The following is a 144,179-nucleotide window of genomic DNA, read 5'->3' as shown; positions in this document are numbered from 1 at the left end:
AACAAAACAGGAGAGTTTAGAAACATGGCTTAATGGCGATTGGGAAGAGTTACAGTGAAATATGCCACAAATGGTTGGAACAAAATGATTGCTAAAAATCTCTTCCAACTTAGTTATTCTGTGATCCCCATGACTACACCAACTGTTGGGAATATGAAAATATAGGGCCCACAGCTGATGCTCCATGAGAGAGATCTTGGATAAATGACACTTCAAGCCCAGTAGGTTTCAGTAGAATGCATGCTGCTTTCAACTCTGGTAAGCTATTTTGCAAGGTCCAAAATCTTCTGATGAATTAGGTACAATTAAAAAGTCAGTAATAAAATGGCACCCCTGGGTTTTCGGTACTAAACTAAAAATTGTATGAATGGGACACATAATAAAAGGTGAAGATGGAATTCATTTTGATTGCTGCAAAACTAATGAAAACTGGTTTCAGGAAAGAAATGAAGCCATCATATTTGTTGGTACTTGCCAATTCCTAGCAGAAAAATTTAAGAGACAGAGGGAGCGATAAAATCATGCCACAATAAAAAGGTAGCATGATCAAACCTGAAATTTTGCTTAATTCTTGAGAAAACCAAAAATAAATGTTAGAATTAAAAGATGAGATTTCTACACCTGTGACACTAACAGACTGGTTGTTTTCAATGTATACTCGTCCCCCCTTCTCCACATTTTCACTTTCTATGCTTTCAGCTACCGGCAGTCAACTGCAGTACAGAAGCAGATGATCCTCCTTGTGACAAACGGCCAGAAGGTGAGTAGTAGCCTAACGTTATGTCATCGACCTCACTTCTCCTCATCATGTAGGCCCTTTATCCTCTCACAACATCACAAGAAGGAGAAAGATGAGTACAGTACCGTGCACTAAGATATTTCGAGGAAGAGAGAGAGACCACATTCAGCTAACTCTTATTACAGTATATTTTTATAATTGTTCTATTTTATTATTAGCTATTGTTGATCTCTTACTGTACCTATCTTATAACTTAGACTTTATCATGGGCATATATGTATAGGAAAAAAACATAGCATAAATACGGTTTGGTATTATCTGCAGTTTCAGGCATCCATTGGGGGCTTGGAATGGATGCCCTGTGGACAAGGGGGAACTACTGCAGCTCTCAAAAGTGCTTTCATGGGAGCCAAAGTGTTTTTTGGCCTGTGTGCCTAAGTGATAAATTGCTCGGCCAGCATGTTCTTCCTCTCCAAGCTCGTGGAAGCTTTTCACTACACTTTCAGGGACAGTGGTTAACAAATCTAGATAATGAAACTAAAAACTACTCTTATTAAAAGCTTAGAGTTTATTGAAAGTGTTGAAACTAACTTGAATAGTGTTCTTTGTAGTGAAATAACGTTGTTAACCACAAAATATAACTATGGGTCTAAGAGCTACAAAGATTTTTTTTTTTAATTAGAGAGAAGCATGATGATTAAAGATGCAATCTCAAGAGAATTGACTAAAATTTTACTTAGCTGTCTTTCAAATATTGTAAAAGAAGTGATAATTTTTTGCAACTGTGAGTAAATAATACTCTTGAAAATGTTAGTTAAATTGACTTACCTATTTTTCATAATTTAGGTATATATAGAATCTTATTTATTGCCTCTACTTTACATTTTTATTGATTCATGTATAGAAAGGACAGCATATTAAGTTATTCTTGTTAAAGCATTATTATTGGTAAAGAAGTCACTAGTAAATGTTCATTATTATCCATTGACACGCATGGATATGTAGCCTAACATACCAGCAGAGTAGAATTAAATACCAAACTAGAAGCATAAAAAGTAAAAATAGAATGAAATGATTTAATACCGAAATACCATATTCCAAGAACTCCTTTTCTGCCTAATTCTGTATCATTAGTCAGAAAAGAATTGCCAGCTAAGGAACAGTATGTAATTTATTACAAAAAAGTTTGTGGTCACATAGTCTTAAATACGTGATGTACCACATTACATCACCCACATATAATGTAATATGTAGTATGACTAGTTTCACTACAGGCACTTCTTAACCATTCACCAGATTCTCCTCTATAGTATCTCTATTTGGTAGTAAAATTAATTCTGATCAATTTTTTTTTTAGAAGTCAGTTCTGTTTGGCAGTGTCTAATTCAGAAAGAGAACGACTCCATGCACTGGTTCTTAATGAGCACACACCTATGAGTTACCCACCTGGATTTGGAGATAAGAGCCAGAGAGGAAGGAAATGATGAGCAGAATGGTAGGAAGTAGTTGTATCCACAATTTGGTTGAAGGAAGGTCTTTGTCACAAGTGCATGAAGGAGTGAGCAGGGTAATTTTTTAATTTGTGCCTCTCTCTATGTCAGAAAATAAAAGATCTTCGAAGGATAATTAACAGTACGGGCTTCTAAACCAGATTACATACAACATAAGGATATATACTGCTGACATGATAAAGTATATTAAAAATATGATAAATTATTAAAATTTTAGTTATATTCCACCAAATCCGTAAGTTGTACATAACAGCAGCAAGGATTTTGTTGAACTAAATAAATGAGAAAATCCATGTAAAGTGAACTGTGTTCAACCATAGTAAATGTCCAAGAATGGAAATTATAGTGACAAAGGAGAGAAATGCATATAAAAGTCTTTAAGTATGTGAGGAGTAGAGACCCCTGGGTGGCTTAGTCAGTTGAGTATCCAACTCTTGATGTTGCCTCAGGTCACGATTCCAGGGTCATGGGATCAATCCCCACCCACATAGGTGGTGAGGAGCCTTGATCAATCTTCAGTAGGCTCCATGTTTAACGTTGAGCTTAAGAAAGATTAAGAAAGATTGTCTCCCTCTGCCCCTCTCCCCCACTCACATGCTCTCTCTCAAAAAAAAAAAAAAAAGTATGTTGGGAGTAAGTTTCATACTTTGACCCAGCAATATCCACCTTGAGAAGTTTTTCCTAAGGAAATAATTGGATATATATATGCAATGATTTTTATAGAAGGCAATTTGAACAAAAATATTGTTAGCAACCTAAGTACTAAAAGGGGAATGGTTAAATTAATCATGATTCATTATGAATCATGAAACACTATGAAACCATTTTAAATGATGTTGAAAAATAATATTGGACAACAGGGTACATTTTTAATGGTATATTGTTAAATGGTAAAATTTGTATACCTGGGATGATGTAACTATGTTTTGGTTATGCATAAATAATGATATTCATATTTTAAAATTTACATACAAATTATACACACACTCACAATGAAAAACATGTACCTAAAATGAGCAACTATATCTGTGTGGTAGTTTCTTGTGTCTTTTATTCGTTTTTCTGTTTTTTTTTTCTGTGTAGTTCCAATTTTCCATTTAACTATGTGTTATTTTTCTAATGTTAATAACAATTGAATGATCTTCTAAAGGACTTTTTTATAGACACTGATAAGACTAGGAAAAATTATTTAATGAGTACATTGATTTGATTTGAAAATTTAGATTCTAAAGGATACTAGAATCATAAATCAAGAGTTATGGCCAATGCTGGAATGAATACTGGAATGAATGACTGAGAATCTATAGGGTCAACTTTAAGTATTTTCGTAAGCCACAATCAAAGAATGACCCACAGAGCGTTCAAGTAGTTTAGGACACCAGTACACTAAATCAAGTAGGCACTTCCTTAACAAGTTCATTATGAGGTGATCTCAATGAATGCTAACGCCTTAACATCATTTAGAAAATGTGACCCTCCCTTGACATCCTGAAAAACGGAGGGAAAAAGCTAGCATAAAGAGGTCGGCAAATGGGTATGAGAATCCAAGTAGCAGATGGCTCTGGTGGTCTTCAGCAGGTGCTCATTTACATATTATGGCCATAACCCCTCTTGCTTTTCCCCCAGCATGGCACTATGCTCTGGCTTGAATACACATTTAAACCAAAAGCTGTGTGATCTAGTGAAAAAATGTACTGAATACAGAGTCTTAGGTTTGATTTATGATCCTGGCTCTTATGCTAAGTGCATGGCACAGTCTTAAACATGTCTCTTAAACTTTGTGAATGCCCCTTATCTCAACCAGATTTCTTGGTTGTATTTTTCATGCAGAGATTAAAAGGAACTAATGGAAAATTGTGCTTGGAAAGGCTTAGAGTCTTCATAAGTCATGGCTATGTTAAAAGCTCAAAATTTGGGCAGAAGCAGAATGTTGTAGTGGGCAAAAATCACACAAATTGGAGGTCAGATATTTTGGTTCTTTCACTGTCACTAATTATAGCATGGCCTTCAATATATATATGTAATATCATTCATTTTCAATATCCATGCATGAAATAAGGATAAAAGAAATGGAAAAGAGATGATAGGGGTTAAGCTATATTGTCTTTAAGATTTTATTAAAGTATAAGATAATTTTTTTCTATGAAGTGATTAATCTGGTAATTTTTCCCTTGAGAAAAGTAAATTTATCCTGAAATTTTAAATGACTTATACATTAATGGGTATACATAATATGATATTGAAATAAAGGGTATGTATAACAGAACATCATTGAAACAAAATGATATATAAGTAGACATAATATTGAATAATATTTTCCCAATACATTTTATCTATGAATAGATACCAATTGATATATCCCCTAGATGTATGTTACTTTTTTTCTTTTAATACTAGCTCAATATAAGGGTTCCTTCTTACATAATATTTTTCTGTATTATTAGGATCATAAACTTTTGTCATTATGATCCTTCCAGATAGCAGAAATATTGCCTAATTTAGTCTTTAGAGTACCAATAAAAGTTTTGAAATAGTAGACTAAATAAATATTAAAATTTTAGGGAAATTATTTAGACAAGTTTAAAACATATTTTGTGGAAAGTTTTTTTATTCATTGCTATTTATTTAATATCCTAATATTCATAATCTGTGTGTCATAAAATCAAATTAATTATGAAAAAAATGTCCTTGACAAAGTAATAAAATCATCTGGACATAGTAAAATGATGTAGTAAAATATGTTACTATTGCATTAAATAAAGTAAAAAAAAATCAAATGCAAGTTTTATTTGAAGTTCATTTCATTTATTGAAGAAGATTTAATCAAATGTGTAATGTGTATGCAGCATTGGTGTAAGCATTAAAGTCTTCAAATAATAATAGGTAAATATTTGAGAGGAAAATCATCATAATCTCAGTTTCTCTCTATTGTTCTTTGGTCTTTATGAAATGATAATCTTTCTACTTGTACTAGCATCTTCTTTTCCCTGAGAACTCTCAGTTATTTGGAACTTTAGACAAATGTAAGCATAGAGAAATTTTATATGTAAAGACCAGCTGAAATGAATAGCATTAGAGATCACAGAGAATCCCAACAATAAAATTATTTTCATCCTAGGATGCAGAAAAATAAGCAGGTTTCAAATAAAATAGAGGTGAATCATTTTGAGTATGAATTATGTCATCACCTAAAAGAATAGTATCTCCCATGTTGAATTTTCATAGATTTTGGTGAGAAAATGACAGTGAATCATACTCAAAGGTAACAAACCTTATTGCCATAGAATTTTTTACTTGCTGAGAGAAATGCATTTCCATCCCTGAAAGAAAATAATGATAAGATCCTGAAATCTGAACAACTTATCAAGTTTTCAAGTAAGTATAATACAATATAATAAAATACAGAAAAAGCAATGCTCAAAATCTTGTGAACAATCCATTTATTTTACAATAGTTGCTTCAAATAAAAAAAAATCAAGAGATTCCCTGTTACTGAGACTTAAATATTTTCTGAAGAACTCACTGTCTAAACTTTTCAGAAATCTACTCTCCAGATACCAATTGTATTTAGATTTTAAAACAGACATTGAGGGGCACCTGGGTGGCTCAGTTAAACATCTGACTCGATTTCAGCTCAGGTCATGATCTCACAGTTTAAGAGATAGAGCCCCGCGTTGGGATCTGTGCTGACTGCGTGGAGCCTGGGATTTTCTCTTCCTCTCTCTCTGCCCTTCTCCTACTCACGTGCTTGCTCTCTCTATCTCAAAATAAATAATAAATAAACTTAAAAAATAAAATAAAATGGACATTGAGAGAGGTCAAATCAATTGAAGTGATAGTATTTTTCAATAGTGATATAAAAGTCAATTGTATTCTAGAATTGTTACAATTTTTTACAGAGCTAGAACAAACAATCCTAAATTTGTATGAAACCACAAAAGACTCTGAATAGTCAAAGCAATCTTGAAAAAGAAAGCAAAGCTAGAGGCATCATAATTCCAGACTTCAAGTTATATTACAAAGTTGTAATCATCAAGACAGTATGGTACTGGAACAAAAACGGAGACATAGATCAATGGAACAGAATAGAACCCAAAATGGATCCACAACTGTACGGTCAACTAATCTTCAACAAAGCAGGAAAGAATATCCAATGGAAAAAAATACAGTTTCTTCCACAAATGGTATTGGGAAAACTGGAGAGCAACATGCAGAAGAATGAAACTGGACCACTTTCTTACACCATTCACAAAAATTATTTTAAAATGAATGAAAGACCTAAATGTGAGATAGGAAACCTCAAAATCCTAGAGGAGAACACAGGCAACAACCTCTACCTCGGCCATAACAACTTCTTACTAGACACATTGTCAGAAGCAAGGGAAACAAAATAAAAAATGACTTGGGACTAATCAAGATAAAAGCCTCTGTACAAGTGAAGGAAACAGTCAACAAAACTAAAAGGCAACCAACAGAATGGGAGAAGATATTTGCAAATGACATATCTGATAAAGGGTTAGCATCCAAAATCTATAAAGAACTTATCAAACTCAACAGCCAAAAAACAAAGAATGCAGTTAAGAAATGGGTAGAAGACACGAACAGACATTTTTCCAAGGAAGACATACAAATGGCTAACAGACATGAAAAGATGCTCAACATCACTCATAATCAGGGAAATATAAATCAAAACCACGATGAGATACCACCTCATACCTGTCAGAATAGCTGAAATCAACAACACAGGAAACAAGAGATGTTGGCAAGGAGAAAGGGAAACCCTCTTGTACTGTTGGTTGGAATGCAAACTGGTGCAGCCACTCTGAAAAATAGTGTGGAGGTTCCTCAAAAAGTTATAAAAATATAACTAACTACCCTATGACCCAGCAATTGCATTACTATGTATTTATCCAAAGGACACAAAAATACTGATTCAAAGGGTCACATGTACCCCGATGTTTATAGCAGCACTATCAACCATAGCCAAAGTATGGAAAGATCCCAAACGTCCATAAACTGACGAATGTATAAAGAATACACACACACACACACACACACACACACACATATATATATGCACACTGGAATATTACTCAGCCATAAAAAAGAATGAACCTTGGAGCATCTGGGTGGCTCTGTTGATTAAGTGTCTGACTCTTGATTTTAGCTCAGGTCATGATCTCACAGTTTGTGAGTTTGAGCCCCAGGTCAGGCTCAGTGCTAACAGCACAGAGTCTGCTTGGGATTCTCTCTTTCTCCCTTTGCCTTCTCCACCCCCCCCCCCAATAAGTAAATAAACATTTAAAAAAGGATGAAATCTTGTCATTTACAATGAGGTGGATGGAGCTAGAGTGTATTGTTAAGTGAAATAAATCAGGCAGAGAAAGATAATTACCATATGATTTCACTCATATGTGGAATTTAAGAAACAACAGATGAACATAGTGGAAGGGAAGGAAACCTAAGATAAAAACAGAAAGGGAGGCAAACCATAAGAGACTATTAACTACAGAGAACAAACTGAGGGTTGCCGGGGGGGGGGGGGATGGGCTAAATGAGTGATGGACATTAAGAGGGGCACTTGTTGGGATGAGCATTGGGTGTTAGATGTAAACCAAGATTATATGAAACCAATATTACACTGTTAAGTAACTAGAATTTAAATAAAAAATTGAAACAAAACAAAATCAGTTGGATTACCTTAGGTATAAATGGACTCAATATGCTTATGACTAAGTGCAATGAAAGAAAGAATTTGATTATCACATAAATATAAAGTGTTTGCCATTAGTTTTCTTAAAAGGCCAGGATAGAATTGATGCATAATTACATCAAAAGTTGCGAAGCAATTTCCAGTGGTCACCCACCATTCAGTTAAGAGGACTAGGAGGCTACTTTTGGCCATCTTTCCAATGGTTGCCATTTCATGTTTTCTTATTTATTTTTCTTCCTGGTTTTAAAATGAATCCTGACAAATTGACTAATTAGTTAATTAATTAAATCCTGACAGCTAGTTTTAAAACTTCTTTCTCTCATTGGAAAACTTGCAAACAGAATCATTTAAAATAATAGTTAATAATAAAAGCATGCCTGGCATCATGTACTTGAAAAATAATTTTAGGGGCGCCTGGGTGGCGCAGTCGGTTAAGCGTCCGACTTCAGCCAGGTCAGGATCTCGCGGTCCGTGAGTTCGAGCCCCGCGTCAGGCTCTGGGCTGATGGCTCGGAGCCTGGAGCCTGTTTCCGATTCTGTGTCTCCCTCTCTCTCTGCCCCTCCCCCGTTCATGCTCTGTCTCTCTCTGTCCCAAAAATAAATAAAAAAAAAGAAAAAGAAAAAAAGAAAAATAATTTTACACTGAACATTTTACTTTTCAGATATCCTTTTAAAGTCCTTATTGATACATCATACACGATTTTGTTTCTTAAAGATTGGTTGAGATGCGTGTAGAACTTAATGAAGTTGTTTTCATTATAGTAAGGGTTAAGTTGTATTCAAATTCATTGGTGTCTCCTCTACTTTTCACACATATTCAAAGTAAAATTGAACTCCAAAATAAGTTTATCAACACAAAATTTAATATTAAAAAATACATAAGCCCCCAAATTGGGTAGGGGCAATTCATGAAAATATACATTTTTAAGATCATTCTCAAGAATGAAAGAGACAGAGAATCAGAGAAAGAAAGAGAGAGAGAAGGAGAGGAAGAGACAGAGAGAGACAGAGTGCACAAGCATCCAGGGGAGCTAATTTTTTTCCTTTAGAAATTGCTTACATTTCATTTTTGTCCCAAAGGAACAGAAGTGTCATATGGAAAGTTTCACTTTGACAGAACCAACATCTTAAAACCAAAGGCAAAATGTGACAAAAATGTTAACAAGAGTGATTGAGAACTCTTTTTAATTTGGAGCCGCATAATGAATCAGGATGCAAGAACTTACAACTGGAGGAGAGAACAGAAGAGTGTTTTCTCAATAAATATCTTCCCAAGAGCTTTTAGAAATAATGCTCTCCTCTATAGATTATATGTTGTACATTAGCATCATCTTCCTAATGACAGGTGGCAAATACCACAGAGGAAGTTTAGGAGCTGGACAAGAGAATATAGAAAGAAGTGAAGTAAAATCCTCTGAAGTATATGGCAAATATTTATTTAAAAATAAATAAATAAATAAATAAATAAATAAATAAATAAATAAAAGTAAGAACCGACTAGAAATAGATGCCCAAACTAAATTTTCTCTTTATTGCTCAATCCATTCGACTATGTTATCTCTAGGGTGTATCGAATTGAGCAATTCTTATTCACAATGCTAGAAACAAATGGGGAAACACTGATTCTGTTTTAAGCCTGAATGGGTGTGAACCGACAGGTAGTTTGATGAAGGTAGTCATATGATGACTCTTTGTAAGAAAATGTTTGACAAGCTGTCAAAACTCTTTTGGAGAAAAAAATAGTGGATAGAATTGCTCTAAGGAATACATGTCAAATCAGTTATCTTATTTCTACATCATATTTTGATGCTAGATGAGTAATCTCTGTGGATCTCATGCTAAAAATCAGGTTAAAGTGAGTCAGATTGATTTTGAAGCATTTAGCTAATGTTATCAGAATATTCATGCCAAAATTTTATCACAGAGTAAGCTTGGTTTTACTAAGATTCAAAACAAATATTGATAATATACAAATACAATCTTATGGCTTGATCAAGTAATTCAACACAAACCCTGTTGTTCAGAGTTTTATGTATCAAATGTCAAAAGTTAGAATCTGAAGAGAAAAACTGTCAGGGAATAGGGATGAAGGGTAATTCTCTGAAACAGACAAAAACCTGCAATCTGTCATCTGGGTAATGAGAACAAGAAAGAGTTGTATAGTTGACATCTTAAGTGGAATATGATTAAAAAAACAACTCTATCACTCACTAAAATTTTTTTTAATGTTTTATTTTACTTTTGAGAGAGACAGAGACAGAATGCAAGTAGGTTAGGGGCAGAGAGAGAGGGAGACACAGAATCTGAAGCAGGCTCCAAGCCACCAGCACAGAGACTGATGCGGGGCTCGAACTCAGAGCTGTGAGATCATGACCTGAGCCAAAGTCAGATGCTCAACCAACTGAGCCACCCAGGCGCCCCTCACTAAAATATTTTTAAGACTTGCCATTTCTCAAGGAATATCATGCAACTACTTTAACTTTGGCATTCTAGGCCCTCTGTGATCTCAATGCCATGTGTGTGTCCTCATTCCCAACATTCCAGCAGACACACTAGACCTCTTACCTGATGTCTACATTTACTGTCTAAAGCCTTCACCGCTAGTCTCTTTGCCTGAATTCCTCTTTCTCTCTGATTGCTGAGACCTTACCTAACTTTTAAAGCTGAGTTCACATACTCAAATCTCATATCTTCAACACTTCTGATTTCTTAGTGAGAATTATGCTCTCATTGTACACACAGATGTTGACTCTGTACTTGACTCATCACATTTTGCCATAAATTATGGTTAATTTTATATATCTGTCCCTTTCCTATATCTAGTCCTAGAGCATAGGAACTGTATTAATCACTTTGTATCTCATTTATATTTGAAAGGTTTGTGGAATTTGACTAGCACTGACCCTTGAACAACATGGGTTTATACTGCATGCGTCCACTTATAGGTGATTTAGGGTTTCTTTTTAATAAATACAATACAATACAATACTGTAAGTGTATTTTCTCTCCCTTATAATTTTCTCAATAACATTTCTTTTCTCTAGCTTTTTTTCTTGTAAGAATACAGTATATAATACATATAATATTTAAAAATGTGTTAACCATTTATGTTATTAGTAAGGCTTCCAGTCAATAGTAGGCTATTAAAAGTTTTGGGAGAATCAAGTTATATGGGATTTTTGAATGCGTGAAGGGGTCACTGCCACTAATCCCCATGTTGTTCAAGGGTCAGCTGTAAATGAATTAATTAGCAGATTAGCAAACCACAGATGATGTTTCATTAAAATATCCGGTATAAAACAAAAACAAAAACCTCAAAAGGGCTTTGCAGACCTTGATTTCCCATTTTACATAAAGGGGGAAACATCCCCTGGGGTCTTTGGCCCCACGTCTTCTTTGCCACTTGAACACCCAAGTATTATTCTAGAGAAATAATGTATCTTTGAAAAATTCTCAGACTTGCCTTATTTATCTCCTGGATCTTGACTATAGCATCACATATTCATTTCTCATTTAGCACCACATATTCCTTCTCATTTGGGGTAACAATGGTCTCCAGGCAAAACACACAGACTATACTTTGAAGGCTGAAAATTAAAGTTGGAGGCATGAGATATTGACAATAATTTTTATATACTTTTATATCTATGTATGGTTTCAGACACTAGACTAAAATGAGGAGTATTTCTTTACCTTGCCATAACTGCAGGGTGTTTTGCAATAACATTCTGAAGTTTCCTCTGTAGTGAAGGGGAAATGTATCTTTGGGTTTACTGATTTAAAAAAAAAAAAAAAAAAAGACTATGTTGGAGTTATAGTCCAACATAAACTCAGACCTCACCAGAGCTCTCAGCAGTTAACATCTTCTAACTAAGCCTTGTAATGTTAATATTTTATGAAAAGACTGGCTTAAATGATCAATATAAGAATTATGTCCGCCAGAAAATTGGCGGATTGCTCTGGCAATCTCGCAGTACTCAGTTATTTGTTTTTAGATTCTAATACCTCTATAGGCATCCAGACAAGAGTTACTTAGGCCTGAAACATCTTTCGTGAGACAAGAATAAAGAAAGTTGAGATTTGGGGAAACAAACAACCTCGGCTTCAGAAGTATTCCTTTTCTTTCTCATTTCTCTGGCTGTGTCTCCGCTCGTGAGTTACATCGCCCTTGTTCCTTCAATTGATGAAGATGTCTGATCCATCAGAGTCGTAACCAACCCATCTCCTACTGCTGCTTCAGTTTCTTCAGATCTCCCTGATCCTGATTAATACATGAAACTTACACCTCCTGCTCTGCTTTGTCTCTTATTCTACTTACCTGGGCACAGGATATTTCCCTTGCCTGGACATGGCATGTTTGTCTGTGTTTGGCTTCCCTCATTACACTTCTTCAAGGAGCTTCTCTATCCACTGCTTGAAGAGGCAATCACAAATAGTAGTTTTCACTTTCTCATCTTTTCTCAAATACCAATTGGCCATCAGCTTATTAAAAGCATTGATAAAAATGTTCACTGTAAGGAGAGGATAAGGGAGAAGAATGACATATTAGTTTTCCAGGATGGCATTAAAAAATTACCCCAAACTGAAGGACCTCAAAAAACCAATTTTTTCTCCCCAAGTTCTGGACGCCAGAAGTCCAAAACCAAGGTATCGACAAACCCTGATGGAGATAATCTTTTCTGTGCTTCTCTCTCAGGTTCTGGTGGTCCCTGGCAATCCTCAGTGAGCCTCGTTTGTAGATGCACTCACTCCATTCTCTGCTTTTAACATTTCATGGTGTTCTCTCTGTGTGTCTTTGTCTCTATGTCTCCTCTTTTCTTCTTTTTTTTTTTTTAATTTTTTTTTAAACATTTATTTATTTTTGAGACAGAGAGAGAGAGAGCATGAACAGGGGAGGGTCAGAGAAAGAGGGAGACACAGAATCTGAAACAGGCTCCAGGCTCCGAGCCGTCAGCACAGAGCCCGACGCAGGGCTTAAACCCACGGACCACGAGATCATGACCTGAGCGGAAGTCGGACGCTTAACCGACTGAGCCACCCAGGCGCCCCTCTCCTATTTTCTTCGTATAATGACACTATTTATATTGGATTAAGAGCCCACCTGACTCCAGTATGACTCCATCTTAATTAATTACATCTGCAACAACTCTACATTCAAATCAAGTTGCATTCTGAAATAGTTGAGGTTAAAATTTCAACATATCTTTTTGGAAAACACAATTAAATTCATAACAAATGGTTATAGGCTGACTGGTCATATTTGTTAGCAGAAATTTAGGACTGTTCAAAAGTATTAGAATTTCTGACCTCAGATAAATATACCCCTGCTTCTATAGGTACGGGTTCTCTGCCTCAAATACAGTTCTGTTTTTTGTTTTTTGTTTTTTTCTTTTTGAGAAGAGAACTTCTCAAAGTCTTTGTCTTAGGTATATTAGCGGGATTCAGGGTGTTTTGTTGTTGTTTATTTTGTTGGCTGTAACTGCAAATACTTTCACATTTGTACTATAAGCAGGCATATACTTTATTCAACAAATATTTACATCTCTATTTATCATAAAATACTATTTTAGGAGAACAGAGGTGTACAAAAATATATAAGGGCAACTCATTCCTTCAGGGATGTTTTAATTTAGAAGACCACCTAAATTTTAATTCAGAAGACTATCTAAATTCAAAGGTATTTACTAAACTTCTAAAAATTGTACAAACAAAGCATTATAGATTCCAATAGAGGTGAAAATGACATCAGTTGAGGAAACGAAAAAAGCTTCCCATGACTACAGTTGTAAGTTTAGGTGTTAAAGAATACGTTAGGAGAAGAGCAATGATTACTGGAGTAAGTGCAAGTGTGTATATCTTGCCCCGAAATTCTGAACTTCTTTGATTCCACCATCTTACAAATATGAACATTGATAACGGGCAACATTCCAGGCAGAAGAAAACCAAATTGTGAATCACTGAAGGACGGCAAGGAGAGTACATCTCAGTGTGGTTGGATTAGAGCTAAGGGAACTAATTGGAGATGAGACTGGAAAGGTGGGCTGTGTATGACCCAAGCTAGTTGCTAACAGCAACAGCTGAAACTTCTGCTTTCAGGACCAATCTCGATCAGAAATAAGAGAGTTACAAACATTTCCCAGCTAAAAATCTTAAGTCTCAAATCACCTTTGCTGCAAGTTCTGCCTGCTTCCTAAGCCCAGTCATGTCATTTTTTTCTCAGTTTGCAAAAACCTAAAAGAGCACTCTGGGGAACGCATAGTCCCTATGTATTACTAGTGAAAAGTTAAATTGTTAAATGTTTGCAGAGCAATCTTACAACATCTGTTAGAAATGAAAATATACAAATTCCTCTATCTCTTTAGCATTAAACAGCTAGTAGATAAAAATCTAACAGAAGGATACATGGTAGCATTGTTAATAATGAAGAAAAGATTAAAAACAATGTGAAAAAATAACCATTAACAGAGGAATGATTGAATGGAACAAAATTTATTAATGACTTAATTTTGCAGGTATTAGGCTGTTATTTGATCTATTCAAGTTGATCTGATTTCACCATTCTGTTTGGAAAGGATTACTCTATTACTATTATTAATAGTGTTCTTATCTTGATTAAAATCATGAAGACAGTTCTTTTTCTGCTTTAAATACCCTTTATAGAAGAAACATGTATTATAGAAAATAGAAAATGATATAAGCAAAATTAGGAAAAACTTTACTTATTGATAAAGATTATAACCCTTTCAGTGTATAATGTCCCAGGAATTTTTTTCCTCTGAAAAATATTTTTTCACTAAAATAAGATCATACAAAATGAGATGTTGGGTGATAAATTAGTTTCCTATTGCTGTTGTAACAAATTATCACAAATTTAGAGGCTTAAAACAAGACAAATGGACGATATCACATTCCTGGAAGCCAGAAATCTTAAATGGGTTTTGCTGAGCTGAAATCAAGTTGTCTGCAGAGCCACGTTCCTTCTAAGGATCCTTAAGAAGAATCTACTTCCTCACCTTTTTCCGCTTCTAGAGGCTGCCTGGTTTCCTTGGCTCATGGCTCCTTTCTTTATTTTCAAAGCCAGCAAACTAGCATCTTAGAACCTCTCTCTGAGTCTGACCCATTTTTTTAAATCATATCTCCTCTTCTGAATCTGATATTCCTTTCTTCCCATTGGTAAAGACTCTTGTGTTTAAACTGGGCCCACCAAATAATCTCTACCCATTGTAAAATCTTAAACTTTCTCATACCTACAAAGTCCCCTTTGCCATGTAAGTAAACATATTCATAAGATGCTGGGATTACAACATGGATATCTCTGGGGGGGGGAGTTGTACCACAGATGAGTTCTCCAGAAGCAGATGCTGAGATGGAGTTTTGGATGGAAGATGTTTTTCAGAATTTCACCTGTGAAAGGGAAGGGAAAAACAGGCTTGGGTGGAGGAAGAAATTAAGCTTTGTCAGGTCTGAAAAACCTCAGCCAACCCAAGGAGGACTTCTAGAGCAAATCTTACCTTTCAGGGTGGTTTATGTGAGGTCCAAATTGTCAAGTCCCTATACCCCAACCTGCATCAATCACTGGGTGTGGGCTGCCCCAGGAAGGGAGTGAGGTGAGGCTCTCCAAAGCTGAGCTTGACCCCAAAGGAATGGACAGCTGGAGGCTGTCTACCAACCACATTTCCTGTGACTGAGCAGGAAATCTATCCTTGAAGAAGGGAACTGCATGGCATGTCCCCATGTCATCTACATAATGTATTCAAGACATTATCTATGGATTACTCTTTCATAAATTACTTTTTTTTTCATTTAATATATTTTAAACATTTCCCAAAGGACTGCATAATTCTTAACGTCTAATACTCATGGTATCTATAACAGGTATCTCATAGTTGAACATTTGTGTTATTTTCTTTTTTTTCACTCCTATGAATAATTCTGCCATGAACTATGAACGTTAGAAATGTTTAATAATATTCACCTTATACTTGCTCTTTCCTACCTGCCTAAAATACTAATCACACCTTTTTTCCATCTCTCATAACAATGAGACATTGGAATGAGACATGGCAAATCATTCAAAGCCTAACCTTGGCAATTTATCTTTCAAAAGTTGTATTTTAGGACAGGATGGTGTATTTTTGGCGGCATTAAGATCTGGAGTGTTCCTTATGAATATACTTTTACCCTAAAGAATACTAAGACAGGAAATCTTGTCAAAACTTGTAAAAGCTAAACATTAATTCTAAAAATAAAAATCTGTAGCAAATCTGACCTTCCTTATTTATAGTCAACCTGCCTCTCTAGTTTAGGTATTCCAGGTGCCCTCACTGCCCATTGACTCTGTCTTGTCAATCCCATTGTCATGGAGTTTGTCTTTATTCCCAGGGAGACACAAAACACTGTTCTCCCAGTTCTTGAAAGTTAAGCCTAGACCTGAGATAATACCTTAAAATCATGCAGACTAGGGATATTTATACATTCCCTTTACATTAAGCCTATCCCGAGTGCATGTTTATATTAACCGAGGAGAGCAAGAATGCTCCAAACACAGAGAAAAAAGTGGTTGGGAGATTAACAAACCTCATCTCTCTCTGGACCAAAAGTTAGTCATTTTAGGAATTATGTCTGCTTATCTTCCTGGCTAATGTCTTGATCCAGATGCACTGAGAAAATTAGAACACATTTGGGAACGAATTTGTACCAAACAGGGAAAAATTTGATAATGTTTTCAAATACGAATCTCCTTCTACATAGACAGTTACAGAAATAATTCTGCCAGCATTTGGAAGTAAAATTGCATTCATAAAAATAACTTTTTACATCCTTAAAAACATCCTACTCATAATTGCTCAGTACAGAATGTTTATTTTGTGCCTGTTTCTTTCACTTTTAAAAGAACACTAACTTTCAAAATTTAATTGGCTACTAAACTGTCATGTCACAGATTATATGGCCACATGTAATTTTTAAGAATACTATAAAGAAATATTCAGGGCAAATATTTATAATGTTAAATGCTTAGTGAACATGTATTAAAAATAGTTTTAAGTTTGTATTTTAAAAATGTCATGTGCCTATACTGTCCTTCACTTAGAAAATTAAAGTGAAATATTTCTGAAGACACATAAAAAGTTCTATAAAAATATTCTTATGTATGAGATAATTCATTAGCAAAGTAAGTGCAATTATTTTTTGCTAGAATTTACATGTCTGTGTCTGTGTACACAATTTTTTATATTCCAAAGTAAGGAATATTACACCTGAATATAGAGCAGTCGCTATGACAGATTATTGATGAAAACAAACAATAAACTATTGCTTACTTTTATGGAAAAGCATTGGGTGGAAATGAAACTAATTGCAGTAAATACGATCTGACAGTAGGATGATAGTTTTGAACTAATTAGTGTAACACTAAATGAAAAGAAGGCATAATCGGGTGCCAAAAAAAGATATCTCATTTTAAACAAGTGCTTCTGCATTCTTTTAAAGTATGTAAAGGAAATGACAATCTCCAAATGAATCTCTCACCTACCTTATAAGTTAAGACACTAACGGTGAAAATGGGAAAAAAAAAAAAAAAGGATCACAAGCATCGGTGAGATTGTGGATCACTTAGCACTTCTATTTAAGTTGCTATGTTTTTTTTTTTCTCATTGTAAAGCCATTTTTTAATAACCGGTAAGACAGTAATACCTTGAAACATAATAATTGTGTAATTATTGTTATAACCTGCTAAAGTTTTCCATCAAAGCAACTGTTATCAATGGAATTTATTCAATATATGGCCATGGTAGACCCGAGCAGTATACAGGTGAAAGATGATCATTCTCTTCAGATCCTGGTTCTAAAGGAGATATTTATGGTAGGAGGAATATAAGCCCTCGTATACAAGCACTCTAATTCCCCATTTCTAGTTGTTGGAACAGGTTATAAATGTCTTGAGGGACCTCATAGAGGACTGGTTGGCAAGGAAAGACAGACTTATGTTGATAGAGCATTTCTAGTGATAAATGTTGCTTTGGCTCATTGTTCCCACAATTCATTATAGAACCGGGAATTGGTCAAGTTCGTAATGGTATTGGTTGGTGCCAAAAGTTTGGCAGTTTCGTAAAGCCCTGGACCTTCATCTGAGGCTGACTCACTCCTATATTTGTATCTAATGCGGTAGAATTTTAGTTATTTCATCCCTGTTAATGGCAAAATGTCTGGACCTTCTTTTCTTGCTCTTTTTTCTTTTTTCCCCTTGAGATCTATTCTTGATTTTATTTGGCTCTTCCTGCTCCTACGTGTGTTGCCCTGGAAGTTACTGAAGACAATGGCTTTGATATTCACCCCTTGTTCTTGGACTCCCTTTACCTCTGGCCGTGCCAGAGAAAGAATGAGAATCAGAATCAAGGAAAGTTTGCAAGCAAGAAAATGGTGTTAAATAACAGTCGGGCAAGGCAATAAAGACAGAAAAAAGATGTGAGGTCAAAATAGTGAAAGATTAGAGACAAATTAGAATGTGGTGGATGTAATATTAGGATTTAGTCTTTATGAAAGTTACCAAGAAAAATACAAGGATGCTGCTGACCACTTATGTGAAATGCCAACTGCATGTCACAGAAAGGAGCCAGACAGCGTGTCCCTTGGAATGTATTTGTTTACCCCCACCTCATCTGCCTGAACAACTATACATTCCTCAGCTTCCTCCAGTGGTCGGTCTCTTTCAATTATCTTCTTATTTCTTTGATAGGCTTTGCCACCATTTGAAATTAATGTATTTTATTTATTTGTGATATGTGTTTATTATCTCTCTTTCCTAACAGAGTGTATGCTACATGATGTTAGGAGCCTCTTTCTTGTTTACAGCTATAGCCAGCAGTAATGAACAGTGCCTGGCACAAAACTGATGTTTAATAATTTTGATAAATGCATGCATGCATGCACAAATGGATGAATGAATGAATTCAAGATCTAGTTCAAGCATTATATCCTTTGTGAATTTTTTGCTATATAGCTTAGTAATTTCTTTCTTGTTACAATGATGGCACCTTCTATATACAATGGTATTCTGCTTTAATAAACTCATTTGTTTACTTCTTATCTCTAATAAAATGAGTCCCTTAAAGATTAGGTCCTGTATAATTCTTGTTAGAACTCCCAACCATTTAGTATATAGTTTCGTGAGTGAATGAATACTTTTGAGAAAATATTATTAGGTTTCCAGAGCCATATTGACCACATGAAAAAACTTAAATTTTGTAAGTTATCAGATGTGGAAAATACAATTTTTTACAATCCAGATAGCAGAGAGGTTTATATTATTTGCTTATGGAAATGTATCATAATTTAACTACACGTTTTCTCCTTACCTAAATTCTATAGTCAATTTTATCCACTTCTTTGACCAAAAAAAAAATAGCTGTTCAATATAGGCAAATGCAAGGTTAAGAAGCATTTCTGATGTATTCTTTCTAAGAATTGGGTACTAGTCTTAGAATTTCTTTACCTTCTTCAACTTATCAGATGCTGTGATGTTTGAAAATAATTGTTTCTCTAACATACTTAATAAAAGTTCCAGGAATACCAGAGACTTCCTGACAACAGATGTTAGTTTAAAGCAAAAGTCATTTTCCACTGCTTTGCAAAATTTTCACTTAATAGAATAGATACCCTACATTTAAACAAATTAGAAAGAGGGTACAAAATATGAACATTTTTTAAACAATAGAAATAGAGAGCTCAGAGTAAGGAAAACTTTATATTTTTCTCCATTATGGATATTAACTTCTTGTCTTTTTGCCTAAACATTTACTTAAGTGAATTTTCAATCAAAAGTGTAAAATGTATATGCTTTGGCTTTCTTATAAGAAACATGATATTATTGAGCAACCACGAATCCCCGGTGCCTGAAGAGTTTCTTGGGATACAGGACTTTGAGTGCTAAAATCAGGCAAACCAAGATGGTTGTTCACCCTAGACTGATAGAACAATTTTTTTCTTTTTTAACTTGAATAATATACTTGAAAGAGTTTTTAGAATTTTACAAGAATACATCTCTAAGGTATAGTTAAAAAGAGAAAGGTAACTCATTTTTGTTTGAAAGGTTGACACTTTTATGTTTCATTTTTATCCCAAGATGATGATGATTATTTATTTATAATAGTTGTAAGGGTACATGGCACTTACAAACACATAAAAGACAAAGCTCCTGTGAGATTTCCCATCTAACTCGATATACAATATGCCATGTAAGAGCAAAAGGGGAGACAGAAAAAGGTTGGAAAAAAATCAATACTGGAAAGCTTAGTGAAAGAAATGTGTTCTAAGCTTTCAAGGAGAGATGTCAAGGAATAAAAGGAAGTTTATTCAAGTAGGACTAATCTAGTTTTAAACCTTTTGAGAATTATACATGCATAAGTAATAAGAAAATGGATTTCTAGATCTTTTTTCTTATTATATTGTCTTAGTGAAGTATTTTTTTTTAATTTATAATTTTACAATGACTCTCTTTAACCTTACTAATGTTTTCTGCCTTAAACTATTTTCCCTGGGAGTTGTATAGCTACACCAGCTTCTTATGGTTAATACTTTTCAGATATATAATTTTTATTCCTCTTACTTTCAAATTTACCGTGTTACTATGTTTTAGATGTGCCTTTTAAAATAGCGTACAGCTAGAAATTTGGAATCCAGTCATCAAATTTTCACCTCTTAATTGTCAAGTTTATTGCATTTTCCTTTACTGTGTTTCTTAGTATTTTATTTCTGCCAACTTACTTCGTATTTTTATGTTCTTTGTTCCTTTACTGTCTCCAGTTGCACTGACCAACGAACTGTCTTTATTCCATTTTTTTCCTCTAAACTATTGGAAGTTACACATTATTTTTCTGTTATTTAGCAATTCCCCTTAAGTTTCTAATATTTGTAACCTATGTTAACAAAGTCTGATATTAATATTCTTATACTCCTCACCCATAATATAAGTAACTTCTAATCCCTCCCCTGTAATTCATGTCTAATGTTTTAGTTGTCTTATTTTTAAACCATATGCAATTAGTTATTTTTATAGTAATTTTAATTTAGATTGCCTCATATTTTTCAATATCCATTCTTACTATCCATTTTAAATCCTGCTACTACCTTCTGGGTATAATTTTCTTCTTCCTACAGTAAATTGCTGAGTGGTAATTTAAGTGATGGAAGGTCTCTGGTGAATAAAAAAAAAAAAAATCCAGCAAACAAAAAGTCCTCTCTATCTGGAAATATCTCCACCCACAACTCTTGAAGAATTATTTAGTGAGGTATAGAACTCTAAACTGGTAGTTATTTTCTTGAAGCACTGTGAGACTATAATTTATGCTTTATTTTTTGAGCTTTTTTATTATTTTTGACATACCTGCTGTGGTCCAAATGTTATTACTGTGTAGTTAATCTCTTCCTCTCTCACCTTTTCTCTCCTGGTAACCTTCTTTCTCCTGATTGTCTTTATTTTCTCATTGCCTCTAGGGTCCAGCCATTTCTACTAGACATTATTGGTAAAACTTTATTTTTATTTAGCCTGGTGAGAAATCATTTTGCTTCTGGACTGTAAGAATTCTTATTTTTCTTCAACTGGGAAAAACTTTTAGCCATTATCATTTCAAATATTGCCCCTCTCCTACTTCTTTAACTTATATGAATATATATGTTGGATCTTCTCTTCTGTCCTCTATGTGTCTTAATCTCTCTTCCATTTGTTTAATCTTTGCATCTCTATGGGCTACATCCTGAGAAATTTCACCAGTCATCCAATTCAACATTTTCTCTTTGGCTTTATTTCATCTACTATTTGGCCTGCTCATTGCTCGTTTTCATTTCAAGGATCCGTAAACTTTTTTAATTTTTAGGAGTTTTAAGTGGTGATTTTTCAAATCAGTCTGCATTTTTTTTCCTCGTGTCTAATTCTTTTCTTATGGTTTCTGTTCATAGATGGGTTTAACTGTATTAAATAAACTCATTTTATTTTCTGTCTCAAACTGTTTTATTATTCTTTTATACATTTCAAATATATCTGCTCGGTCTCAGGTAGATCATTTCCTTGTGATTTTTTAAAATATTTGATTGTGATCTTAAGTTGCAAACCAACTACTCCATAGGCATTTTGTGCAGCGTAGATTATAGAAATATCTCTTGGAAGTAGTTTTACATTTATTTTTTCCAAGTGTGTCAGGAGAAACGCTGACCCACAAATAATTTTTTAAGCATCTTTACTGAGGTACAGTTCACGTACTATAAAATTCATGAGTTTAAAGCGTATCATCACAAAAAGAAAGACTGTACACATTAGAAGTTACTTCCCATCCTTTCCCCTTCCCCAAGCAACCACGAATACACTCTCTGTCTCTAAGGATTTTTTTTATATATAAATGGAATCATGCAGTATGTGGTCTTTTGACTTCTTTGGTTGATCATGTTTTCAAAATCCATCCATGTATCAACACTTTATTCCTTTTTATCACCAAACAATATCCTGCAGCATAGATATACTGCATGTTGTTATTCTTTTTTAGGTGATGGACATTTGGGTGGTTTTTACCTTTTGACTATTATGAATAATGCACTTATGATTATTCATGTGTAAGTTTTAGCGCAGATGTATGTTTTCATTTCTCTTTGAGTATATACCCAGGAATGAAATTACTATACCATATGGTAACTCTATGTTTAGCATGTTAAGGAATTACCAAACTGTTTTGTACAATGTTCACAGCATTTTATGTGCCCATCAGCAGTGTTTGAGGATTCTGATTTCTCCACCTCCTCATCATTTGTTATGATATATTGTTTTTATTATGAGCCATCTAGTGAGTGTGAAGTGGTATCTAATTACAATTTTGATTTGCATTTCCCTAGTGGCTAATGATGTTGAGCATCTTTTTATTGGCCTAGTGGAATTTTGTATATCTTTTCTGGAGAAATGTCTATTCAGATGATCATCCCATTTTTTGATTGTGTTATTTGTCTTTTTATTATTGAGCTATAAGTGTTTATATATTCTGGATACTAGTCCCTTATCAAATAAATGATTTACAAATGTTTTCTCCCATTCATTGGGTTGTCCTTTCACCTTCTTGATGGTATTACTTTCAGAAAAAGCAATTTAATTTTGATGTAGTCCAATTTACCTATTTTTTCCTTTCGTCTATGTTGCTTTTGGTGTCAAATCTAATAAACCATTGTCTTATCCAAGTTCATGAAAATTTATGTCTTTACTCTTATGTTTTCTTCTAGGAATTTTACAGTTCTAACTCTTACTTTTAAGTCTATGATCCACTTTGATTTTATTTTTGTATATGGTTGAAGGAAGGGGCTCAATTTCACTTTTTTGCCTGTGGATATTTGTTTTTTTCAGCACCATTTGGTGAAAAGGCAATCTTTGCTTTTGACTTGACTTAGTATCTATGATGAATTTTATGTGTCCACTCAGCTAGACCATGGTAACCAGATATTTTGTCAAACATTGTTTTGGATTTTTCTTTGGAGGAGTTTTTATATGAGATTATTATTTAAACAGGTAGTTTTTGAGTAAAGCAAATTACTCTTCACAATGCCCATTAACTACAGCCAATCAGTTGAAGGCCTTGATAGAACAAAGACTAATTCCCACCCACCCACCCCATCCACCCCCTCAGCAAGAAGGAATTACTCTAGCAGATTGCCTTTGGACTCAAGCTGCAACTTTTCCCTGGGTTTCCAGTCTGCAGGCCTACCTGAAAGATTTTGGACTTGTCAAGCCTCTACAATTGTGTAAGTGAATTCTTTAAAATCTATCTATGTATCTGTGTATCTATGTATCTATGTATCTATCTATCTATCCATCCGTACACACACACACACACACACACACTCACACACTCACACACACACACACACACACACACACACACACACACACATCTATATTACTGGTCCTCTTTCTCTGGAGAACCCTGAGAACCCTGACTAATAGAGTACCATTGTCAAAAATTAACTGACCTTAATTGTAATGGTTTATTTCTGGAATTTCAATTCTCTTCCTTCTATCCCATATATCTATATGTCTGTCCTTATAACCCAAACTACCAATTTTAATATTTATGCTTCTATTTCATGATGCACGCGTATAGGATTCATGCATATAAACATTAATTTAGGATCAGTCTTCAAACTCATGCATGGCACACACTTGGCTTTGAATTCTTGTGAGATATTTCTGTTTTCTATTCAGAGAACTAAACATACACATGATAACTCGATTCATTAGGTCACTGGAAACATTTTGTAATCCCTTTATCACCAAAGGTAAAAAATCAAAGGACCCCAGATACGTGCAGGTGCCTTCATTCCAATTTCATGTCTTAATTGCTCCCAAAGTCTCACCTCTGTCTCTGCGTGGCTGTTAAACTCAAGACTTTGGGCATTGTAACTCATCTCTGAATTTGATAATCACCTCCTAGATGTACAGCAACTTGTGTTCTTAATTGATCTTTATTTTTAACACTTCAAGATCTGTATTTATTCATTGCAAACACACTTATAGATATGTTTTTATATTTATATCTGTATCTATCACTTTGAGTTGCAATTTATTATGTCTTCTAAGTATTTAAGGGAGTAGAGACATTTTGGTCAAAATCTTTGCTGGAAGCAGAATTCAAATATACTGATTATTTTTCTTTGACAACTTCAAAGGTCCACATTGAAAATTCAAACACAGATGAAAATGTTCAAATATGGATTATATTCTCCTATGAAGACAAAAAATAAGTACTCTAAATTCTATTAACATGAATACTCTGAATTATTTATATATTGAATATGCAAAGCTATTATCAGGATTAAATGAGATAGTCTGAGCCGGTGTATTAGTAATTAGCATAAGTTAGTTGCCACTCAGTAAATGGAATTATTATATTAAGTTTGTTATTAGTATTTAGTTATACATTGAATTACCTGTGTGTCTGATTTACTTTAGGAGTTACTTAATATTATATTTCTTTCTTGATAGGAAAAAAATGCATTCTGAATAAAATAACTAATTTACAAATGGATTTTGAAATAAAAAAAATTGCTGTCTGTCATTCTATATTATATATAAGGCTCTATTTACTTGAAGTTGAGGCCATTTAGTGAAATATAAAGGCAGGTTATAGTGTAGTGAAGCGTACAATTTCTAAATGTTGTTTCTCCCTCATTGCAATGAAACATTCATAGAGATGCATGATTTAAATAATTGATTTTTAAGGTCTCAGAACAAAGGTTCCAGAGAGAATTTTAACTATTTTACTGAAAAAAATAATTAGTTATGGAAAACTTTCCAACTTCAATTATTAGTGCACTGAAGTGATGCAACAAACCACACTAATCTTGAGAACATTTATCTTTAATTTTTAAGATGGACTATCCATCTTTCATTTCTAATGAAGGGACAAAAAATAAATACTTATTTCTAATATTTCTAATATTTTTAAAACTCTAATTTTACTTATATTGATGACATTATTCTAAAAGTTCATCTATGAAATATATTTTTAAACGTTAAAAAAATTCTTTAACATTTATTTATTTTTGAGAGACAGAGAGACAGAGCATGGGGGGTGAAGGGGCAGAGAGACAGGGAGACACAGAATCTGAAGCAGGCTTCAGGCTCCCAACTGTCAGCACAGAGCCTGATACGCGGGGCTGGAACCCACAAACTGCGAGATCATGACCTAAGCCAAAGTTGGACGCTCAACCGACTGAGCCACCCAGGTGCCCCATACTAAATATATTTTTAAAATAAAATTTTAAACATTTAAATTTTTTCTTGTCAAATGTCTTCATTTCTGGAAAGCCATTCCTTTGTTGTATGCTGTCAAATACATTTTGAAAATAAATAAATCAGCATTTTAACACCAACATTTATTTTTTCCTAATAAATATTCTAATAACACATTAACTACAAATCAGAGGTTTTCTTACAAAGCACAAGCGCCCAAGAATATTTTCTAGCCATGCAACAACTTTGACTACTACCATCTTACTTGGTTAGAGAGCTAGCAAGTTTGGTATCTGTATTAGAGTTCTATGGGTTTATTCAGGAAAGACAAGCAAAACCAAAGATACAAAATGCACTTACTATGTATCGATTTATCAACATGGCTTACTCCATCAATTAGAACAATTGCTAAGCTATACATCTCATAAGTGTATGTACTATATTGCATAACCAGAATTTTTCTTAGCTTCAACACAAAGATTTTACAGGAGCAGATGGCTATGTCTATGAAATGTAAACCTGTCTTATTTTATATAAAATGCTGAAATTATTTCATGCATTTTTGAACTTGCGGTTTGGACGAAAATTGATCTCATTTAAGCACACTTCCAGTTTATTAAAATAGATATTTGGCTTTCCAGAATTCTATATGTTTGATGTAGAATGAAGCTTTAAACACGCTTTCTCAACATGATTAACAGCTGACATAGTCTGCCTTAGCTGTGTGAACTTATTTCATGAAGAATTGTTTTGCTCTGTTGCATTTCCCAATAGATGTCATTCTCATTTTCTCATAATTTAATCTTTCAAAATCTTTAGAAGTGCCATTTTTACTATGTTAATTAATTTCTAAAGAACATTCCCACCCCCCCCCCCCCCGTGGAAATATTATCTACTCATTTTCACATTTAGGTGAAAGTGTAAGATTTTTATTTTTAGGAAATCTGTTTTTGTAGCATATTTGCTTTTTTATCATTCATCATTTGAAAGTTTCCTTTGAGTTGTTTGATGTCAAATAACAATGGTGCCATAAAATAAATATAAAGGGCTTTTTGTTAAATATATATAAGATCTAATAGTCTATCAGTTATTGATAAATAAAAACTACATTCTCCCCAAAATGCCAGGAAGAAAACCCTCACTATATATATATCCTGGAACTTTTTTCTGTTAAGATAAAGGGAAAAGATATGACTGCCTGCATTACCCATATTTAATAGGTGAAAATTCACAGTGAAAAGTTAAATATCTGGCCCATCCCAACAGAGATTTTGAAAATGATGACTTCATTTTCTAGACATTAAAAATTAGGCCTAAAATAATTCTTAAATATGTTGAATTAGCAGAACTGCAAGAATAATGTCAAGTACAAATACAACATATGAGTTTTTGTCACTTGTTATATTTACATTTTTTGTAGCGATTCTCATTGGTGTTATAGCTTACCTAGCAGTATTCCTGATACATGTGTTGACAGAAAGATTTTGAAGGTTGGTAAGAGATAATGGCTAACCATTAGAAGTGAGAGTATGACTCTGTTTTCGTCTTAAAATAGCTTCATTTTTCAGATGATTTACTTTAAGTTTCACATGAGCTCTGAGTATGAACAACAGATTGTGCAGGCATGCTCTTCTCTGTATAGATTTTGCTGTATTTTCACAGTCTAACATTCCAGTTACCAAATAGTAAAATGGCGAGCCTCTCTGGCCGCAGAGATGGGCTTTGTGTATCAATCAATGCACTCGCTTCTTGTAAACTGCTATGAAGCCAGACAGCCTGGAACAATTTAATACTGAGAGAGAGGTGTGAATTTCTTCTACTTATCTTAATAAAGTGTTAACTTCAGAATAGTTAAGTGCTTGCAGTTATATTCCAAAATAAAAATGCTCAGATTCAGTTGTGGAAACTTAATGAAATAACTTCTCATTTCTTAGTTCTTCCTTAGGTTCTGCTATTTAACTACTACTCTTTTGGGGGCTCCTGGGTGGCTCAGTTGGTTAAGCATCTGGCTTCGGCTGAGGTCATGGTCTTGTGGTTCGTGAGTTTGAGCCCCGGGTCAGGCTCTGTGCTGACAAAGCCTGGAGCCTGCTTCAGATTCTGTGTCTCCTCTCTCTCTGCCCCTCCCTTGCTCATGCTCTGTCTCTTTCTATCTCTCAAGAGTAAATAAACTTAAAAAAAAAAAAAATTAACTACTACTATTTTTGAAAGGGTTCTTAAAATTAAAGTAATTGGTAAAATAGATTTCTGAGCATAAACACACAAAAAAGCATTTTGCAATACTGCCAAAGGTTTTATGAGTAATAAAAATGAATAATAATTCATCTATCATGTAATAAAACTGCAATGTTACTATAGAATAATGCATTGGCATAGAACAGGAATTTAGCTTGATTTTAAAGTGATGAGTCTGGAGTGAGATTTTCTGGTTTGAGATCTTGGCTCTAATATTTACTATCTAAGGCTTTTTTTGGGTAAATTATATAACCACTTTGTACCTCAATTTAGTCATCTGTAAATGGAATGATAACGGTACTACCTCATTGAGCTGTGATAAAGGTTAACTGGTCTCATATTTCTATTTGGAACAGTGCCTGGCATATATAAATATTATATACGAGTTCAAGATGTACTTGATCTAATAATTTATTATTATATCATGCGTTGAATAACGTACATTTCCAAGTCTGTGTTTTCTATCATCTTTCTGGATATTGGATTATTCTAGAGAATAACTAGTCCCAGTCAATCTCTTATTTAGAAACAAAATAAAAGATAAACTTATCAAATCTGTTACTAACCCAGAACTGAAATCACAGCTCACACTTTGGAGAACACACTGACATTCAGAAAGAACTGCTAGGAAAAAAACGAGCTGATTATAACTAGCTAAAATTGAATCAAAAAAAAAAATGTGGTTCTATGTTCAGGTTTTTAAAACAAAATGCCAAGTCTAGAATGGAGGAATTTTGTTTACCAAGAAAGAGAACTTGACAGCACTATTTGTCACCATACATAGTTCATTCTAAATTTACCTGGTAATTGATGTGACCATCTGTGTTAGTTAACTGGCTGTATCCAAAGGAAAAACATACTTCTTATATATTTATGATAGGAGGTAGTCTTGCAACTTGGAGGGAGGCAGCCACCTAAGTGAAGCTACAGAAATGGGGAGAAATAATGGTGCTATATCCCTTGATAATTATATTTCAGACATGGCTCTCAGGTCCTTGAGAGAGACAAGTTGTGCCATAAAGCTGATAGGGGGGTCTATTTTTCATCTAAAAGATGTATATACATTTCAAAGAGACAGAGAAAGGACTTACAAGTTTTCTCAGTAAGTTCTCTAAGAAAATGGTGAGGCAGTCTCTTATTTTCAACATGGAGAATTAATTCTGTTATTTTTAATTTATATTTGCCCTTGCAGTAGAAGAGAGAAATCGGAAATGAAAAGGAAAAGCAAAGACAGAGTCCCTGCTATATATCATCAGACTTAAGATGCAGAAAATACAACTGGCTAAAGAGAGAAATCAAGAATATTTATTTTTAACTGCTTATAAATGAGTGATATCAAGGCAGATGGCTTTCATTAAGAAAGGAAATGTGTACCATAATGTAATTTAACATTATTTGAAATATATACCATTTATATCTAAGGTAAGTTCAGCCCAATAAAATTATGCTTATAAATGTGGGGGGGGGGGGGGGGACGGGGAGAAAACTTTCTTTATTTGTGTCCAGGCTCCATTATTTATTTTCCCAGGAAGGTAACTGACAGGCTAAAAAGAATTGCATTGGGAAGATTTGTACGTATTACCACAAACCCACATCTGAAACACCTTTTCAGAAATGTGCTCTGGGAAAAGAAGAATGCATAGAAATAGAAGAGAGCAAGTAGGAGAAACACTTTTACCTTCCTGTGTTGAAGGTTCACAAGGCATATTTCCATATTAAAAGCTTCTATGAAGCTTTTAAGAAGTCCTTTTAAATGTTGTAGAAAAAAGATAGGCTTATTTTTTTCAGAGCTAGCTATACTAAGGGAGTCAGCCACTATCATTTGTCTGCTGCCTTTACAGATAAACAAGAATTTAGAATAATACAAAATATTTAGTCACACTTCCTCTACTTGAGGATTTTCGAGAATTGTTTTACTTTGCTCTCACGCTGAAAAATGCTGTAGAGAAGGTTAAAACCAATCTTATGAGTGCCTCAAGTTGAGTTGATCTTTTATTTTACTTAGTTTTGGTTTCTTGTGTGCCATAGAAATCTTTCTTTAGTTTTAAGTCCAGGAAATTTATGTGAAAATGTCACAGTGTTAATAAGTCTGAGTCAATTTTAATTAGTCCACCTTCAATTTATTGAGTCAAGTGTCTTTTTAATTTCAGGAATTTTTTCTTGATTTATATTTTCAAGTCTACTTTCTGTCCTAATTGTTGTTTTCTTTTTTATGTGGACCCTGGGTGCGTGTATAATGGATCTATTGTGGGCAAGTTTTCACATCTTTTTCTTCCTAATTATTTAAATGCTTTTTTTTTCTATTACATAATTTAAGGTACTAAAATTTGTCCTTCATTTGGGTAGATTTTTATTTTCAATGGTGTGGATGCTTCAACTGTTGCATCACTTATATCATTTTATCTTTGTTCCCACTTTTTTTGTTGTATTATTATTTCTTCTCTGAGTTCCTGTATTTTCTGTCTTGACATCTTCATGCATGGGGAACTCTTTTTTTTTTTTTTTTTAACAAAGCTATTTGATTCCATAGGAAAATACTTCACCAAGGTTTTTATTTACTCTGTGTTAAAATATTTTGTTGGCCATCTTTGTTTATAGCTTTTCGTGGTTTTTTTCTTAATGACTTTTTGCCTTGTATGTTCCTTTTATTTATTTATTTATTTATTTATTTATTTGTATGTTCCTTTTATAATGCTGCACACCTGTGAACGTGAGACATTCTTTCTGGCCCCAGTTATTTACAGAATTTGAAGTGGGAAGAGACCATATGAGTACTTTGGGCTAACATGAAGAAGAGTGTGGTAAACAGCTTTGTTGCAAAAATGGAACATATGTAGGTTTTTTTCCCTTCGGCTCTAACTCCCTTGCCGCTCCATGAGAACAAAGGATTGGGAAAGCTTCTTCAGCCCACACATTTGAGCCTGATTTCTAACACGAGAGTTAATTTCCCACTGGCTGGCACCAACCACTTTGGAAACCTGATGCTCTAACAGGTTTGCTCGTGATCTGAAGTGGTCTGTGATCTCTCAGCCTTCTATCTCAAAATGGTCCCTTGTTCAATGCACATTGTAACCTTTATTAAAATATTTTAAAGTTTGGGATTATCTGTGCTAAATGTCATCTAACTTGCTATTTGTCATTTTCTTTGTTAGAAGTTGGCAGAGATTTTGTTTCTCCTCCAGCTTAAAAGTGAAATGTCTTCATTGTGGTTTTTTTTTTTTAATATTTATTTATTTTTGAGAGACAGAGTGAGACAAAGTGAGACTGGGGGAGGGGGAGAGAGAGAGGGAGACACAGGATTGGAAACTGGCTCCAGGATCTGAGCTGTCAGCACAGAGCCTGACGCAGGGCTCGAACCCACAGACTGTGAGATCATGACCTGAGCCGAAGTCGGACGCTCAACCGACTAAGCCACCCAGGCGCCCCATTCATTGTGTATTTTTTAAGAGTAGTTCTTTTATTCTCTTTTCCATTTTATTTATAATGGCTCATTAATTCAGTTTCTTTCACTCTAGAGCCCATTTGAGCAATTTATATTTCCCCCCAAAATTATCCATTTAAGTTAGCCTTTAAATTTTATTGGTGTAAATATTAACACCAATTAATGTTGTTTATTTGAGCTTTTCTTTAATTTGTAATTTTTATTATTTTTTTTAAATGTTTATTTATTTTTGAGAGAGACAGAGACAGCACGAGCGGGGGAGTCCAGGCTCTGAGCTGTCAGCACAGAGCCCTATGCAGGGCTCAAACTCACAAACCGCAAGATCATTACCTGAGCCAAAGCTGGACACTTAACCGACTCATCCACTCAGGTGCCCCTAAACTTTTTTCTTAATACAAACGTTATAGCATAAATTCCACTCTAACACCTGCTTTGGCTGCATTCCATAGGTTTTGGAATATTATGACTTTTTCTTTTGCTTTGAGACATACCTTTTTTTTTTTTTTTTGAGACATATTTTGATTTGCCATTTGATTTCTTATTTGGTCCATTGCTTGTGTAGCAACGTGTTGTTTAATATTTACATATTAAATATTTTATATTTATAAGTAATTTTTACACCAAGTGTTTTATACTCATTTAATATTCTACATCTATAATAGGTCCCTTTTTTCTGATATTTTTATAACATCTAGACTTACTTTGAAGATGTTAATTACATTCCTTTTAAAGTCTACTGTTCTCTAAAATCTGGAGATTAATTTCTTGTCAAATTGGGTTTGGTGACTTATGTTAAAACATGTTTTCCTCAAAATGTTGGTGTTTTTTTTCACTGGCTCCTCATATTTTTGTTTGATGATTTGTTTTTGCCTGGCTGTGGATGTACATTCTGACATAAGAGCTGGCCTCAGGAGATCGTGGGAGCAAAGTGCTGGTAGACTATGCCAGAAATTTCTGTCTGATTATGTCTGGCTTCAATGATGCAGGCGCTCACCCTTGACACTTTGCTCCAAGGGCAAATGTAGCTGATGCCCAGGGAAGGAGAAGACTCTGTCCAGCTATTCCACATTCAGTCACCCAAATAATCCCTTCTCTGGGGGCCTCCCCAACTGTTTGAATGTGTTGCTCTGGGCTTGAAGCAACCTTTGGTACCATTTCACATCTGCTGCTCAATCCCCTTCTGTAAGCCTTTTGGGTTGTGGCTTACATGAGCCTCTTTTCTCTGCTTTCTCTATTTAATGGATTCCTCAAATGACAAGACTAATTGATAAAAGATATTCTAGTTTTCCATCACCATTTTAGATTTATTATTGTAATATCTTTGGGCACTTAAAGGTGATTTGGGGGCATCTGGGTGGCTCAGTAGGTTAAGTATCCTACTCTTGGTTTTGATTCAGGTCATGATCTCACAGTTTTGTGAGTTCAAGGCCCACATCGAGCTCCGCACTGGCATCACAGAGGCTGCTTGGGGTTGTCTGTCTCTCCTCTCTCTGCCTCTACCCCACTCATACAATCTCTGTTTCTCTCAAAATAAATAAATAAATAAACTTAAAAAAAATTAAGGTGATTTGGTTTGGAGAGAGTTCTTAGGTTTTGTCAGCCATCTTCATCCAATGTCCTTGTTCAGCACTTCTGTGACTACGGATTTGAACCTGTTTTATTTTTCTGTGGCCTGGATTAAACGTTTCTAAGAAGGTAATGTAGTGTCTGTATAGATTTATCTTTTCTAGGAATCTGGAGGTTTGTTTTAGTGGCATTTTTTTGGAAGGGAATTTGTCACTGGCAGAATGTTTTTCCATATCTGTTTAAAGACAAGGCAGCTCATAAAGGCCATAATGGTAGAAGACTGACCTGATTTTACCTTATGTATAATTCATGGTGCAAAGATCTGACAAATGTTGTTAGATATTTTATTATCTAACAGTCCTAATTGAAAGGGCCTTTTGTAAATTTTTAAAAAATTATTTATTTTTTAAAACTTAATTTTTTTTAAATTTTTTAAGTTTATTTATTTATTTTTGAGGTGGGGGGGGGGGAGCTCAAGCAGGGGAGAGACAGAGAGTGAGAGGGAGACACAGCATCGAAAGTAGGCTCCAGGCTCTGAGCTATCAGCACAGAACCCGACACGGGGCTTGAACCCACAAACAGCAAGATCATGACCTGAGCTGAAGTCATATGCTTAACCGACTGAGCCACCCAGGGACCCTGAAAGGAACCTTTTTAAACTTTTGATTTAGGTTACTTGGGGCTTTTACATATTTAGTGGTGCCCATGTTTTTCATCTCTGTGGTAGTCATCACCACAGAATGCAAATATTAGGGTTCCGACATAGTACAGAAGATGCTATGAAAAATGTGGCTGTTTGCACTCCAACTTAAATGGCTGTTGTTTTTGTTTGTGTTGAGAAGGAAAAACTTTCTTCTACCATTGAAGATTCTTTTGTTTAATCTAAGAATCAAATTGACAAGAGACGGATTAACAGGAGAAAATAAAATTTAATTGTACATATACAGGGAATCCATAAACATGAGAGACTCTAAAGACAGCAAGGCAAAGTGAAGTATATATATATATTTTTTTTCTAAACTAAGGACAAGGGGGTAAGGAGTCTGGGACTTCAAAGGGAAGGAAAGCAATTCACAGGAAAATAAACAAGAATGATCAAATGTTTGCAGATTTGGTAATCAAATTGTTGCTGGGCCATTCTGAAACAAATGACATACAGAGAAATTTTAATAGATTTTGCTGAATGCCTTTCTGTCTATCATACTCAGCTCATATTATACTGTAGTTATTTATGGTAATAGCTCACTTTCTGGAATATGTCCTCTATCTGAATTCTTTTAGGCAGTTGGGGAGAAGGTGAAAAGTTCATCCTGAGCCTTCTGTTTCTTAAAAATAATTGGCCTAAAATAATCCACACGCCAAAGAGACATATTTTGGGGTGGCAAATTTTGCTCCCACACATTTTCTTGCATTAAAAAATGGGGGATATGCCAAAGATAACTTGGAAAATCATATTAAATCTTGGAGCTATCTGAATATAATCAAACTATGCAATTATAATTAGAATATACTTAAACTATCAATCTACAAATGTGACTCTAGCTGTACTGTGTATTTTACTATTTGGTTCTGAAGAAAGCTAGAAAATTGTAAAGTTTATATAGGCTTATAGAAATTATCCCATGTAAAATTTCTGGGAAGTCTTAGAATTTTAATATTTCACCCTTACATTAATTTTTAAACAGGCTTTCCAGGATTTATAATTGTACTAAAATACTATGATAAATAATTGTATTTACTAAAGGGTCCTATGAAACTGGAATTAGATTAACAACTCATCACAAATCCCAGTTATGTCCTGAAAAGTGTCTTTGTTCCTGTTTTCTCCCAGATTGCTTATTTACCCTCAAAAACAACCAGTTTGAGTTAGGTTTGCTTTGCCTTGAGGTACTCACTGTCTGGACTTGTTCTTTTTTATTCAGTAATCCCTAAAGGGTAAATACTTTACCTCCTAATTCATATCCTAAAAATAGTTTTAAAGTAGTCTTCAAAAAGTGGAAGAAAGATTCCTCGAAAGACATGCCATATATTCTCCATGTGTCTTTCCACACCTTCTTGCCATTCTGTTTTGACCTGCTGTCAGGTTCCTGAGAAGGCTGACAGGTACAGACCACATTACGGCTATCCCATATCCTCTGGCTTCTGGATGGCTTCAGCCAATGGTAGCCCTGGTAGTAGATCTTAAGGACTATGGATCTGTGGGGTGGCCTGAAGTCAGCCACCTTACTACATTCAAGTCCTATCTGTGCTCTAGGCAGCCTCCATTTAGCAGACAGATTGAGGGGGTTATTTGAATACAAAGGTGAAGAGGTGGTGGGAGGCTAGATTCATTCTTTCTGGGTTGATAAATTTTTTTAAAAAATATTGCATAGAGGAGTGTCATTTTCTAATTATATTATAATTCATTTATTTAATGTTTATTTATCTTGAGAGAGAGAGAGAGAGAGAGAGAGAGCGCACGCACAAGTGGGGTAGGGGCAGGGAGAGAGAGGCCCTTCACTGTCAGCACAGACTGCAATAAGGGCTGGATCCCACCAACTATGAGATCATGACCTGAGCCAAAATCAAGAGTCTGATGCTAAACTGACTGAGCCACCCAGGTACCCCTAATTACTTTTTAAAAGACTCACTCTGGGTCCTATGCGGAGCATCAAATGTAAGAGAATAAGGATAGAAGTTTGGAAAGCATCCTGGATCCAGGATGGATATGTTCTGAAGACAGAGACAACTGGACTTGCTTACAGATTGCTTATGGGCTTTTATAAGAATTAAGTGTATCTTCAAGGCGGCTTGGACTAAAGTGATTAGTTGCATGAAGGTGGTGTAGTTTGTTGAGTTAGGGAAGCACAGTATTAAAGAGGAGCAATTTATTTATTTATAAAATAGAATCGAGTGTTCTTTTTTAGGCTTGGTATTGTTTGAAAGTTGGAAATATCTTCTAGACATCTGAATGGAGATCTCTAGTATGCGGTTGAAAATATAAGTCTGGAATTCATAGCAAATATGAATTTTGGAAATATGTCTAGCATAGAGGACATATATTGGGAAGTCATGAGCATGTACCTGCTTTGAGTGGGAAGGGAGGGATTCAAAAATAGAATGTCAAGGTGTTGTAGGATGGTGGATGGACAAGAAGTTAAAATCAGAATTCTCAGAGGCTATTTTTTTTTTATTCTCTCATTTAGTATTGGATTTTGCTAAGGGAAGATTTCTAGTGATGTTAGATGTCTTGTATCTATGAATTCAGGTGCTCACCTGATTTGACAGCCAACAACAAAAACCTGAAAACTCAAAATGATTTAAACAGTAAGGAAATTTCCTAGCTCATAGACCTAGGAATTCAGAGAAATGTCAGGTTTCAGAGTTAGTTGATTCAAGGGCTTAATACTATCATCAAGTTCGCATAATTAAAAAACAAAATCCGACATTCTGCAGAGTCACCATAGACTGGCTTCGTCTTAAATTTGGCTCCTTTTTAGTCATGGAATGGGTGTCAGGGGTCACTGGTCTATGGGTTTCCTCACTTAGTACCAGGAAGAAGGGAGGTTGATATGTCATGTTATCTCTACAGAGAGACCAAAAAAAAAAAAAAAAAAAAAAAAAGCCTCAGCCAGTAGTATCTCTTCATCTCTTTTTGGATTGCATTGGGTCACATGCTCCTTCCTGAATCTGTAACTGTAGCAAAAGAGATAGGATTTTTTAAATGGAGGAATAGGTAATTTAATATAAAGAAAATCATGCAGAAATGGGAGGTGGGGAAGAGGCACTTCTAATATAAGGGAAAATTAGGGAGGAGGTTGATCAAGCTTAGTATCATTAGCACTTGGAAGTATAAAAAGAATAGAATTAGCAGATTACTTGGAGTACATAAAAAACTTAATGGTCAGATATAAATGACAAAACAAAAAAGAATATATTTCGTTTTTATCTTTTTTTTAAAACTCTAATACACTTACGAGACTGTTAAACAAACATGCCTCTAGACCTTGGACCTGTTTACACCATCTTAATATGAAAATAAGTAGGAATGGCAGAGTATTTGTTTTTATCCATCTGTTCTATTTCTTTGGCTGTGCCAGACTCTGACACTGCACTCTGGGTTGAATGTACCCTAATTAAACAGAAGTTTTTTTTTCAAATGTGATTATATAGTAATCATTTCTATTCTGCTCTAATTATAGGAAAGATGTCTTGGACTAATTTTTTACTATTGAGAACTAGATAAAAGTAGGGCCAACACAAATGATATTTTATCCTCTAATTAATACAGTAGCTACAACTTTATCATCCTAACAACATATAATCTTTGATGGGCAAGTTGTGGGAAGAAAAGATACCCTGTCACTTAGCCATAAAAAAGTCTCACTGTTATTGTACACAAGTGAAAAATGAATAAAATACCCTCAATGCTCATCAAGGGAACTCTGTGATGTTAACTTTTCCATTTCCTGAAAAAAGGTGTGAATATAATGAATAAATGCAGATCCTATTTAAACTAATAGAAGATCTGACAGAGTTACAAAATGTCTTTCTGTGTTAAAAATGCATTTTGAACCTAAAGCAAATGGTTCTCAATTATTCCAAATAACTGTGATGAGTTTAAAAAATATGCAACTTCCTAATCAATTTTCCATTACTTACAACCTTTCGTTATCAAGGGTTTTAAAAGTGCCTATTTTGGGTCACCCAAAAAAGAAGGGAAAAAAGAGAAAAATATCAGGCTAACAAAGAGCTACCTGCTATGGTGCTCTTCAACTTCTAGACCGTTGACTTTCCAAAACAAACATCAATGCAATTATTTATCCTAAGATTGCCTAGAAATAAGGTTCTAAATGTGAGTGTTATTGTATGATTTTTCAGGACACACCCTCATGGTATAAAATATAGGGCATGTAGAAAAGAGGTACTCCAAACGCTAGACATAAACCTTTACTTTTACAGTGTTAAGGAGTTGAAAGATCCTCTAATCTATCCTACATGTCTGTTAATTTCCAGCAGGTCTTTTCCTCTTATTTTTCTTCATCTGCCTTTTGTGTATGCTGCCTCAATTATAACTGGATCAATCGGAACATAAACCAAGTTCTTCACTTCCTTACTATGAGCTGGATAACTTTAGTAAAGATTATTTTTTCTTTTCAGAATGGGTGAATGGAGGACAAGACAAGCATCAGAGGGTATACACCTTCTAGTTTTCTTATGGTTCCTCCTCAATTTCTCTCTTCCCCACCTCCACAGAGAAACCTGAAGAATCAACCATATTCTTAGGCAACATGGTTCTTCTCACACATAGACACCTGTGAGTCTCATTTTTTTTTTCTATAAGCCAGCTTGTCAGAGAATCTTTTTTCTGAATTAATACTCATGTTAATGTTTGTGAATGCAGGTTTGTTTTTTTTTTTCTCATCTCAACATGTATCATTGGTGTAACTCAACAGAAGGCTCTCTTTGTTGAATCAGCCTGCCTCAAACTTCTTATATACTATGAGCCACTAAGTGCCACATGGCATGGTCCAAAACAGGAGAATGACCCCTTCCTCTTCATGTGAAAATTTTGGCCCTTCTTGCTCGGTCCGGGCCTTGATTTACACACTCGGATTCCATATTATGCTACCTTGGTGTTTAGTCATTTATTTTCTGTTTTCACTGATTCACTTTTCCCTTAGTATATGGCTTGTCCCTTAGCATTCCTCTCAGACAGGGCTTTTTGCCAAATTTGACTGGAAGGAAAATGGAAGTTATGCATGTAAAATTTCAAAACTTTGGCGCTAAAATACATAAGTTTTGGGGTGATCTCTTCAATAGACACTGATGTTTTTCTCAGCTTATGGTACTCAATATTATGATTTTAAAAAATCTTTATCTTCTTAATACACCCTGATTACAGACTTCATTTAATTATAAATTAAACTTATAACTTACACATAAATTTGCTATAAATTTGTTTGAATTATCTTGTTTCAAACATAGAACAATATAAAAAGCTGATACTTCAAATAGGATTTTATACATTGATCTAAATGTTCAATAGGATTGGACAAAAACGCCATTAGGTCACCAGGAAATGAACTCCAACTGATGTAGACTAGCTGGGAAATCTGCTAGGAAATCTCAGAAAACAGTAGCAAGTGATATTGTCATGTTGTAGGGATGCAACATGACAACAATGGCTTGCAGAGAGATAGTAAATCACAATGGGAATGGGTTAGTGATGCAGCAATTATTGCAAAGAAAATAAATATAAAGTGTTGGGTGATTAGAACATGTAATTCCAAGTCTCAGGTTACAAAGTAAATAGTAAAGAGCATTTTGAAAATGCTAAAGAGGGAAGAAGTATATCAGGGAGACACTTAGCATGTCTGACTCCAAATCGCTTCTATTTCTTTTGCTGCTGTGACCTATGGCTTAGAAACTTCTGCTTAACTCTGCACATAGGCATGTTACAGCTAAGATTTGTAAAAACTGCTTTTTACCCAAAATCTACCTCATCCAAGGAGATAAGGAAATACATACAGAAGTGATTATGCTATGTTTAAGATTTACAGAAATGGCATGACCAGATTTCTGTATGCAAAGATCAACTGACCAAGGACAAAGAAGTTACACAACCTTTACTTGGATGTCTACAGATGTCAGTCACCTTTTGACTTGAACTTCCTCCTACTTTCCTCTTTTGCTAACATCAAAGATGCTGGAATTTCATGCCAGGGGAGATTATAGTTTGGGACAATACTCCACCATCTCCTCAGTTTGCTGGCTTTCCAAATAAAGTTGCTTTCCTTACCCCAACATCTTGCCTCTTGACTTACTGGCTTATTGTGTGGTGAAAGAAGGAGCTTGGACTCAGTTACAGAAGTACCAGACATTTGCAGATTAATTCCTTTAATCTCTGCTCAATTACTTATAAACAGCACCATATCTTTATATTTATGCTTTTATTAATAAAAATACCCACCCACTTTTAATGCTTATTATTTATTCGTGAGAATCTCATTTTAACTTTTTAAAAATTAAACATTTCACATTGTAGTTTGAAAACTTGACATGACCACAGCCATTTTGAAATAGAGCTCGAGTGGCCACAGCAGAGAAAGTGCTTATGCTGTCTTTGTTTGAACTGGGCCAAACTTTTGCACTGAACAAAAAACAGAAATTGTTCTAAGCAATTGCTTGAGAACAGACATCCTGATTACCAACTGATTGTTTGAACTTTCTGAAGATACAATTAGTAGCCAATGTAAAACCTAGAATTACTTGTTAACACCCACTGATAACTTTTTTTCCCTCTTCAACACTTGTAATTGGCTCCCTTTCTTTCCCTCATAAAAACTCTTATAATCCACAAAACTAAAACTCAACTGACAGAATGGGAGAAGATATTTGCAAATGACATATGGGATAAAGGGTTAGTATAAAAAAAATCTATAAAGAACTTATCAAACTCAACACCCAAAAAACAAATAATGCAGTGAGGAAATAGGCAAAAGACAAGAACAGATACTTTGCCAAAGAAGACATCCAGATGATTAATAGGCACATGAAAAGCTGCTCAACATCACTCATCATCAGGGAAATACAAATCAAAACCACAGTGATATACCACCTCACACCTGGCAGAATGTCTAAAATGAACAACTCAGGCAACAACAGATGTTGGTGAGGATACGGAGAGAGGGGAACCATTCTGCACTGTTGGTGGGAATACAAACTGGTGCAGCCACTCTGGAAAACAGTATGGAGGTTTTCAAAAAATTAAAAATAGAACTACCCTATGACTCAGCAATTACACTTCTAGGTATTTATCCAAAGAATACAGGAGTGCTGATTTGAAGGGGCACATGCACCCCAATGTTTATAGCAGCACTATTGACAATAGCCAAAGTATGGAAAGAACCCAAATGTCCCTTGACTGATGAATGGATAAAAAAGATGTGGTATATGTATATATATATATATACATATACCATATGTATATATACACAAGGGAATATTACTCGGAATAAAATTCTACATATGAGTAAAATCACGATATTTGTCTCTCTGACTGACTTATTTTGCTTAGCATAATGGATTGCTTTAACATTTGATCTCAGTGCCTTATCTAGTTGGTCCACTCTTGTGTTTCTCTCATTATCTTAAGTTGTATTGTATACCCATATTTAATGTTCAATTTTCTTCACTTGTAGAACAAACTAATTGCTAATGTGAGGGAAAGCCATATAGGCTCTGGAGTCATATGTATACCCCGGCTCTACCACTAACTGGGAGATAGTAAAGAAGAAACAAGACTGGAAGTTACCTGGATGTGTATGAAGTGTTTAGGTCCTAGAGAAAGAGAGAGCAATCACAACCAAAAAACCAGTTATAGATATTGTCCTCAGGGAAGAATATGGACATTTATAGGCTAACTGGAGGAAGAGAGAAAAACTTTAAAAGATTCAGTTGATATAGGATGAGGTAAACTAAACATGTCAACAAAATGAAAATGTTTAGAAAGATAAAGACTAAAGCATGTAAAGAGTGCCCTTTGGCTTAGCAACAAGGAGGTCTTCAGTGAACTTGGCAAAGGCAGATTCAGTGTAATGGGTGTGGAGGTAGGGCCAAGATGGAGAGGAGGAAGCCCGAGGTGAGGAAAGAGAACACTTTTTTCTGAGCATTTGTTCATTCAACAAATATTCAGCCCCTACAGTGTGCGAAATACTGAATAGGCTCTAAGCATATAATAGTAAACAATTCTCCCTGCCGGTAATAAGCTTAGGCCGTGGAAGAATATGTTTAAATGCCAATGGGAAAGAACAAGACGTTGAAAATATGTTGAGAGAAGATACATAACTGATGGTAGGAGGTGAAACAAAAGCGGCCAGAATCCAGAGCCAAGGTGAAGGCCTTCACTTAGGGAGAAAAAACAGTATTTCTAAGCTGGGTGAGGCTAGGGTACGAACAAGGAGAGGATCTAAGCCTCAGTCTAGTTTTCTACAAATGGACAGCTCAGCTTGCGAGTTCAGACTCCTGTCACCGCGGGTTTATGCATGATACGAGAATACAGGGGGGTGAGGGGAAGGTGCGCTAACGGAATGCTTCCTCCTAAGAAAATAGTTACTTTAAGCAGCGATTTCCTCCTGCAAATAAGTATCTGCAGCAGATATTTTAGTCCAAATTAGCCTTGGAAATATTTATGTCATTATTACATCAGGTCTTTGCACTGAGGTGGTTTCACTTTCATCAAATGATCGGGAAATACAAATCAGAAATTAGCAAAGAAATCACATTTAATAATACGTCTTACTAATTATACACCCAAACCAAGCCCTATAGATCAATGAAGAAGTTAATCCAATCTACCTAAAAATAGCATTACTCACTGATGGAATTATTTCTTTGCAAAACCTGCCTTTGGTTAATTGCTTCTGAGATAGAAAACCTGCAGTTAAAGGAAGTGCCCTGCCCACGGGGGCTTCTAATTTCAAATCCCGCCGGGGTTTTGGGAAGACTTTTTATTGGTTGCGGGATTTATGAATCGCGCTGCGGACCGCCCCCGCTTCCCTGGCCGGCGCCTACAGCCCGACCCCAGGCGGAGCTAAAAGGGAACCGGACAATTCCGAAAGGATACTGTGCCAGCCCCCCACGCTACCCCGGGCGCGGCGCCGTCTACTTATTCCGTGAAACTTCCAGGACACTTTATGCCTGGGAACCATCATGCAGTGTGTCCTCCGCAGGCGTAGGAGCAGTAAGCGTAGCCCTGCAGACCGTGTACGCATGCGTGAGACCTGGGCCGTCGGCGTGCGTGTGGCGTCACGCGCGCGCCCTTCTAAACTTCCTTGTTTTTCTCTAGAGTGGGTGAGTGAAATTCTAAGTCGGTTTGCAGCTCATTGTCTGAGTGCAGGGTGGTTCGGGTTGTGAACGGGTATTCCCAAAGAGGCTGATTTAGTTTAGATCAAAAGGTGGTGTAGTTATTGCAGAAAGACCCTTCATACTTATCTATAGCGTGAGCCTGCTGTGGTTAGTAACTTGCTTGGCATTTTGTGAGCAGCTGACTGGTCAAGTCCCCGCCCTCGCGGAACTCAACTGGCTTGGGGAAGGTTGGTGCGCACACATTAAAATTAATATTGACACTGGTGGATGTCCCAGTCAAGAGGTATGACAAATAAGATTGAACCTAGGAAGCACGATTTAATATCAGTTCAGTAGTTCTTTCGATTATGTATAGGAGCTGGAGAGAGGAGGCAACCGGTATGTTTTGGAGTAATAAGCTTTTGGTGCCCAGTTTGCCTACACAATATTACCATGGCCAAGGGGATTAAAAAACAAAAATTCAATTCCCCTCCCTTTCCCAATAGTTTGTACATTTTAAAGCACAATTTTGGTAAGAGACATTGTTAGTGTGGTTTTCGCAGATCCTAAAACTGGCTTTTAGAGGTAAGTCTTTAAATAGAAAACTAAATAGAAAAGGCTGGAGTCTCCATTGTCCTAGGGGAATGGGTGTATTGATCTTTGTAATAAAATTATAGACTAATCCACCCCACCGCCAACAGTGATTACTAACTTAGAGGAAAGCAAAAGCAAAACTAAGTCAAAGAAGCTTAAAACAATTTTTGACTGCTTTTTGGGTAAAACGTTGGTCTTTGTTTTCAGCCGCAAGCTGTCAAATTCCCTAGTTGAATTTGCTCTGGACAGCATTTTGAAGCAGATCTGATATGCCCCTTGAATTAATAAAAGAAGTGAATGGAGTGCCCGAAGTTGAGCTGCTAAGTGAATTAAACAAAGTAGATTTCAGATCTCTACAGCCAGGTTGTGATTATAGCAAGAAATACATCCAGGTAAGAATTTTCATAACTCAGAATGCTTTTTGTCTTCAAAAAGGGAATGCTAATTTTTATGTTGAGCTTATAATAGTTGTTTTAGAAATGGTTTTGTGTGTGTCATAACGTGACTATTTTGATGCTGTTATTCTTACTTAGCAAACATTTATTGAATTGTTTTGTGATACACTGGAATACATTTTGAGGGTACAGAGGTGAGTGAATATGGTCCTTGAACTAAAGGGGACTGAATTTTTGTGGGTTTGGACAGGTAACCTAATCTCTAATTATATTAAGTTGGTGTTAGAACTATGGGATGTGAACATTTAGGAGGGAACTTTTGGTTCTGACAAGTTAGGTCTGGAAACTAGAGCTGGAACTTAAAGGGTGACTGAGACTATACCTTTTATTTTGGGTGTAATAGTCCTAATGTGCATTTTGAAGAATTTAGATGTTACCCTAAAAACTATGGGAGACCCTTAATAGATTTTAAGCAGGACAGGGACATGATTCATGTTGAGTTTAAATTACTCTGCCTTCTGGGTGAAGAGTATATCAGAGAGGGCAAGATTAGAGGAAGGATAATTAGTTAAGAGGTAGTTGCCATAATCTAGTTTAGAGTTGATGCTGGTCTGAAGCAGGAACAGAGGAGATGATAGGAAGGAGACAGACAATATCATAATAAAATTATAATAACAAAAATTAACATTGAGCTCTTTCTAGGAGTTAGGTGGTATTTTAAGTGTTTTGCATATATCAATTCATTTAATCATCACAAAACCCTGTGAGTTAGGTCCTATTATTCTTCATCTGTAAGTGAGGATACTGCATTTCCAAAAGGTTAAGGTTAATGATTGGCCTGAGATACAGCTCATAAGTAGTGGAGTTGGAGTTACAATCTAGACCTTCTGCTTTGGAACTGACAGAATAAAGAGGTAGAATCAACAGATCTTGGAGAGCAATTAGATGAGAGAGGTCAAGAGTTCAGGAAATTTCCATGTATTTAAGTCCTGTCAGCCTTGGGAAGATAATAGGAGTCACGCGTTTAGGAAGAAAGAGGAGTTAGTTCAGTTTTGGATGTCTTCATAGGTTTTTGGAGGTATCCAAGTGGTGATGTCCTATAGGCAAATGGATTTGGGATTCTGGAGCTTAAAGGGTTTCCTTCTCTGGGAGATTTGGTCCAAAGAATAGAATGAGGAGAGTGTTGAAGGATTTCAGGGAAAGAAGGTAGCATGAATAAGAGTCTGAGTTGATCCAGAGGTGTAGGAGAAAAACTAGGAAAGAATGGTATCTTGGATATTTAGTAAGTTTCAAGGAATGAGTAATATTAGTAACTTTTACATAAATTGCCATATTGTAAGCACTCTTCTAAGTGCTTTACATGTATTCCCACTTGTAATCCTTGAAAGAATCCTATAAATAGACGTTATTATTCCCATTTTATAGTTGGGAAAATGGATACAGTTTAAGTAATTCATTCAAGGTTAGATCCAAGGTTAGCTAGTAAGTGGCTGAGTGTGATTTGAATTTTCATTGTCTTTGCTAGTAACCAAAGCATTATGTTGCTGCTAGATACTCAGTCTAGTCTGAAAAGAATGTTTGATTTAATAACCAAGAAAGTATAGATCATTTGGAAAGACTAGTGTTGTTGGGTTGGCTTTTTAGTGGTTTGAGAATTGAATGTGGGGTGAGAAAGTGACAGCAGGAAATGTCTTTTGAGGAATATGTGCTGGTATTTTGATATTTTAATTATGGTAAATCATAGTCCTGAAATGGGAGTGGAAGACTTTAATTTTAGCCAAGTCAATTTTGCAGTTGGTTAACAGTGACTGGCTTTTGCGCCACCTAAAATCAACTTCATAACTAACTACTGCACTAAAGTGAAATAAATTCAATTTTTAAAAATTTATCCGCATTTCCTTTTCTGTTCTCCCCTCGTCCCATCCCTCTTCCACCAACACACTTCCAAACTCAAACTCACAGGCTCTGGTCACAAACTTACTCCTATAATAGTTGAGTATTCTAAAAAGGAGTGGAGGTCCTGAAGATATGCTGACTGGATTTAAGCACAGATCCACCATTTACTAGCTATGTAATTGGAAGTGATTTTACCTGTTGATACCTTATTTTTTTCATTTGTAAACTAGGAATTATAATAGAACCTACTTCATAGAAATGCATTGAAGATTAAATGTAACTTGCTTACTTAGTAAATTCAAAGCATTTGGTAAATGCTGGTAAAGATAATGATATCATCAACAACATGCCTTCGGGCAAGGAATTTACCTGGTATCGGTTTTCAGTGAAAATAATGTACCATAATCCCATTGACCAGTGACAAAATTATTTTGCAGTTAGTGAAGTTGAAGCTTCAAAGACTCTACTTGAACAAGCCCTTCTAAGCCCATGTTAGGTGTCTTAGAAATGAATTTACATTTTCACATATTTGTAAAATTTACACAAATGGGATGTTTTAACCTAGAGTGGTTAAGATTGGTGTCTCTTTCCATTTTGACTTCCCCTCCATCACATTTTCTGTCTTATCGAGTGGCCTTTGGAGTGGCTGAGAACATTTTTGGAAGGTAGTTAAGGGGAAGTTGCCTTATGGAATAATTTTAGTGAGATATATTTGTGTGGTTTGCAGTTACTTCTGCTTATAGGTAGCATATACCAGCTCTTCTGGTGTAGGAGTGTTTTCCAGGAACATTCCAACTCACTGGGTAGTGTAGGAGAAAAGTATGGGGACCAAAGTTGTACCAGGGTATGAATATATACTGTCACACCTAGCATCGGGTGTGTGTAGTTGGTGGACAAAAATAAGTACTGAAACTATGGAATCTGAAGCTACTTTGAGGACAATTGTTACAAATCTTACAGCTTACATAGGAAAGAAACTCAATAGAAATTTTTTTTCAAACTTGACAACAGTCCTAAAAATTTACACGAGGTTACTAATAATGAGTGGTGAAATTAAATACAATTGTTGTAAACTGTCAATAACAAAAATAAAATTTTAATCAACTATGCTATAGGAAAAACAGAATTTCGTTATATTTTATGTAGAAACCATACAGGGCTTAATTGCACGAACTGTGAGATCGTGACCTGAACTGAAATCAAAAGTCAGATGCTCAACTGACTGAGCCACCCAGAGGCCCCCTATTTTTCAATGTTAGCCCTTTATTACAATAATTCCTTTTAGACATAAGTGAACATGTTAGTATTCAGTAGGGTTAAACCAAGGAAACACCTTTTACTCATTTCTCATGATTATCACATTTTCATGAACAATGCTCATTTTTAAAAGTTAAGTCAAAGTATATAATCTCTTCTTTCATCTGTCAGAATGAATCTCTTATTTTTCATATCTCAGTTTGAATCCTTAACCCTTTTTTAAATTTAAAAATACTTTATAAAAAAGTTTATTCTTGAGAGAGAGAGAGCACTCCTGCGAGCATGGGGGAGGGACAGAGAGAGAGGGAAAGAGAGACTACCAAGCAGGCTCTATGTCAGCACAGAGCCCGACACGGGACTCCATCCCATGACTGAGATTATGAGCTGAGCCAAAATCAAGAGTCCGATGTTAAACCTACTGAGCCACCCAGGCGTCCCACATAACCTTTTTTAGCCTGCAAATATCTCTTACTTATGTTTTTTGAGTTTTATTAAATGCATTTTACCGCTAAATTCACTTTTCAGTATACAGTTCTGCAAGTTTTGACAGATGTATAAAAACATATAACCACAAACATAATTAAGCTGCATAACAGTCCATCACCCCCCAAAATTTTATAGTCAGGTGCTACTCCCAATTCCAACCCCTGGCAACCACTTTTTACCAATTTTCTGACAGTATACTTTTACCTTTCAAGAATGCCATGTAGATGGAATCCTGCACTAAGTAGCCTTTTGAGGCTGGCTTCTTTCACTTAGCATGATGCATTCAAGATTCTTCCAGGTTGCTGTTTATTAGTACTTTTCCTTTTTATTGGTGACTAGAATTCCATCACAGTCCATTTCTTCGTTCCTCAGTGTAGCAGTATTTGGATTCTTTCCAGTTTTTTATAATAATGAATGAAGCAGCTATAAATGCTCATACAAATTTTTACATAAACGTAGGTATTCATTTCATTTGGGGTAAATGTCAAGTGGTCAAATAGTTCTTAAGCAACAGTGTATAATCCACCTTTTGAGTTGGTGTGCAGATTTGGTTGGTCAGGAGACAGGGAGCCAAATAGATCAGGTTCCTACTGTGCACAAAAGCATTTGTATCCCTTTTGAGAGGCACTGACCTTAGGAAAACCCCACTCTTATAATGATGGGATGATACATTTTTAATATCTAATACTAATTGACTTTTATCCTGGAAGCTAGCAGATTTCTGGAGTATAAGCCAGCTATTATTTTTACTCTCAGCAGTGACTGCATCAGTTTCCTATCCCCACCTTCCTCATTCAAGACAGTATAGTGAGGATCAAAAGTCTTCCTGTGTGTATAAAGGGGATTTCTTGTGCTGTAGAAAAGGAACCTTGAAATTATGAATCTGGGAGTTTATATAGGATGGCTATCCAGCTTTACCTTCCCCTCCTGAGAGACAGAGAGAAACCTAATCTCCCTAATGTACATACATCGTTTGCAACGTAGAGAAATGTCTCTAGGTTTCAACCACCTCTTATTGAAATGAAATGTAAACAACTGGGGACATAAATCCCCCCTGCAAGTCTCTCATTATACAGTCATCCTTAAACTTCAAAGCTTAATCTTTAGTTCAGCCTCCATTTTTCTCTGCTCACTTCAGCTGAAGACAGGAACAAATTTTGTATTATCGTTCTAATGGAATAACTCTTACTGTGAATAAAACTGCCTACTTTGTATATAACTGAGGGCCACATAATCAACTGAGGGTGTTTTCTTAAACTTTTGAATATTTTTTATAACTATCCCTAGGAGCAAATCATACTGTTTGTTTTTAGTTAATTTCTGGTTTTCACACAGGAAGCACGATATTAAGGGCATACATGCTACCCTTGGAAACAAAGAGTTTGAAGTTGTTAGGGGTCCTCAAGAAAGGATGTGGATCAATCAGGCAACATAAGTTAACAGGTCCTCTGTGTGGTCTGCCAGCTGGGAAGCCCTAAGGCCCCCAGTTTATTCCTAGTACTTCAGTTTAGTCCTTGTGTTCAGAGAGACTGCTTGAGGGCAGTCACTTAAATCTGGCCTACTTGTCCAGTTCATTTGCCCTGTAAGTTGTGGAATCATTTGAAAGTATCTTCTATTGAAGGTACAGGAGCTGGGCCATGCCCCTCAGGTGGGGATGCAGTTACTTTTCAGAGTTTCCTATAGTTTGTGAGAGCAGCTCCAGGACCTTTCCTTTGTGGTGACGGGACGGCTTCTGGAATAGTTATGAAAGACAAAGATTAAAATTCCTTCTTTCCCCTTTACCTCCTGATGTTTAAGGAGTTCCTTTTCCAGGTTTGGGGGGGGCTTCTCCCCAGGTGCTGGACATCTCTCCCTAGTTGCTTGAATTTTTTGCTCTCCATTATTACAGACCTGTGTATCCCATTCCAGAAAGCATAACATCACATTTTTTTCAGTCATTCTGGACTCTCCCTTAGAGCGTACATCCGGTGGGATCAGGTGCAAGAGTAACAAAAGCATCTGTTTTGAGTTCGGTTTGATTAATTTAACCTGATTGAGGTTCTCTTGATTGCTTTGTGCCTTGACAGTGTTCTTTCCTGTTTTTGTTTTTGTTTTTTAATGTATGCCTCTGTAATTTGTTGTTGTAAACTCTGGCTCTTGTGAAGAGCAGTGGAAACCATATTCAGTAGTTTTTATTCCTGGAAAAGTGCAGGCCTTTCTGCTCAGCCTTTTGTGTGGTGTTGAGTTAATCCAGTTAGAAGTTGAGCAAGGTTTGGGATTTGTTGTTGTTCTGGTTACTTCGGTGCACTACAGGCTTTTAATTCCTTTAGAGTTACTTTGTATGTAGGATGGGGTCTGGTTGGCCAGAGGGGTTTTCTCATTGTCTAGTTTTAGGTCCTTTCTTTGTGCTTAGCCTCAGCTAAAGTTTCTCTCCCAGTTCTTTGCTTCTGTCTCAATAGTGGGTCATGTTGATTTTTACATGTTAGTAAAAATCTTGCGACACTTGTTAGTCTTGCGATGAGTGGATGTTCTCTGTTCCGGTTTAGCCTCAGTCTTGTCGGGCAGTGCCACCTCAGTCTTGTGGGTGAGGTCTCCTTAGTGATTCTGGCCTGTCCTTAGTTGTAGGTCTGGCCCTCAACACCTGTATACCTTTTCCTGCTTATCGCTTGAAGGGGTAGAGAGTGGTTTTTTTTCCTACAGGAGGTTTTCACTGAAGCTCTAGTAAGATACATAAGTTTGTTGCTCTCCTCCCAGCAGTTCAACGACTTTGTTCTGAGAAAGATGGGGGACATCCAGGCAGGGTTTCCTACTGTAACTCCTACCAACCTTGTATCCCCATCCCCTCTTGGCCTCAACTTTGTCAGGTTTGTGCAGAACAGCTTATAAGCGGGTGAGTTCCCCTTGTGTCTGCAGCTCCCAAAAGCTTCATGTCCTGTCACTACCCACACTTGGCCTTTAGCAAAGTATTAAAAATGTTAGACGGGGGCACCTGGGTGGCTCAGTGAGTTACGTGTCTGACTTGGGCCCAGTCATAATCTCGTCGTTTGTGAGTTTGAGCCCCCATATTGGGCTCTCTGCTGTCAGCGCAGAGGCCACTCTGGATCTTCTGTCTCTCTCTCTCTCTCTCTCTCTCTCTCTGTCTGTCCCTTCCTCCTTCGTGCTCTCCCTAGTTCAAAAATTAATAAACGTTAAAAAAAATATATTAGATGAATTTTCTGACACATGTCAGGCAGCTTTACCTCAGGTGAGCAAGTGGTTACCGCCCATCTCTCCCTGAAGATTTTCCCTTTACATTTCTGATAAGTTGGTTGCCTTGTGACCTCAACTCCCTGTTGCCCCTGTCTTATTGGAAGTTTTTCTCTTTTCCTAGATTTCTGATTAGTTGGTTGTCTTTTGACTTCAGTTCTCTGGTGGGTCAAGAAAGATGTTGAAATTTGTACATTGTCCACCTTTTTGTTGTTTTTTCCAGCTTTCTGCCTCCTAAGTGGAACTATTTACTTTTACTTTTGACCAAATCCCACACAACTGATAGCCTTAATTTAATTTTTTTCGAATTCCTATCTTATAAGTAAAATTGGTCTACACACATAGTTTTTTGTTGTTGGTGGTTACATCAAAGTCTAGAATATTGAGATATGTTTTACGTGATCCATTTTAAAAGTCTTTTAAACTTTTATTTCTATATGGAAGTTTTCAAAGAAACCTATAATGTATTTATTGATAGAATCATTAAATTTTAGAGCCAGAAGAAATTACAGAAACTACCAGGTTAAATACTTCATTTTGTCTGAGGAACTCTGATGAAGTAACTTTTTTAAGCAGATAGCTGGTTCATTACAGAAAACCGAGGACTAAACTTGATGTGTGCCTTCGTCCTTTGCGTCGTCCCACAGACCTTACTTACGAGATGACCATTCTGCACTTTTTAACCCTTCTTTCTTTATTTAAAAAAATTTTTTTAATTTTTGTTTATTTATTTTGAGAGAGAGAGAGAAAGAGCACCAACAGGGGAGGGGCAGAGACAGAGAGAGAGAGACTGTTGATCTCCTGAACTGTGAGATGATGACCTGAGCCGAGATCAAAAGTTGGACACTTAACTGAGCCACCCAGGTGCCCCTTCTTCAAATTAGTGTTTCTTTCTTTCCAGGAGCAAAATTTTTGTTTTTCTTTAGTAGAGGATAACTTTTTAGGTTAAAATGGAACTGAAGGTGAGCCTCTTCACTTTATCTGTAAAATGAGGTATTGGATAATATTTGACTAACAAGATTGTTTAACAGTTAAATTGTGAACCTAAATAATTCGGTCTTTGGACATTGCTCTAGTAAAATCACTTTCATGTCTTAAATATGGTGACATGAACACAGTACCTTGTTTTTTTTGTTTTTTTTTCCCCCTTTTTCCCTTATTTCTTGCTGTTATAAAAAGCTCTTTTGGCTCTTCTGTATAACTATTTTTTTCTCATTTTAGGGAAAACTCTCAATTATCTCTTCTTTAACTTCTGGTGGAAATAGAACAGCTGTTTTGAAGATTGCATTACAAGGTATACAATATAATACGACCATTTCTGCTTAACCTTTTGCTTGTAATCTGCAAATGGATAACTTCATATATGTACATACTCACATAGGCACAGTAGTGTAAGAAACTATAGGATGAAATAATTTTTTTCCATTAAATTTTCCCCCACTGTCTATCCTCTCTCCCCTCTCCCATTGCTTCTGTTTCATTTCAGATTTCTTTAATCTCATATCTAGACTGTTAAATAGCTAACTGATGCCTCTACCTTCTAGTTTCACTAGTGTGACCTAAACAGCCTAGCAAACTTAACTTTCTTAAAATACTACTTTCAGCATGTTATTTGTTACCTAGATATAGTTAGGAGATTATTCCTTCTTCCTAGTAACCTTCAAATAATCCTAGTAAGCTAGGAAGAGCTACCATGGAGTATTTGAGGACCAAAATAGATCTCATCTAAAGCCTGAAATTGGTTTGAAGAAGGGTCTGCAGCAGTGAATGGGAAACAGACTTTGAACTACAACATTCTGTAACTACTGAAAACCAGTTACATATGAGATACTGTTTTAGATACGGGAGATACAGCAGTGAGTGACCAAAACAAAGCCCCTGCTTTCATGATGTTTACATTGTAGGGGAATAAATAATTACAAAAGTAGTTAGTATTAAGTAGAAATGTCTGAAGAAAAATAAAGCATGATCAAGTGGTAGGCCTGATGTATCATCCTTTTGATATATTGTTAGTTTGATTTACTAATATTTGGTTAAACAGTTTATGAAGGATGTTGTTCCAACTCTGTCTTTTCTGTGGTGATTTTGACTGTGGTATCAGAGTAATGCTGTCCTCCTGAAAGGAGTGTTAAGTGCCTCCTCTTATTTTCTGGATGAGTTTATCTGCTTTTATTTCTTCCTTAAGTATTTGTAGAATTCATCAGTGAAGCCAGCTGTGCCTGGAAATCTCTATGGGAAACTTTTAAACCCTATGTTCAATGTCTTCATTTTTTATGGGGCTTTTTGGGTTATCTTTTTTCCTTAAGTAATGTTGATAGTTTGTTTCTAAAGGAATTTTTCTGTTTCATCTTAGTTGTCAAGTATATTGGCATAAAGTTATTCCTAATATATTTTTGATATACTTTTAATGTTGATATGATCTACTTTTAATGTAGTGATGTTCTGTTTCATTGATTCTCTCTATCATTTTTTTCCCCCTGATCATTCTGGCTAGAGATTTGTTTTGTTGATCTTTAAAATCAACTTTTCATTGATTCTTCTCTGTTTTTCAGTTTTCTGTAACAGTTTATTCATTTTAATCTGTTAACTCCACTCGGTATACTATTAATCTCTTTTTTTTTTAATGTTTTAAAATTTTTTAATTTTAAAAATCATTTTTTTATGTTCGTTTATTTTTGAGGCAGAGCGAGAGATAGAGTGCAAGCCAGGGAGGGGCAGACAGAGGGAGACACAGAATCTGAAGAGGACTCCAGGCTTCGAGCTGTCAGCACAGAGCCCGACGCAGGGCTCGAACTCACAAACTGTGAGATCATGACCTGAGCTGAAGTCTGATGCCCAACCAACTGAGCCACTCAGGCGCCCCAATTCTTTTTTTCTTTTTTTTTTTTTAATGTTTGTTTATTTTTGAGAGAGAGAGAAAGAGCGTGAGTGGAGGAGGGGCAGAGAAAGAGGGAGACACAGAATCCAAAGCAGGCTCCAGGCTCTGAGCTGTCAGCACAGAGCCCAACGTGGGACTCAAACCCATGATCCGCAAGATCATGACCTGAGCCAAAGTTGGTCATTAACCGACTGAGCCACACAGATGCCCCATATTAACTTCTAATGTTATATTTTTCTACCCTGAAAGTTCATTTTGAGATTTTTTTTGCATCTTCCATTTTCTCTTCATGTTCTTGGCTGATAATTTTTTTTATTGGATGCTGGATGCTTAGAATTTTATATTGTTTAATGTTGGGTTTATTTGCTATCCTTTAAATACTATTTGTCTTGATTTTAGGATATATTTAATTTTCTTAGAATCAGTTTGATTAGCTTTGTTGGGGTGTGTATAGAACAGCCTTTATCTTCAGGCTAATTTGGCCTTATCACTGAGAAAATACCCTTCCGACAACTCTATTCTAGGCTCTGCGTATGAGGATACCATTCTGTCTGGTTGGAACCAGAACAGCTCCTAGCTCTATGTGAGTGTCAGAACTGTTCTGCCTACTCCTTTCAAGTGGTTCTTCCGCTTCTTGACCTTCTTGCCTTCATGCCATTGGAGATCAACATTCCACCAAAGATCTGTAGGCACCCATCTTCGTATCACCAGGGCACTCTCTGTCTGTGCTGCTCTCTTCCATTTGACACTCTTCTCTGCAAATTCTAGCCACCTTAGTATCCTTGTATCTGAGCTCTTCTGAATTCACTGAGGCTGCTGAGCTTTGTTTGAGTTTGAGCCCCATTTTCTGCTGCCTGGAAACTCTCCAGGAATTAAGCTGGAGAATTGCCTTATTTTCCTCCTCAAAGAGATTGCTCTCTGGGGTACTTGGGGCACTTGGGGCACATGTTCAGTCCCACTTGGGCTCAGGTCACAATCTCGCAGTTTGTGGGTTCAAACCCCAAGTCAGCCTCTGCGCTGACAGCTGCTTCAGATTCTGTGTCTCCCTCTCTCTTTACCCCTCCCCTGCTCATGCTCTGTCTGTCTCTCTCTCTCTCTTTTAGAAATATTAAAAAAAGAAAGATCGCTTTCCTACACTTACTGTTGTCTGATACCTGAAAACTGTTGTTTCATATTTTTTTTCTTAGTTTCCTAGTTGTTTTAAGATGAGAATAAATCCAGTCCTTATTAGTCCATGATGGCCAGAAACAGACCTCTGATAGGCCATTTCAAATATTAACAAAGCGTGTTATATTTTGATTAGAAGCCACTATGTGTTTGAGAAACATTAGTGTTTCAATTTATGTATATACTTGCTTTGAGGAGTTGAAGAGGTAAGTGAAGGGAGGTAATGTGCAGCCACGTGTTAGTTATTTGACCGCTCGGTGGCACCAGATCTGACAGAGTAGCAGACTCAACAGTTCTGACTCACACAGAGGACTGTCAGTTTGGCAGAGGTCTTTCATGCACTGCATAGATTCAAAAAAATCTGAAATCATGGCAGTTTCTTGGAGTAGTTGAGTACTTGAAAGCTGATATGAATGAGACTTTTCCTCAGATGGTATAACTGAGTCTTAGCATTTGGCCCTACCGCACTGGTTACAGGAGGTGACCTCTGGAGAATGCGGATTGTGCAGATTCTTTTCCAAAGCCTAGAAGATCCAAATGAGGTTACTTGTAGAATATTCATTCCTTATTTCCCGAGTAAATTTCATTTTCAGAGTCACAGATACTTTGGTCTTTACGCACACTCTATTCTTTTACTCTTCCATTTGTGAGTGTGGGAGGAGAAAATCACTTTTCTAGAATAAAACTTAATGTACTGACACTGTGGATTACTAGAAGTTCAGTAAAAGTGAACTGCTTTGGGGATGATATGTTATACAGTATAAAAATTGAGTAATTGTTGTATTTCATTTCCTTTTATTACAAACATGGAAAATAAATAGAAAGTGGTTATTGTGTGCTGTTAATGTGATATTTATAGAAATTTATAAAATATATTCTAGTTGAAACTTGTTATAATTTTGATTTTGGTACCTAATAGCATTCTGTGCATTATTTTTGCAATACTTAAGGTTAACCTAAAAGCGAATGATAAAATTTTTAATTCTTCATAATTGCATTTTGAATTAACTATTGTTTTTAGAATATAGCTGTCATCAATTTTCCTGTGTGTGTAAAACTGCTGTATCTAATTAAGTGTTTTTTGTTTTTTTTTTGTATGTGTGTTTCTCTTTGTAGAACAAGAAAATTCAGATTCAGACATCAACACCATCAATGTATTATTTTTTGGAAAATTAGCAAAGGACTGTGCAAAAGTTTTCTATGAAGGGGTAAACCATTTTCATATTACTTTATTGTTCTAGAAGTAGATTGAAAATTATTGATACTATATTCATCTTATATATCTTTTTTTTAATAGATTCATTATATATTTGTAGTTATGTAAAAAAATGATATTAAGCAACATCTTTAAAATTGCAACATTCTTAAGAGATTGTAAAATTTATCATTGACATAAAAAGCGACAAATTTTCCTCTCACTTCATTTTAATGTTTAATATTCAATATTCAATATTGAATATAGTCAGTATTCAATGTATATGTACATAATTAAAAATAATTCTTAATAACTAAAAAATAATATAAGCTATAACACTCTGTATTTTTGAGTTATTTTCTAATAATTGTTTCAAAATACATGCCTCCTAAATCCAACAAGATACTACCAAACTGAACCCAGTGGCATATTAAAAGGAATTGACAATATGACCAAGTGGGATTTATCCTAAGAGTGCAATTTGATTCATCATACATCAATCAATCCTTATAATACATCACATTAATAGAACAAAGGGAAAAAACAAATAGTTGTCTTAATTGATACACAAAAGGCCATTTGGTAAAATCCTAAACCCTTTTATAATCAAAACACTCAGGAAACACCACGGGATAGAAGGGAAATCCTCAACACAATACAGGGCAATTATGACAAACCCACAGCTAACATCAAACTGCGTGGTAAAGGAATCAAAGCTTCCCCCTAAGATTAGGAACAAAACAAGGTTGCTCATTTTACCACTGCTCTTCCATGTTCTACTGAAAGTTCTAGCCCCAGAACAAAAGGACAACTATTGTGTGTTTCCATTCATATGAATATGTGGAATAGGCAAATTCAGAGTCAGAAAGTAGATTAGCGGTTATCAGGGTCTGGGGATGGGAGGAGGGGATGGGGAGTTATTGCTTAATGGTTAAAGAATTTCTGTTTGGGATGATGAAAACGTTTTGGAAATAGTGATGATGGTTGCATGCATCGTGATTGTAATTAATGCCACTGAGTTACACACTTAAAAATAGTTAAAATGGCAGAGCGCCTGAGTGGCTCAGTCGGTTAAGCGTCCGACTTTGACTCGTGTCATGATTTCATGGCTTGTCGGGGCGCCTGGGTGGCGCAGTCGGTTAAGCGTCCGACTTCAGCCAGGTCACGATCTCGCGGTCCGTGAGTTCGAGCCCCGCGTCAGGCTCTGGGCTGATGGCTCGGAGCCTGGAGCCTGTTTCCTGGAGCCTGTTTCCGATTCTATGTCTCCCTCTCTCTCTGCCCCTCCCCCGTTCATGCTCTGTCTCTCTCTGTCCCAAAAATAAATTAAAAACATTGAAAAAAAAAAAAAATGATTTCATGGCTTGTAGGTTCAAGCCCCACATCGGGCTCTGTGCTGACAGCTCAGAGCCTGGAGCCTCCTTTGGATTCTGTGTCTCCCTCTTCCTGCCCCTCTCCCGCTCTCTGTCTCTCTGTCAAAACTGAACAAATATTTTTAAAAAAAAGAGTGTTTTAGACCAGGAAATTGCAAGTACAAACACTCTGAAGTATGAGTGCGTTTCCAGATGCAGTAGGGGGTCAGAGTGTCTAAATCCTAGCAGGTGTGACTGGGGCAAAACACTTAATTCCATTCAGCCTTTTTTATTTTAATCTTTAAAGATTAAAAAAACTCTTAAAAATTTTTTTATTAAAAAAAAATCTCAAGTTAAACAAAAATTAATTTAAAAAAATCTTTAAATCGTAAGATAGGGATAATAATACCTACCTTTCTGGATTGTTGTTCGGGTTAGACATAAATGTGCCTACTGCTGGGAATAGGTGGGAACTCAGTACTGGCAGCTGTTGTTACGACTCTTTTTATCTTCTCTTACTGAAATTAGGTGCAGCCCCAATGAGGAAGAGCAGGGTGGAGAAAGGGCAACTGAGTCTGAGCCCCAGAGTGTGGCTTCCAGTTAATTACTGGATTTTGAGTAACCATTGATAATCTCCAGATATACATTTAATCAAATATGAAATGAGAATGTTGGATTAGCTGTGAATTCTGAATCAGTCCGACATACAGTAGTTTCAGAAACTGGTGATGTATAAATAGTTCTGTGGACTTGAGAAATGGTGCTATTTTGTAAAATCTGTCTTTGGAGTCTAGAATAAAGATCTGTGTCAAGGAAACTGTAAGAAAATCTGCCTTTTTTTTTTTTTTTCTACAAGCATTTTGGGAATAGATTGCCAAACTCAAGTTTTGTCTTTTTTGCTAAAGCTTCTGTGAAGAGGTGGTAAATCAGTTAATTTCTTCCTAATTTATAATGTGAAAGAAGGGAAGGAGAATCAGCATAGTGGTTTTTCCCTCCTGTGAAAAATTGTTATTACATCACTGGTATATTTTAAAATCTTACTTTTAGAATTTAAGGAAATAAGGTATTTGCTGTGTAATTTATGTACTGAAACTCCTAGTATGTTTCATCAGACTTTCTCTCAGAATGATAGCTAGAGTAATTTGGGGTACAGTTTTAAAAATTTGAGATGTATAGTTCTAATTTAGTTGATGTGGTACAGCAGAGTTCCAGAAGCAAATGTACTTAAAAGTGAAGTGTTACCTGACCGTCTGCTTCAGGTAGTAAGCAGTTGCTCTATACGGCTGTTTTGATAGAGCACTTTTGTGGGTGCCTCCAGTAAAGGCATGTTCTTCTTCTTCTTGCCCTTGAAGACATGACTTTATTTCAGCTTAGGTAAAATAATTAATATTCAGGATGGCAGTTCTAAAAAAATTCAGTGCTTAAGATCTGAAATCATGCCATTTTTTAAGGGAGATATTCTTCAGAAATGATGAGGTGAAGGAGAAAGAATATGGATGAAAGCGAGAATATTAAGTAGGTGTTTAACAAGGGAAGTTTCACTTATTTGGGGGAAAAAAAACCTTACATATCCTTTTTCCTCTGAGCTAGAAAATGGTATGTTACAGTACTTTGTTAGATAGGGAAAAATGAAACAATATCAGTTTGGTGACTAATTTGCATGTGAAACTAAGCTTTAACAGATAATTTCTCTGGCTCTTCATCCTTGCAAAAACAAAACAAAAACAAACAAATGCTGTTAACAGCTTCCTCATTTTTTATGCTACTAGGTATGCATAGGCAAGTTTTGCTCTAATACATTGAATTAGTAATATTTAGTGTTTGTGGATTATAGGGGATATGAAATACATATGAAATGTAGTTTTATGCTCTTAATTCAGATGAACTCTTTCCATCTACAAAGAGGTATACTTTTAACAGAGAGATTTTGGAGATTTCACACACCAGGGCCAGGAAATGATAGTCAGCTTCCTTTCAACTTGCTCAGATCATTAAAGTTGCCTTTCCTTTCTTTCCTGATATTTTTTAATAAGTAAGACATTAAATTATCTGTTTTAAATTCCTGCTGCAGAGAAAAGACAATTTTAATGCATGATCAGGAGGGAGGCTCTATTATCTTTTTTAAAGAGTCAACTAGCTATAAAATTAAAGCCTACTTAATTTTTGTGAAAGGACCATTAGTTTGTAGATGAAGATGAGTATTCTAGGATGCAGAGATTTCCAGTGAGCCCCCAGCAGTGTATAGATCATCAGAAGATGTTTTTGAATCAACTAAATGTGTATGTAAATGTACATGTGCCCCCCCACCCCCCAGAAGGCCATTTATAACTCATTCTGAGAGATCCATGAACCCACAGCCATTAAGAACTGCTTTTTAAGGGCAGAATTTCATATGATTCTATTATGGTATATAGTTGTGTTAATATTGAATTCTAATAGTAGTGAAGTGACCACATTATACAGAAATGATAATGATTTGATATTAGAAATGAGTATCTTGTAAAAATCCTGTATTATTTTTAGAAGAATTTGTGAAAGTTAAGTGCTAATATGAATACATTGTTTTACATTCTTAAATTCTTGGGGTGCCTGGGTGGCTCAGTCGGTTGAACGTCCGACTTCGGCTCAGGTCATGATCTTGCGGTCCGTGAGTTCGAGCCCCGCGTCGGGCTCTGTGCTGACAGCTCAGAGCCTGGAGCCTGTTTCAGATTCTGTGTCTCCCTCTCTCTGACCCTCCCCCATTCATGCTCTGTCTCTCTCTGTCTCAAAAATAAATAAACATTTAAAAAAAATTCTTAGAAACATTTTTAAAAAACAATACAAAAGTGTATCTTTGAGGGAAATGTTCTAGGTAGAGTTTGTATAAGAAAAGTGTGTGTTATATTTTTTATGTATACATTTAAAAAATTATTTCACTTAAGTGTATGGATCTCTATCTTATACTTCCTCTTTACTCCAAGGGTGTTTCTGTGACTGCATGTGTGTGCACATGCATGTATGTGTTTTTTTTAAAGGGGTGGTTTAGAACTTTTAAAGAGGTTTTCTGGCTAGCATAGTTGGTTGCTTTGAAGTACAATGATATAAAGAAATTGTAAATATTGATTTCTAGTGATTTAAGAAAAATGAACTTCGGTGTCATCTGTTTTTTATTTTACATAGTTCAATAGCCAATGATAATGGCTATACTTAGGAGACTGTTAGCTAGATTTTGCTTAAGAAGTACGTAATAGAAAACATTGTTTCTTTTTCAGACATTTGTGATAGCCAGCTTCTACTGTTTAACTAGTGTTTTTTTTTTCCTAATCCTTTTATTTAGGATATTAAATTTGTATGGAATTTTATGGATTGTATGGATTAAATTTGTATGGAATTTATGGTGCTTCTATATATGTTTATCATTTGAACTTTTAATAACCCTCTGTGGTAAGGGTCATCATAGTTTTAAGAAGATAACCACTGTGAAGCTAAGATTTGTTACAGGACTTGTAGTAGTAAGTGGAGACATGACTCTATCTCCACGACTGTATTCTTTTCTTGCCTCAGGAAGATCATGTGGACTTGGGTTAAATCTTGTAAATATTTGGTTTAGAAGATTGTGTTTTTCTTGTCTGGTCATGGTTTTATTTATTTTTATTATTTTTTTTTAACATTTATTTATTTTTGAGACAGAGAGAGACAGAGCGTGAACAGGGGAGGGGCAGAGAGAGAGGGAGACACAGAATCTGAAACGGGCTCCAGGCTCTGAGCTGTCAGCACAGAGCCTGACGCGGGGCTCGAACTCACGGACCGTGAGATCGTGACCTGAGCCGAAGTCGGACGCTTAACCGACTGCCACCCAGGCGCCCCATGGTCATGGGTTTAAAAAACATTCAAATGCTATGGAAGGGTATAACCGGGAAAGCCAAAGCTGCCCCTTTCCCAGTGCCTAGTCCCTTTGTTAGATAAAACCACCGCTGTGCTGCTTCTCCTTTCATCTTTCCAGCTGTCCTGTATGTGTATAGTTATGTGTATACTTCTGTATGTGTGTATCTGTGTGTGCACACAGATGAGCTCATATATGCACATTTTTCATCAAATGACAATATTATTCATGTTTCGTGAGTTGCTTTATTTTACAACATATCTTAGATATCTTTAGAGAAGAAGGGTTTTAAAAACAAATACATGGTATTAAATATTAGAGGTCTATATTTTATATTTTATTCTATTCTATTCTATTCTATTTTATTATTTTATTTTATTTTCATTTAACTTTGAGAGAGAGTGAGAGCACGAGCAGGAGAGTGGCAGAGAGAGAGAGAGAGGGAGAAGAGAATCCCAAGCAGGCTCTATGTTGTCACCACGGAGCCCGACACAGTGCTCAATCCCACCAACCGTAAGATCATGCGTGACCTAAGCTGAAATCAAGAGTTGGTCGCTCAACCGACTGAACCACCCAGATGCCTGGATCTGTTTATATTTTAAAGACATTTTCATCTTTCTTCTTTAAGTTTTTTAAATTAAATTCCTATTTGGAAACAAAAGAATTCTAATATAATGGATTAGCAGAACATGGGCAGTGCATCTACAAAACATGCACAATGTATGAGATATTAGTATTTTACCTAACTGGCATATGAAAGGTGTTTTCTGCAGTTGAAATATATTTTAAACAGGTATTCATTAAAATAGAATAGAACTACACTAGCTAATTAGTACTTGTCAGATAACAGAGGATGTTAATGATAAGTCAGAGTTTCTCCTTTTTAAAGTACAATGGTGAGAAGCCTGAGGTCACAGTTTACTTTAAAATCTTTCTGGGTTTAAATTCATGAATGCTGATCATTTGGGAGGTCTAATTAGGCTATTTATTTTAGAGTTTGTAGTATTAAGGTTAAAAATTGTTGAAAATCAAAAGTAAAACTTTTTGCATAAAAGAATGGATTTTCTAATTCAATTCTTAAGCCTTTCTCATTTGTCACTTGCTTATTCCCTTAAGGTTAGCTCCATATTTGATTACAACAAAAATCCTAAAACATTAAAATGAATTTTAACAAAACTATAATCCTTGCTTTGCTAAACTAATGATACATTTTGTAGGAATCACATACAGTAACTGAACATCTCTCCATTTGAGGCATTTTTTTTGAGTTTTAGCTTTCCTTTAAAGTGAGATTTAACATTTAATATATGCATATAAAATATGAGGAAAGACTTTCAAAGTATTTTTAAAGTTAAAAAAATTTTGTCACAAAACCATCAGAATTATAGATGTTTATCAGTACATTGTTTATCCATCCCTGTGAGATTTAGTTCTGAAAGATGTAGAATAGTGAGGAGATCGGGATTCTTGTCTTAATCTACAACTAGTTAGCTGGATGTGACCTTAGACTTATCCTATCTGGTCCTTATTTTCTTATCTGAAAAATGAACATGTTTGAGTATATGATCTCTAAAGTCCTGTTTTCAGTTGTGAGATGCTAAGATTCTATGCAGTGAGTTTTGTAGTACTTGCACAGTTTATTTAATGAGGGTTTTATATATATATCTCCCTCCCCCACCACGTATTTGATTATTCATTTAGTTGTCCAAACACTTGAGTATTTTTGGTCTTCTGTACCGGATGTCAGAAACATCTTAACTGAATAAGAGGGTTATGGACCTTGCATCGTGGGACAGTGCTCAGTGGAGTAGAGGGACTTAAACAACTGTTATGTGATTGTTTTATCCAGATATGATACTTCTTGATGTTAAAAAACACCTGTGCTGATTTCATTTGATTTTTCTGTGAAACTGGTTTGCAGTAGATGTATTCTTATTGGCTAAATGCAAAAGGAAGTTGTTTAATAACAAAGGCTCACTCCTTTTAAGGCACTGTGAGAGAGTAGGTCACACACAAAAGGGAAATGACCCACTTGTTGATATCTGAGTATACTGAGTAGGTTAAAAGATTTCAGGTATACCAAATGTGTTTTTATTTTTAGCGTGTTCATGCACAGATACTGATAAAGCCTTACCACTTTAAGTCATATGGTATTCTTCTCAGGCTGGCTGCCTCCTAATACTTTTTTCAGCAGATGGAGATAAATACCTGCTTTGTATATCAGTATACACTCTTAGCACTGAACTGTGTAATTCCTATTCTTGTTTGAATGGCTTCAGTATGCTCTTTTCAGAAGCTTAGAAATTAGAACAATGCATATTAAATCTCATTTTCAGCTCAATCTAATGAATGTTTATACAAACTAATACTGCCTATTATATGTTTATCTTTTTTATCCTTTGTGCATTTGAATTAATTTAAAAGCTATTATGATTTGTAATTCATGGGAACTGGATTCTAAGAACTGTTCATTTTTTTCCCCTCTTTTGTTTAGATTTGTACTTTAATTTTACCAGTATTAATTAATTTATTTAACATATACTCTTTTGAACACTCGCTATGAACAGAAGCTCCTTCAGTCGCTTGTATGGGATATGTGGGTAGATAAGACATTCTTAGTCCCAGGGATCTTACAGACTTCTAAGAGCATTACAAACATTAAGAAATCTTTGTAAATAACACACAAGTGAAAAAAAAATTAAAATACTGCCTAAGTTGAGTTCAGAAGAAGGGAGAATTTTTTTTTCTCAGACAATCTAGGATAGACCACATAAGAAAAGAAGCATTTACAGTCCAGGCTTTAAAAGATAGATAGGATCAGCCATATGCAAAAGAGAACAATGCTATTTATTATTAGTGGGGGCTCAGGATAAGCAAAGAATGTATGTGAAAAAGCAGTAGGCATATAAGAGAATCTGATTTGTGTAGTATTGTATAGACGTATCTGGAAATAAAACAGGCCACGTTGGTGGGGATGAGATCTCTGAGGGCCTTTAGCAGTTTGTGTGTGTGTATACACATATATTCAAATATAAGTTCATCTTTATAAATATAGTAAATAAACACATTGTTTTTCTTTCCTTAAAGAATTTTGGTTGTTATTCTATGTTGATTTTGTACTAGAAGAAAAGTTTTCTTGTAACCTTTTACTGAATTGTATTGCTAATGTTAAAGTAGAATTACTTTTGAAAAATTTTTTCTTATGAATGCTAATGTCCTGCTTTTAATGATATATTCTATTTAAAATGTTTTCGTTATTAAATATTCATTATTCTTAACAAGTTTATACATAAAAATAGAAAAATATTCATCCGTAGCACTAACACTTGTATTTAGTAGATTTCTTTTCATATAATATTTAAGATATTTTCAAGTAAAATAGCAAAGGACATGAGATAGGTTAGTTTTTGTGCTTTTAAGAGAATTTAGAACTGATAAATCAATGATTCCCTACTTCTGTGTATCTTCCTGTGTTAGTTTGATTAAACAACTTTAAATCTTACACCAAAGTCGTAAGTTTTCATTTAAATCAGAATATATTGGTCTGATGTAAGTTGAAAGCATTGCATATTTTTCAGTTTATAAAAGTAATTTATTCCAGAAGCATTCTTACTGCTTATTTTATTTCCCATTAAAACTGCCTAAAAACATAAAGAATATTCAGTGAGGATAATTTTCTCCCATTTAACTATGAAGAGTTGTGTTTATTTAGCATTACCAACACAGACAATTATGTTTGCAGTCTCATGTAAAGAATGGAAAAAATGCAGAAATTTTCAGACTTAAAATATCTGAATAGAGCTAGAGATCTTAGAAAGGCAATATAAGGTCCATACTTTGATTCAATTTGTTCATGGAGGGCCTACTTTGGGCCAAGCTCTATAAATACAGAGCAGAATAACACATGACCCCTGTCTTCAAGGTGTTCACAGCCTTGTTTAATAGGTCTAAGTAGAGAATCCTGGGATTGACACGGGACCCTTTCTTGTATGTACAAAGCAAAAGTCAATAATGCAGAAGGCTTCCATTTGGTGGAAATTAAGATTATTGAAGGAAGCTGCCTGAAGCCCACGAGTTTTTATGTATCTTCAGATTTTGGTGTTAAAATTAGAAGAGTAGAATAATATATATAATGCATAAATATAAAACATGTTGAGTGTATATGTTCCAGTATTTAGAAAATAAGGCGGTTTAAAGAATGAGAGAGGCAGGAATAAATGGGAATTGGCTTCTTATTACTATTATAAACCTAAGTAGAAAGAAAATATTTTTTTCATATTAGTATATAAATGAAAATTTCTTATTTATTTTCATATTCTGGATTTGTACGTACATACGTTAGCTTTTTGACAGCGTGGAGTTTTTACACTAATGAAATGTCTTTCTCAATGTAGTCTCTCAACTCTGATATTTAGTTTCATTTAAATTTCATTCTTATTACTCTTGGATCATCTCTTGTCTCTTCATTATTTGTGCAAACTTACACAAATTGAGGTAAGCATTGATTTTTGAACTCTCACTAAATAGCAATTTTCAAGTGATTTAGTTGGTGTTTTCCTGGTCCATGAATTAGGACATTGCACTAGTCTATGGCTACATTGTTGATGCCCTTTCAGAGGAAATGATAGTCTCAATCTTATATTCAGAAAACATTAAACATATGTAGGCTAACCTATAAAAAGTTTTCCATTTTATAGAAATCATTCCTGTTTTTAAATAATAATAAAAATAAAAATGTATATGACATTCAGAATTACAGATACTTTGATGATTTAAAACCATTTTTTTTCTATGTAGGACACCATTGCAGTGGCTGGATTTTCTGTCTTGTCAGCATCTTCATCTACAGGCAGAGACGGTAAACATTGCTTATTTTTGAAAGCATTTGAGGACTTCAGATCAACTGTTTATGTAAGTGTGTAATTTTTAGTCTAATCATATCATGAGTTCAGGTGATGGAATAGGAGTAGTATTTCTATAAATCTGTAGATAAACAATTTAGTCTGAGTTTTGTTAATTAAATATTTTAAGTTTAAAAAATAGAAATTCTTTTATTGGCTTTATGTTTAGAATCACTCCAGGTAGAAAAGAAAGATCCTTTAAAGTTAATTATTTATTAATGGAATTTTTAAAACTTCATAGGTACTCTAGACCTGATATTATTCTTTGCAATTATACCATCAGACTCTTGATGGTGTACTTGATTTTGCTTTAAATTTATCAAGTGCTCCTTTTTAGGTAAAACTGATTTCCATTTATCTTACTCTTTATGAAGATGCCCATTCTCTACCTCCTGCTTCACCCCTCCCCCCACAGCCTCTATTGTGTGTGCACACACACAGAGACTACCTATTTGGTCAAGGGTGTCAGAGAAGTAGAGTTGGGCCAAGCCATGTGCCTGCAGGCTACTGTCTGCATGTTTTCTCTAGTGTCCAGAAGGGCCTTATATAGGCAAGGGGGGGGGTCCTGTGATATTTCAAATTGATAAATTACTCTTAAGCTAAGCTTAGACAACTTTACATGTGTCAGTCTTAATTTGTAAGACATAATTTTATGCTGTTCTAATGAATTTGAATATTATACAGTTAAGTGTGTAGCTTTATTGCAATTAAAGGTCTGCAATCACATTGGAGGTTATTTGTATACAAGTAAATCCTCTTTCTGTTTTCAGGTTTATGTTAAATCCGTAAGAGATTTTTCTACAGAATCAATGTCTTTGGTAAGATGACATGCAGTTTAATATAGAGTATGCACACACCTCCCACTCACACACACATAAAAATGCACACATGTATATGCATACATATATGTATTTTTTTGATCCACTTTACAGTCTGATTTTAAAATACTACCAATACAGTGGGAAAACATAATCTCTACATTTTTGATATCTAATAATGTTAAATTTGAGTTATGTATTTACCTGGTAATTAATACCTGGTTGTTCTATTGTCTGGAATATCTACTGATATTTTGTATAAGCTACATATACAAGAAAATTAAAATGGAAAAGAAGTTTTATTGTGTGAAGATAATGGGATAAATACTCCCCACCCCCCCGCACCCCGAGAGAGATTGAGAGAGAGAGAGAGAATTTATCTTAGCACAGAGCCCAACGTAGGGCTTGATCCCATGACCTGAGCAGAAACCGAGTTGGATGCTCAACTGATTGGGCCACCCAGGTGCCCCCATCCATCCATCTATCCATCCATTTATTTATTTATTTATTGTATATTTTTTATTCGATTAGTACTACTTTCAAACCTCAGGCAAATTCTTTTGTTTCATCATCAGCTATATTTATAAGCAGATTATCAGGTGCCAAGTTGCGATTTGACAAATAATTTAATTTAATTTTTTTTTATTTAAAAAGTTTTTTCTTTAACGTTTATTTATTTTTGAGAGAGAGAGGTAGAGCACAAGCAGGGGAGGGGCAGAGAGAGGAGGAGACACAGAATCCAAAGCAGGCTCCAGGCTCTGAGCTTTCAGCACAGAGCCTGACACGGGGCTCAGACCCACAAACCATGAGATCCTGACCTAAGCCGAAGTCAGACACTTAACTGACTGAGCCACCCAGGGGCCCCTAATTTTAAGGATTTTATTATACTTGTGATACATTTTTTATTTTTATTTTTTTAGTATTTTATAAAATGTTATAGCTGTAGGAAAGTTCCCATTTTTATATGTGAGGTACATGTAGCTGAGTGAGACTGGATAAAAGGTAATATATTGATGAAGTTTAATGTAACGTTTACCTTCTACCTGTGTTCTTAAACCTTTTGTTTCTAATGGACAGAGTCCAGGGACTTTGTTTTAGTTAACAATGATTATGGGGTATAGATTTTATATTCTGAATAATACTATATGGTAGAATAATTTAAATTTGTTATTTAGGGAAACGGTAACCAATTAAAGGGTCGATATAGTTTTTTAAAAGCATGAATTAGCCCCAGGTATTAGTATTTGTGAAAATTGTTTTAGATTGCTTAGCTTCAAATATTTGATACATCCATGAGCCTGTATATAAGGAAGAAGTAAACAAAAGAGCCTCTGAAATTGGCAAAAATGCTTTTTCAGAGAGCCCAGGTATTCTGAACTCTTCGAATATAACTTAGATGCTGTATACAATATACTGGCTTCTTTACATGGAAAGTCAAATTATAATCAAGAAGTTGTTTGTTGTCCATGAATTAACAAGCACATTACAGGGATGGCCGGAATGGTTGATGTCATTGAGCTGTGCTGGCCTACCCCATTCATCTATACGTTAGGGAGATAACTTTTGGAGATAATATCTTGGGTCTAGTTATTTTGTCAGCTGAGCACATATCTTCTCTTTTCTGTCCCGTATGCTGATCATTATTTTTCTTTCATCATTGATGGGCTACACCTTTTTCTATATCAAGGTTTGATGAGATTTCTAAGCACTGCCTTTTCTTGTGTTTGAACTGAGATATCAGTTTCCTTGAAAAAGTCAATTAACATGTTTTGATTTGATTTTTAAAAGTTTAACTCAGTAGTGTGGTAGATAACCTTATTTCCAGTTGTGGATAGGATGGATGGGTGATGGGACTAGATGTCCGACTGCTTTTAAGGATTATTTTACTAATACGCAGACATGTCCTTATAAATCAGTTTCCCTTTTCTTTCTAAACTTCTGTGCAATTATTAAAGAAAACTTTTGTTTCTATTATTACCATTAAAAAATTTTTTTTAAGTTTATTTATTTTGAGAGAGACAGAGACAGTGTGAGTGGAGGAGGGGCAGAGAGATAGGGAGAGAAAGAATCCCTGGCAGGCTCCATGCTGCCAGCACAGAGCCGGATGGGCTTGAACTCACAAAACCGTGAGATCATGACCTAAGCCCAAACCAAGAGTCGTATGCTTAACTGACTGAGCCACCCTATTAAAAATTACCATTTTTAATGTCTTTATACCATTTATAATGAAAACCTGGCTTTTTTTAGGCCTAAGTAAAATCTTCATAGTGTATAGGAAAAGAAAAAAATACATATCATAAGTTTTGTTATTACTTAAGATTAAAATCCAGAACCCAAATCTCTTAAACTGCATTTCTTAGAATTGTATACAAATTGCATTATTTATAATCAAAGTTCTTTCTAAGAAAAACTGGGTGGTTTATATAGTAACCTTTATAAGCTGTGTATTTCCTTTTTTTTCAGACTATAGACTCTTTTTAGACACTTAAAAGGAAAAAAAAATGCAATTAGATGGATTTGTTAATTTAAAATTTTAATCAAAACATCATTCTAAACACTATATATATTTACTGTCTTCTCTTTCTTAGGTTCCAACAACACATTATATATATACACCCCTGAATCAACTTAAGGGTGGTACAATCGTCAATGTCTATGGTGTTGTCAAGTTCTTTAAGCCTCCATATCTAAGCAAAGGAACTGGTAGGTATTAAAATTAGCGAAGATTTTAATGGACTGGAACTACTTTATTGGTTTCAGAAACATAGCTCCTTCAGTACCCTAAGTCTTAGAAACTCAGTTCTGATTTATAATTGCCACACAACATGGATGCATATGTTTTGGCTTGGCTGTTTTATAAAATAAGTATGGTCTTAAGATTCTGAAGACTAAGTTAAGAAAAGGATGCTAAGGGGCGCCTGACTGGCTCAGTTAGAAGAGCATGTGGCTCTTGATCTTGGAGTTGTGAGTTTGAGCCCCATGTGTGGTATGGAGATTACTTAAATAAATAAAACTTAAAAAAAAAAAAAGATGCTAATCTGCAACATATGAAAGTATAAAATAAGCTAGGAAAGGTAACTATATAAACAAATATAGAATATTTTAATACTGTACCCCTGGTATATAAATCACTTCTAATTCTGGTTATAGAATTTAAAAAAGACAAAAGTATAAAAAAATAACTACCTGTAAACACTTTAGTGAATACACAATATAAAAAGATACAAATTACAGCATAAAGTGTATGTGAGGAGGAGTAGAAGTATAGTTTTTGTATGTGTTATTATCAGCTTAAGATAGGTTGTTGTAACTGTAAGATGTTTTATGTAAACTCCATGGTCACCACAAAGAAAATACCTGCAAAAGGAAATGAGAGAGGAATCAGAGTATGTCACTACACACAAAAAAATCAATGAAATACAAAGGAGGACAAAAGTGCTACAAGACAGAGAACAGTTACCAAAATGGCAGTAATAAGACCTTTCCGATCAATAATTACTTTAAATGTAAAAAAAAAAAAATTAAACACCCCAAAGACATAGTACTTTGGTGGTTTTTGAAGATAATTGAGGAATAAGCTAATTAATTCTGTATAGTAATACAAGCTTTTAAACAGAATCGCATAGAAAAGAATAAAAAAACATGGATTTCAGTTTTCTGAGAGTTAATATGGCAAACACACCATTACACCTTTACCTTGGTTTAATTCAATTTGACTAAATTTAACAGTCATTAATCCATTTAATCTGAAACAACATTTGTAAAAGGCATCATTATTTATGTATCATTCAGAAAGCTCTGCCAGTTGAGTTATGCTTCACTGTCCATTGTAAGATGTAGCCGTATTTTAAAGATGTTAAAAATGCAAAATGGTGTTGTTGATGAAATCCTGTCTTTATCTGCTTCATGCCTGCCCCTGTGGCTCATGCTTAGAGACACAAAGATGTTCTCGTTGAGTTCATATTTACAAATTATTTTATTAAATTACACATATGTACATTTTATTATCGTGGAGTGAACTTGAAGTGTACTCTTTCGTGGGGAGATGGGAGAAACATGTTATTCTCATGTGGTCAGAGTATTTTGTTAATGTAGACTGTGAAGACTTTGTGTGGAAACGACTGTGTGAAGACTGTTAAATCTAGAGAAGTTTGAAATCAGTGGTACGTAAGTCTGAAGAGGGATGTTTTATTGGAAACTGATGATGGGGCACCTGGGTGGCTCAGTCGGTTAAGCGTCCGACTTCACCTCAGGCCGTGATCTCATGGTTCCTGGGTTCGAGCCCCGCATCAGGCTCTGTGCTGACAGCTCAGAGCCTGGAGCCTGCTTTGGATTCTGTGTCTCTCTGCCCCTCCCCTGCTCACGTTCGTTCTTTCTCTCTCTCTCTCAAAAATAAATAAACATTAAAAAAAAAAAAAAGAAAACTGATGATTTCTGTTTTAGCAGAAAGGGAAATATTAAACATTAAGGTTGGAGCGAGAAGTTATTAAGTATTTATTTCTTAAATATTTTCATTTGACTTTACTTTCTCCCAAAGTCTGTGTTCCCCGCGCCATCATACTGATCAACATAGACTTGCATACTTCCACCTTGGTGATTTCTTCTCATCTTCAGGTTTTGTTCCCCCCTGAATCTTAATATATGCCCATTCTGGGAATTCACTTACAAAGGTGCGATGACTATGATCCTCTTCCAATTGCGGGTGTTTTCTGGTGGCCTCTAATTAGCCTGCTGAATTCAGGAATAAGCTATATTACTGCAAATAAAGGTCCACCTGACTTGGTAGAAGGTATAATTTTAAAACTTTTTGCACTTGATATGTTGCTAATTCTTGTCATTGAAAGTTTTTGCTAATCAGCAAATATATTCTAAAATAGCAAATGATAATGTAGAACAAAATGATAGCTGTTTTTATAACATTGATGACTATTAATTTTAAGTTGTTATTAGACAGCATAATCATGTTTTCTTCTGACAGTGTTGTTAAATCATATGTATATAATGAAAGCCTTGGGGAGCTATAATATTTATTATATATTCATATGTATTTTATATCTCTATCAGATATGTTTAGTTGGATCCAGTCCCTAAATAAAAAAGTCATGAGTAGTAATAAGCCATCTGTTATGACAATGATAATATGTTTCTCTGTTTCTTCTGAGATACTAAATTAAAATGAATCTCATCAATTTTATCACAACATATTGAAACTAAAGTATATTTTAAAGTATATTGATAATGTCTTTACTACTAGCAAGATGGTAAAGTTTTAAATGATCTTATATAACTTTAGTTACACTTTTTATTTCTGTTGATAGAACTCATCCTTCAACATACTGCAAGAAAGGGAGTCAGACGAAATAGCACTTTTTGTGTTGAGGAAAAGATCAACTTCATTAGTATTACCACTGAGATGTCCCTGAACAATCCACAGCTGCGCCTTTTTTATATTATGTAGAGCAACTTTATTTTGCAAATATGGGGCTGCAATCTTAAATACTACATCCAGATGTACATAACTAGTTCTGTGGAGGCAAATTACCTATATGTAACTCAAATTTAGGTAAATGGAAAGAAGTTTATTCTGTTATATATCGTTTGCTAGAGTTTTCGTTAAAATTTCTTTTAAAAATGTTAAATTTAGTGCCATACAGGCCATTTGATGCACTCTAGCGTTTGTACTTCTTGACTTAAAACTTCCCCTCCATAGTAATAATGATTACATACGACCTGTAGCATGCAGCTGTCTTCTTTTTGGTAGCAACCACTTCATTTCCCAAGCTTTATATTCAGTCTTGAACAAGTTGTAGCTTTTTATTCTTGCTGAAGTCTGTCAGTCCTGTTGCTAAAAGGACAATAGATACTTACATTCTTCTTCAATTATGATAACATTCATCATGAAAACTGAGAATTTCTGAAAGATTATGGAAACAATGTATATTAAAAGATCTTTGTATCATCGGAATTGATTTTAATAATGACTCATCAGAGGTATGTAATATGTCCTCATTTGTGTAGGCAGACAAGGTCATTGCTGCCTTCTTAGGAATTTGAAATTTTATAGCAGTTATCTTTGAAAGCCTCACATTTCCTTTTGCTTTAGAGAGCTGGCTAGACAGGTATGTACGTTTTTTTGCCTTAAACAGATAACATTGATTATATTTTTTTAGGTAACACCAATGAAGAAGTTTAATTTTAGCTTTGTCTCAGATTTTAAGAAATAGCATACAGCTATTTTTAAGCGTGAGGCACATTTACTCTGTTCTCATTGTCTGTTCTTGCTAAATATTATAAATGTACGCAGGCCATAAAACATTTCCAGGCTTAATAGTACGGGACTCATGCTTGCTTGTTATTGATAACATAATGTCTGCTTGCTCTGTGAGCAAATGGGAGAAGTAAAGGGAACCCTGTTTGTGCTTACTTTTCTAGTATTTGAGTCCAGAGGAAGGGAGAGGATAACCAAAATACTTACATCATGTTTTTGCTGTCCACCTCTCCTTTTTTGTCTTTTTCTTTTTCAAATTTTGGGACCCTGCAGCTCTCCGCCTTTTTGTGCCACATAATGTGGCACATTGCCTGTGGCTCCCTAGCCTGTTACTTCAAGAATGCTTTATGTCCCTAACTTACTTGTTTTTCATACCGTGCCTCCCATTAAAATCCTCCATTTTTGGAAAGCAGTTTGATTAACCTCAAACAGCTTTAGATGTTACAGTGTTTCCAGAAGCAGACCTTTCGTTTGCTGTTCATTATCTTATGAAAGGATACCTGTTTTAGCCAATAACTGAGTATAGAATCCGATTTCTTAGAGGAGTATCCAAAACATTTCACTTCTGAGAGCCCCTAACTATTTTGCTTCTTTTACTTCTTGCGATAGAGTGCTAGGACATAGGGCCCTGGGAGTTTCTCTTTTCCTGTAAAACATCCCAGCTAATGCTAGAATGCTAGTCGTGGCTGGGTAAAAATATTTTCACTTATAAGAATGAATGACTCGCCATGTATACATTTATATCAAGTAGCATTATCGTTTGAATGTTTTTGTTTCGTGGGAGTGTTAATTGTTGCAGGTTAAATGATTACGTAGTGTCTTTTAATTTTTTTAAAGCGTTAAACTCCTTCATATTTTACATTAAAATGGTTAAAAATAATTTAATTATTGAATAATTAATAGCTCATTGGTGTTAACATAATATCCAGAACACTGCTGATTCATCAAAGAGAGATTAAAGCATGTAGTACAATTTAAAATCACATGTATGTTGAATTATATTTTTTATTTTATTTTTTTACTTTTTTTAATGTTTGTTTATTTTGAGAGAGAGAGAGAGAGAGAGAGGGCACGTGCAAGCAGGGGAGGGGGAGAGAGTGAGGGAGAAAGAGAATCTCAAGCAGGCTCTGCGTGGGGCTCAAACGCATGAACTGTGAGATCATGATCTGAGCCGAAATCAAGAGTTGGATGCTCAACTGATTGAGCCACCCAGGCACCCCTCCCCTTTTGTTTTTAAATTTATAATGCATCTTTGGAAGTTTTAACCCTTTTGCTGTCCTGCACCCTTATGCAAACGAAGACAGCTATAGAGCTTGTCCTACAAAAATGCACATGCATGCCTGAAGACTTAAACATGCCATGTGGAAGTTCACGCCCCCATTCTTTGAACCCCAGATTGCAAACTCCTTATCTGTGTTACGTTCATATGTTATTTGAATATTCAGCTGGTATCAAGACCACAGCATACGTTTTTGGTTTAATGTATGGCTTTTAAAATAAATAGCTTTTTGGTTCACTCATCTGTTCCCTTACTCAGTAAACATTAAGTACTTTCTATATGCTGTGTATCATATTAGACATGGAAAATTCAAACATATGTAAGTCATTGTTTCTACCCTTAAGGAATGTTTAAGACAGATAATAATTACAGTACAATGATTATAATTATTTATGATTTCACTTTGTTTTTAGTCTTTCCTTAATTTATGAAATTCCACTTTTATTCATCCACTTTATTGTTGGAGGTGTAAGATAGAATCTTCATTGTAAAACACACCATGCTTTTGAGTTTATATGTTAAAGTTGAATAATGGATTTACCTATTATAAAGAATGGAGGTTGTGGATTGGGCAGGCGTGGGGTTTTCCATTTCCTAAGAACTAAAAAATAACATCAAGTTGAGTGAGGTAAGACTCTTCTCAAGTGTTTGGCTATCTGACTTTCGGGATCAGGAAGGCATCTAGGGCATGGTTAGTCATCACTTAACCTCTTAACGATTTGGAAAGGTGAGCTACACCTCTCTTCAAAACTATTTCCGGCTGTTTTGTCCATGCCAGTAAGAAGTAGGTTTCCACTCGGACAATGAAGGTGGAGAAAGAGGTCACTGAACCTTTGTATTGCCTGCTTGCTTATATTCAGGAATGACTATGATGAAGCTTGAGGCTTCTATCTGGCTTTCTATATATATCCTAGAACTGACTCTGTCTTTTATGACCTTTTCCTCAAACAAATTATGAGCCTGCTTATTTAGAGAATTATCCTTATGTTTCATTAGTTTATGATTTGAATTGCTTTAATTGATCATAAATATCAGTACTGTTTCTTCATTCTTTCTTAAAACTTAAGTTACATCCTTTTATTCATTCAATTAAAAAATTTCTTTGCCAGCCCTGTGTAGCCTTGTACTGGACTTGGTTGTTGTCCATAGTGATAAAATGAGAGAGTCTCAGAGAGTTTTTCCTGAGGGAGATGAGGAAGACCTGAATTGAATCAATTCGCTAAGGCACAGTTGTATGCTGTAACTAAAGAAACAAACAAAATGCTTTGGGAGCAAGAATGGAGAGATTAATGCCAACAGGGGAAAGGCTACTAAGAGATACGGCATTTAAGCTGAACTTTTGAGGATAAATTGGATTTTGATAGATGAGGAAGAAGAGGCCAGCATTGCAGGTGTTGGAATAGCAATAAAAGTTGTCAGACTTTTATAATGAAAATGTGAACTTTCAATTTCAAAATCTAACTGCTGAAGAAGTTAAATAATAATTTTAAGTGATGGAACATCTGCAGTATGTTGGTGCATAATTTTATGCTCTTATAGCAGTCTTTTTCAGGGATCATTATTAAAGACTTATAATACTTCTGTTTTATACACTTTGTTTATATTCTAGGTCAAAATTTAAAAAGTATTTTTTGTATTTAGCTTTCTGTATGTGGTGAAACTGATTGTTTTATTATGTATGTAATGAGCAACTTTATTTTTATGATAAAACTATAATACAGTTGGCGGTAGGTTTTTGAAAGATTATGTATTCAGAATTATTACAAATAAAATGTTTTAAGTGGCCATCAGTGGAATGCTTTGCTATATTACTTATCAGGTCAAGTGGATTCTAGTAATATTTAAGTCACAAATATTACTTTCAAGTTATAAATTGCTTTGATTTCTATCTGCATTTTTAAGATCTTTTTCAGTGTACTACTTTTCTTCCACTTTACCCACATTGATTAAGATAATCAAAATATATTTTCGTTTTCAGTTTGGTTGTCTTTTGTCAGCAATTTCTGGAAGCTTCTCTTATATTAGTGGTATTAATCTCTTTTTGGTCCTAAGTGTTAGATGCTTTTTCCAGCTTTTTAGTTCTGGTGCTGATAGTTTTCAAAACACAAATGTTTAACATACTTTTGGAGTCATGATTTTGTTTGGAAAGGCTTATTCATTGTAAGATTCGAAAAATATTAGTCTGTATTTTCTTAAAATTCTTTAGTTTTTTTTTTATTAAAGTTTATTTTGAGAGAGAGAGAGAGAGAGCATGTGCACAAGCAGGAGAGGGGCAGAGAGAGAGAGTCAGTGAGTCAGTCCCAAGCAGGCTCTGCGCTGAGAACATGGAGCCCAACATGGGGCTTGATTCCCCGAACAGTGACCTGAGCTAAAATCAAGATTCGTGGACCCTCAACCAACTGAGCCACCCAGCCCCTTAAAATTCTTTAATATTTTTAAAAACAGATATTGCATATATTACCCGGAATTTTGTTTTGTATGTTGTGTGTAATGGTCTGACTTTTTCCTGGTAACTTTCATGTTGTTTCAAAATCATGTATTAAATAATGTGATGTGTGAGTCACATATAATATGTGTACTTGTATATAGAGGTCTGAGGAGCAACGCCTAACAGAACTCCAGGTAAATTTTCTTCTCCCAATATGTGACTCTGTGATGGTTCTCCTTAATTAAGAGGAGGCCTGTTCAGCTGTCCAATTTTTAATCATTAGGCAGAGTATTTGCTACAATCTCCACGTGAACTTTTTGGAGATGTTTGGGTTGGTAAGATTCTTTATCTCCATTCTAATTTTTCATATAATAATACAGTCTTCTTGTTGATCTTAGTTTTTGGTTTCTTCATTTATCATTTTAATATTTTTTAAGACTTGCAGGAGTATGTTGCTTACCTCTACAATATTCATACTAATATGCTTTCTTTCTGTGTACTACCTTTCTGGACACTTCATATAGATAGACTCATACAACATCTGGTCTTTGCTTCTGGCTTCTTTCACTTAACATAATGATTTTGAAGTTCATTCATGCTGTAGCATGTATCAAAATGTATAGTCAGTCGTAGCATGTATTTTTATTGCTGAATATTAATACACTTTGATAGTTATTTTAAAAATTATTATTGTTGTGCCTTTCTTATTTTAAATACAAATGCTGTGAAGATAGAGGCCATTGCTAGTCTTAGTATAAATCCTTACACCTAGGTATACCATCTACTGTGGTTTCTCAATATGTGGGGTAAAATGTAAAACTCCTCCAGATGTAATTCCAGAATGACACTTAGGAACTCACAGAATATCAGCTTACATACCTACCTACCTAATTCGTTTTTAATCTGTATGTGTACTCATACAAGCATGTATATCTCTAACATAATGTTTATGCTTTCTTTCCTGTCTTTCCTTATCTTTACCAATATGATTAAAACATGAGGGAAAATTAATGTAACTTCACACCAGCATAATTAAGGGAGTGCTATTATATTTTGTATAGTAAAACAGATAAACTTGTAAAACAAGTAAAATTGTAGCATATAATATTGTGTTGATTTAGCGATTTGCCTTTTATAATTTTTAGTTGGGTTTTCAGTAATAAACTTTTATAGAAATAGAAACTTACTGAAATACTGATTGGTTTATAAATAGTACTGTAATTGGTAAAAGGAGATGAAATAACTTTCATGGAGGAATTTTTTTTGTGGATTGTATAATTTATGCATGTATGCTTCTTTGATTAAACTACCAGCTTCCTCTTATTATAAAACTTCAAGGCAGTTTACACTTAATCATATTGATGAAATTAGGTGAGTTACTCAACATTGCAGAATATAGGACCTAGTTTATCATTTGTTATCTTCTCCAGATTTATATCAGGTTACGTGAAGTTAAAGTAAATACTTAGTCAACGGTTTACATATGAAGTCTTGCTAAAGCATTAAAGTCAAGACTTTCTCAAAGGTTTAAATATATATTTTATTATTTTAAAACATTTTAAGGAATTTATATTTATTTTTATATTAGCACCTAAATGTACTATGTAGGTAAGGTAAGAATACTGATTTATTAAAGTTCTTTCTACTCTTCCTATCTTTCCTGCTGGTGTTAGCTATCAAGAAAACAATTATCTTTTGGCTTTGTAGCTTTATTATTAAAATATGAAGTTGTAAGTTGTGATTTCACAAGTTATTTTTCCTTCATTTGAGAATGAGCCAAAAATGAGGCATGGGGAAAATAAGTACTTTAAATATACAATCATTTTTGATGGATTATTTGGTAAGACACTTTGAAGCAGGAAAATAAAACATTTAGCAGTTTGCCTTGTTAGTATTTGTTAAAATGGGTAGCTTGGTTTCCAGTCATGTCATAAATCAAGTGCTATTTGAAAGAACCTTTTGAAAGCTATTTAATATTTCATTTAGATTGTTGTTTTTATTGCAATTGAGAGAAAATTATTGGACAGATTTTTTTTTAATGTCTTTTGTTTTCTTGAATGTGAATTTTTGTTTTCTTTCTTTGTTAATAACATTTTATTAAAGGGGTGTGCTTGGGTGGCTCGGTTGGTTAAATGTCCAGCTCTGGATTTCAGCTCAGGTCATTGTCTCAAGGTCCTGGATTGAGCCCCGCATTGGGCTCCGTGTTGGGTGTGGAGCCTGTTTAAGATTTTCTCTCTCTCTCCCATTGCCCCTCCCCTGCACGTGCATGGGTGTGTATGCTCTCTCTCAAAAAATAAGAAAAAATAAAATATGAACACATGGTGGGTCTGTTTGGCTTAAACTTGCTAAAAGTCACAGATGATACTTTAAAAAGAAAATACATAAGCCAAGAGAAAGAGTAAGGGGGACATCTGGGTGGCTCAGTCGGTTAAGTGTCCGACTTTTGATCTCACCATTCGTGAGCTTCTTTGAGATTGAGCCCCGCATCCGGCTCAGCACTGGCAACACGGAGCCTGCTTGGGATTCTCTCCATGTCTCTCTCTCTTTTTCTGTCTCTCTCTCTCTCTCTGTCTCTCCCCTGTTTGCTCTCTCTCTCTCTCTCTCTCAAAATAAACAAACTTGAAAAAGAGAAGAGTAAGGAACAGGCACTTAGCATATGATAGCTCAGATATGTGGTGCACAGTGTGCTCCGTTTAAGGAGATGCCACTTTCATCCACATGGAACCACTTACATGAAAACATGCAGGTGTGGAGATTTCAGGCCCCCCACTCAAGTCCTGATGCAGCTGGGGAGCACTCTTCTGCATAAATCTGTACCAGCACGTGGCCCCATTTCATTTATGGACTCCGAACTCTGAGCATACACCGACACACCTGGCAGACACACACCTGTTGCGATGCTCTTTGGGCATCCCCTGAGGTTTTCTCTCTCGGCCTCCATTCCCACCCCAGCTCTAAACCTGACACCCTCACCACCCTCACTCTGAACCTGATTCCTAGGGAGCCTGGGAGGAAAGGCCTGGAGAAGGAATGTGTACATTGCAAGTGGCATATCTGTTCCTCTTCGGGTTTATGTGAAAAGACTGGAATGCAGATGCACGTGTAGGTGCAGTGAAGACTGCTTCTCTCTTGGGCTCAGTAAAATTCCTCTGGAAAGCTCTTCAGGTTGTGTAGTATTTCTTTTTGAGAAAAGGGGAGGCTTTTTTCTAATTTGCAGGAAGGCACTGCAAAAGCTAGACCCTGGAGTCCTTTGTAGCCCACCAAGTCATTTTTTAGAAAGCTGACATTTTCTTAGGAAAAGTAAAACAATGAGACAGGTTCCAATATTTTGAGGTTTAGATTAAGCCTTTTTTAAATTAATATTTTGGTTTTTTCATTTATTCCTCAATATTGTGTATGTGCTTCAAGGCTGGTACTATGTCAGTTCATCTTAGCTAACGTTTAAATTCAGCTATTATTACTTATGCCCGCTAAATGTGCAGTTTTGTTTTTGCTTTGTAACCCCAGTTTACATGTGGCTCATTTTGAAGCATTTAAAGCAAGAAGAATGTTGTAGGATTACTACAACTTAAAATCACATTATGAATATAAGTAGTAAATAGTTCTCCAATACAAATATGATGTGTGAGATTGCTCATTCTATTACATATGAATCTGCAATGTGTGATTTTGCAGAAGCTGTCAAGAAAAATGTAAAAAAAAAAAAAAAAAAAAGTCAAGTTTGATGGTGCATACCCGAATCGGATTTTGATGGACTTGTAATTTCTTTGCCCTATGTTTTGTCTGTCATGGAATTTTATGAAATTTAAAACCTTCGGAGCATTTGTGTTGTATTCTAAGTACATTCATTGTTAGCAGTGAGATCTAAAGTGCTCCTGTCTTTGTGTTTAGCTTTTGATTCATCTAATCATGGTGAAGGGACTGGCTCTGTCAGTTTCCTTCCCGGTGACTATTGGCAAAAATTTCTCAGTAAGTGGGGGAGGGTCAGAGAGAGAGGGAGACACTGAGTCTGAAATAGGCTCCAGGCTCTGAGCTGTCAGCACAGAGCCCCATGTGGGGCTCAAACTCACAAACAGTGAGATCAGACCTGAAAAGAGGTCGGACACTTAACTGTTCAGTTCTTAATTCTTAACAGCATTTATATAAAGAAGAAGAAACTCCAGATAGTGTCTCTGAACTTTGTCTCCTTGAAATGGTTACAATACTTGAGCAGTGCAATGCATTGGGGATGCTTCATTTCACTCTTGTGTCTGTCTTCTAAGCAGGGCCCTCATTTTTCCATTTAAAAAATCAATTTAGTATTTTATAGCATAGGTAGGAATAATGAACTAATTACTAGAGTAATGAAATAGCAAAATATTTCAACATATAGAAATATAGCTAAGGTCTCCTAATACATCTTAGATTTATAAAAGGGTACAATAAGGCCATATGATAATTGCAAACAAGAATGATTATATTCTATTAAAAATAAGTAAAATTGGTCTTTGATTTTTTTGTAAGACTGCTAAGAAAAAAAAACAAACCGTGAAACAACACTCCTCATGAGTAGAGGTACTAAGAAAGGAAATTCTGAATATAAATTTGGGCCCAGTGGATCCTGCTGGTGTATCAAGAAATGAAGATGTAATAATTTTTGCTCTTTGAAGATGCTTATCAAGGTTTTGATTTTATTTATTTTTAAAATGTTTATTTTGAGAGAGAGAGAGAGAGAGAGAGAGAGTATGAACAGTGGAGGGGCAGAGAGAGAGAGAGAGGGCGGAGAGAGAGTCCCAAGCAGGCTCTGAGCTGTGAGGCCCAGAGCCCAGAGCCCAAGGCCAGGCTGCATCTCAGGAACTGTGAGGCCATAATCTGAGCCAAAATTGAGAGTGGGACACTTAACAACCAGCCAGCACTCCTGATTTTAAGTTTTCTTTTTTTTTTTTAATGTTCTCTGAATTATTTCCCCCTCTTCACAGAATCAGGTTTCTTTTTCTCTCTCCTTCCTTAACTCTCTCTTCGCCCTCTCCTCCCTTTCCCCTCCCATTTCTATTTTCTGCTCCTCCCTTCTTTCTCTCCCTCTGCCTCCCTTGGCCCATTAGTCTGTCCTTCCCTCCTTCCTGCTTGCCTTCCTACCTTCCTTCTTTCCTTCCTTCCTTCCTTCCTTCCTTTTTATTTTTGCCAGATATTTATTTTACCATAATTGTTTCCTGGCTTTACATTTTAAAATGTAGGTATGGCTTGTTTTAGGTTATAAACATTCATCTTGTTTGCTTTGTGTATAAGTACTTTGTTTTTCCATACAGTTTTGATTACAGCTTTGTAGTCTATCTTGAAATCTGAGATTGTGATGCAGTCTTAGATTGTTCTTTTTCAAGATTGCTTGAATGGGAAATCTGATAGAGACAAATAGTACTTGCATAGGGCATGTTGATTGACAGTGTCATTCTAGGGTGGGTGAAAGGAGGGCTGTCCATCAGGCTGTAGGCCCCCTAAAGTGATAACATGGAAGGATTTATTCTGGGTGATAACACCCAGGTTGGAAGACTTAGCACCCTCTGGTTAATCAGTGAAAAATGTCCTTGGAAAGCAGCCTGTGTTCCTGGAAGTGCTAGGTTTAAATACAGTGCCTCCCTACCTGAAATCGTTTTCCTGGGCAATAGAGGTCAGGACAAGTGGTTACTGAAACAGTTCTGTATGTAAACTTTTAATTAACCTTGATTTGGCTCTACTTTTCATTCCCACCCTTAATGCCGGTGGCTTCTATCTTTATTCCAGCCACTTTATACTATCTTCTGGATTTCAGCCTCCCTGTTTATTTTATCCCTAACCATTTGTTTTCCCATCTTCCTGTAACATGTTGCTACCTTCTCCCTGCTCTGTCACTCCTTCTCTCCCTTCACGTTCTGGGTTTATTCTTTTCTATCCCAGTACTGTAAACTAGGGTACTGGGAAGGGCTAAAGTCAACACATTTCCTCAGTGTGCAACTTTCTGAAACATGCGTATCTCAGAGTAGCATCTATTACAGTTTTTACTACCACCAGTATTTGAAGTTTTCATTTTCATAGCACCTCAAGTATTATTAGTGCTTTCTTTGGGTTGTTGGTTTTTTTTTTTTTTTTTGCCAGTTTCTTGTTCTAACGTGTAATCTTCTGTAAGGAACTGGCAAATCCTCATTTTTTTCTTTTGAGTTTGTTTTTGTTACTATAATTTTCTAGGAGTTGTTTGTTCACTTGAATTACATAGTCACTGTGAAATTCTGGGTTTTATAATCAGTTTTCATAGGATTTTCGTGCAGAATATTGATTTTCCATCACATTTACTTCAAATACCTTCTAGTCTTTTGTTTTCACCCTAACTTTTATTATTTTATAAATTATGTTATTTGAATGTTTCATGATTTCTAAACTTTGAAATAATATAAAAGTCATGCCCCTCCAGATAATTTATATTAATTAGGATTTTTATTTTTGTTTTACTAAATTTTCTAAAATTTTTGTGGAATACTGTTGCAAAATAATTTGGCAGTGCATTTTGAGTGCCAAGAAAATGTCCCTGTGTTTTGATCCTGTTCTCAGAAGGCTTAATTAAAAGGAGGGATAAAAATTTGTTTGGTGTTTTGAATTCACCCATATTCTTATTTTGTCAAATTCTTTGAAATACCAAAAGGTAAAATATTTTTATGTTTTCCAGATTATTGCTCAGTTGTAACAATTGTGGACCAGACAAATGTAAAGTTAACTTGCCTGCTCTTCAGTGGAAGTTACGAAGCCCTACCAATAATTTATAAAAATGGAGATATTGTTCGCTTTCACAGGCTGAAGGTAAAATTCATACTGTCCAAACTCATATGTATTTGAAGAGGGCTCTCTATTTTTCATTAGTACTAGTTAGCACTAATTATGTGGTTGCTGTGGTGGAACATGGCATCAGCCATTTCAAGAGGTAAGAAGAAATGTAAATAATACTAGACTTCAAATAATGAATATTAAGAAATCTCCTCATTTGGACAAACTGTGCCTTCCTTCCACAGAAATGTGTTAGTTGCCATGATTAAGACTAGTTGCATTTCCTCTTCTCACTTCTAAAGATAGATTGATGGTTTAAAGGTTTTCCAGGTAGAGTTGGGTTTAAAAAAAAAAAAAGCCCTAGGCTGCTGGGGTTTTGTTTTGTTTTACTTTTTTATTAAAAACTTACACAAAGATTGGGAGATTGTGTTAATTCAAGTACAGTGAAAGCATTGAGATGTGAGTATAAAATCAAAGTAAGTTGATCTTTATGAAAAATGTATTAAAACATGAGCATATTTCAGTTCTTACAAAATTATGCTAAGCAGTTAAACAAGTAAAGGTAAAAAAAACCCACCTTTATTATGAAAGTACAGCTATTAAATACTATCTGATTTTTTAAAAAATTCAGTACTGTAATATTTTCAGTCCATAGGTTTTAAGTAGTTTTGTCCTTTCATCTTTTCCTCTTGTTACATGAAGATTTCCATGCAACTCTTTCATTATCTTGATTGTCTTTTTTCTTCTCATGCTTCAGTTACTCTGTGTCCCTCATGGTCAGTGAGATGCTCATGAAGTGAACACAATATTCTGGGTGTGTTCTATTCTTAGTTTTGGTAAGAATTAGCTATCTTGATCTCTTAAGGCCCTTCTCCTGAGAATAGAAGAGTAGTAGAGAATATTTTTGTTATGTTAAAAGAGAAATAGAAATATTATCATCGTAGTGTTATCATTTCTCACATACTGTTGTTTCCTATAGTATTTGTATTCCGAGAGTGCACTCTTCCCTCCTAATGTTTTTAGTTGTTATTCTTGCTGTTGTTTAACTGAAGTAGACTGTACATCTCTTAGTTCACAATATAAGTATAGTCTGTAACTAGCACTCGGAAACTTCCTTCATACCCCATCCAGGAATAAATACTCTCATAACTTCAAACAACATACATTAGTTTCATCTCTGTTTGCTCTTTATATAAAGAGAATAGACTTCAGGTTTTGTTTTGTTTTTAATGTCTGGCTTATGCCCGTGTGATTCAACCATGTTACTGCGTATAATTTTAGTTTGTTCACTTTCATCGGTAAGTGGTATTCCGTCGTGTGAATGCATCAGAATGTATATATTTTGTGGAACGTTTAACTAGTTTTCAGTTTGAGGATATTATGCTGCCGTAAACAGTCTAATATCTTTTAGTGAGTATATATATTAATATTTTTATTAATGAAAATTTACTAGATAAGCTAAATAGATTAGATATATCATGTTTACTTAAAGATTGTGGAACAATATCAAATGGTGAAACCTGTCATTTGAGATGCACAAGAAAACAGTGTGAATGGGAAAAAATATATTTATAGAAATAAATAGAAAGGACTAGAATTTTTCCAAATTTGATGGAAAACATTGACTTACAGCTGTTAGAAACTTGGTGCACTCCATGCTGGCACCTCAGAGAAAAAGCACATCTAAACAAGTCACTGTGAAATCATTGAAAAAGATTTAAAAAATCTTGAAATGAGCTGGCAGAGAAATAACACATTCCACATAAGAAACAATACCAGCCATCTTTGATTTCTTATCTGAAATGATGGTGCCCGAAGAACAAAGCAATGATAAAAGTGGTGATAGAAAATGTATTCACCTGGAATTTTGTATCCAAAGAAAATATTTTCCAAAAATGTGAGAATCCCCAGCCAGTGTATCTTCAGTACAAGTAAACGCTAAAGGATGGTTAATTCAGGACAGAAAAGCATGCTACCAGCCAGAAACTTTTGATGGTTAGGAAATGACCAAAACTAAAAAAAGAAAATGGTGAAAGATAATGTTTTGTATTTCTTCCCAAAATTTCACTAAAAGATAAATGGCTATTAAAAAAATAATAATAACATTGGAAGATGGAGTTTATAAAATAGTAGAAAAATATGAATGATAGCACAAAGGATAGTTAAAAGGAATTATACCACTGAAAAGTTATTATCTTCAGATAATACTTTCAATAATACTTTCAGTAGAAAGTGTAAAACAGGATATGGGCAAGTGGAAATGTGACCTGGAAACTAGTCATTATGTAGTAGAACAATACTGATTCCAAATAGACTTTGCGGTAAAGATTCATTCATAATTCAGAGGAAATAAACAGAACACTAATAAGGTCAAAATAAGATGGGAAAAGAACAGTAGAAGAACAAAATTTTTAAAGAGCAAAAAGGGGGGGGATACAAAAGGAAAACAAGACAGTAGACTTAAATATAACCGTATCAGTAATTTTATGTAAATGGACTAAACATTCCTTTTGCAAGGAAAAAAAAAATAGACCAAATAAAAAAGCAAGAACAAACACCACTCCCCACACCAACAGGCAAGTTGCAAAACTGTAGAAAAGACATACCAAGCAAACAATAAACATAAGGAAAATGAAATCACTATATTAATATCAGACAGAATATTACAGATTAAAAGGGGGGGCATTTCATAAAGACAAAACGATTGCTTTATGAAGAAGATGTAAGCATCATAAATGCATATGCATGTAATAGCAGAGCCTCAGAACCTGAAAGCCAAAGTGTTTGTCACTGTCTTGCCTCTCAGTCAGACTGATGAAACCTTAGCCTCTTGCGTTTTGTTCACTTTGAAGTCCTGTATTTTAAGTGTTCTAGTTTTCCTCGTAACATTCATAAGTAATTGTCACTATCCTTTTTCCTTTTGTAAATTATACCTTAATAAGAAAAGTAACAATTGTGAAAGTGCAAGCTTGATAGGATCAAGGGGTTGACTACCTAGACCTTTAAAAAATAGAAATAAATGTTACACAGTGGACCTTGATATAGCCTGGTTGATTTTATAATTTCATATGCTAATTAAATGAAATATATTAATTGCTTATATTCTTTATTAACTGTGCTGGCAAGATTTTATAATCCCTCAAGTATCTTACTTTTCGGGTTCTGCATCAGTAAGCTATTCTGTTTTCTACTTTGCCCGACTTTCTTAGATCCAAGTATATAAAAAGGAGACTCAAGGTATCACCAGCTCTGGCTTTGCCTCTTTGACATTTGAGGGAACTTTGGGAGCTCCTATCATACCTCGTACTTCAAGCAAGTATTTTAACTTCACCGCGGAGGACCACAGAATGGTAGAAGCTTTACGTGTTTGGGCATCTACTCATATTTCACCTTCTTCAACATTAGTAAAATTGTGTGATGTTCAGCCCCTGCAGTATTTTGACCTGACTTGTCAGCTCTTGGGCAAAGCCGAAGTGGATGGAGCATCATTTCTTCTAAAGGTAGGTATTTTAAATACTTGAAATTATAAGTTAGCACCACCTACATATCTATAAAGAGCTTATAGCTCAGCATTCTGAAGGAATAAGTATGCCCACTATTGTATTATATTAAGAACTTTAAATCTAACTTACCATTTTTGATGAGCATAGATATTCATGCAGCTCTACTCTTGAACTTCTCTTTTTTTATGCATCCAGAGAAAAATAGTATTGTCAATAGTTTAAATATAGGTTATGGTTTATTTATATATTTCTTATTTTAATATTAATAAAATATGGAGTTGTTTTCTACTGTTATATTTCAGTTACAATTTTATGTATGCATATTTCTGCTTCCCTGTCAAGGTAGCCTTGCTTCTCATTTATTTTCTTGGTTCATTGATGTTGGCTTCTCTTCCCATGTCATTTCACTGCCTGCCTCATGGGTAGATCACAGATGGTTTTGAAGTGTTTATTTTTGTTCTTGTTATGTTTTGTTTTTAAATCAGAAGGATTTTAAAAAGTAAAGTAAGACCTATCTAATCTTTCTTTACACCTACCCCAATTTACTCATGAATAGCTTCTGAAAAAGACAGTTGTCCAATATTAACCTCACCTATCCACCCTAGTCAGAATGCATTTAAACAAACACTGCTTCAGCTCCGTGCCTATGGTTATTTCTTTAGCTTCTGACTCTATGAAACAACAGGACAAGAAACTGTACCGTGGCACTTGGACAAGTATTGGGTTTAGCATTATTATCATTTATACCTTGCCCTTATTAAGGAGTTGGTGAAGATAAAAGCTATTGAATGAAATATGAAGTTTTTAAAGTTGAAAATAGCATACATATATACATGTGAAATACTTTGAGAAAAGTAATTACATGCTGTAAAAAAGATAGGTAAGTCAAGTATGACATCTGAAGTTAAAGCAAAGTAAAATCATCCAAAGTTAGAAGAAATCATAGGTCAGCCAGTCATACTGATCACACTTTGGATGCCCAAAGTGACATCCTTAACAGTTGAACATTTGATAGGCACTGAATACTTCCAATGGCATATAATATGCTGTGCAGAATATACTCCATCTTTTCACTGCTGTGTAGAAAATTCTTAAATTCTGGGATAAAATCTGCCACCTTTTAGCTGACATGGCAGAATGTACGTTCATTCTAAAGCAACAAAACATATGCCTGCATTCCATTTTTATAGATAGCCTTTTCAGATAAGTGAAAACAGCTTTTACGTAGATGTTATTTTAAAACACAGCATTCGGAAGTGAATGTAAGACTTTCTTGAAGACAATTTAAATCTCAGAAGTCTGTGTATATTCTTTGACTCAACAATTTTATTTTTGTAAATTTATTTTTGTAAATTTTCTAAATTTACTTCGTAAATGTGGAAAAATGAATTTAAGAGAATATTCTTATATTGCAGTAACAAAAATTAGAAAACTCATACTAACAATGGAGAATTAATTGTGTGAAGTGTTTCCGTATTATGGAATACTCTGTTACAATAAAATGACATTGTAGATGTATAGTTACTAAGATAGATATTTATAATATTCTATTTAGAGATTAATGCAGTTTTCTATACTAAAATGTATTATATGCATAGTAAAAATATATTAGGAAGAATATATAGCAATATTTTACTCATTACCTCTGGAAAATTGAATTTTGAGTGATTTGTTTTTCTGAGATTGATTTTCCTATCACACAGCAGAAATAACTTTTTAAATTATGTTTTAAGCACAAAAGGAGCCAGACGTTATTCCAAGTGAGTTGTGGAAAGCATGGAATGCAACAACATAATTATTTCCAGTGTTTGGGCATCTGGTCTCATATCCAGTCTGAACATGGATATGATACCAATATTGATTCCTTTATTAGTAACTATGATACTAGTTCATTTTAATCATACCAGTAGACATGTTACACCAATAATGTATTAAAACAGTAATACACTGCAATCCATGGTTTATTTTAGAAATCAGAAATTTAAGGAATTAATTTTAGGATAACTTTAGGAAAATTACATTCCTCTTGGTGAATGTTCAATAGATTTGTGAAAATGTTTAGCAAATTATGTCAAATGTTTAGAATTAGAAGTATGCCTCCCTAACTTGATAAAAAATTTCTCTTGTAATCAAACAAAATATTTAGTGTTCAAATGTTGGAGTCAGTAATGCCAGGAACAAGACAAAAATACCCACTATTTTCTGTTACCTAATATTTTTCAGGAAATCTTAAGAAATTCACTAAGAAAAAAAAATGAGAGCTATAACTCTTTAAAATTTTTTTTTATGTTTATTTTTGACAGAGAGAGAGAGAGAGAGAGACAGAGCATGAGCGGGGGAGGGGCAGAGAGAGAGGGAGACACAGAATCTGAAACAGGCTCCAGGCTCTGAGCTGTCAGCACAGAGCCCGACGTGGGGCTCGAACTCACAGACCGTGAGATCATGACCTGAGCCGAAGTCGGACGCTCAACCGACTGAGCCACCCAGGCGCCCCAGAGCTAGAACACTTTTAAAAGAAAGAAAAAGAGAAGGTCATTAGTCACAAGATGTAAAACCCAAACAATGAACTGAAAGGCTATTTGGATTAATAAAATTATTCAATGAGATAACTGGTTTAAATATTAGTAAAATGTAGCTTTGGTACCTATCAGTAATAAATAGAACATATACGTGAACGAAAGTTCTTTCAAAGTCACATCAACTGTGAAACAAGCCAATTCATGAAAGAAATCCCTGATATTCTGTGAAGAAAACTACAAAACTTCATTGAGCATATTCAAATATTTTTTTATTCTTTCTTAAAGAATAAAATGCCATTTTAATTAAAACCAAATTTTCTAAATTGACTGTAATTCTAAAATTTATTAGAAACATTAAATGGTCAAGAATAAAACAAGAAAAGCTTGATTAAAAAAAACTCAGATATCTGACATTAAAGCATATTATGAAATTATAGTAATTGAAATTATAGTGCAATTAGTTAATCAAAAGATTAGGAACCTCTTACACTGTACATACAAGACATACATGATAATAACATAACATTTCAAATTGATGAAGACAGATTGCTAAATGGTGATTGTTATCTATTTAGAAAAGAATCAGATCTGTACATAAGATACAAATTCCTAACAGATTAAGTTTTGATACAAAATTACAAAAGTTCCAGAAAACATTAAAAAAAAAAAAAAAGACTTCTAGGTGATTAGAACTGAAGCATAAAAACAATGTAGCTACACTCTACTCTCTCAGCCCCTCCCCCAAAAGGCTGGGAGATTCATCTGTAAAGCTATTTAAAAGTCACAAAAACAGTATGAAAGAACACGTTCCAGGTGGAGAAAAAAGTTCGTGACATACACTGTACCTGCTCCCAGAGTGTGTATCCTGGTTCTTTGAATAATTTAGGGAACGGTGAGTGACCCAAACTCAGTGATTGTTTATTTGAAACTTGGAATAGTCACCAACGTTATTCAGTACTTCCTCTGTAAGCTCACGCTGGCAGACAGCTGAAATGAGTGTATTCTGTTCAGAGAGCCTGTTTCTCTTGTCCAGCCAAATTTCTCACATGCAGAGGCATTCTTATCTCGTGCCAGATGTCTTTTGTCATACCTTTTTATAACAAAGCACAGCCATCTCTTCAAAGCCTAGCACAACGCAGGCTAGCTCACACCCTAAGGATAGGGTAGCACATACTCCTCCTGTGCCCATGTTCCCATCCTCATCTTAATGTAGCATACGTAGCAATCCAAGATGTCCTTTCCTTTTCCAGCACGATTTTCATTCATTTGTGTTCATAACCTCTAACTTAAACAGAACGTTCCTATCTGTACTTTTAAAAGCCTCTTCCAAATGAAAACAAAGTGAAAAAATAAACAAATGTTAGAATACATTCCTAAAAGGGATTTATACTTAAGAAAATGAGCAGATGTAGTCATAAAGGTGTATTTTAAATTATTTAAAATAGCAAATCACCAGTACAGGGATCAGTTTAATAAATTTTTGTATATCCACAGCATAAAATGAAAGAAGCAATTGACGATCATATTTTAGAAAAATATTTATATTAGCTGATAAATTGCTCGACAGTAAGCTAAGAAATGCAAAGCAGAATATAATGCCAGTTAAAAACAGAAAAAGACACATAAATACACAGAAGAAAAAAAGATAAAGAAATTCAACAATGTGTTAGCACTTTTTTTCCAGGTAGTGTCAATTTTTTTCTTTATAGTTTCTACATGACCTATATCTATGTAGTCCTTTTACAACCAGAATATACACCATTTTTAAAGTTTAGCAGATATTTGGGGGAATACATTTAATACTTGTAAGTTATATTACCGGAAAATAATGTTCTTTTTAAAGTCTCCACTGTTGCTCAGAAAGATCATTAAAGTTTGCTTTACCCTGTTATGGCAGGTATGGGATGGCACCAGGACCCCATTCCCATCTTGGAGAGTCTTGATAGAAGACCTTGCACTTGAAGGAGATTTAAGTCACATCCATCAGCTACAGAATCTAACAATAGACATTTTAGTCTATGATAATCATGTTCAAGTGGCAAAATTTCTGAAGGTGATGTTGAGTAGCAAATGTTTTCTATTTTGTGTTTTTATAAATGTGGGGGTAAATCACATTTATAGATGATATTTGAGGTCTAGAAATTAACTCCAAATTTATTTTTCTTTAATTTTTATTTGTAAAATGTATTTAAAATAAGTTATTAGAAAAAGGAAAATATTAGAAGATTTCATTAAATTATAATGGCTTGAATAACTTTTAAAAATTAAAGAACATTTCCTGGATATTTTAAGACTGTACACAACTTTACCATAAAAGTAGTAAGGAAAAATGTTCTGGTATATGGTTGTATAAAATGTTTGTAAACTTAAACATTTAAGCTTTATAAATTGGGTTTTGAAAATTTAGCCTACAACTTTCTACTCATTAGTTTAAGAAATTGTTGATCCACCTCTAATATATGTCATAAATTGTGTGTGTTTATACTGTACAGTTTATTAGAATTTGCTCACTGCTTTTGAGTTACTGGTTTTTTTAGGTAAAAGCTCACTGTTGAGATGTGGCACTTCTTGATTATTAATATTTTAGGGAATATTTTTCTTCATTGTATTGTGTCTTTTATTTGGAAGTATCTTTTCTAGCAACATATGGCATCATTATAACAACAGTGATAATAGCAACATTTGTTAAACACTTCAGATGTATTTAGCACTATCCTGTGTAGTCAGTATTGTCACCATTCCCGTTTTACATATGAGAAAACTGAGGAGTCAGCTGTTAAGCCCAAGATTTCACGGCTACTTGTATGTGAATCTGTAGTGTTTGGTTTCCAGAGCCAGTCCTTTTAAGCAGTATAAAGAAATGATTTTCTTTATTGCAAATAGCTTCGATCCTACCTTTAGGGAGTTATACAGCCTGCTTATAGAAAGTTATATGGCCTACTTATAGGAAGAAAACAGTAAAAGTGAATTGCAGCTGTTTTTGATCTGAATTTTATGCCCAGTCTCCCTTTGTAAATAAATGTTCTTGGAGAAGGAAATAGTTCCTCTAACACTGCGTTACAAATAAGCCCCCCCAACTCATCGATAAATGAGGCTAAAGTCTGGGTCCAGGAGGGGTGATAACTGAACTTGCTTGTCCTTTATATGTATGTATGTATGTATGTATGTATGTATGTGTGTGTGTGTGTATACACGTTTTCATACCTAACAGATCAGAGAAAATTGACTGTTGAAAATACATTTTTGATGCTTCTCCCTGATTTTGTCTACACTGATTATTTTAAAAATACACATAATGATAGAGTCAATTCAAAGTCTTATTTTTTTTTAATTTTTTTTTTTTTTTTTTTTTTTTTTAGCGTTTATTGGTTTTTGAGACAGAGAGAGACAGAGCATGAACAGGGGAGGGTCAGAGAGAGAGAGGGAGACACAGAATCTGAAACAGGCTCCAGGCTCTGAGCTGTCAGCACAGAGCCCGATGTGGGGCTCGAACCCACGAACCTTGGGATCATGACCTGAGCCGAAGTCGGACGCCCAACCGACTGAGCCACCCAGGCGCCCCTCAAAGTCTTTTTAAAATACAGATAGAGTTCTTTTTTGAATGAAAAAAGATTTGCATTTTTTTTTAGATTCCGCTTTCACAATTTAATTTCCTCTCTTTCCCTATGCTGAATTTATAAGTTTTCCTATTCCCTCTCACCTGTCCAAGACTTGAATAACACCTAGCACAGTGCTTTTCTTACAGTAAAGATGAAGTAAATAGTATCTGCTAGTGAATGAACAAATCAATGAGAGCTGTGAATTTTTTTCAGGTCCCTTTTTGTTTACCTTATCTTACCCACTAGAGGGTGCTCTGAGCGCACATTGCTAAGAAAATATAGGGCACTTAATCTTTTTCTAAAGATATCATAATATTACATTATTTATCTACACTGTAATAGAAAAATGGAAGGGATTTTCTCTGTATAAGTAAGGCAACTGTAAGCTTTTAGTTAATGTATATTGACATCACATTTTATTTATACTAAGGAAACCTCTATACCATTTCATATTAACTTAAGAAATTCCCAGTCAGATGACATTAATACAAATGAATTCTTATCAACGCTTGAAGACAACTGTTTGAAATTGCATTTTTATACTGAAATACATGGGACACATGTATTTTTGTTGCATAGGAACAGGAAAAAAAAATGTTTTTAATAAAGAGAAGACAGTGAAGGCAATCTAAGTATAATATAATTGGCTTTTATATGCAGTACATTTTACAGTTGAAATCGCCCTTAACATTCTTCCTAAATTTTGCTTTTTTTTTTTTTTTTTTTTTTTTTTCAACTTTTTTTTTTTTTTTGGGACAGAGAGAGACAGAGCATGAACGGGGGAGGGACAGAGAGAGAGGGAGACACAGAATCGGAAACCGGCTCCAGGCTCCGAGCCATCAGCCCAGAGCCCGACGAGGGGCTCGAACTCACGGACCGTGAGATCGTGACCTGGCTGAAGTCGGACGCTTAACCGACTGCGCCACCCAGGCGCCCCAACTAAATTTTGCTTTTTGAGTGTTACACATTCACACATGCACAAACCCACCTATATGCGGGCACACACACATGTGCACAAGCACACACACATCACAAACTTTTTGTCTAGAAATTAAAGCAGTGTATTTCTAATCCCCAGTCTTATCCTGACACAATTTAAACATAATTATAAAAAATATATAGTTATAATTATGTTTTGGCCTTCAGTGACCCAAGAGCTATATAGTTAGGTTATTTTCAGACATATACAGGTAATTAAAACTATTAAAGGGAACTTCTCGATAGTTTATAGGGAAGATTTAAATTATTTCTAAAGGGATAGTGATTTCTTAATAGCTACATTTGCTTTGCTTTTTTATTTTGCTAGCGGGGAGGGACAGAGGGATAGGAGAAAGTCTTCAGCAGACCCCTTGCTCAGCATGGAGCCCAACACAGGGTTTGATCTCACGACCAACCATGAATGAGATCATGACCTGAGCTGAAATCAGGAGTTGTAGGCTTAACTGACTGAGCCACCCAGGCACCCCTGCTTTACTTCCTTTTTGATATTCATTGAAAGGGATATTTACCACAATTTGTGAAAGTATATTTTTATAATTTTTGGTTATGACTCCCTCACTTGTAATTTTAGAATCTTATCACATTACTGACAAGACTAAGCAATGTGTGTCTATTATAGTACAGCATCTGGCACATTTCATGGTATATTTAGCCAGCTTAAAAAAAATACAATGCTGCCTCCAGAAGGAATTTGTGGAAATAACAATTTGTCATCTTGATAGCCTATTTATATAAATAAATTCTTTCGTGGTCTTTAAATATTGTTTTATTATGAAATATAGTAGTGGAAAAGATAGTGTAATAAATACCCATGTGCCTACCATTCAAACTTAATATTTTTAAATGTTTTGCCACACTAATTTCAGGTGCTTTTAATTTTTAGGACATAAATCTCTACATGTTGAGTCTTCTTTGTACCTCTGCTCATTCTCATGTTTTGCTCCTTAGTATCTTTCTATTTATCCTAACATGTAGGTATATACACCCAGGTTTATTATGCTTTTATTTTAATAATGTACTTTTCTCTGAAAAATGCATAAGGTATATATATTATTCTGTAATTTACTTTTTTCTTTTATATTTTTAAGATATATCCATGTTCATACAAGTGTCTGCGTTAATACCAGAGAGTCTTAATTATTACAGCTTTATTTTTAAATGATTCTACAGATCAAGCAAACCTTCCCCTCCCCCACCCCCCACTCCCGCAGTTTAGTCTTCAAACTTGACTTGCTGTTCACGTCTGTATGCATTTTCAGATTAGCTTTTCAAATTTCATGTAAGACACTGGAGATTTTGATTGAAATTATACTGATTTTAAAAATTAATTTGGGGGGAAATTACTATCTTTATAGTGTTAAAGGTTGTTATTTATGAATATGATATCTTTCTCCATGCTTAGGCCTTTAAAAGCATTTTTTTTAATTTACATGGAGCATTTTATTTAGAGGGAGGTGGTTTTTAATTTGTTTTTTTTGTTTTTAATTTGTTTTTTTGGGGCTAGAACTCAGGACTCCAAGATTAAGAGTTACGTGCTCTACTGACTGGGCCAGCCAGGTCCCTGCATGTTTTAGGCCTTCCCTAAGTGCTTTTTTTATATGTGTACTAGTGTATTACCTACTTTGAAAAGGAATCACAGAATAATAAACATCCAGAAAAAGTGAGATAAAAGTAAATAGAAATGGACTGTTTTTTTTTTTTTTTTTTTTCTTCTAGTATCTCACTTTAGAGACCATAAGGAAAACTAGTTTTGTCTTCTTTTCTTTTGGAGTTTTCTTTCTCTGACTCTTTTTACCCTGCTCCTCTGCCATGTTGTAGATGTATGTCAGTGGAAGAAGTCAGAGAAAAAAAGACCTAAATGTCCTATCTCCTTCTCACAAAAACATGACTGGGTTGGAAAAAGGTTATGTAGCTTCTTCCTTTGAGTAGGTGTCAATTTCTTTTATAAACATTCTGCATCTGTCATTTTAAGTCTTCTCCCTTAAACAAATACTCTATAGTTAAAGACATTTTTAAGACTAAATAAAACATCTAAAATTGTAGAACATTTAGTTAAAAATTATAATTGGTTTAGTTTTGTATTTGAACTCACAGAATGTATTTCACATGGTGACAAGAGTTCTTATTACAAAAGTTTTCTTTCTATAAAACTTGTGGAATAGAGGGATATTTTTGCTATTTCCATAGAACTTGTGGAATAGGGGGATATTTTTGCTATTATAGTGCATTAAAAAATATTTTCTAGTATTCTCATAATGAGAGTATTTTAGCAACCGTATTTAATGAAATCTTACCTTCAAGTAGCTAAAGCAAGTTAAGAAACCTTAAACAGGCTTCCAAATCAAATAGAGGGCTTGGGTTTGATTTAGGTTATAGGTTTCTTAACTAGTGTATTTTATCACTGCTAAGATTCAGTTTTATTTCACACTTCAGTATCTCTGAAATGTCTTTCATTAGAAAAAACATACGGATAGATAGATACGTAATATGCATATGTACATACACTTATATACTACATATACACATCTACATAAATACATGGGTCTACGTATGTGTAGGTATATACATATATACGTGCCTAAATATACACGAACACGTATATGTATATACACATGTGCGTGCACACATAAAAACACATTTTGGTTTTGATACAGTGTCCTTGAGACTGATATTCAGTACACATCAGTATCGCATACCAGTATCCTTTCTGATAGGTCAGCACTTTTGACTGTTGGTCTGTGCCCCATATTTGTTGTTAAGTATTTTATGTATCAGAAATTGTTTGATTTTTCTCATTTTTTAAATCGTAAATAATCTATTTTTAGGTTGGAAGCTTTCTTAGAATTTATAGCCTCCATACCAAACTTCAATCAGTGAATTTGGAGAACCAAGCAACATTGTTAGCTCTAGAGTTTCATCTCCATGGGGGTACCAGTTATGGCCGGGGAATCAGAGTCTTGCCAGAAAGTAACTCTGATGTGGATCAACTGAAAAAGTAAGCAAATGATACACCTATTTAGAAGTTGTAAATAAGGTATTAGTTAAGCTGATTTCCAAGATACTGTTGTTCTGTGCTGGGGTGGGTGGATTTGATAAGTTCTTTGTAATCAATCCTCATAGGCTACTGTGCCATTATCCATTTGTCTAAATAGGTGAACCAAATGAAACCAAACTCAAGTGATTGCAGGTTCAAATAGCTAAACAGTAGCAGAGCTAGGGGTGTAATGTCAGGTTTCCAACAGTTCTTGTGCACTTATGTCTACTCTGTGTGCTTATTCTCTTCTTCCACCATGGGTCACATTCCCCACGTAACACCAACAAACAGTTGAAACTGGAGCTGAGCTCAAGTTTGGAAAACTTGATACATATCTAGAATTCCAAATGTACTTAATCCTGCCATGAAAAAATAATTATCTTTCTAAAGTGCCTAGGACTGATCAAATAGGTAACAGAAATGTTTTAGAGTATATTTTAAAAACTTTGAAATGTGCCCAGAAAGTGAATAATGCCTTAGGTCCTGCTACATATGCAGTTCCCTTCTTTGTCAAGTGTTTCTGGTGCTCACTGTGTACAGAAACTTTTTGACCAGGATTCTAGAGGAATAAAAAATAAATCTTCTGCATGTCTTCAAAGAGCTCTAGAAAATGACCTGTTCAGTAAGTTCAAATGAAATAATATTTTTATGTTTTAATATATTGAAATAGTATGATTTGTAAAGCCAATTAAATTAGCTATTTTAATAATCTTCTATCAGTTGTACCTCTTTATTTCTCATATTTCCATATATAGAGCATAGTATTTTACTTTTTGAATCCGGAGTAAGATTGTTCTGACAGAATGCCATCCAATAAATTCCTGGTTTACTTTTGTTTGCTGTATTTCATCATCCTACTGTTTCACTCATATCTTTGTAGAATCAGGTTTTTTAAATTTGGGGGATCTTAGAACTCCCAGATACTCTGAAGAAAGCTGTAGACTTTCTACTGAAGAAGGTGTACTACACACATACGTAATTTTTATACAATTTCAGTGATTTCTTATATTCTAAGGATAGAACGGAACTGATCATATTGACTTTGTTTTATGCAATTTGATTTGCAATTATATTCTTTCAATTATAGGGTTTTAGAATCTGCAGATTTGACAGCCGGTCAGTGTTTTGATGGTATATGTCAGTCAGAACATGAGGACAGCTTTCGGTCTCTTTCAAGTAAGGACAGTTTTTAATGTTAACAGTTTAGTCTGTGCTAAGTAAAATGGCTTTATCAATCAATATTCTCTTTTTTTGAATATCTTCCCATCTCTGCCTCTTTCTCTTTTTTGTTAAATCCATATTCATTGTAAAGGAATAGGCTAAATCTTTATCTGTGTCCTATGCAAAGTAAACATTATTCTTCCCTTATTGTGTAATTGCATTTTCAAATTGGGATGGTAAGGATTACTTGATTTGTGATATATGTAGTATTTATATGTATATATTTATATGTGTATGTATATATATTCATTAAGATTTTGTATTTCCTAGGCAACCATTTTGCTTGTCAGTTTCTAATATGAACAGTGATTGTTTTTGCTGCTTTATTTCAAAGAGCTCAATTATTTTTTGATCATACATATTTCAGAGATGCATATAGATCCCAGTCTTTATCAAGTTAATCAGGTACCTAGTTACAAGCTCTTAAACACACACATAGTTCTGTATTATATATTATATTATTGTATACTGTTCAAATCTAAATTTTAAAAATCTGCAAGATTTTTGTCCTTTACTATTTTGCCTTACTGTCTTAATGTACAAGGGTACATTCTGGGACCTAGAATCTATGCCATTTATATATGCATACACACACACACACACACACACACACACACACACATATATTTACAATCTATTTTATGAGTATTTTTTTTTCTATACTAGTAATAACAAGCATTAAAATTAACATGTATTGCTTGGTGTAGGAACTTACTAAGTGCCTACATGCATTAATCCTAACAGTATTCCTTTGAGGTTGAAATTGTTTTGTCCCTTTTACACAAAGGAAACAGGCTTTGAGTGACAGGGGTCGTGTAAGTCACCCAGGGTTACTTAGCTATTAACTAAAGGCAAAGTCAGTCAGATTCAACTGCAGATTATTTGATTTTTTTGTACCTTTTTTTTTTAAGTTGAGAGAGAGAGAGAGTGCGAGCAGGGGAGGGTAGGGAGAGAGCGAGAGACAGCGAGAGAGAGAGAGAGAGAGGGAGAGAGAGAGAGAGAGAGAGAGAGAGAGAGAGAGGGAATGAGAATCTTCATCAGGCTCCATGCTCAGCACAGAGCTTGATGCAGGGCTCGATCCCACAACTCTGGGATCATGACCTGACCTGAAATCAAGAATTGACATTCAACTGACTGACCCACCCACGTGCCCCTGATTTTTTGGACATATTTTAAATTTATTTCTTTATTCTCTCTGCCTTAAAACTCTCCACATTTCCTAGCACCTGGCCAGATCTGTGATTAGTTAAACTACAATTAGAAGGGCAATTTACTTCAACTGACAGTCATTTGGAGACAGCATAATTTGTAATTACACTTTTTGAAATTTCTTTTCTCCTTTTTCAGAGATTTTAAAATTATTTTTAAACTATAAAGTTAATAATACATGTCATGATACCAAGTGACACAGCTTCCTCATGCCTTTATGCCCACTACTGAGGTAATGTTAACGGTTTAGTGTGGTTTCTTCAACACTTTCATGTTTATAGAAATATATATGCCTGTACATTAACAGATATGACTTTCCCCTCTGTTTAAAATATTTTAAAAAATGGGACATACTACATAGTTGCTTTGTCAGTGTATCATAGATCTCTTCCTGGGCTAATCCATCTTAAACTCATTTTATTTTATTTTATTTTATTTTATTTTATTTTTTTAAATTTTTTTTTAACATTTATTTATTTTTGAGACAGAGAGAGACAGAGCATGAACAGGGGAGGGTCAGAGAGAGGGAGACACAGAGTCTGAAACAGGCTCCAGGCTCCGAGGTGTCAGCACAGAGCCGGACGCGGGGCTCAAACTCACGGACCGCGAGATCGTGACCTGAGCCGAAGTCGGCCGCTCAACCAGCTGAGCCACCCAGGCGCCCCAAATCTTAAACTCATTTTAATAGTTGCATACCCAAATCTTAAACTCATTTTAATAGTTGCATAATGTTTTGTAATGTGAGTCTAACATTATAAATGTAGCTATTTTCCATTTGATACACCTTCAGGTTTCCAGTTTTTTGCTCTTACAAATAATGCTTTAATAGCTATCCTTGAACAATTATAAATTCCTGCTTTTCTTTCTCTAAAATAAACTCCTAAAAGAGGAGTTGACAGATCAAAGGATAAGCACATCTTTTATTTTAATAGATGCTGTCAGATTATATGACAAAATGCCATAGAATTCATATGCAAATAGCAGTGTAGCAAATATAAGGTGATATCTTACTTAGTTTCCTTGAGTACTTGGGAAATAGAAAATATTATATATTTTATCAGCCCTTTTTACTTCCTCTTCTTTGAATTGTCTGCTCTTACCTTTTACCTGATTTTCCATTGGGTTTTTAACATTATTTTAAGCAGTTTGAGGGAGACCATATATATATTTTACACAGTTTCTCTGATTTTCTTCTTATTCGACTGTTTTTAAGGTTTTTACAATTGTTTTCACTTCATGCAGAATGGCTAATACTAGGTGATCAGATTCATTGAAATTCTACTTAGCCAGCTTATGATGTCCAGTCAGGTTCTCTTGTCATGAATTCTTATGCCATTTATTAGTGATGTTGAGGAAGAAGGACTATTAATGCATGTTTGTGTATGATTCCACATAAAAAAATTATAAAAACATACTATAAAATTGTTTTTAAGTTTATTTATTTTGAGAGAGAGTGTGGGGGGAGGGACAGAGGGAGAGAGAGAGTATCCTAAGTAGGCTCCACACTGTCAGTACAGAACTCAATATCAGGCTCTATCTCATGAACTGTGAGATCATGACCAAGAGTCAGATGCTTAACCACTGAGCCACCCAGGTGCTGCCCAAACATACTATGATATGCAATAGAATGTAAGCCAAAGTAATTCCAAAATATGGATACTTTTTTAGTCTCAAATTCATTTTAGAAAGCACTATTAAAACTTACTGCTATGTTCACTTCCTTTGCTTTCTTGTTTTTTTAATTTTTTTTTCATGTTTATTTATTTTTAAGAGAGAGACAGAGCCAAGCAGGGGAGGGACAGAGAGAGATGGAGACACAGAATTGAAAGCAGGCTCCAGGCTCTGAGCTGTCAGCACAGAGCCTGATGTGGGGCTTGAACCCTTGAACAGTGAGATCATGACCTGAGCCAAAGTCAGACACTTAACCGACTGAGCCACCCAGGCGCCCCTCCTTTGCTTTCTTGTTAAAGTAAAATCCTATTTTATGGTGTTCATCAAGCCATCATCTTATTAAATTTAATAACTTTATTGTCTTATCCACTTCTCCATTTATTTCTTTCACAATGTGTTTTTCTAAAATAATAAAAATTTTCAAACATGCAGAAAAATTGGAACAGTTGTACAGTGAACACTCATAAACCTGCTCTCTGGATTCTCTTTGTTCTGTCATATATTTCTCTCTCACTCTCTCCTAATCAACCCATCTGATAATTTGATCCATGTCAAAGTAAGTTGCAGAAATAAATACGCCTCCTCAAAACTTCAGAATAACATCATTAACTAGAATTCAGTATTTGTTGATGAACCTTTTTGATTTTTGATGTAAAGTTAAACTCAGTGGACAACTGAAGTGTACCATTCCACAAGTTCTGGCTAATACATAAACCTGTGTAACTTAAACCCCTTTAAAAATGTAAAATATCACCCTTGTTGCAGGAAGTTCCCTCATGTTCCTTCCCATTCAGTCCATCCCCAGAAGTTCTGATTTTTTTCCACCATAGATTGTCTATAACTTCAAATAAATGGAATAATATATTCTCTCTTATGTACTGTTTTTGAAATTCATCTGTATTGCCTGTATCGCTAATTCCCTTGTAATACCCAGTAGTACCCTATGAGGTAGACATTGTTTTTAATATGAATTTCCAGTCTTTGCACCATTAGTTTTTTTGTTTTGTTTTGTTTTGTTTTGTTTTTTGTTTTTTTCTATGAGATGGCTTGGGTGTCTTTGTCAAAAATCAAGTGAGTGTAAATGTGGATTTATTTCTGGGTTTTCCAGTCAGAAATACTTCATAGTATGGTATGAAGTAAACTTTTTCTCCTAAAACTAATTTCCAGTTTTTGTAGCACCAGGGTTGTGCTTTCCCTTTGGGTTGTTTCCTGCTTTATCAGAAATCAAAGTGACCATGTAAGTGCAGGTTTATTTCTAGGCTTTCTATGTAATTCTCTTGATATGCTTGTCAGTTTTTATGCCAATATCATATTGCCTTGATTACTGTAGCTTTATAAGTCTTTAAGTCAGGTAGCATAAGTCTGCCAGTTTTATTCTTTTTCAGAATTATATTTTATATTCTGGTTTCTTTGCATTTCCACTTAAGTGATAGAGTCTCTTATCTTTTACTGTAATAAAGCCTCTGCAATTTTGATTAGGATTATATTGACTCTGCAGATCAGTTTGGGTAGAATTGATGTCTTAACAAACAGTTTTGAGCCTTCTAGTCCATGAACATGGCATGTTTTACTATTGTTTAGATTTTCTTCAATTCTTATCAACAATGTTATATAGTTTTCAGTTCCATATGGAATTTTTCATGGATCTTAAAACTGTATAATTCTTCCTTTTTCTTTCCTTTTTCTTTCTAGGCTCTGGATCAGTATCACTGTATGAGGTAGAAAGATGTCAGCAACTATCAGCTACAAGTAAGACTATGTTTCATTTTTGAAATAAGGGTGTAATAGTGTGCATAATAAAATCTGTCCTTACATTTATCAACTAATTTGTTCCTATCTATTATTGAGAGCAGATATCCATGAGGGCGAAAATATGCACATATTTATCTTTCATTTCTGTACCTCATCCTAACTGGCATAAAATGGAACTCAGAAAGATACATGTTTTTACATTGAACATATATTTTAAGTCCTACAGGTATGAGGTTTGTAAAACATATTCTATTTAACAGTGCAGTGGGGCTTATTTCATTTTGAGAATGTGATAAAATATATGACATAATTTTTATCTATTCACACTATGAATTTAGCGATGTGCCCATAAAGGCAGTATACCCCAAAACTTTAATGTTAGCAATGATAGTAAATCTGTCAGATGCCCTCTTTCTGTTAGTTCAGCTAAGATGAAAACAATTAAGAAAAAAAATTTTTAAGCACGAGTCTATTAAATAAAGCTCTATAATATACTATTATAATAATATGAGTTTCTCATTGGAGAAAGAACATATAACTGTGAAATGAGGGAAAGCCAGAAGAAAGAAACTTGTGGTGTTGTATTGGAATAGGAAGGGTCAGTATGGACTCATGATTTTGTAAATAAATGTAGAAATAGATGTAGATGTCTGTGTGTGTGTGTGTGCATATATATATACATGTATGTATATATGTATACATTTATACATGTGCAGGTGCGTGTGTGGAAGTATAAGTATGAACACATTTGCATGTATATCCTATCTCTGTCCAGTTAAAGGGCTTCAAAATAATGGCAACCCAATAGCAATGGATGCACCTCATGCACAGATCTTGGTTTATAAATGATATTCCCCCTTAAAAAGAATCAGGGCTGCTTGGAGAGATAGCAGACTCCAGGATTGGGACAGGAGAATTACAAGATGAATCCAGAACATCTTGTTGTGCCAGAAGGTAAAGAAGTTCTCAGTTAATTATGGAGCATGTCAAATCTGATACAATTTGAGCATCAAAATAAAAAATACTAGTGATGGAGTAAAACCGAACAGTAGTAGGGATCCATTAGTCCGTGTGGATAGTAAATAAAAGAACAAATGAATGAATGAATAAATATGTGCGATTGAGTGGAGAGCTCCTAGTTACAATAGAATGACAGCTAACGAATGTAAAAGGAATGATGAAGTTAGGAAAAAAAATCATTTTGCAACCATGATAGTAATAACTGACTTAGTTGTAAATCACCAGTGGGTCCTAAACTAGCAGGATCCTAAATGTTTACTGAGGAGTGAGATACTTCTATTTCCCCAAGTACTTTCTTATTAGTTATAAAGGGGGAAATAATAAATTTATAGTGGAGAAGAAACCTGCTGAACACCACTATAACCAAGTGAGCAAAGTTAACATCCCCAGGAATGAAAACGCTGGTGACTTGTATGCCTCTTGTTCCAATGCAGAGAGGGACGCCTGTATCACTTGCAGTATACTAGACTGCCAAAAGGGCATAATCTGTATCTGACCATGAGCAGAACCAGACACACCCAAGTCAATGGCCTCTGCTCAAATATATCAGTGTCATAAAAGACCAAGAAAGGCTGAGGGACCATTCTACATTAAAGGAGTCCAAAGAGACAGGAAAAATAAATGCAATGCATGGTTCAAGACTGGATTCTGGACCCAGAAATAAAGATCTAAGGAAGAACATTACAGGGACAGTTGGAAAAATTTGAATAATGTCTGTTGATTCAGTGATAATGTTACATATTCTGAAGTTGAAAATTGCACTGTAATATGCCAATCTTCAGAATCTTCTGAAATACACAGTGAAGTATTTAGGGATAAAAGAGCATGATATCTGGAAATTATTCATAAATGATTCATGTATATATATGAATATGTAAGGAGATATATATGGAGAGGGAGCTACCAGATGGAGATGATGACAAATGTGGCAAAATATTAACAAGGTTGACAATAGAACTTAAATAATTCAGTTTTATTGTATCTGGTTCAGGGGAATTCGTATTATGAATATTCTTATTATTCTTGTAGGTTATTCTGACTTAATCTAAAAATTATTTTTAGTACTTACAGATCATCACTATTTGGAGAAAACCCCACTATGTGCTATTTTGAAACAAAAAGCTCCTCAACAGTATCGTATTCGAGCAAAATTAAGGTCATATAAGCCCAGAAGTCTCCTTCAGTCTGTTAAACTTCACTGTCCTAAATGTCATGCACTGTAAGTATTTTCTGTAATAAAACAGAAGTTTTTATTTCATAATTTTGTGAATATACATTTTCATATATACCAATCAGTTTAAGTCCTGGCCGTGTGTAAATTGTGACTTTGTATATTATATTTTGAAACAGTGGTAACATTTTTAAGAGAAAATACTAAATTCTTAGTAAATCCTTCTGACATTTCTTAGTAGTAATAAATAAAAGTGGGTGCTGTTTTCAGATCTAAATTCAGTTTAGTAGCTTTAATACATGCATGAATACATATAGTTATATAAAATAAATTTATATTAGAATGATTATGTACTTACTCAAGACATTCTGAATTTAGTTTTAATCTCTTTTTTCTTTTTTATGCAATTTGACTGTCTTCCCTTTAAATATATAATGTGTAAATATAGTACATTTCCTTTATATTTGTGTGTGTGCATGTGTGTATATATATTATAAAATTATATAATTACGTAGTCCATTATATTTGTGTATATAAATATAATTTGTGTATGTACATTAATATATGTATATTTTCTCCTCCACAATCTATAATACTATTTGTAGACAGTTTTGATCATCAAACTTTAAATAAAATGGGGACCATCTTCTACCCATTTGAGCTTAAAATGATGGTCGGAATTAAAATATAAATACAGATTTTATATAATTGTTGAAGAATTATTAAATTACAGTTTGTTAAATTCTGTAAAGTCATATAGCTTTGCCAAACAAAACTACTGTCTATGAGCATTTTTTTAGACAAATAAGAGAATCACGTCAAAAAGGTAAAGTGGTGTTACCTGAAGTTACACAGCTGGTTGGGGACAGAACCAAGGCAAGGACATAGACATTTTGGTTCCAGATCATGCCATTTCCATTGTATACATACTTTACCACGTGACTTTTTAAAATTATCAGTCTAGGTTAAAAGGAATTGGAAGGAGTATTGGTTTGTAAAGTGGGTGCCCTGTGAAAGAGATTACTTAGGTGGTAAGTGGATATTTAACAAGAAGCTGTATCTTTTTCTCCCATGGAGAAGTTTAACATTCCTTACAGAGGAGAATGAATTGGTTTTAGAAATAGTTATAGGATCCTTGGTATCACAAAACCAGATAAGGAAATTGCTAGCAGTTAATATAGTTATGATATGGATCTACTTAGTTGTGAAGTATCATCAAATCTTTTTCTGTGAATAAGAGTCATTTAACCTGCAAAGTGAATTACCTCCACATTTTAAAATAAGTAGCTGGTGCATCAGCATGTAAACAAATTTGTCTTAATTGGATAATTTGTTAAATTTGAATTTCCAAGCTTATACCAATTGTTTTGTATTATTTCATTGTCAATGATTTTAGGCAAGAAGTTCCACATGAGGGTGATTTGGATATAATTTTACAAGAGGGTGCGACTAAAATCCCAGATACTAAACTACAAAATACATCATTATATGATTCTAAAATGTGGACCACTAAAGATCAAGGAGAACGAAAAGTAGCTGTTCATTTTGTGAAAAATAATGGTATTCTCCCACTTTCAAGTGACTGTCTGATTTTGATAGAAGGTAAGGTATTTAAGTTACTGTTTTATTAGAATATAGCTTTTGCTTGTGTCTTTCTCTGATTAATGATTGTTAAATATATTTTAGGGGCAACCTAGGACATACAAAGTCAAAATATTATTAAATTACATAAAATAGAGTATATTATATATAACAAATAAATTTAAATATATATATATATACACACATATAAACTAATCTGAATTACATTTAGAAATCATATATTGAACTCAAGTGTTTGCATTTGTCTATCTTGTTGAATTTGGATAGAATTTTAATCAGATTCAAGCTCATTGTCGAGCAGTGTTTCATCAGGAGGCTGCTTGTTATGTACAGTTGTTGTTACCTTGGCCTCTGGATGTCACTGTTGTTCCATAAAAAAAAAAACAAAAAAACCTGAAAGTCATCTATTGATATTTAGGTCAAGGAAGGGACCCTGGAAACAAGTAAAGATAACTTGACAGGTTTTAAAAGGAAGAAACTGAGTCATATATATTTTTGCATTTCCTTTCCACTTTTCACTAATTTTAATATCTATCTAATATATATATATATATATATATATATATATATATATATATATATACACACACACACATATAAACTTATTTTTCCCCATGCCAAATTTAAAGTTTCATAATTTTCCTTGAGACTTTTCTTCCTCAGTAATATTCTATGATAGAAGGAAAACATCATCTTTAATTTGCAGAGAAATCTTTAGTTTTATTTTATAAATGAATTAATCTTTATTATAGTGGATTATGATCATTTTTGTTAGTGACATTTTTCTATTTATAAAAGTAATATGTACCTGTTTTAGAAAATACATATATGTAAATACATATGAATATGACCATTGGTATCCTTTCATGAACATCTCTTATTTTAATACACTTACAACATACCAGAAATGATTTTAATTTTTTTTTTTTTTTTTTTTTAACGTTTTTCTAATTTTATTTTTGAGACAGAGAGAGACAGAGCATGAACGGGGGAGGGTCAGTGAGAGGGAGACACAGAATCTGAAACAGGCTCCAGGCTCTGAGCTATCAGCACAGAGCCCGATGCGGGGCTCGAACTCACAGACCAGGAGATCATGACCTGAGCCGAAGTCGGATGCTTAACCGACCGAGCCACCCAGGCGCCCCACCAGAAATGATTTTAATTTCTATGTATTAATTAACCATGACAATATTCTTATTCATTTGGTCTTATTGTAAGCTCTTTTTTATACATGAGAAAACTGAATCATAGAGAAGTTGTGGATCTTCCCCACTACAGGTAGTAAGTGGAACTGAATTGTTTCTGGTTTTTTGACATTTTAACTCTGTGATGAAGTTTCTTCTCCCTGAATGAAATGTAATTGGGAGGTGGGGGCGGGGGGCACAAAGAATTAAGTAAATGTTGCCCAGTTACTTTCCAGTAAAGCTGTCGTAGTATTCATATGCTTTAGTAGCATATGAGATTATCTGTTCCCCCATCTTCATCATCATATACTAGCCCTTTAAAAAATGTGTCCACTTTGATGAGTGAAATGTGGTATCATCTTAGTCCATTAGCAATACTGGAATCTCTACCAGTAAGTAGATATAAAAACAAAGCACACAGACACATGCACACACACAAAAATGGAGTAAGACTATTCGTATGCCCTAAAAATAAAATAAAGCTTTGAAACTATCAGTTTCTATAAGTATTGTCCTTGTAGGGCCAACTGGGAGGATATCCAGTACACCTTAGTGTTCTCCTGTGAACTGCCTCCCAGAGAATTCTGTGTTAAAGCCAAGTTGACCTTGAGGGTCCAAAAGAAGCTTGAATGAAGAAGTACCTTTAGCTCCTGATCCTGTCACTCATCCCACAAACTTTCAGTCTCACCTCCTGCCATTCCTCAATTTCCATTACACCCTCCAGCCATATTGAACCGGAGGCAATTCCTAAACCCAGGGTATTTCTCTGTACCTCTTTGCCATTCTGTTGCTATTCTCCTCAGAATTTCTGCTCTAATGTTCATAAGTAACTTAATAATTCCCTTTACTCAACAATTCATGTGAAATATTTAATGAACACCTACACCTACCAAGCACTCTTGATTCTCAAGGCAGATTTGAGTGGTTTTTATTGCATAGTGTATGAACTTTCAGTAGATCACTTTTCTTCCTGTATTGTATTTGTATTATATCTGTTTATAGACTTGTTTGCTTACTAGACTGTAACTAGGATCCATGTTCATTTTAATCTTTGTATCTTTAGCTCCTAGGGTAGGACACTAGGCATGCAGCTGGCTCTCAGTAAATATTTATTGAACAAATAAATATATCCAGAGTAATAACACTGACTTACAGAACTTTTTAACGAAACTCAAATGTGAAAATATATCTGAAAGCACTTTAAAATATAAAAGGGTTTCATGAAAATGCAAGCTATTTTTATTTTATCATATTTCTGAGTATTATAACCCTACCCAGGGGCAAGGACCTAACTGCAGTGCGACATGGCAGAACTGTGGCTTCCAACTTCGCAATGCTGTGGAAAGAGGAATGGGAGCTGGGCAACTTAGAACACCACAAAACTTGTTCTTACCAAGATTTATCTGCTTATTCTGAATAAACACTCCTTGGATTGTTGCAAGGCTTTGGTTAATTTCTAGAGTTCCAAAAAAAGTCAAATTTGACAGTTTTTGCCAGTGTTCTTCTTCCTTGTATGGAGCAGTGTATTTTTGGACGTCCTTATTCTGCTGTGCTGGGAGTGCTTTCCCCTCACAATTGAATTTAACGTTACAAATATTAGGAAATACACAAAAGTATTCTTATAAATCATATTCTCTTTCCCTAGGAAGGAGGAATGCTCAGTCTAGGTGAAAAATACACCAGGAAAGGAACCAGTAGGTTTGAGTTATTCTAGATAATCCTGCCTTCTTAGTAGTATTGCACCCCTGGGCTTACTCTTTCTTCTCAGCTAGTGATGGCTTTCATGGCCACTGTGTCATACAATTAGAAATGTAATGATTTTTTAGGAAAAATGAACAAACACTTTACATGAATTGTAATTACACAAACTTTTCGCAACTATATATAAATTTAATGTTGACCTGGAAGTTTAAAAGACTTATTTCAAACTCAAGACTTAATTTACCTAGACATTATTAGTATATAGCAAATTTAATAATGAGAATCCTGTTATATTTTGGCTCTCAATTTTATTTTCTTTTGAATACTTAAACCAAAGTGTTATAGCATAAAAGAGCGGTTTGTATAAATTTAGGAAGATGGTTAAAGTTTCACAAGTCTTCTATTTTGCTCAAGTCTCAGCATTTCTGTGTAGTGGTTTCTTTAATCAGTGCAGGATACTAAGTTAACAAATTATTATTTTTTTATAATGTATTAATCATCTAAATTCTTCATTGTATTTTTCTTTCAGTCCTTTTAGTCTTTTACTATACACCTCATGTGTTCCTTAAATACACACTCAATTTTGCCTTCATTATATTTGTACTACTTGAAGGATTTATTTATTCTGTGTTCATAGGAGGAACACTCGGTGAAATCTACAAACTCGCAAATAAGTTTCATAGTGTAATTCCTGTGAGATCTGGCTATGAAGACCTGGAAGTCCTTGATCTTTCAGTACCATTCCTTATACAAGGAAAAGTACATCACTATGGGTATGCTTTCAGATCTGGGAATTTTGAGAATTAATAACTGCTTAGGAGTAATTGTTATTATTTTATCCTACTAGTTGCTATATATTCAGTGGATACTTATTGAATACCAATTTATATGTACAAGATTCTAGATTTTTCTGGTATGTATTTTATTCTTCTGATAGCATATATATCGAATACCAACAATGTGCTAAGTATAAGGCTAGCCCAGAAGTTAATATTCATTTGCTTTCTTTCACAAAGATTTAGATGCTAATACAGAGAAAGGTTTAGAGCTGTATCCTAGTAAAAGTTAAGTGATTGAATTCCAAAATTTCTGTGCCACGAAGTTACAGATTAGTTGCCACTGAGGAACTGGAAGGTATCAGGATATATTGGGAGCTAGAAGTAGACATGCATTTCAAGAAACTTACAGTCTCTCGAGATCTTGTACCTTTTTAACTTTATGGTTTCTTTTGTTTTACGAATTTGTAAAATATTAATACAATCAAATTATTAAAATGCTTATGAAACCTTAAAGGTTTTTCTTACTTTAGGTTTTAGTTATTTTGCTCAGATTTCTGGACCTGATTCTTTGTAAACAGAATTTTAAACTAATGCTTTAGTTTATTTAACAGTTATACATCTTTTATCTTTTTTTTGTATTTCTTGAATCTATTTTATTAATGAATTTTTTATAGTTTCATTTCTTATGTAAATTTACATTTATTGACATAAAATTGTTCATAGTACTTTTGATGATTTTTAAATTTCTACTTTGTTCCTGAATCCACTTAATATTATTTGCACCTTTTTTCCTTGACTTTTTTTTGCCAAAATAACTAGCTTTTGTTTTGTTGATACTCTCTGTTGTTTTATTGTTCTTATCTTTAGTTTCTGCATTTACTTTTTCTAGATTTCTTCGGGGTTTTTTTGTTGTTGTTTTTTTAAGTTTATTTATTTATTTTGAGAGAGAGAGAGAGCAAGTATGCATGAGCAGGGGAGGGGCAGAGTTAGAGGGAGAGAAAGAATCTCAAGCAGTCTCCCCATTGTCAGCGCAGAGCCTGACAGAGGGCTCAAACCCACAAACCATGAGATCATTACCTGAACTAAAATCAAGAGTCGGATGCTCAATGGACTGAGCCACCCAGGTGCCCCTAGGTTCCCTTGGTTTTTCTTTTTCAAATGTTTTTAATTGAATGCATACCTCACTTAATTCATTAATTTTAGTATATTTTTTAATATTTATATTTAAGTCCATAATTTTTCCCCTGAGAAAATAGCCATAGCTTTAACCCAGGATTTGATATGTAGTAGGTTTTTGGTTTTTGGTTTTCTTTTGTCACTTCTAAATGTTTTCTAATTTCTCATTGTGATATCTTCTTAGGCCCATGAATTACTTAGCTGTGTGTTTTAAAAATTTCACGCACACAATTTAGGTGCTACATTTGTTTGTATTTTAGTTAGATTACTTTTTAACCAAATTGCTTGATACACTTCATAATGATCTTTGAGATTCATTTACCTTTGCTGTATCCTAGAATATGTTTGTTCAGATTTTGTATATATTGCCTATATTTTAAAAAGAACGTGTATTCTTTAATAGTTGTGTTTAGTCTTTAAAAGTGTTTACTTGTGTCCATTAGACAAGCTTGTTAATCATATTCAAAACTTCTTTTTCCTTTGTAACTTTGTTTAATCACTTCTTAGAGACTGTGCTTAATGTCCTATGTGGTTGTAGGTTTGTGATTTTTAATTCGGTCAGTGTTTGCTTTCTACATTTTGAGGTTCTTTTGGTGGTTTGCTTTCATGTTTCTTTGTGTTCTATTTTAGGAAGTCTCATAAATAAATAGGACTAGATTTTAGTTGTTTTTTTAGTAGATAAGTTTAAAATATGTTCATTACTGATATATTTAGGTTTTATTTCTACATCTTATTTTGTTTTCCACTTACATTATTACTTCTTCCGTCTCCCTCCCCTTTTTTGGTTATTATTTAGCTTATTTTTTTCCTCTAATCTTCTATTGGATTCATTTATAAAAATGTTCTTAATTTTCCCCTCTTTTGTCTTTTATTGCTTTGGAAATAATAAATCTCTACTTAATTTTTACTTGTTACCCTTAAATTCTAATTTATATACTTAATTTTTAGTTTACATACTTGTTTTATCGATGTCTAAAGTTAATATCCTAGTCTTTAAGGAAGTAATATTTCTTCATTCTATTGCCTTTTTTTTCCCCATAATTTTATTTAAATTCTAGTTAATTAACATGTAGTATAATATGGGTTTCAGGAGTAGAATTTAGTGGTTCATCATTTGCGTATAGCATCCAGCGCTCATCATAGTAAGTACCTTGCTTAATACCCTTCACCCATTTAGCCCATTGCCCATCCACGTCCCCTCATCAACCCTCAGATTGTTCTCTGTCATTAAGAGTCTTTTATGGTTTGCTTCCGTCTCTTTTTTTTCCCATCCCATATGTTCATCTGTTTTGTTTCCTAAATTCCACACGTCAGTGAGATCATACGGTATTTGTCTTTCTCTGACTTATTCACCTAGCATTACTTCTGTAGCTCCATCCATGTCACTGCAGATGGAAAGATTTCATTCTTTTTTATGACTGAGTGTAATATTTCACTGTGTAATATATACCACATCTTCTGTATCCATTCATCAGTTAATGGATGTTTGGGCTCTTTTCGTGGTTTCACTGTTGATAATGCTGCTATAAACATTGGGGTACATGTGCCCCTTCAAATTGGTATTTTTGTATCCTTTGGGTAAATACCTACTAGTTTAATTGCTGGTCTTGGGTACTTGTATTTTTAACTTTTTGAGGAACCTCCATACTATTTTCCAGAGTGGCTCCACCAGTTTCCTTTCCCTCCAACAGTACAAGAGGGTTTCCCTTCTCTGCATCCTCGCCAACACCTGATGTTTCCTGTGTTGTTAATTTTAGCCATTCTGACAGGTGTGAAATGGTATCTCATCATGGTTTTGATTTGTATTTCCCTGATGATGAGTGATTTTGAGCATCTTTCCGTGGATCCTGTTAGCCAACTGGATGCCTTCTTTGCAAAAGTGTCTATTCATGTCTTCTGCCCATTTCTTCACTGGATTATTTGTTTTTTAGGGTGTTGAATTTGTTAAGTTCTTTATAGATTTTGAACACTAACCCTTTATCAGATATGTCTTCTGATATTCAATATCAGAAGACTCAAATATCTTCCCCTATTCCATAGGCTACCTTTAAGTTTTGTTGATTGTTTCCTGTACTGTGTAGAAGCTTTTTATCTTGATGAAGTCCCAGTAGTTCATTTTTGCTTTTGTTTCCCTTGCCTCTGATGATGTGTCTAGTAAGAAGTTGCTACGGCCAAGGCCAAAGAGGTTGCTGCCTGTGTTCTTCTCTAGGATTTTGATGGTTTCCTGTCTCACATTTAGGTCTTTCATCCATTTTTTAATTTATTTTTGGGTATAGTGTAAGAAAGTGGTCCAGTTTCATTCTTCTGCATGTTGCTATCCAGTTTTCCCAACACTGTTTTTAAAGAGACTGTCTTTTCTCCATGCTTTTTTCTCTTAAAGAATAAATTTCTATGTATTTGAAGGCTAGAAGGGGAAAATATTTAATATAGGTACCCTCTACTTTTCCGCAGATTACAAATGAAAAGGAGTCTACGTAAATCTTTTGAACATTGATTTCTTTTTATATTTTTACTCAAATATATTTTCTTAGTAGCATCTCCTAATCTTATGATAATATATAATAAAAAATAATTACTTATATTTAAAGTATGTTTATATGTAAATAAAGCAAAATAACCTATACTAAATCATGTGCATTCTTAGTATGTTGTGTAGTTTCCGATTGACTTACATTATGAAGGATAAGTATAGTATTGGCATTATAAACTATGAACCTCTAAATACATGCTTACTGAATATATTATCCAAAGTCTTGCTACTACTGACTTCTTTAATGAGAATAATTTTCTGGTATTGGTTATATTTATTTAATACCTTAGCTGTTATCAAAGAGCCATAAAATGAAAGAGTCCTTAGAGATAATCTCTTTAATTTTTTTCATTTTACCAAATTAAGAAATCAGCCAAATTAATTAACAATCTAGATCTGGACCCTTTCTCTTATTCTCAACTTAGTGTTGTTTATTCTGAACCATACTATCTTTGTGATTGTTTCAAATGTAAAAATCTTGTTTGTTTATAATTCTGTTTGTATTATGTGTGTTATAATGTGGAAGGTGCAATACTATTTAATAATTAACTTTTTAAACTGTACATTTTGAACAGCAAAGGTAAGTTATAATTAAATGAGTTATAATAATAAATTATTTTTAAATCTGTATGGTTTTTTTTCTGTCATTAATTTCAGATGTAAACAGTGTTCTACTTTGAGACCAATACAAAATCTAAATTCTCTGGTTGATAAAACACCTTGGATTCCTTCTTCTGTGGCAGAAGGTTAGCTAAATTTCTGTGTTCTACAACTGCAACTGTCTTTGTGTAAGGTGATCTCACTGATTATATTTCAGTGTTTGTGGATATAGTAAATCCAGACAAAGACTGAGCTAACGTTTAACTTTACTTAAGCAAAACTGTTCACGGTGATTATAATAAGAGCATAACATAGTTTAAACGTATTTGAAAACTTGCTTTCAGGCATCTGCCAGTATCTTTAATCATTGCTCACATTTTAATGTTCAGTAATTTGTTTTAGTGTTAATCATTAATCACAAATACAGATTCTGAAAAATTCCTCCAGTTTATAGTATCTTAGGATTCAAAACAATTTTAGAGACAGCTGTTACACTCTCCACCCAATATACATCTTTAGTTGGAACGACAAGAAGCTTTCTATATCCTGTTCTTAACTGTGATCATCCAGCCTTGGCTTAAAACTCTTTCAGTGATAGGGGACTCATTACATTGCAAAGCAAACATATCCCCTTAATTTTTAAGTAGTTCTTAGCAGTGAAGCAAAATCTACCTACTTAAATTTTAACATGGCCCACGTTCTATCTACTAGAGTTAGAGTATAGGTCTTGTAGAAGATCAACAGCTTCATGCATTTGAAGATATCTGTCATGCCTTCATTGAGTCTTTATTTCTCCAAGTAGGCACCCTCACTTCATTTGGTATTCACCACATTCCTTACTATTCTCTTTCTCTTCCTTAGTAAACATTTCACTTTACCAATGCTCTTCTCAAAGTTTGCCCTTAAAAGCTGCAAATAGGGCTACAAATATTGGCCAGTTCAGAATATAAAGAAAACCTTTATTTCTCTAAAATTGGACACTTTGCTTCTACTAGCCTGAAAATTTTATTGTATATATATTTATTTGTATACTTGGTTTTGTTTTCTTTCTTTTGTAATCCAGCTCTGTTAGTACTTCTATTTCCTGTTTTGTTTGTGGTCCAGTCACGTGAGCCCCTTGCGATCCCGTTTGGTCTCCTCATCCCATTCTAAAATGCAATTCTTCGTTTGTGTGGTCCCTCAGAGTAGGTTCTACATTCGCCCTTCTTGGTTTTAGCTCAGTTTTAACCTGTCGAGACCTTTAGAATCCTAAAAATCAGTTCCTCTGTATTAACCACTTTTTGTCATGTCTGTGTGTTCTAATTCATTTCTCTGTATGCTGCTTTATTCTTCTATTTGCCCCGTAGTTAATCCTTTTAAATATGGATTCCACAAACGAAAGACAGTATTTCATTTTTTAAACATATAAATGTCTCCCATTTCCAAACACAAAGTAACATTTTAACCCATGGATTTTTGTATAATTTAGTATCTCTTCAATTTCTTTTTCCTCATCTTACCAAATTATTCAATCCCGTATTCTGACATTTTTGGCCATTCAACCAGATGAGATCTCTTAAGACATACGTGATCCTTGTGTTTATAATATAAAGGGGAGAAACATTTTACAAAATCATAAATAGCGAGCCACATGCTATTCTTTTTAGAACATTCTGGTATTTTAATTTTGTCTTTCATGTGGCTAACGTGGTGAACTGTAGTTCATGAATTCGTTTTTGTGTTTTCTGTCAAGTTATCAACTCATTGTAAAGATACCTTATATTAATATTTAATCAAAAAGGTAGAATTGCTCATGAGTCATTGTCACTACATAGGTATGGTTTAATATTCCAAAGTGAACCTGCTAAATGAGCTTAATATATTGTTACTAGAGAACAAAAGGCGTATTTTTTTTAATCTCAAATTATTTTAGTAAACAAAATTAACATCATAAAACAATTTTTATCTTACTTTGATCATAAAGAATAGAAGATTCATATGGTTTGATCTTTTCTTCCTTCACTAGTGCTGGGTATTGTACCCCTTCAACATGTGTTTGTGATGACATTTATTCTTGATGATGGAACAGGGGTACTGGAAGCTTATCTCATGGATTCTGTAAGTAACAGAGGGAGTGTAGATATTTTTCACTAACAATATGTTTTTGATTTTAATATGTTTATTCATACCAACTTTATTACTGAGAGGATTTAAGGCAACTTAGAAGAACAAATAAAATGCAAGCACATAAATCTTGAATTGTCTGTATATTTATCCTGTTCCGATCTGACTCTGTAAATTTAATATCCAAATAATGAAAAATCAAAGAATAGGAATTTGAGGAGAGAGTCTTCAGAAGTTTTACTCCAGGAGCCAAAGGCAGAGGTATGGCTGCACCTTCTGGACATTGTCTAAGCAGCATTTTACCAGGTTTTTGGAGTCTCCACATTTCCGTAGTAGAGGGAATGAAGTTACTTTGGAGGAGAGATGGTTATAGCATACGAAGCTGGAGAGCTATCCACAAACTTCTCTCATTTCTAACAACAGTTCTAAGTTTGGGAGTTCTCAGGACCACCTTAGTTTTGATACTCCCCTAGAAAGACTCATGGAACTTACTGGAAGTTATTCTGCTATTATTGTTTGTTACACCTAAAGAATACAAATTAAAATCATCCAAGGGAAGAGGTACGTAGGGCAGAGTCCAAGAAGTTCCAGACATGGGGCTTCCAGTTGCCCTTTGCTGTGGAGTAGCAGCCAGCGTTACCAGCCTAGCAGTGAAGTGAAACAGGACACAAGCGGTACTGCCAGCCAGGGAAGCCTTGTGATTCCACAAGCCAAGTCTTGGTGGCTAGAGTTTTTATTGGGGCTCCATCATGTAGTCATGGTAGAGACATGTAGACAGCCCATAGGCTCATCTGGTTTCAGTCCTTCCAGAGATCGAGCTAATACCACATGCCCCAAACTTTGTGCCCTAAATCACGCTGATAGACTTAGCTAGTAGGACAAAGACATTCCTAACAGGCCTGATATTCCAAGGGCTTAGAGGTGATTTCCAGGAGCCAAGGGCAAAGACCAGATTTCTTTTCGCAGTAAGGTCAAATTGGTTTACTACACACGTTGGGAAACAATCTGGGGTAGGTTTGAGAGAATGTTTTCTCTTGCCAAAACAGTTCATTGGTCCATTTATTGAATAAATATTTAATGAGCACCTGCTATGTGCCAGATACTGTTGTATGTGATGGGGATTTAGCAGCGAACAAAAGCAAACAAGATCCCTTTCTTCTTTTAAGAAAGTATAACTTATAATCTGATCGAGGAGAGAAAAATTAAATATATACTATACGTTATACTCTTTTAAATTTAACACTAGATTTTTTTCCTGTACACAAAGAATGATAAGCCTCACTCTTTTCTAATTACTATTCTTACTTTCATTTATATATATATACATATATACATACACATCTATATGTATAAATATATTTATATATGTATAAATATATATTTATATATGTGTATGTATATATGTGTGTATATATGTATGTATATATATATGTTTTTGTATTTATTTATATATATATCTCAATGCTGTTTTTAGATTAAAGTAGTAAACCAGATTTTAGAGTTTAGACTAGAACTCTAGTTTATGAAGTCTACAATCTTCACAGAGTGAAATAGTCTAGATTATTTTAATTAGATGATATTGAAATGCTTTTATATTAATTATGGCTTTTAAAAAAGATTAATATAGTTTCCTATTTTCTTCTGTAATTTTTTTTTAAGGACAAATTCTTCCACATCCCAGCGTCAGAAATCCTCATCAATGATGACCTGCAGCAAAGTATGGAAATGATCATGGGCATGTTTTGTCCTTCAGGAACAAAAATTGGTAGGCACTAATATTTTAACAATCTCATTCATTCTTTTTCTTGAAATAATACCTACCTAGCACATATCGAATCTGTAGACATAGGGGTTGGAAAAACTTTAAAATCTGAATACTGTTACAAAGTACTAAGTAAATTATTGTCTGATTTGTCTTTTCATGAAGACATTGGCAGGGAGAAGATAGGTAAGAATCATAATTCCTGAAATGAAAAGATTTAGAAAATATTTTTGAAATATAACAAAAGGAGGCAGTTTTGCTTGATCACAAGCACATTTGATACGATGTTTACATATACAAGCATTTTCATTGAAATTATACCAACAAATATGAAATTTTGAGAAGAAACATTTTTGTGTAACAGACTACATACAGCCAGTGTAATTCATTCATGAATTTTCTTTTTCTCTCTCTCTTTTTCAAATGTTTATTTACTGAGGGAGAGAGAGAGAACATGAGTGGAGGAGAGGCAGAGAGAGGAGAGAAAGAATCCCAAGCGGGCTCCAAGCTGTCAGTGCAGAGGCTGACGTGGGGCTCGATCCCACAAACTGTGAGATCATGACCTGAGCCGAAATCAAGAGTCAGACCTCAACTTACTGAGTCACCCAGGTGCCCCTCATTCATAAATGTTCTATTAATATTAACTAGTTTCAGATTGTATGCGTTTTTATTTTACTAATTATTTTTATTTACTTTAGTTGTTCTCTGGATAACATTTGATTAATCAACCAGATCTTCAGGTCAAATTGTATTGATTCCATCTACTGCCACTGAGTTTTCCTTTTGTGGTCATTATTTCTGTTTACATTGAAGTGTGCAAATCCCTCTCATAGTTAGTTAGTTTGACACTATTAACAATTTTTCATCAGTAACAAATTTTACCAGCTGCAGATTTAGCTGCTGTCAGTTTACCTTTTAGAGGTTATTATTATTATTTTTTTTAAGTTTATTTTGAGAGAAAGAAAGAGCATAAGCAGGGAAGAGGCAGAGAGAGAGGGAGAGAGAATCCCAAGCAGGGTCTGCACCGTTGGCACAGAGCCCGATGCGGGGCTCCAACTCACAAACCGCAAGATCATGACCTCATGACCTGAGCCAAAAACCAAAAGTCGAACACTTAACCCAGTGAGCCACCCAGGTGCCCCTTATAGGTTATTTTTAATCAGACTTTATTTTCCCCTGGTCAGTCTTTGCATTTTATAACAGTTCCAGAAAGATAGCTTTTTATACATCTTAACAAGGTTTAATTTACACACTTTTTATTTGGTGTCAGTTTTAATTTTTAGTTTCAATTCTTTTGGATAGATTTCTGGAAATAAAACTGCCATATCAAAAAGGATGGGTTTGGTAGGCTTTTGATACATGCTGCCAGATTGCTTTTCAAGAATATTTTTACCTATTTATAGTTCTTCCAGCAGTAGAGTGCCTATCTTGCTCGACTCTTGCCAAGATTGACTATATTAAGTATCTTTCAAAGTTGAACTTGAAGAAGCGCTAAGAAACTTTTCTAGAAGTTTTAAATAGATTTACTGTGGTCATAATCAGAGCTTGGGAATAGCATCTGCATTGTCTGGACTAAGTGCTTGGAAATTGATGGGGAGTTTCAGCTAGACAGGTGTTAAGGGCCTGAGCTGATGTGAACTTGGGGTTCACTTTCTTTGCAGTCAACCAAGAAAAAAAGAAAAAAAAACACCTGGGGAGGTCAGGAAGCAATCAGCAGAAATAAAGAATAAAGAAATAAAGAATGGGAATGAGATGGCTGCTACCTTTGCGATCAGACATTTGGGAAACTCCACATTTAATTATTGTGTCCTGTGGGGGAAAAGATTAGTTAGGATTGTTACACAATAATAACATGAACCCAGTGTGTATTTGCAAGCGTAGATAATAATATATTTGGTAAGTGTATTTTATTTACTTCTCCAGCTAAATTAAATATGTTAATTTTTCTAGCTAATCATTATGCTAAGCTACCTATTTTAGAGATATTTATTTAGTTTTAACGCATAAATAACATTTTTTCTCATCTGTAGATGCATACCCATGGTTGGAGTGCCTCATCAAGTCGTATAATGTCACAAGCGGAACAGAGCAGCAGATTTGCTATCAGATTTTTGACACCACAGTTGCGGAAGATCTAATCTAATATTGTCATTTAGCTTAGCACATGTAAAATACTATAATTTTAGAAAACATCATTTTCTGTGAGATTATTATAAAGATTTAGCTGTATAGTTTATTTTCTACTTTAACCACAATTTAAAATTCTTTTGGCAAATAGACATTGTGTTATCAAATGCCTACTTGTGGGTAAGTTAAAAATGGTCCCGTTGCTCAAAATTTCCAGTATGATGGCTGCTAAGAATATAAAGGAAGAAGTGGAAGAAATAAGGACTGTGTTTTCATTTACCCCTTGCAGCCCTTTCAGAGAAGCTGTTTTGTTATCCTGCTCTAAGTTTGTTTTTTCCATATGTCAGCCACTGATTTCTCTGCCAGCCATCATCCTAGGCCTTCCTTCTTTCCTGCCCTGATTTTTGTATCAGCAGTGTTAATGATTTTAGCACAGGTATGGGGTTAGAAAATGTCCTTACATTAAATTACTCAGCTTTTACTGAGTGCGAGTGGTGTAGCAGCTGAGTCGTTTTGTTTTGTTTTGTACAAAGGGATCTGCTTAAACAAGCACTCTTGTTGAGAAGTGCTCTTCTGAGTGAGCTACAGCATACTTAAAGGAATGATTTACTTTAAGTGTACGTGGCAGAATTGCTTTCTTTCGGTACTATTGACCAATTTAGGATAAATCCATTTCTTAAGACCTGAATTATGTTCTTTTGATTGCTCGTTTCTCTACATGAAGTTATTGCATTCCACCTCGATCTAATAAAGCAGTCAGATTTATAATGTTAGTGACTTATATTACCATTTTTTAATAGTCTTATGTAATGTGTACTTATATTTCAGGTTGAACACAAAATGAGATATTAACTCAGTATCATAGTCCACTTTTTACCTGACAGTGTTTGTGAAGTTCAAAATCATGAATATTCAGTTTTATACAAATACTTCCATATATTTGTATGTATGTATAGATTTATGTATATTATTTGGTAAAGACTAAGACAGATCTGCCTAGTTCAGTATCAGTGAAGAATAAATTAACGCACATATTTCAGCTGTTTTCTTTGTTTGCCCTGTGTTGAGTTGAGACATGATTGGAGGCAAAGAAAGCAGGAATGTCACTATAATAGATATTTAGGACCGTCTATACACTAGGTACTGTACAAAGCATTCAACATATATTTGAGTTTCATAAAAACCCATTTGCCTAATAAAACTGATTTCCTGATAAAACTTGATTGAGAAGCTGACTTCACTAAGTTCACACAATATGCTAGTCAGTACTCTCATTCAGGTAATCTGTGTTCAGAGGCTGTTCTGCTAACCACTCTAGGATTCTGGGGCAAAAGCTAGCATGGGTTTTCTACAACTGCGTCCTCTCTTAAATATTTGAAATGACGTTGGAAGCAGATTATGAGAGGAGTCAGTGTTACATTTTCTTACCCTATCAAAAAGCTTTTAACATTTTATTGGCAAAAAGGGTCAAATACCTGATTTCCTGTGTTTATAATAACTCTAAATTATTTTTTTAATGTTTATTTATTATGAGAGAGAGAGAGAGAGCAAGCAGGGGAGGGGCAGAGAGAGAGGGAGTCAGAGAATCCCAAACAGGCTCCACACTGACAGTGCCTCATGCCCAGCCCAAAGCCCAACGTGGAGCTTGAACTTACAGGCTGTGAGGTCATGACCTGAGCTGAAATCAAGAGTTGGATGCTTAATCGACTGAGCCACCCAAGTGCCCCAATAACTCCAAGTTCTAGTTCCTGAGTAAATTAGCCCATCCCCCAACCTAACGACCCATCTCCCATCACTGAATTACCAGCTTTTTGGAGATGGTGAAAGAAGCTGATGCTGCTTTTTGGGGGGATATAATCACTTGGTTCAAAACATCTTCAGGGAAATGTTTTAAGAACCGTATAGATGAGTAGATTTCAGTAGCACTGGTATACTGAGGATTACAAAGGTGAGAGAGCCAGTTTCTCTACAGGAAATGTCCAGAAGAGGAGAGGTCAGAAGGTAGGGCAGGTCACAGTGCTCGCTCCAAGTTATCAAAGTCAGATGCCTCATATGAGTCTTTACAGTGATAGGTCACTTCTCTCTTTTCTGTTTTTAAATAGCCCCCCACGTTGTCATCATTTGTTTTCTTTTTTAACTTTTTAGCTTTGAACAAACAAGACGAGTTCTGTCAACACCTAGTGTTTGTCCAGCTGTGATGCATGCGCCATACCTGAATCAGGAATCCAGAATGCTAGGAGAATTCTATTTCTGGAGCAACAAGTAGATAGTAGTTCATTGTGCCCTGATTTGAGCCATGTCCTCTTTATTGTCCATGTGAATCCTGGTACCTTTCCGGTCAGACTCAAAATTACATAAATTTAAGAAAATAGTTTGTGTACAGCCTCTTTGCTCAATTTCCAGTCCCTGCAGCATCCATTAGATACTACCAGACTGTCTCTTATAGCCCCTGCACTGTTTCGTGGGAGGAAGAGAAGGCGTAGCCTAGACAGTCTGAGGCAGTTGATTATACAGTAATGAGAAGTGTACTGCTCACACGCTCTTTCCTCTGTCCCTACCCTCCATTTTACTGCTTTCTTTGGGGGAACTCTACAGGCCGAGATGCAATGCATCATTCCCCCTCTTTTTTTTTTTTTTTTTTTTTAAACCCCTGGTCATGTTGCACTTCGGGAGTTGTTTCTGAATGAATATAGAAAGACTAGTGTTGAAATAGGAGCTGAAGACCCCTCTGTCTCCCTGAGAAAGCCGTCTCCACGCACTAGGGCACCGGCTGCCCAGGTTTTGAGTCCACCTATGTCCCGTGCTGCCACTTTTGCAGGTCACAGGGATGGACCAGAATCCTTCACCGGCTGTGCTGTTTGGTTTCCAAAGTTAAAGCATGAGTTTGTCACGACTTGTGAACTCTCATTCCAGCCAATTCTCTTCTACACTTTCTGGAAGCTTTCCTTGGGATCTGGTGAAATAGCTAGATTCTTATTGTTTTCACTGGTTTAAATTTTGACCATGTGTTTCATCAAGTTTTGTTTTTATCCAGAATTTTGTAAAATGAAACCAGTATGCATTTGTAAATATTGAAGCAACAAAGTATATGAAGTTGGACTAATTCTGACTCTTAACTAGTACCCCAAAGCAAACTACTTTTAACTATGTGGTATATGCTTTTCCAGACTGTTTTCCCTAAGAATGTGTAAATATGTGTATACATACGTTTTAAAAATAACATCATGTTATAAATATATTTCTGCAACTTGCTTTTGTCACTTTTATAGAGTTTGTTTTTTTATGTCAATACACATAGGAGAAACTTGTTTTTAATTACTCAGCATAAGTAACTTTTTAGTGGGAATTCTCTGATTATTTGACCTATTTTTGTCGTGGTTTTGGGTCTGTTTATGTATTTCTATTGTGACAGTTTTGGAATTTTATATTTTTATTGTTACCTATTTTGTTGACTTTGTTGCCTTATACTTATTAATAATAATATTTTGTTACTATTTTAGTCTGTATTTTTGTTTATTGGGGTTTTTTGGTGTTATTTTCCTTTTAAATAAATCTGAAGCCCCTGGGACCTGGTTTCACTGTATCCACTGGCGGTTGGTTCTTAGGTGATCAGAATTTTGAAGTCCTACCCAACTTCTAGTACAGATTAGGACTCTGCCATGACAGAATTGTCTTGAAATATGCTTTAAAAGACTCATTGTAATATATATATATATGTGTGTATATATATATGTGTGTGTGTATATATATACATATATACACACATATACACACATATGTGTATATATACACATATGTATATATGTGTGTGTATATGTACATATATGTGTGTATATGTGTGTATATGTATATATGTATATATATACACATATATGTATATATGTATATATACATGTATATATATGTATATACACACACACATATATATACATGTATATATGTTTACGTATACATAATATATATGTTTGTTTATGTATGTGTATATATACACATGTATGTTAATGTAAGAAAGGAGAATGCCTCCTGTAATGCTTTTCATTATGAGAAAGGTGCTATGATGGCTATGATGAGTCACCCTAAAGTTGTAAAGCATCATTTTAGAGGAAATAAAGATCTCTCTTCCTGTGCTTGCGCTTCAGGATCTCTGGATGGTGTCAAAGCCTTCTACCCACTTCTGGAAAAAGAACTAGTCAGCTAGTAAAATCTGGGCCTAGTGATATTCCTTCTCTTCCCTCTGATACTTGGAAATAGTATCAGAACTCACTAAACAGGAAGTCACCAGTGTGTTCAGGTATGTGAGATCGTATCTTGCCTTGGCAACCAGGAAGTGAATTAGTAGCACCATGTATTATTTTTCTCTGCAGAAAGTGATTTAAGCTGTTACGAAATTTGAGATCATGTAAGGTTTCGAAGTGATGGTCATCTTACATGGAGATAAATGTCCTTCCATTTAGGACTGCTTTTGATGGGTTGAGAAGTGTTAGGTATCAATTACAGTGATAAGGATAATGCATTAGTGTATATGGGAGCTCTCCCTCAGATGCTCCAACCGATGAAACGTGGATAGTTCAGAGACTCCTCTGCTATTTTTGGACTGTAGCAACATCTTAATGTCTATTTTTTCCCCTTGAAATCTAGGCCATAAAGGCACATTGGTACAGTGTGTGCATATGTGTGTGTGAGCACACGTGCTGCTTTTATTCTCTACTTTGAATTCACTTTGCAGGGTACTACGTTAGAATTTTCCTAACAACCTAGTCCACAACTACCAAAGAAAGACATTTTCAGCTTGAGTGAAAAGTTTCTTTTATTTCATCTGTTCACAACATTCTGAAGATTTGGAGCGTGTATTTGTTAAATACCTTATTATCTGTTAATATATTCCATCAAATATTGTTAACAGTTTCTAAACAAGTACCCTTTCATATACAACCTTAAATCTATGGTATATCCTTTTTTTTTTTTTTTTTCTATACCTTCAGAATGATTGTTCCCTTCTTTGAAATATGAACTCCCAGGGGCGCCTGGGGGTGCTCACTCAGTTAGGCTTCCAACTCTTGATCTCAGCTCAGGTCTTGATTTCAGGGTCATGGGTTCGGGTCCCACATTGGGCTCTGGGCTGGGAAGGAGGCCTACTTAAAAAAAAAAAAAAAAAGACATAGGAACTCCCAGATAAAAGCCAATTTGTTTTTACATATGACTCTCTTCCTCAGCAGATTTTTTGTCCTCTATTAGAGGGCAAAGTCCTTTTAGAATGTAAAACTTGTATCAAGTTTAGCTACCTCTTAAATGACTTTCTGTCGCAGACTTCCATAACAGTAATTAGAAAAGACAACACATTTGAAAATCAAAAGTATTCATTTGTGAGTCACATGAAAACATAGCTTGCAGTGGATAGGCATGGTGGTGGCTTTTATTTGGTTGGTTAAGAATCCTATGTGTTCATTCCCATTAGATGAGGTTCAGGAGCAATAAACTTAATACTTAAATTTTGGAATCATTGGCAAGTATTTCTGCACAATGATCAAAGCTTGAATGGAGGTTAAGCAAAAGAATACAGAGTACAAAATAGGTATGTATTTAAAAGTCAGCTGATACATTTATATTCATTTATTATTCATATGGTGTCTGTCTCCATAAAGGATTTCACGTGGTTTACAATAAAAGACAGACATGAGACACAATCTTTAGAAATAGGGCAAGAGGACAAGAGCTAAATAGAGGAGTAGCTATTAACTCATTATCCCTAACATATGGAATAGTTATAAAACCTAAGCTATGGGTTTTGAACAAAACTCATACATGAAAATGCAACAGATTTCATGGCTCTTATTCACAAAGTTATTATCTTATTAGGAGATACAAGCCTTTTATTTATCTCAATATTAAGAGTAACAAGGTGGATTTTTATACTAGGCACACTAAACAACGTCTTTTTGTAGTGACGGTTATTTTAAAATGCAGAAATTTGTTCCAAAATGGTAGGATGTAAACTCTGCAGGTGGAAGAAATAGAGCAAGGGAATTTTCCACTGGCTGTCCACTTTTTGGCTCTTTCTTGAGGCACTTTCTTGTTTTGTTTTTGTTACTAATGATGAATGTAAAATGTTTGCAGTATCTCCACATGCTCAAGAATTATTAGAAGCATTAATTACTACAGGACAGACTTGTATTTTTCTGGTATTAAATCAGTTCTCTTCTGATATAAATATCATTGAGAATATTAGCTTTTCTTACCTTTTCCTATTGTTGTTACAGGTAATGAAAGAGTTGTCTTGTTTTTAGTGTTTAATGTCCGGAAGAATACGGGTTTTAATGAATCACAGTCGTTTGGAAGATGTGTACTCCCATATTTCACCCTCAGTGCTTCATGGGAAGTGTTGCTTAAGTCCTAAGTAAAACAAGCTTCACACCGGTGTCCAACTAACTGGGAATTTGCTGGGAGGGTATTTTACCTATACCAAATTTCCTAAGCTCTAAATTCCCAAACGTTAGATCTAGTCATCCTTGATCCCTCTCTTTCATTCATGGCCCACATCCAGTCCATTTGAAAAATCATCAGGATGCACTCTTTAAAATATATCCAGATTTTGACTACTTACCACTTCCTCTACTACCATGCTGGCCATGCTACCATCTTCCCTTGCCTGGACTACAGCCTTACTTTCCCAATTGGTCTTCCTGCTCCTACAGCTTCCCCACAAACTATATCTATCCTCTATACATAGCTAGGTTGACCCATTAAAATGTAAGGCAGATAATGTCATTTTCCAGTGTTTTCTAATGTCACGCAGAGTTGAGATTACCGTGGCCTTCACCACCATGTGATCCATTTCCTTTCTACCTCCCTGACATATTATGACCTTTCTCCTCTCCTGTCCAAACACCAGTCTCCTTGTTTTTTCAACATACCAGTAAACTTCCCCTTCACAGGCTTTGTACTTTCTGTTGTCACTTTAGTCTGGACATTGTTGAGCTATTCCAGGTTCCATGATTCACTCTCCCACATCCTTTGTACCAATGTGACCTAATTCAGAAAGTCTACCCCTGACCATGTAAAAGACCATTCGATTCCATCATGCCCCCCTCCAACTGACTTTTCTCCATTGTACTTACATAACATACATTTATTCACTTGTACTCTGTTTCCCTTCCCTAGCAGCATGAGCTCCTTGGGGAAGGTGTTAGATTTGTTCCCTGATGTTTACCCAGTGCCTAGAAGTTCCTTTTTTATAACAGATGCTCAAGAAATATTTCTAGAATGAATAAAGTGATCATCTCATATTTGAGAGCCCAACTCAAAATCTGAGACTACTAGAATGTATTAGCACGTAAGGTGATTTTAGAGCAGTGGTTACCAGGGACTCAGAAATTTGTGCTTAAAAATAAAACCAAGATAATTTTGATATAGATCGAACGAAGATTTTATGAGGCTGAGGCTTAATAATTTGCATTTTTAACAGTCTCCACAGGTGATTCCTTTGCAGGTATAAGATTTAGTACCATTATTATAGAAATTAGAGTATGGGATCTATGTCTGCTTGCTTCAGACATTGTATTACCTGCCTGATCCTGAAAGCATTTGAGCTGAAGTACCTTGATATGGAATCTGGACCAGTCAGTGCTTCTTAACCTTGGCTTCATATTGTAATCATCTGGGGAAAGAGCTCTCAAAGCATCAGATCCTTGGATGTCGCCCTCAGCTGTTGTTTAAGACTGCATGGATTCAATCTCCGGCTGCACTTCTCACTGGCTTTTTGACCTTAGGCAGGTTGGTTACCTTCTCTTGGAAACTGTGAGTAGTGATAGTGCTCCCTTCAGAAGATCATGGAGGGGCCCCCCGTAAATGAATTCAAATTATATATGTAAAACACTTAGAATCTGGCACTTAGGAAACCCTCATAAAGGATTAGATAGTATTACTAAGTTTTGGTGACAAAAACCGATCATCTTTATTGCTCTTCTCTTACAAAGAAGACTTGAGATTTATTCTATTCTACTTTGCTGATTCCTTAACTTCCAAGCAAACCCAGCTGCAGTGGTGACAAAGGGAAACAGCTACATCCTCGGGTCATTTCAGGCCCAATCTAGTGAAGCTGCTACCTATATGGGAACGGAATGGAGTGAATGGCAGTGGACCAACTGACCAAAGGATCCTCTCCTGAGATGGTCATTTTGGATAGTTTTATTTTTTCAAATCCCATTTTCTCAAATATCTCATTCTTACTGGGAGAAATAAGAGAAATAAAATAAATTCAAGAGAAATATCCATCATTATGTACCAGTAGGGCTGATACTTATTTTAAAATAGGGGCTAGCTTGACTGAGTAACAAGGGGAGGAATCTGAAAATAGCACAGTGTGCAAGCGCTAGAAAAGAATGAAAATATTCTTGTTCCGTTGAAAAAACACAGCTCTGAAACAATGGTAGAGATGGAAGAAAATGTCATGGGGAAATTTCACGGGGAAATTATTGGGCAGTATAGTCTGTTTATAAAAGTCTCTTCGGTTTCTTTGAGTCAGTTAAAACTAAAATACAAGTAAAGCTATGGATTTCCCAGTGTTTTTGTCACTCAGAAGTGGTTATATTTAGTGCCATTGACTAGCTATTAGTTGTTTTTCGGAAAGTCATCAGGAAAGTTTTTAGTTAATATTTGGTAAGATCTAATTTTGGAATGAGCTTCTATGACTCTATGTACCTGTCTCTTCTTGTAACAGAAAGTTAAACAAAGAATAATAATACACTACAAGTGTAACAAAGAATAATACACTACAAGTGTTGAGTCCCTATGGTTTTAGTTAAATCTAAATGCAAATCAAAATGCATTTTTTATGCCAGGATATTTGGTGAGCTACTTTAATGCTTATTTTATGGTTCCACAGACCATAACTGACACCTATTTGAAAGCACTCAATTTCCAGTATTGAATGTGCAAAATTGCTTTCTACTCTAAGATCACAAAAAGGGCATGTGACGCATACCATAATTTATCTGCCTCAGAAAATAAGATTTGGTTCTTATAAAGAGGACACATGTTAGGTACTTAAAATTTACTGAAACCTGGTTTGCATGTATTCCTTAGGCTTGATGATACAACATTTGGTTATCCTAAGGTAGTAAGACAAATCTTTCAGACAAGACTACACCCGCAGGATCACGGCAGAGGAGGTCAAACCACATGGCATTATCCAGTTTCTTCCCTTTAATTATAAAGGAAGCCAACTCTGCAAACATTCAGGACCTGATATGTACCTCTGGGTCTGATTTAATACAACTAGTGCTAATCACTGAATTCATCTAATCCTAAGCAAAAGGAATCAGCCCAGATTTCTCATGGGTGATTGTACAATTTTTAAAGCTTTTTGTAATGTTGAAAATAGTTTAAGAACCTTACGTTCTACCTATTACTTTTCTAATGCCCTCCAATAGTTCACAAATTCAGACTGTAAACCAGTCAACCAGATGATGCTTAAAATCATTTCTTTCCTCTTCCAAAGTGAGAATTTCAAAAGATCTTTCTTGGAAAACTTTAAGTCATCCACAGTCATTTCAGTATTTTAAGGAAGAGGCAAATCAATTACTTAGCTCCTCCTTCATCTGAATGGAGTTGTTTCTATTGTTTTTGTTTTGTTTTTACTCTTGATTTTAATCTGTAGCGGGTGGGTCAAACACTAGTGTTCTGGCAAACCAAAATGTAATCATTAATATTGTTTAGGTTCCCTGGCAGTTCATTTAGGAAGTAGGTGATATTTTAAATGGAAAATTACAGACTTAAAGAAATAATAGTGTACATTCGAATGACCCTTTACAATTTACAGTGCACTTACACAGAGGCCAGATTGGTGGTATTGATCTGCTCCAGATTCTCCTGTGTACCTCCTCCAACCTTGGAGCAATGATTAATTTGAGTTTCTCCGTTTGTAGAAAGAATTTGCAAATACAATTCTAGGTGTGTGGAATGTGGTTTGAGTTAAGTGGATAAAGCGATGACTATGATATTACAATGTTTATTTAGAGTCTACCTCTTCTAGTTTAGAGGATTATGAGGAAACCTTCAAACAGTCCTTCCTCCAATGAAAATAATAAAAACTATTGTGCTCATGTGTTCCCATCTTTGTATTAGAAATTTTTTCTGAAGATATATTAAAAAAGAAAAAAATAGCCTCTTATAGTGTTAGGAGTTGAACTTTTTCTGTAAGGTTATTTAGTGGCACAAAGTTAAAACTTTAAAAAAATTGTCCTCTATATGCCAGTTTTTCCTCTTTTATGATCTGCAAAAAATTGAGAATGACTGTAATGCCCAAAAAATGATGTTTAAAAAAAAAATGGAAACAACTATAATGTCCCCAGAATGCTGATTAGATAAATTACCGATCACCTTTAAAAAAAAAAAAAAAAAAAAAAAAAGAGTATAATGCAAACTTCAAAGATCATGTTTTGGAATACTTAGAAAATTCTTCTATTTATTGTTGCATGAAAAAAGTATATCAACAGTTTGACCCCAGTTCAGTCTGTGTGTCTATGTATTTATTCAATGATCAAATTTCACTGAGCATTTACCTTGTTCAGAGCTCTGTGATGAGAACTGGGATAGCAGCAGTAAATAAGACCGTCCCTTCCCTCAAAATCATACGCATGCCAAATAGTACAGGCAGAACCAGTCAGAGTGCTAACGGTTTGGGATTTTGGTGTCTATTTCCTTTTTTAAACCTGACTTGACTTCTCCGAATCCTAGCAGGATCATGTATCAACTCATATTCAGACTACAGCATAAACATGTTTTTGTAACTTTATTCACTTCATGCATATTCAAGGAAGACCCTAGCAGAATAAAAGTTATTTTCTTAAGCAGTTGAAGAAAAGCAATCTCAGTGTAGCATAGCATTTATGATAGTCTCCACCACATGTTGCTACTCTCTAAGATAAAGAGCGAAACTAATGCAGAGAGCACTCTGGTGTCTGGTATTTGCATTTTTCGACTAAGAGAGGCATTATTTTAAAACCTAGTCAAATGTTTCTAGGGAGAATTGATAGAAAAATAGAAGAACTCTAGAATATTACTACTGCTTTGGCTATCCAGAATTTGTGTAAAATCGCTAATTTAGTATCTATTCAATAAGTCAAATACTGTGCATGGTCTGTCACTTTTAATTATGCTAAAAATCCCAAATAGTTTAATTATCAATTCATAATTTTCCTTAGAAAAACTCTTGATTCCACTGGGCTTCTCAATGTATTGCATAATTCAAGGAAACAATTGCCGGTTTTAGGTTAACATTATGTAAAATAAGTCACATATTTTTCATAAGCTTAACATTAAGCAGAATTTATTATTTCTTATGTCCTTAGTGATGAGAAGGTTAATTTTGTTAGGACTTTATGGATGAATAGAAGTTCAAGTTAATATTAAAAGATTTGACAGGAATTTTTGCTGCCTTTTTAGTTGTGAACTCAATGATTAAATTTTGCTCCCACCTTAAAAAAATCATCAAAATCACGCTACAGAGATAATCAAAATCAACACTTACATTTGTGACTTTAGATCTTAGAAGTCTTCACTTACTGCTTAAATGGCAGTAGGCCATTTAAGCCTTCCTCACAAAATTATGATAATTGATATATGTCATTGCCTTCACATTAGCAGTTTTGGATTTGATAGGCAGAAAACAATCCATTTGATAGATCTTTTCTGCAATACTCAAATTTTTGTTTCACTGATTCTGATCAGATGTATGTGGTTTGTATACTTTGGATTTGTTTATTCCTCCATATGAAATCTATTTGAAATTGCTTTCCAAAAGGAAAAGAGGATGGATTTGGGGCTTGTGAATGCTAAACAGAAACTTATTACACATGTAACAGAGATGTGCTTTCGACTTCAAGCTTTAAAATACTGACTTTGTATCAGTATACATATCAGTATACATCAGATGCATAACATTTGAGTCGTGAGTATGATGGAGAATGTCAGAATACTAATCAGTTTTGCTGTATAGCCACTATCCATATATCTCTTTAGAGAGCAACTCCTTTTGATCCCAAATAAATCTGAGTAAAAGTATCCTAAGTTCAATGAGATTAGTCTGGCATTAAACCCAAACCAAATTGTCCTTGCTCTTGCCCTGCCTTACCCTGATAAAGCAAATAGTCTAAAACAAGAGCAACAAAAAGAAAGAAAATTAGCAATTGGAAAGTCATTATTCATCTAAAATGTGAAAACCAGGCATGAATTCAGATAAGTTTAGGAACGTTTGATTCCATAGTTTTAGTCTCGAAAGTGAATTTTACTGAGTAGTTTATGTGGTCTCTTTTGTCCTTTCATTTAACACATATGCATGAATATCTGCTGTGTCAGAATAATAACTCATCATCCACTATGATTATCAAGAACAAATTGAGCAACTCTCTTTGAGATTCCAAAGAAGAATGGAAATCTCTACTAGGCCCAGAATGTTCTTATAACTGAGAAAAGTCAGCTGGACTGAAATGTCTTATTGGTTCTGGCATTAACTTAGTGTGCGATCTACCATAAATGACTCTGCTTCCTTGGGCTGCATTTTTTTTTCCAGGTTCAGATATTTGTCATCTTTTGAAGCACTATTAACTACCTGTCTTCTGTAGTGAACTTTTGTAAGAATTAAAGAAGATGCCCCTGTGAAGCTTCTCAGGGTATTTATTTGTCGTAAAATCAGTGCAAACCACTTTCATTAAGGTCAGCAGAAAACTCTTCTCAAGGTTTTAGAAACCTTCACTTTCAGATCTCACATGCAAATATATTCGGCCTTTAAATTTCCTCCACAAATTAAAATAACAAAGGTTATTTGCAACTTTGTCCTAAATGCCAGATTTGGGGCTTCTGTAGTAGTAGGACAAAATAGCAAAATAAATACTTTATGGATGTGTACCTTCATGTAAGAAAAAATGTGTTGTGGTTGATTTTATTTCAAATAGGCAGAGGCAGAGATAGTCTAATTTAGATTGATGGTTGTCATCCTTTTTTAAAGTCCAGACATAACTTTGTGTAAATGTAAGGTGTACGATGTATATTGATACACCTACATATTACAAAATAATTACTTCCATAGCATTAGTTAACACCTTCATCACATCAAATAAGTCCTCCTCATATGTTTCTCACCACACATCACAATTGATGAGACCTCTCTCCATGCTCTTAATGTATTTACTTGAAACTTGGGTTCTCTCTAGTATGTCATTCTCTTCTTTCATGACCTTTTCTTACAAATGAGAGATTATTTGATTAAAATGAATCAGATTAGGATTTCCAGGGAAGATGGTGGAGTAGGAAGATCCCAAGCTCATCCCGTGGATGCAACTAAAAACACCATATTCGTGTAAATAACTCAGAAGATGACCAGAAGCCTGGCAGAACAAACCCCCCACAGCTAAGTGTAGAGAAGAGGCCACGTCAAAGTGGGTGGGAAGGGCAGACATGCGGTCAGGAGCCAAACGGACCTGTCAATGGGAGAGAGGGATGCCGCGTGTGCATACAGCGGGGAGGATAAGATCCTCAAACCAGGCACCACCGGCACAGGGAAGACGAACCTCCATGACATTTGGCTTTGAAAAGCAGAAGGGCCTAACAATCCATGGAGCTTAACACGTGAACTTTAAAAATGAATAGGCTCTTCCCTGGGGGAGCAGTGAGGAAACTGAGTCCCTGCCCATAAAGAGAGAGCACAACAGCCCCTCAGAGATACAGCATAGAAGCAGTAGTTTGAAAAACGCCCGGGCTATACTGGAGGGACATTTGTTTCCTAATCTCGGAGCATGTGCTGGAGGAGCAGGGAACTTTGGAAGACTTCGGGAACAAAGAAGTTGGTGGGCACTATCCCCCCCCCCCCCCCCCCGCCTACCTCCCAGCCTGAACACACAGACGCCTGCAGGAAGCAGCTCAGTGCCACCACACCACCTAGCTTGCTAACAGTGTGCCCGTCCCCATTCTGTGCTGTGGACATGCTCTCTCCAAACCAGCACCTGGTGGGAGCTCTCCCCTCACACAGCAAACCAGCAAGGACCTTGTGGCACCATGAGCCCCACCCCCATGGTCTCCTGGTCACTCACCTCTCCAACCCTGGAGTTTTCTAAAGCGGCTCCAAGTCCCCTCCACAACAGACCCTTGCAGACTTTAACACCGTGTACCCTCATGTTCTCCAGTAGTCCTGCTCCCTCCAATACACCATTGGGTGGAGCCCATCCAAAGTGGTGTCACAAGTCTGGCAGCATGCAAGCAGCCCTGACGGCGGCCAGCACAGCTTCAAAGTGACTCCTGCCCTGTGGAAAGGGGAAGATAACCACACATACCAGTCTGACTGAGGCCTCAGTGGCGGGTTGGAGCCAGACATCTGGTCTGACTGCAGGCCCCTCACACCAAAGAAGATTTCTCAAGGGGACAACACAGGAAAAGTGCCCTGAAGGACCCTGAAGTCCAGTGCAACTGCATCTCTGGCAAATGCCTGGTGTGACTAAACTCAAGCCCAAGGTGGCCCCAGACTGGCCCATTAACACAGGGACAGAAATGCCCCCAACAGGCAAAGAAAGCCATTGCAAATGACAGTACCGAAGGCAAATGCGTCTCAGCCACAATAGCAGGGTACACACAACACACATAGGAGACACCCTTGAAGTGCTAAGTTCTAATTAATAGGAGGCATTGCTCTTCAGGACACTACAGGCCTCTTCTTCATAAGGCTGCTAGTTTCTTTTTTTAAAAAATGTTTTTTTAATGTTTATTTATTTTTGAGACAGAGAGAGACAGAGCATGAACGGGGGAGGGTCAGAGAGAGGGAGACACAGAATCTGAAACAGGCTCTGGGCTCTGAGCTGTCAGCACAGAGCCCGACGCGGGGCTTGAACTCACGGACCGCGAGATCATGACCTGAGCCGAAGTTGGCGGCTTAACTGACTGAGCCACCCAGGCGCCCCAAGGCTGCTAGTTTCAAGATCAGGAAACCTAGCCGACTTTGCTAACAGAAACACAGAGAGTTAGACAAAATGAGACAACAGAATATGTCTCAAATGAAAGAACAGGACAAAATCACAGCAAACATCTAAATGAAACAGATGACCAATATGCCTGATAAAGAATTTAAAGCAATGGTCATGAAGATATGCACTGGGCTCGACAGAAGAGTAGAGGACTTCAGTGAGACCCTCAACAAAACAGGAAACAAAAAAGAACCAGAGATGAAAAAATAAGTGAAATTAAAAATAGACTACATGGAGGAAATAGACTGAAGGAAGCAGAAGAATCAATGAGCGACCTGGAGGACAGAGCAATGGAGAGCAATCTGGCTGAACAGGAGAGAGACAAATAATAGTAATAAACGAAAATAGACTTAGGGAACCCGGTGACATCATCAAGCATAATATTCCCATTATAGGGTTCCCAGAAACAAACTTCATAGATACAAAAAAGAGGTTGGTGTTTGTCAGAGGCTGGGGTGGGGAGGAGGTATGGGGGTGGAGGAGCAGTGAAGGTGAAAGCCACTGCTAAGTGTTTTGGGTTTTTTTCACTGTTGCCTTTATGAGGAGAATTGGTTGGTGGACCCAATACCCATCTACTAGCCCCTTCTCTCCACTACATTGGAGCTAGCGATGACCATGTGATACATTTCTGAATCATAGATATAAGTAAGAGTTTACTATTTTAGGGGTTTGCTTTCCTGATAAGAGAGAAGCTGAGCTGGCACCCCACTCTAATTTTATGCCTTTTGCTCCTTCCTGCTTTTTCCTGTTTTCTAATGGAGAGGTGATACCCAAAGATACAGCATCACTCTAGAATCATGAGGCAATAACTATGATTACAGAGACCTTCACACTGAAGATTGTCGAGTACAACATCAAAAAAGAGCCTGTGTCCCCGATAGCATCTTTGGGAAGCTGAACTAATATCCCACCTCTGGACTTACTGTTCCGTATGAAAAATGGATTCCCATTTGCTTGAACTTTTATTTTGTTTTTGTTTTTGCTATTTGCAGCTGTGTTCATTCCTAATCAATTTACAATTTTAAATCATTTATCTGCCATTGAGTACCTGTGTGCCAGGCACTGTGCTAAGTGTTTTATATATATCAATTAATTTCAGCCACATGACAGCCATGAAGAAAGTGACACTTCGCTACAGATAACATGCCGGCATATGGGCGGATGGATCCCTGTGTGACTGGAATGGATTTATCAAATGAAGGAACCAGAGCACCAAAGTGTTAAGTGACTTTGCGTAGCTAGTAAGTGGCAGTACTAGAATTCAAACAATGTCAGTCATATTACCAGATTTCATGACTTTATAATTTTCTTGACTTAAACTCATTTTTGCTTAAATTTGATTTATGGCAATGCTGAGGTTCTTTTCAAATGCATTTGTCTTTATCATGAATGTTGCCCACTTTTCTATCAGGGCATTCCTATTATTAGAAATGGGTCTGAACCTCTTCCATTCTTTCCTATTTGTCATTTGTCATTTTCGGTTTGCTCAGGGGTTTTATTTGTCATGCAAAATAATTTTATTGTGAAGTTAAATTCATTAATCTCTTTTATACTTTCTGGTTATTATATGTAGAAATTTCTTAGACCTCTAAGAAAACCATATTTGTAATTTTATTCAAATACTTTTATAGTCTAATTGTTTGATTTTATATCTTTGATCTACCAAGATATTATTTTGGTGTAAGACATGGGGTAAAATTGCAATTTTCCCAGTTTTCTAGAATGCCACATCTATCATGTGTAAAAACTGAACAAAAACAAAGAAAAAAATCCTGCATATTTTGTCTATAACTGAAGTTTCTGTTCCTTTCTATCAATCTCTTATGATAAAGGATATCTCCTTCATAACTGGGGTCAACATCATAAATATCATAACTAATAGAGAATTATGTGAAACCTTTTTGTTTTATTTAAAAAAAATACAAGAATGTGAAACAATTCTATATCTTCTTAAGATTCTGGAAGTTATGGCCAATGTATGAAGTTATGAAGCAGACCCAGTAGTATAAACACAGAGAAGGAAAACAAAATATAAATATATGCAAAACATTCTATGATATTAGAAAATCCAAGCATTAACTGGAAATTTATTAGAACAAATCAAAACAACTGAGTAAATTGGCAGAACAAAATTTAATTACCCTCAAATCATAAGTTTTCTTAAATATCGTTGAGGCTAGATAATGTTTCAAGATTATGATTTATGTTTCTTCTTTATCTACCCCCTGACCATCCACAATTTAAGTAAATCTGAGTTCTGCATTTCATTTCCTCAGGGGAGCATTGACTGAACAGGAAGCAAAGACTTTTTTGTCCAAAGACTTTTGCATAATACTTAGGAGAACTTGGAGGGTTTATGCATAATACTTAGGAGAACTTGGAGGGTTTATGGGGAGGGTAAAGGGGATGTAAAGCCAGAGTGCCTTGAGGTGTATGTTATCAAGATATTGGAGGTCTATCCATAGAAAGTTATAATCTATCTCCTTTCTCCTTTTGTATGCATTCTGCATTGCAGGTTAGGATTGTGGTCTTTTTATTATTATTATTTTAGAGAGAGAGCACGGATATGCAAGGGGAGGGATGGGGCAGAGGTGGAGAGAGAGAGGGAGGGAGGGAGGGAGGGAGAGAGAGAGAGAGAGAGAGAGAGAATGAGAGAATGAGAGAATGAGAGAATGAGAGAATCTTAAGCAAGCTCTATGTTCAGCATGGAGCCTGACAAGGGCCCCGAAACCACGACTCTGGGATCAGGACCTGAGCCAAAATCAAGAGTTGAACTCTTAACCGACTGAGCCATCCGGGCACCTCCAGGGCACCTGGGTAGCTCAGTCAGTTGAGCCTCCAACTTTTGATTTTGGCTCAGGTCATGATCTCAGGGTTGTGGGATCCAGCCCTGTGTGAGGCTCTGTGCAGAGTCTGGAGCCTGCATAAGATTCTCTCTCTCTCCCTCTGCTCCTCTCCCCCCCACCACTCTCTTGCTAAAATTAAAAGCATACATACACATACATACATACATACATACATACGACACCTACTCCTGAGGGTGGAGGGAAGCAGGACTTCATGATGCTGTCTTGAGGCTGATGCGTGCCATGAGGGCCAGGGTGTTCTGAGTTCTTTGCCTCCTTTTAAATTTCTGCCCTTTTCATGCACTGGTTTTAAAGACCTAAGAGAGGCTCTTAAAATAAGGCTGTGTGATTTTTCTATGCAATACATTCTGATCTGTTTCTAAAACAGTTCTTTTTTTTTTTAATTTTTTTTTAATGTTTATTTATTTTTGAGAGAGAGACAGAGACAGAGCGTGAGCAGGGGAGGGGCAGAGAGAGAGGGAGACACAGAATCCGAAGCAGGCTCCAGGCTCTGAGTTGTCAGCACGGAGCCCGACACGGGTCTTGAACTCACAGACTGTGAGATCATGACCTGAGCCGAAGTCGGAGCTCAACCGACTGAGCCACCCAGGCACCCCTGTTTCTAAAACAGTTCTTAATGTGACTACTTAAACATTTAAGTCTTGTGGGACCACCAAAAAATCCCCAAATAAATGGGAATAGATTTTTTTTAATGTGTTAGACTATCTACAAATTTATTTTTATTATTACAAATTTAAAAATAAAAACTTGTGCTTCCTGTAGTTGAAGTTCAGTTAATGGCACGTTTGCTAAAAATATGGATAAGAAAGAATTAGGTCTTCTTGTCTTCATCTTTCATCAGTAAGCCTGAGTGGGTCTATGAGACTATCCATTTTTTCCCTTCCCATTTATAACCTCAAGTTTGGGATTTTGGTTAACTTGAAAGTTATTAAAAGCTCTTACATAGTTTTACTGCAATTCTGGACTGCCTGCAATGTTTCTTGTAGCAATTTTAGGCAAACAGAATATGTATCTACCAGGCCATGTGAATTCATTTATTGAATCATGTGTAGTAATACATCTTTTAGCATCTACTATGTAGCAGGCATTGTGTGATTGACTTTACAAAGGAAATGTTAAGAATTTACAATCTCATAATCCACTTAGGCAAACAACATAGCTTTTTAGGAAAAGATGGCCATCATAATGGTTCTAGGCTCCTCCAAACTGGGGCTCATGCAGTTGTTTAAGGTGTAGCTATCCTTTCACTGATTCATATGGTTACCCTGGAAGATTCTTTGCATTTAATTATCTGTAAACCAATCTGTAAACCATGTAAACATGTAAGAACTATATTCAAACTTAAGAATCAGAGAAACCTCAAGAAACGCATCCTGTTTATTGCAATTTTAATCTCTTAATGATTAGGATAATTCACTTGACCATGAATCTAAAATGTATGTTTGAGCTCTTTGATTCCATAGATCATCTTGCTGTTTTTGATTTAGATGTATTTCATCTACTACATACAATACTGGTGGTCTTATAGTTTCTTTCTTATATATATCTGGTTAAAGAATTTAGTGTTAGCAGAGCATGATGACTTTAAGCAACATTTTAGTCAGAACGTCTTAAAAATGTTATCACCGCTTTTTAGTGTGTGTGTCTACATGGGTTTTTACTGATCTATTTTAAAAAGAAAAATTTTTAAGAAAAATAAAAAGACAGTGTTATTGTACTCCACTAGCAGAGTGCTATTGTTTAGGGACCAAGTGAGAAAAAGAAACCATTCTCAGTATTTAAAATAAAGAATTTAGTGTAGGAAATGGATGGAATGGGTGATGGAAATTGCTGAGAAGCTATCCAGAGCCAAAGAGGCTATCCCAACATTGGCAAAATCAAAGCTCCCGCCATTTGCAGACTGAAGGACAAAGGAGCAAGAGGTATGATGGTAGCCCGTGGCCATGGGTTACTGTATGAAGCGTGAAGCTAGAGGGCTTCTCTGACAGGAGCTGGAATCTTGAAAGTGAGGGTAGCTACTGCAAAGGCAGAAAAAGCAGTTCCTTGACTTTTCCCTTCCTCCTGCCCTCGAATCTGCAGATGGTCCTGGAGCCTGGGAAAAGCAGATCGCAGAGGTCAGCCTCCCTGGATACAAAGCAGAAGGGGGTACAAGAACAGACATGACCGGAGCAGGCACAGAGGGCATGCAATTCAAGTGGTTTCCAAAAGTGGGGGTGGATTCGCACTGGGCAGCGCACGCTGTTTCTCCTGTGAGTCCCTTACCCTCACTGTTCTCATCCTGTGGGACAGCAAAAGGGAGGCGTGCAGCAATGATGTCAGAGCCCCTTGGAGCTTAAATCAATGACACTTGTCTCACTGATAATACTGCGTCCTGTCAAACAAACCAAGCCACATAGAAAGTGACTTATTTTCCATAGCTTCTTTTTGGAAAAAAACGTACATTGCCTCTTCACCATGTACCTTAGCAACAGCCACAGAGAATACTTTCGGACTATGGTAGTACAAAAGAATTCCCTAATTAAGAAATGTATTTATTCAAAAAAAAAAGTATTTATTCTCTTAGTTTTTTAATTTATAGTTTTATTTATGTGTGACACATGGAACAATTGAACTAAAATGAAAATACAGAAAACAGTTAAATGATGCTGAGTTTGGAACTTGAAAGTTGGATATCAATCAAAGGGAAAAAAAGCCAGTAAACTACATTAGTTGCACTGCTATGCAAAAATAATTAAATCAACCTCAAGGAAACCATGCTATGACATGTACAAAAACTACATTAATAGCAATGGCATAGGACAGTCTGCTGTTCAGGAAAAGATTCAGTATAGACATCAATTACATGCAAGATGCTTCATGACTTGACAGCAAATATTTTCTGCCTGTTTTCCTGCTACTTTCTCATATATATCCCCTACATCATTTTGCAGTACCATAGGTTTTGAATCAAGCAGCATTCTTTAATATAGAGGTAATGCCTTTAAGTTTCTAAAGAATGTTCAAGTATTTTAGAAGGGAAAAGGAACATTTTTCAATACAAGATGACATGGTGTATAAGTGTGTATTAGAATATGTTAACCAACTGATCAAGAAATATTTATAGGGAGCCAACATATCCAATGCCTTTGTGAAAGGCACTGGACAATATAAGTAGGTTTAAGACTATAGATGTTTATTGGGGAAGCTTACAGCCTATTTGTGGAACAAGGTATGGGACTGACAAGTAGTGCAAAGAAAGTACTGTAGAAATTCCTGTGTTAGATAAAACCAGATCTGATCATACTTCTTAGGCTTAGAAACTGTTAGTCAATAGGATTTGAGTTCAGCCTCCTTAAAAAGACATACAAGGGACTTCATCACTGGTTACAAATATTTTCTCCATCTTTGCCAGTTACCTTTACCACCTCACATTTACCCTTCTCTCTCTGCACTAGGTTTCTCATTGTATCTAAATGCAACAAGCGGAGCACACTTTCTGTGGGCATTAGCATGATGTGCCTGCCCTCTGCAGGTTGTGTCCACTCCTGTCATCTTTTTTTTTTTAAACCAAAAAAAATTTTTTTAATGTTTATTTATTTTTGAGAGAGAGAGAGAGAGAGACAAAGCATGAGCAGGGATGGGGTGGGGGGCGGGAACAGAGAGAGGGAGACAGAATCTGGAGCAGGCTCCAGGCTCTCAGCCCTAAGCTGGTCTCAGACCCGTGAACCACATGATCACGTCCTGAGCCAAAGTCGGATGCTTAACCGACTGAGCCACCCAGGCACCCCTTCTCCTGTTGTCTTTTGGCATATGATCACTCATCTTTCAAAGGTTATTTCAAATGTCATCTCCTTTCTGTCATTTTCCATGACCAAATCTCCATGAAGGAGATAGCTTTAATAGGCCTGTCTCCTGTAATACTTAGTTCGTGCTACTTAGTATACTGAATTGTGGTGATTGATGATGAGTCTGTATCTCCCACTAGATTCTTTTAAGGATGGAACCTACCTGGATGGTCCCTCCCTATGTTTTAATCCCTGGTCATTATCACAGTGGTAGTGCATAATAAATGCTTATTTCATATTTGCCTAGCTGAATGGGATTGTGAGGGAGAACACTGTGGACAGGGGAGTAAGAGGGGAATCCTCAGAGTGATAATCCTAGAGGAAGGGAAAGAACTGAGTCCCCAGAGTGATGGAGCGAGGGCAGATATGGAGCACATGTGAGCCAGTGAGAATCATGGGGAGTAAGGACTTTAGAATATTAGATAATTAAGAGGTGAATTGAACTGGGGATCTTTACGTTGTTTCCTTGCAAATGTAGAGTAACAAGATAATGTTATGGTTAGTTTTATAGTATTTCAAATAATCAGCATGATACAGTTTGTACTTGTTATAAATACTTGTAGTAAGGTGTTTTTAAGTTGTAACATTAGATTACAAAATGGCTTTTAACCATTTTGATTTAAATGCTACCCTGTGCCTTTCTTATTATATGCATTTTTTATTTTATTGTAAAGGTTTTGATGATTTCTTCTTTCAGTAATGTGCATAAACATTTGAAGGGAGAAGAGGAATAGGTATACCTCTTTATTCTGTTTAAATTTTTTTATGGAACTTATCACTAGACGACATTACTTTCTATTTCTATATATATTTTTCTGCCTCCCTACTTCACTAGAATTTCAGCTCTCAGAAATGGGGGAATTTATCTATTTTGTTCGCTGTTGCATTGTCAGGAAGAGTCAGGAAGAGTCATCAGCATTTTTTTTTTTTTAATTTATTTTTGGGACAGAGAGAGACAGAGCATGAACGGGGGAGGGGCAGAGAGAGAGGGAGACACAGAGTCGGAAACAGGCTCCAGGCTCCGAGCCATCAGCCCAGAGCCTGACGCGGGGCTCGAACTCACGGACCGCGAGATCGTGACCTGGCTGAAGTCGGACGCTTAACCGACTGCGCCACCCAGGCGCCCCGAGTCATCAGCATTTAAGATGTGCTCAGCAAATAAATGTTTATTTAATAAATGAAGCAAAGAGAAGTTTTATTTAAAAACCAACCAGCCAACTGACCAAACAGATATTCTGGTTCTGATAATGGTGGAGTAGGTTGTATTTGATTGACGTTCCCCACACCCCACCTAATGTAACAATTATAAAATCTTTTTTTTCCAGCTTTTTGAGATATAATTGACATACAATATTGTAAGAGTTTAAGGTGTACAACACAATGATTTGACATATATATATAGACAGATATAGGTAGATATAGATGTAGTGAAATTATATTAACATCCATCACCTCACATAGTTACAAATTACAAAATCTTAGAGAAAAATAATGAAGCCACTAGAGAATGAGCAAAAGCAGAATTTGACCTTTGACGTAAGGGTACTGTACTTGTCCTTCTTTCCCACTACTTGGCATACTACAGGGCAGCAGGAACTCAGCAGACAGCTGAGTGTCCAGGGGTAGGATTTAGGGCTGCCTAAGTGTCTGAGAATTTCTCC

The 144,179-nt window shown here is 35.2% G+C and overlaps 1 protein-coding gene and 1 long non-coding RNA gene across 4 annotated transcripts; both read left to right on the top strand.

Annotated features, from left to right (window-relative positions):
• Positions 1–42,374: 42,374 nt before the first annotated feature.
• POT1 (protection of telomeres 1) lies at positions 42,375–121,853 on the top strand. Of its 3 annotated transcripts, none has more exons than XM_049641774.1 (20): positions 42,375–42,797; positions 43,593–43,777; positions 51,866–51,938; positions 55,806–55,897; positions 65,893–66,006; positions 66,767–66,814; positions 69,403–69,517; positions 83,463–83,593; positions 86,767–87,057; positions 91,477–91,632; positions 97,003–97,172; positions 98,299–98,387; positions 103,005–103,061; positions 105,147–105,303; positions 106,652–106,857; positions 110,380–110,515; positions 114,885–114,973; positions 116,833–116,924; positions 118,590–118,695; positions 120,723–121,853. In XM_049641774.1, exons 2-20 carry the CDS (start codon positions 43,655–43,657, stop codon positions 120,833–120,835), a joined length of 2,358 nt encoding a protein of 785 aa, XP_049497731.1. In that variant the 5' UTR covers positions 42,375–42,797; positions 43,593–43,654; the 3' UTR covers positions 120,836–121,853. The 3 variants fall into 3 exon arrangements, with proteins under 3 accessions (XP_049497731.1, XP_049497729.1, XP_049497730.1); XM_049641772.1 differs by lacking the exon at positions 42,375–42,797 and adding an exon at positions 42,808–43,039; XM_049641773.1 differs by lacking the exon at positions 42,375–42,797 and adding an exon at positions 42,808–43,095.
• A 2,826-nt stretch (positions 121,854–124,679) lies between these two features.
• On the top strand, positions 124,680–138,180 carry LOC125930115 (uncharacterized). Its single transcript, XR_007460067.1, has 3 exons — positions 124,680–125,110; positions 128,369–128,589; positions 136,927–138,180. It is a non-coding gene; the product is annotated as an uncharacterized LOC125930115 (long non-coding RNA).
• Positions 138,181–144,179: the final 5,999 nt, after the last annotated feature.

The sequence above is a fragment of the Panthera uncia genome, chromosome A2, assembly GCF_023721935.1.
Source record: "Panthera uncia isolate 11264 chromosome A2, Puncia_PCG_1.0, whole genome shotgun sequence".
Taxonomy (NCBI): domain Eukaryota; kingdom Metazoa; phylum Chordata; class Mammalia; order Carnivora; family Felidae; genus Panthera; species Panthera uncia.
The sequence above is the reverse complement of the archived record's forward strand: the minus strand, read 5'-3'. Positions and strand labels throughout refer to the sequence as shown.

What these genes read in the sequence shown, in the direction of transcription:
- POT1 (XM_049641774.1), top strand. Translation starts at nt 43,655, where the DNA reads ATGCCCCTTGAATTAATAAAAGAAGTGAATGGAGTGCCCGAAGTTGAG. An exon ending in TCAGCAACTATCAGCTACAA is followed by an intron (nt 103,062 to 105,146) that starts GTAAGACTATGT and finishes AATTATTTTTAG; the next exon opens with TACTTACAGATCATCACTAT. An exon ending in TCCTTCAGGAACAAAAATTG is followed by an intron (nt 118,696 to 120,722) that starts GTAGGCACTAAT and finishes TCTCATCTGTAG; the next exon opens with ATGCATACCCATGGTTGGAG.